Raw genomic sequence first — 121896 nt, forward strand, 5'->3', positions numbered from 1 at the left:
GCCCTCTTCACGGGCAGTTCAGTTTTCCGCCCTGCAATAAAAAGTTCCATAAATTACAACTGTTTCCCGTCCTGACAACACATGCCATTGTACGGCACGTATTTCTTAAAATTGGCTAGTACGCGTCTACCAGCCCATAGTAATTAAATGTTATACTTTATTGTTTAAACCAGAAAATGCCGATACATGTACGCCCGATTCATGTTTTGAAATTCATATTTAGCCGACAAGGTTCGGTATTTCCGGCATGTATGTTACAACTACATCTCTATTCAGGAACAGTGATCGTAGGACACAGAGAAATTTAAGGAAATACTGGAACCATAAATGCGGCTAGTCATAGCTGTGAGCCATGACTGTGACATAGTTAGTCATGGCTGTGAGTTCCGAAGCGTTAATCTACGAACCCAGGCATGCCACTGCGGATCGCATGATTTCGTCTACTGACTAAGCACTCTCGGCAGGATATTTTTCCACTGCACATATGTTTTCGCACTAAGAACATTTGGATCTGTTGCAAGCAGCCGTCAACTCAAAACCGTATATAAATGTCACTTAAGTGTCATTCTCTGACTTTCGCGGCCGTTAAGCGGAAGTTCCATTGCTGACATTCCATTCCTCAGCGCGCGGATCAATAATGCACGATCTTCTAGCTTATAGCAAAACGTAACGAGATCTTGACAACCAAGTTTTTAATTCTAAACCACTTGTTACCTCATGGGTGGCATGGACAAAGAGTGTCCGGATGAACTGTCAATCATCAGTAGCATGAGTAATTATTATAACACTTATTAAAGGCATGCGAAAATAGTAGGAGTAATGAATTAGGTCACTGAAATATACAAATGACCAGTCATTTAAACAGATTAATTGAAATAATTAGCCGAACTAGATAAGCCGTGATCACAGAGCGTCCGCAGAACTATCCACGCTTTGATAACACCACGTAATTAGACCAAATTTTCTATCCAATCTTATTCAAGTATGGTAAACTCTAGTCTCGATGACACCCAAATTTGGATGGGCCACCCCAAAATTTGGCCCCCTGGAAAACCGACATTTGACCTCGTCAAAATTGGACCAAATCTGATCTCTAACCTAAACCAATTATGGGTAATTCAGTGGCGACCTAAAGATTGGGATAAGACCCCCCGATATTTGGCCTCCTGGTCCCTCAAAATTTGACTCTATCAGAATCTGTCCAAAATTGATGTTTAGCCTAATTCTTGTACGGCCACTTAAGTGGTGACCTCCAAATTGAGATGGGTCACCCCCAAAATTTGGCCCCCTAGACCTCCTAAATTTGACTTCATCCGAATTTGATTAAAATTGATGTCTAAAAATTGAATATGGGGTCAACTCAGTGATGATTTCCAAATTTAAGTGAGCCACTACATAACCTGCCCCTTGAATCCCTGGAATTTGACTTCCTTCGAACTTCACGAAAATCAGTGTCTAACCTAATTTGAGTATGGTCACTCAATGGTGAATCAAATTTAGGTGGGCCATCCAGAAATTTGGTCTTTTGTCACCCAAAGTTCTACACTGTCCAAATTTGATGAATTCAAATGGCTAGCCCCGCCGGGGTGGTACAGTGGTAAGACGCCCGACCACTGTCCGGAATTCCCGGGTTCGAACCCGACCTCGGCGGCTGCGTTTCGATGGAGGCGAAACGAAGAGGTGTCCGTGTGCTGTACGATGTCAGCGCACGTTAAAGATCCCCAGGTGGTCGAAATTACTTCGTAGCCCTCCACTACGGCTCCTCTTTCTCTCTTTCCACCTTAACTCCCTTCCCTTACGGCGCGGTTCAGGTGTCCACAGACACAAGTGTGACAGATACTGCGCGTGAACCAATTATTATTATTATTATTATTATTATTATTATTATTATTATTATTATTATTATTATTATTATTATTATTATTATTATTATTATTATTATTAACTTCCGTTCCTAAAACTGTACCTGTCCATATGCTTGCCGCTCTTAGAGTATGCGTCGGTTGTTTGGAATGGCACTTGCAAATCGAACTTGGACAAGGTTGACAGAGTACAAAAAAGTTTTTTATGGATATTTCATTGTCACTTTCCTTGCGCAACTTCCCCCTCTCGCTCCACCAGGAGCGCCCAACTGAATCTTCCTTCTCTTCACTGCCGTCGTATCAGACTTGATATCATATTTCTGCACAAACTCCTTCATGGCCACATTATGTGCCCTCAGCTCTTAAGAGTACATCCTACTGCGCGTTCCGCGAAAGAGCATGAGGGAATTCAGACCATTTCAGGTTTCTCCTCTTCATTCCCACTCCCCTCTGGACAGGATGCAGTGGTTATTTAACTCTTTTTGTCCTCACCTTGACATCTTCCAAAACTCGCTCTGTTCATTTACATTGGATGTTCGTAGCGTTGTATTCTAAATAGTACTTTATCACTTAAAACTCCCACTTTCTAGCCTTAAATTGTATTTACTTCACTTCTTGCTTTTTCTCCTGTTCAATGCTGTCTGTATCGTGAACTACTTTTTATCCGTTTCTTACTTATATTTCAACTTTAACTTTATATTCGAATCTTACTGTCCCTTGTTCAATTCTACTTCTTTATTGTATTATTCTGTATTTCTAGCCTGTGTTTTAAGTACCATGCACTTGTTGCGCCTGGAATGGTTGTTTATTTTATGTATATTTCTATAATACTATAATCAATGTCAGTTATTCGTTGTTGTTGTTGTTTTTTTCTCTTCTATCTACCGTTCTTTTTTTTTTTTTCTTTTCCTGATGTGCTCAAAAATTCTCTCACTGTGTATATAAGTGATGCTACTCATTAATTGATAACTTTCCGTGATACTTTTCGTCTCAGTTTCATTTCATGTATTATTCATTTCTTCTTTTGTGTTCTCTCTGTGTGTGTAAACATGTCTGTGCATTTTCATTTTTGTTTCTTTTTATTTTATTTATGCTGCAGCACTAAGACCATATGGTTGTTCCTGCGCACATTAAACAGATTGATTATTATTATTATTATTATTATTATTATTATTATTATTATTATTATTATTATTATTATTATTATTATTATTATTATTATTATTATTATTATTATTATTATTAACAAATGGCTACTGCATAACAATACTGCCCAACGAAACGCAGAATACATATTGGAACTAGGCATCGTACTCGCAATGCTTTCGCATTTCTGTACGTAAGCTGACTGTGAACGCCTGTAATTTTTAAACTCAACAGCGACTTATGCTTTTATCTGACCGGCCGATCTGTAGACTTACTACTTTCTGATACAACGACTTCTTTATTCAACGATATCAATCAATAAAACCATTTCCGTGCGAAATACTGCTACAAGAGCTGCTCACCACACACACACACACACACACACACACACACACACACACACACACACACACACACACACACACACACACACACACACACACACACACACACACACACACACACACACACACACGCACGCACACACGCACACACGCACACACGCGCGCACACACACACACACACACACACACACACACACACACACACACACACACACACACACACACACACACACACACACACACACACACACACACACACATACACACGCAGAGTTTTCGAATGAGTCGAGAGGTCTATTGCCGTGCCTGGGGTCTGCTCTCTCGAAGTCGTGCCCGCATGCTATGCAGTGTAGCTTTAATAAGCAAGTGCACCGGCTACTTATAGCCGGGTTCCCCTGCGCAGTCTGTTTCTGTGGCCGAGGCCCTACTTCGGAAAACCAAGCAGGTCATGTTCGCCCAAGCGAACGTACTGGAAAGGCACTCGGTAAAACCAGTAGTGGTATCGTATATTCACAAGGTTGCCCATCACGTGAAAAAAGTGGCAAGCCGACACGGCGTTCCAGTGGTGTTCTCCGCACCGAAGAAACTCGCCCAACTTTGCTCACGCATTTCGTTCGCGGAAAAGAAGAGTGGCTGCAGGAAGAAGCACTCAAAAAAGTATATCGACTGCAGTACCGGTGTCGTTTACGAGATACCGTTGACCTGCGGGAGGGCTTACACATGCCAGACCGGGCGGTGTGTCAATGACCGGGCGGAGGAACATTTGCGGGCGTTAAGGGGTGGAGGAACACATTTGACAGAGCACTGTGCGAACTGCAGAGCGTGTGAGCCGCGGCTGAAGGAGATAAAGATACTTTGCAGAGGCGGTGATAAGACGACACGTGAACTATTAAAAGCCTTTCACATCAGGAAGAGGGGGCATGACTGTGTGAGTGACACTTCTGTTAATCTTTTGCACGCAGAGTACAGGTATCTTGAGCACACATTGTGAACTGACGATGTGTTTCTTTACTGCGCGTGTCTCCTTTTATGTATATGTTTTCCGCTCTTACCTGCGAATAAATCAGATGAAGTTAGCGCCTGTCCTGTGTGTTTCCTTTCTTGAAAGCGTGCTTTTGTGCGCTTGAATTCATTTCAAAATAAGCTATGGGCCATCTAGCCCAAACAGAAGTTTTGTTAAATTGTTCTTTACAGCTTAGTCCAATTTTTCTCATACATGTATTCACCATTTTCACCGAGCCGTCTGTAAGGCTATTTTGGTTAGTGCAGGACACTTTCGATGCATTCGACGCCGAAGAAGAACTCAAGGTTCTGGTATAGGCTGGAAGAGACGATCGTCTGCGTTCGTGTCCAATCGCACGGTCCCTACCTTCCTTCCCCTTGCGCCCTTTACCACAGGTGTTAGAAAATTAAAGCCAGTAAAGGGAGATCGGGGAAACCTCCCAACAGTGGCGGGGGTTGCACTCTCTCACAGCGCTTGGCTCACGTCTAGAAATTGCTCACATCATGCTGTAAACAGGCAGGCTTCTGGGAAAAAGTAGGCGGGCCTGGGCTTTAGGAAAGCAGTTACGCGAGAGCTGGGTAACATGGCAGCTTGTGTATAGCCGCGTAGAGTATATATTCATTTTAGTAACTTGAAGTTAAGCTTGTTGCTTCCCTGCATATACCTTTGTGTTCTTTTTTTATATATATTAGACTCAAATCCTTTATTCTCCGTGTGTCATCATGATTCGTCTCCGTGCCCATTGAAGAACCAATGAGCAAGAAAAGAAACTGAACTTTACTCCTCCTTCACTTCAGTTCATCATTAAGACATTTCCTCTTGAACCTTTTCATATTCAGGTTATCCTCTACCACATCCAACGGCGCGCCTGGGTCATCCTCTCCAGGTTCTTCAAGTTTCATCAGTATGTTCGTTGTCCTTACCGTATATGATCAAATCAAGGAGTAGATCAAACTATTGCAGAAATCACCAATTAATAAACATTGGGTTTCAATAACTTCTTCTAGTTTGTTGTTTGTTCCGTTCAAAGAAGAGTTTAGAATAGGGTGATTCTGTCGGTTAGGGTTGTAGTAGCGCTATGAGCGCAAGGGCAGAAAATCAGCGCGATTGCCCTCTTGGTGAGCGACCATTATAAATTGGGACATAGACTGGTACCCCCGCCAGATGTTAGCCTAAGTAACAGAGAAGCTGTCGCGTGGAGGTGGCTACAAATTAATACGTTCATGAACCCGGTCTGGGCGTTTCACGCGCTACCAGACCTTAAGGACAATGATCTGTGCAAACACTGTGGGGCGAGAGGGACCCTCGACCACATAATTTGGGAGTGCCCACAATCTACAGGGATGGGACAAAACATTACAAGTAGAGTAGCCTGGGATACCCTGCTGCGAAGCGCGGACCCTGCGATCCAGCACCGCACTGTCCATCTGGCGGAAGAGGCCGCAACAAGCCAAGGGCTACCTGCCAGCCTCTAATCCGCGGGTGCACGACTCCCCATCTTTCCCGGCACGCGTGCCGGGGGCGGGGAGGAGGACGCCCATTTCCGGTGGAAATAAAAGTTGTGCAACCAACCAACCAACCAACCAACTACGAGCTGAAAAAAATCACAAAGGTTCAACGCTGCTGAACCAAATATTGAGCGAAAGCATTAGCTGCGGGTGACCGAGCGTTCTTCTTCTTCTCTTTTTCTTTTTCCTTCGCCCACATTCAAAGCCCCGCTTTAAGCAACCCATATTAACGTGCCTTAGTGGCCTATAGGGGTACCGTGAATGCCAGGGTCCTGGCAGGCTGATTCTGATATAACCGTCCCACGTGAAACGAGAGACCCAAGTTGGCAGCTCCTGCCAGCCAGTGTGTCACGTGGGGTGTGACGTCACAGCGTCACGTGGGTAAGACGTAACTGCGGCCGGGTCACGCGGAGGCTTGAAAGTGCGAGTAGTATTGCTTTCGCAATAAAATCAACGCGGCGCGGTTTTACCCCGACGCCAGCGGCGCCGCACGACAGGGCAGCATGGCCTAAACAGCTGTTGCTGTGAAATTTGGAATTACGTGCTTCCTAAATACAATGGAGTGCAGTAAAATAACGCTGCTCCTAAACATGGCAGCTACCGCGAAGAAAACTGCGCCCACTTTGCGGCCGCATGCACTTGACACACTTTCTTCATGCAGCGTCACCATAGAAGCACGGCGCACCGGAGCAGTAAGGAGGGATTAGTTAGGCGGAGACCGAGAAACCGGTCAATTTGTGGCGGAAGGAAAGCGAAAAGCAGCGTATATATAGTAATAGCCTTGAGCGGGCCTATCCGCGTGCGTTTCTTTCGACAATTTCGCGACAACGGCCTTAACATGTTCTTGCAAAGGCGAGGTACGCTCACGAAGCCGTAATGCTACAGTAGCGATGCGATGACCTTGCGGTCCTCTCTCCTTTTGGCCGTCTTCCGAGGGACGCTGCTATTCTGAAGTGTTTTGCGCCTTTTCCTTCATTACTTTACGGTGGATTTGTCTCCACAAGCGCGTGTTTATACACACTGTGCAGATTGTGACGGCAAACCGCGGAAAATAAAAGCGCCTTAGAGGCGAGCGCACACCGCCAGAAGGAAAACAACGCTCACTCGATCACCATGTGGAGGTGCCTGTTGATATCAGCCTGCGCGTTCCTCGCCACTGAAGCGCAGTTCAACGTCAGAGACCCGGAGTTGGGAGAGTTTCAGGACGACGGAAAAGTAAGTTAATGTGGATGTGAATGGGTATTTCTCGGATGCAGAGGGTTTCACTTTTCTATCGATTTATTCTCTGCTCGTTCGTTCTGCAACATTTATCAAGCGAACAGCAATATATTAATGTAAAGTAAGGTTGAACAGATGGAGCTTTAGTGAAAACGTTGCGGCTCCGATTCCGCTTTACTCGGCCCATTGCGGCTAAGAGATATCTCCAGATTTAGTAATTATAAGACCCGCCAACCACGCGGGTAGGCCAGTGAGTGAATCTGGAGAAGTGGGATTTAACGCAGCCTCAATTGCGTGATCTCTAAATGGGAGCTTAGAAAAAAAAAATCGGTTTAGGGCTATTTGGCCTAAGACTTACAGAAAAATTAGAAGCGCTAAAAACAAGCAATCCAAAAAGAAATAAATGCTACAAATGTGATAACTTTGGAGATATGAGGAAAGCACAAAGGCCGAGGAAAATATAGCACAATTGGTTGCCTCAGTCTACCCTAGTTTTTTTTTTTATTTTTTTTTTTATGAGAAAAGATTCGATAGGGAACTGTGTGTAATGATGTAGCTAACTGGCCGAGTGTTCATTGTCCCAGTAATTGTCTTGCCGCTGCACTTAAGAGAGCCAAGGTAAACTGCGCTCTTCGCACCTATACCGATGGTTAAATGCACTTTCACCATCAAGTCATATTAATGCTTGCACGCTTAAAAATAATCTTTAATGACACTTATCGTGTCAGGATGTGTGTCGGAATGTGGAGTAGAAGAGTAGAAAAAATATACTCGCAATTCACTTCGTTCATTTTTTTCTTAACTGCTTGAAGCTCTTATAAAGCAGCTCCGCCGAATGAACGTAGTGACCGTATCGTGACCACTGAAGGGTGCCCACCTTACGAGGGCGGTTGTAAAACCAGGTTTAGTACAATCAATCGGCGGTGCAAAGCAGCTACGTCCGCGAAACAAAAACAAAAACCGAAAATTCTGATTCCAGCTCTTTCTTTCTAACCTCATTTTCGATTTCAAAAGGCAAAGCTGTTAATAACCTTCGCTGTTCACTGTGCTAATGAACAGTTAGATCAGATTATAAAGAACAAACGCATTCGAGCAGCCATGACAGCATCGTTATCATCAGTTATCATCATCATCCCCCGATACAAAGGCCGCATCAGCATCAGCATCATCATCACACCACTTTCTGCTCTGCGCAGTGTTTCCCGCTCAAGCATTCGTGGTACGTGGTATACCGGTCGTACGACGCAGACCCGTTCTTCGGTCTCACGGCCAAATGCGTCCGCTTCCACAGCACGGAGGTCCCGTACGTCAACAATGCCACCAGCGTCAGGGTGGAGTTCGGCGACCACGACAAACAGTGAGCATCGGCGTTTTCATAAAAGACGCTCGTATTTATTGTATACATCGTCTTTGCCAAAGCACCATTCTGTACGTGTACACCGGCCAGCCGATAAAGCGGGTTGCATGTTGCTGTTAAGGACCTCAGCAACAGTCCACATAACTAACAAATGTGTTAACGTTAAATGAGCGGCTCATTATGATATATACGAAAGAAGCCAACAATCCCCGAAACAAGAAAAGTGAAGGGAATGTTTAAAAATTTCAGTCTGTGGTGTTTAACGAAGATTATTACTGCAGTGATTTGTTTACCCTGGTGGTCTCGAGGCCATAAGGTGGCACGATAAAGTTCTCGCACACGTGCTGTCTCTCCTTCGATTGTGCTTTATGGAGCACTTGTGGTATAACCCACGCCTGTGTCTACCGCTGTGAAATGCGATGGCGCTGGCGAACACTCTGAAGGTTTGGTTGAATGCAATGTGAATACTTTCGAATGTATCAGCCAACGTCATGGGTCACGTGATAGAGCACCGTACGCGATATATCCAGAAGTCAAGGGCTTCGACCCCACTGCAGCTTGGCGTTGGTTGTCTTTCCGTCTACTTTCTAATCATGTGTGTTTGAGGCAAAAAATAAAACTAAAATCAAAAACTGTACTGATTTTTCAGTGATTAACGACCCACATTACAACAGCAGAACATACTTTTATACTTTCCTTGATTTGGATGATCACTTGCTCCCTGAACATGTGACTAAGCATTTAGCGCTGGAATTCATTTTCAGGCTCTTACGCAAGCTTCTCGCGAGATTACAGTTGTTTCTATAGGCAAGATGCATTTCTGTATCGTTTTCGCGAAGCATTTAGTACGTTGAACTGTATTTCCGGTTGTTTGTTGGCCTGATTTGGCACCATGCACAAGCTACAAAGATCTATAGCAGTTCGGCCATTTAAGAGAGAAAATGACCTTCAATAAGAGAGGTAAGTTATTTTGCCCACGAGTGTACGATTGAGGCCTCAAGGCCCTAACCTTTGTTTACGTGCGCCTCACGAAGGAACATAGGTAGTATCATCGGTGCATATCATAACAATACTTAACGAGCTAAAGGAAAGCATCGAAACGCAAGACCTCGGCACTCCTCGTTTCTTTTCCTTCTTCCGGTTTGTCTGATTGCCTCCGTCGCACTTTTCCTCTTCGTGCATGCACGCTCCTCATCACTAGCCGTGCGTTCATCACAAAGAGATTAGAGAACGGAGATGCGCGTGCATCTACAAATAGCGTGTACAGAGTGATCGCGTGTGCTGTACGAGCGACCTATTTACACCGGCATCATTCCCCTTTCCCTCCCCTTATTTCGTCCTTCTATTTTCTTTTTGCCTGCTCTATCCAGGGACATCCATGTCAGACTTGTCTCCTTTGAAGGTTACAAACACCAAAACGCCCTCCGAGTATCACCAACAGAAGGTAAGTACGGACCGTCACAAAGTGATATTCGGTCGAAACCTGGAAGCGAGGAAATTGCATGCAACGATGCATTGTTATATAGTCATCGTGAAACCAGGAATGCAATAAATAATGAGTTCGTGGTATGCGCCTTCGGATATATATAGGCGATATAGCGCAGTCCTTTTTTTTTCCTCTTGTGTTTTCCTTTGTGGCTAGACAGGCAATAAGCGATCAAACAAACAAAAAATACTAAAGTCCCGCATTAGCTTCAATATAGAATTTTTTTACGATGGTCGGATGACAGACAAACGCAAATATAAAGCTACAAGTAGACTTTAACCAGCTGCCATGAGCGCAGATTTATCTTTGCTTTCGCCAGTTGCGAAGTGAACGAAAGATGAACTATAGTCTTGGAAACTGAGGAAGCCAATCACGAGAGATATATACGTGCCACTTGTCGCGGAAGTAAAATATTACAATCGTATCGCACCTGCAACAGTTTGTAAAGGTTACATGCGGAATTTGTGAGCATATTCTAACAGCTCCGAAAAGGAAATTTGAACGCGATGAGAACAAATGTCGAAGTTCCCCTATTTGAAACCGACGAGGAGAACACTATGAGCTCTTGCTTTAGTTCCAGAACGTTGTTAAGCTGTTCTGTTGAATTGTTTCATGTTTAGCGCCAAATGAATCAGATTGGCTGCGAGACGCGTTGATCGGACCGCCAGAGTTTCTCGAATGCGCGTTAAATGCAGTCTCGTGGCTCGCCGTGCCACAAGCATTGATGCTTGATAGTACGAAGCCTCCTAGTTCTAATGCCAAGTGACAAATTCTTCCAGCTGGAGAAGTGGAGATTGACCTACCCATCGACTACGTGGACTGCAACACCTGCAAGATCCTCAGGCACCCATACGTCAGCAGTGAGTTTCGCGCAGACTGCTTCTCATTTCGAACATCGTCGCTACATTATAATTCACTTTGTTTGCTTATGTCAACGATTAGTACATGAGAGTACACAACATTTTGTAAATCAAACGAGTCGTCGTAATGTAGTACACTACAAAAAATAATAATAAGACGTGCATATCGGCCTCGTTTTCAGTTTTATAGCTTTTTATTATTATTATTGGCGGCTCTTTTCCTTGTCAGCCCTAAAAAAAATGCAGTGCAGTCGATCGCACTCGCTCATTTTGGCGTAGACGGAAGCGCAGAAAAGACAGGGACATGAGAGAGAGGTAGAGGACACTGCGCTGTGTCCTCTGTCTCTCTCACGTCGCTTACTTATTTGCTCACCAGGCTTCGCCAAAATTAGCAAACTCTATTAACTAGACCAAGAAAAAGCCTTGCTTATCGTGCTCAGTTTTACTCACATGTTCTATTAAATTTTCGTTCACGACTCAGGATATACCAGATCCAATTTGCCACTGCACACTAAAACGCACAGTAGAGATTTGGGCATATTTCTAAGTGTTGGTAAAAACGAAATGCAGCGGCATCATGTTTAAAAGTATTTCTGTGTGAATTTCGTCGAAGCTTCTGCGCTGGGGGCCTCTGTGTCTTAAACAAAGAACGAAAATTAACGCCTGTCATCTATGTATTGAAGAGCTCGTACAAGCTGCAAAATGGGTAATTAAAGGAAGATGACATTACCTAATAGTAAAAATGAAGGAAATAAACTTACTCAACAACATTGCTCAGAAAACTGTAGTTTAACCTACACAATAACCCAGGACGTCTTTTTAAAGGTGTCTAGTCTGGGAGCACGGCATAGGTAGTGCATGATTTTTGTGCAGAATTCAGGACGTATGAGGAGCGTGCACGTTTTCTGTAAAATTTCTTACGAGTGAACATTGAGCGGAGCTAGACCGCCTCTTTTTTTCATTCATGGAAGTCACATGACCAGCAGAACACAACGTAATGTGAAATTTGCCATCGTTATTGTCGTATTAAATAACATCATTTGATATATGCATTTTAATCGACACATTTAGTGCGCACATTTAGTTTGGTTTGGTTTGTGGGGTTTAGCGTCCCAAAGCGACTCAGGCTATGAGAGACGCCGTAGTGGAGGACTCCGGAAATTTCGACTACCTGGGGTTCTTTAACGTCCACTGACATCGCGCAGCACACGGGCGCCTAGCTTTTCGCCTCCATCGAAAAGCTGCTGCCGATGCCGGGATTCGATCCCGCGTGTTTGGGAACAGTAGTCGAGCGCCGTAACCCCTGCGCCACCCCGGCGGAGTAGTGCGTACATTTATTGTGAGAGCTTAAAAGACCAATTTGCGGAAATATTTGCGGGACATTAAGCTTAGTAAACCTCGTAACGCAGCCGTTGTTCTATTCATAAATATTCTTGTCCGAATTTCTGACTCAGCCGCGTAATTAGGCACGCATAGCAATATGGTTACCGCCGCAGAAGCTCCAACCTGATTTACCGCTTCTTTTGAGTGGGACGTTTCTCCGATTTCGGTTGCAGAAAAAGGCAAGGGAAACAGTAACTTCAGGTGTGTCTCTACGCTGGTGGCAAAAGAAATGCTACAAAGAAATTACGAAACCGCCCTTCTCCGATCTGACAAATACGTTCCGTTACATCGCGGAAGAGTTTTGCTATGACCGTCACCGACCTACATGCGTAACACTGGCTTAATCGACAATGTGGACGTGAATATCTGGGAAGACGGGTGAGCTAGAAGCATTCCACTATGTGGAACAGTCTAGGATAGCGTCTGCCTCTGACTCTATGACTCAAATGGGCATGCCAGTCGCACTGATTAAAACTTTTATGAAAAAAAAAACAGTTGGATAATTTGGAGATTGTTGATAACATAATTGTCATCCATTTTTGTGTGTCTGGTCGCACTGCCTGTAGAAAACTTGCAGTGCCCAGGCCCTTCGGAAATCATTCACCTGGACTCTTCAGAACTGCTGCCGTCATCCAGAGCTAAAAACGCGATAACGCATTCTGAAGCATGGTAGGCGCATGTCTTACTGGTAACATGCCTTGCTTACCTGTCCTTGACATAGCCCAGTTAGGTGACACACGCTACACGTGGCATCCGCAAAGCACATATATTAATGCCGATCAGCGTAAGGAGGCGACGTGTATAGGGGTTGCCTAATTACAGGGCATCTGCATTTGAAAGAAAAGGGGGGGGGGGGGGGGGGGCGTAAGTTAGAAGCAGTAGTCATCTTTGGTCGCACAAAAAATATTATTCGTCGCGAATTGAAGGGATGCCTTCAGAAAAACAAGTAGGTGCGACATTGAAAAGCCGTGAGCGTGCCCCAGAAACACCTTGCTCCTCTGGCTAAACAGTATGCTAATGCCGTAAGTCGACACCGTAAAAATCACAGCAAGTTGTCTAACATGCAACTCCGTCACAATGGCGGCAATTTTGGCATCATGTTGCACAGCGAAAAGCTGCAAGCATATCTACTCTCCTTATCCTCTTCTGCTCCAATTTGTTCTGATAAATTTAGCTGCGCTTTGCATCACAAAATGGCGCCAGTGACGTCATTTGAATATCCGCTATATGCAAAAATAGCTTTCGTGCGCTGGCCATTGTTCACTCGTCAATAAATTTTAAAGGGAATAGTGTGAAAAATATCTTATACCACTTGTAGTTGTCATAGTAGCGATAACATCATTCCTACCAGCGTGTTGTTTTTGACTTCGTGGCACTGATACCAACGCAGGGTCAGCGTGCAGTCTGATGGTGCCCGAGCAGCAAGTGGCGAATCCGCACAGCGCCTGTCACTTCATCTACCGGATGCTCTGCGGCTCCAAGAAAGTGCAGATATACGACGAGAGCTGCACGAAACACCACTGATCGTTAGCCCACATTTCTTGTTAACCCACATTCATAGTAGTGAAAGAAAGTAGCTACGCATTAGGATGTAGATGATGTAGGTCATGTTTTCATGCATATACTGAAGCGCAGATAAGAGAACGCTAACGCAAAAAAAAAAAAAAAACATTTTTTTTTCTTCACGCAATGTTTTCCAATCTGCTTTTTTCATATAGGCGCGGAGAAGACTTGAACAGCGATAATATATCAAACATTTGGGACTTTTGACAACAACCCAAAAAAATCGAACAATCAAGCATGGAAATTCAGGCGGCTTTCGTCATCTGCATGATGACAGAGACATGGCCACACGACGTTTCGTTTCTTATTTGGACAATATTCGATAGTATTCGAAATCATGCATTCGGCTGTAGGATTGGTATTTTTGCATTCGCGTCCAATTATACGAGTTCGTGGTTTTGTTTGTGTAGAATTCACTTAAATGCAGCATACTTTATTGCTTTTGCACTTAGCGTGATTTGCCACATTTTCAGGCCATATCTCCTTCTTTAACAAGAAATAAACCCATTTTTTCACCCAAGCTTTGATGTTTGTTCCTGCATAGAGAATATAGACGGATGCTGTCTTTGCTTCCACACGCTTTAGAGAGATACAGGGGAAAAGAGCAAAAGGAGGAAGACTGTCAAGATGGAAGATGAAAGATAGGAATGCTAGCACAAGCGAGTTAGCAGCCGGGGTAGAAACATGAAGTTTAAGGTATAGTCCAGCCGCTGCTAACAATTTGGCGACATACTGGCTGTTTGGCAAGGCGCAAGAGAAACTAAACAACTTCATTGGAGTCTTGGAGTCTTCTTGGCTGCATTTACTATAGTACTTGGTTCATTTATAAACGGAAGTTTTCCGCTGATTACAAATATGCGAAAAATTTCTTCATTACTTTCGACTATTGGGGTCAACATAAGATGACAGAACGCAGCCATTTTAATCTCGTAATATCCCGGAGAGCTGGTTCTTTTCAGAATTTCAGCTGGTGGAATTGGTGGAGTATTGGAAGAATTGTTCCTTTTTCTTGGGGCAGTGTTGTGCTCTAGCCAGCCTCCTCGTGGGTTGACTTTTACCCGCGAAAGAATTGGTTTGTTTCAGTTTCGTTTATAGGGTTCAACGTCCTTGTGTGCCTTAGTCTATGAGGGACGTCATAATGGTTGGTTGGTTTGTGGGGTTTAACGTCCCAAAGCAACTCAGGCTATGAGAGACGCCGTAGTGGAGGACTCCGGAAATTCCGACCACCTGGGGTTCTTTAACGTGCACTGACATTCGCACAGCACACGGGCGCCTTGCTTTTCGCCTCCGTCGAAAAGCGGCCGCCGATGCCGGGATTCGATCCTGCATCCTTCGGAGGAGGTCATAATGGAGGCCACAGGATAATGTGAGTAATATACAATCCTTCAATTTGCGCTCACGGGCGCCTTGCTTTCTGCCTCTGTCGAAAAGCACCGTAGTTGCTGAAATAGAGCATGGGTCCCACAAATCATTAGTCGAGCCATAACCCCTTAGTCACCTCGACGAGGAAACGTAATAATTGTATGGCAATTACAAGACTGGGTAGAATTAGAGGACGAAGATGGCTACACGGTATAAAAGAGCACTGAACAAGGGTAGAGGGGGGGAAGCCTCAGTCTGCAGGTTGAGCCAACGTTTCGATAAGTGGACTTGTCTTCGTCTGGCCAAAGCGATCATCACTGGCAGGGGTTTAAATACGCTTTTGCTTCTGAAGAAAAACTGAGAAGGGGTAGAGTGGGTGAGAAGAAAGTAGGTCTAGAGTGGGAAAAAAAAAAAAAAGTTTCTACAGTATGTGTTTTTCAGCCTGAAACGGGTGATCCTATGGCATGAAAAAGAAATAAAAGCCCTAGTGCCAGGAACAACTACAATGCGGGGCGGATGATTAGTTAGCACCTAAAGCAGGTTCGCTGCAGACTCTTGCTCCAAAGGGTCCTGATATGGAATATATCTGCAGGGAAATACTTCTCCACAGCTTTCCGTCCGCAAGGAGGGGAGGGGGGGGGGGGGCTGTCGAAGGACAAAGAAACAGAAAAATAACAGGACAGTGAGCCACACATACGTCATGGTTAAGCTGATAATTAAAGCTAGCTGTGACGGCGATAACGCTTACGAAAAGACTCTGCTCGCAGAGGATGAAGTCCGCAAGTCTTGTACCGCCCGGCTGCACGGACACGAAATGCTTTTTCCAGCATGCCTTTCCCAGGAAACTTCGCTCTCTGTGTTTTGGGAAGGTTAACGCGAGCGCAAACCAAGGGTTGTGTAAATGGGGAGTCTACGCGCACAAGGGATGCCCTAATTCTGTCCACTTAACTCTCCCCTGCTTGGCTGAACGGACGCTTTTGGCGCAAGAACCCTACTTCATGATGTGGACCAAAAAAAAAAAAAAGAATAGGATGTATGTGTGAACTTTCGACTTTCGAACTTTGAGAATGCCTCTGAAAGGTGGTAGTTGGCAAGTAACATGGCCGGGTGACGACGACTCACAGGCGCTAACTACTCGGATTATGCATATGGAGAGCCAGCCCCACCTGTCGGCCATGCCTACGGTTAAAGTAATGAGCTCATCCATCTGGGTGTTACGTACATACGTAGCATACGCCTGCAAATTTCTTCATGCGCGTTTTTCTCAACGAAGATGACAGTGTTAACTGTGGACTTTCATGAATACAATAAAAAGCACAATAACAGCAATGAGTCACCGCAATTAATTAAGGTAAAAGCCTTTAATAGTTCATACTGTCGGCGTCATCACCCGAAACCGAAACTAACGTCATTAGAAAAATGAAAATCCTGTCAACACCTCGAATCGAACCTCAACCCTCGGATTCCCAGCCGAGCACTTTAACCAACTGCGCCATGCCCGGGATCGTGAAACACACATCATAATTCTCCTTGTCTACCATGAGGATGATAAAAATAAGCAGATCCTGTCTCCTCCAGGAATCAAACTCCCATCCTCAGATCCCTATAACCGAGCGGTTTAACCAATGGGCCATGCCCGAGATAGAGAAACGCACATCACAACTCTCCTTGTCTACCGTGAGGGTGATAGCAGCGATGACAATGACGCTGCAATTAATGATAATAATAATGATTGACATTAGTAATAATAATTAGTTGCATTTAGTTGATGATGAGAGCAACGTGATGCGCCTTGTGCACCAACAAAGCTCAGGCTTTCGCATTTCTGTAGTGTAGTTTCCACAGTGCTCTCGGAATTTTTGTAGCGTCTGAATACCGTCAACGCTGACACCCTTCATATCATTAGTCGTCGCTGCGGTGATGTAAGCAATAACGCGTGGCGCAAACTTTATTTAATGCTTCACAATATTCCTTCCCCCCATATGTACTTATGTGCCTTTCATACTTAACTGAACATAAGCTTGTGTGAAGCAGGGACACTGTAAAGAGAGTGCTTTTTGCAGTGTAAAAAAGAGTTAAAAAAGTGTAAAAAGCAACTCAGTATGAATATAAAGAACATTGGGAACAGACATACCGGTTCCTGGCGTATTACACCTCACAACACCCTGCCTCGAGGTGGTCTCTCGCTGCTATCATGTGAATACGTCACCGCATTGCCGAACGCGAAGCGGAATACGTGTGTCATCTATTTCAATGTTGCGCGCAGGAAAGTAGCCTTTCTCATTCATTATTCCTTTTTTGTGCACAGATTTGACAAAGGAGAAGGACATCTCGAAAAATATAATAACACTTCATGGTTATGAACAAGCTTTCTTATTTACCTTTTTTTTCTTCTTCAAGCATCTACTTATACAGATACAAGGAGTGTCATTTGTTTAAAAAGTGCGCACAATAGCCGTCTTACTGCCCGGAATTTCAGCAAAGGAATCAAGGATGTGTTATGGGCACCTGGGCACGGAGGAGTGGTGGTTACACAAACCGAGCGAGCGACCACAAGGGAGAAACCAGCACTACTCCGAACAGCTACGGAGAGCTCAGCATGTTTTGGAAGATAGGACGCCGTAAATACCCGCTTCCCCACAAGACACGCACAAGGATAAGGCTACTACCTAGAGACGGCTACAAACAAACTCATACCCAAGTCGCTACATACAGAGTAAGATCTGGCATACGCAATACACTCCAGAATGCGTGTGGTGCGGAGAGATAGCCACCCTCTACTACTCCACATGCGGCTGTCGGGCGTGCCCGATAGATCCCAAAATAACAAACCCGTCAGTCGAGCAGTGGGAGGGGCTTCTGTCCAGCTCCTACCCGCAAGATCAGCTAGCGCTAGTCGAGCGGGCCGAAGAGGCAGCATGTACCAATGGGATCCTGTACCTAGGAACACCACCTGCAGCTCAAAACCCCAACCCCTGAACCCCTTCCCATTTTGCGGAATAAAGTTTTATACTACTACTACTACTGCACCGTCGGTGTATACAATGTCATATACTTACAAACATTTATGGAACTTTCATTTATACATAAATAACATCATCATACCCACTGCACGACGAAGGCCTCTCCCATATTCCTCTAATCAACCCGGTCCTGTGTTAGCTGCATCCACTTGAACAATGCGAACTTCTTAACTTCACCCGCACACTTTTTTTTTATCTGTATCTGCATGAGTATCTTGATCTGTATGGGTAGAATGTCTGAATCAATATCCAAAAGTCCCGGATTCGGTTCCAGTCTCACGTGCAATCCCTAAATTTTACTAACCGATAGCTAACACAGATCTTTAGACCGAAAAACCGCTGGCGTAATAGTCAGCCTCGCATGTCGGAAACAATCTGAGGCTACGTAAAAAACTAGTATCGTGGTAATTTATGTTTCTAGCGATTGATGATTGATTGGCATGTGACATGCGATTACGAGATAGTGAAATCATTGTAAATAATTGATGAACTGATGATTTAATGAAATTTAAAAGTAGAAGAAGGGGTTCCAAGGTGTCAAAATGCTCAGGATGAAAAACTATCTGACCATTGTAATTAAAAATTGTATTCATTGCTTGAAATAATCAATTATATGAAATAATTAAAAATGAAAATACGCTTAAAGTTATCAAACTGCTCAGACTGGAACGCCAGTGTTTGCTAATGCAAGGTATTGGTGTATAAAAAAAAATAAAGAGCACTGCAGAATCTGCACTGGAGTAATGCGAAAGCGCGGATGCTGCTGTTGGTTGCTTCTGGTTGCTTCTAGTTGCTTATTTCACTTCTTGTTTGTCCATTTTAGTCTATGGTACTTTCAAATTGCGCGGGCTCTACTTCCGGTTGCGTGACGTCGCATTCTTGACATCATATCCACTATAGCACCCCTTTATCTCTTTCCGCTTTCACTCTTACCTTCCTCCCTTCCCTTACACGCGGTTCAGGTGTCCACAGAACAAGTGTGGCGGATACTGCGTCTTTCCTTTCCTGTGAACCAGTTATTCTAATTAATTACCTAATTAATTTATTGGCCTAATTATTTTTCAGCAACAACATTACGTCACCCTCTATCAATTGACACCACTTATTAACCTCTACCACTTCTCAATTACTCACAACTGCTGCGGACACGATTTTGCGGACACGGCCTGCGGACACGGCCTGCGGACACGGCCTGCGGACACGGCCTGCGGACAGAAATCTGTGAACATAGCGAAGTAATGCTTTCGCATTATTAAACAACGTTATTAAAAAAAACACCTTTAAGGATCACTGCAATCTCTTCCTAGCCTTAACCAAAGAAAAACCTGCTGAATAAAGAGTTTCATCATGTGTGTAACCATGCTTCAGCTTTCGCTTCACACTAGGTTTTACCGAAGCTAAACCACAGCCATTTTTTTTTTTTTCATAGATCACGCGCAGTAGGGGCTGTTATCACCCTCAAAGGCACCGTGACCGTGTAATGTAACCGGACCATTGGGTAAAAACACATCATACGTTCCTCCTGCAATGTGCACGGGACATGCCTATAGAGCTACTGAGGACGCCACCTGAGTACCAGTATTGAGGCGGGGGCCTCTGTGCTTGGCTGAGTCACGGGGCTTGCACATTTCGGTTATCAGAAAAATGCAGCGACCGAACAGTTAGTCTGGTTTAATCGGGCCCGCTTATTATCTCGTCTTAAACACGTGTAATTCTTGCTACAAACAGAGATATCTGGCTCTGCTTTGTGTGTCACATTGCTTAATTTGCCACTGCTATTCAAAAGGGGTCCAAATTTAGTAGCACTACATGGATATTGTTACCTGGAAACGCGGGACTTCGTCCCTGCGACGTCAGGAATGATTGACCTGTGTCCCTTATGCTTGGCCCGAGAGACAGCGGAGCACATCTTTCTTGACTGCCTAATTCCCACAGCACTCCTAGAGCGTCTGAGAGATATATTCGGCCTCCCCGGGATCCCATACCCCACCGTGCGCTACTTCAACCCGCTTCCAAAGGAAGGGCGCAAGCAGTTTGTCTTGACACTGGCAGAGGTCAACTATAAGGTGTGGTTGGCCCGCTGCAAAGCAGCCTACTCGAACAAGACTCCGAGCCTCCATGAAGTGAAGGCCAAAATCAGAAAAGAACTATGGTTCCACCTAGAGAGAGAGAGACGCCACTTAGGGAGAAAGAAGTTTTTTGAAGAATGGGGACACCCCATGGTGATCTTCAAAGAAGAAAACGGAAAACTCGAAGTGAGATATTAGAAGATTTGCTCGCATCAGGCTTCGACCCACCGGGGTGGTGCGGACGTGGTGCATATGCACTGCGACCCCGCCCCGGTGGGAGCAGGCCGGATTGCATGAGCCCCTTGGCTGGGAAAAGCCCGCTCCCCGAAACAAAAAAAAGAAACCCAAACCTTATGGTGCGGGAGGCCTTGCCTGGGGTAGCCGTAGGATGATGATGGTTGCAGGTTGAGGTCTGTACCCTCACAGGAGGATCGCACCTAGTGCATCCTTCCTTCCATCTGACAAGGCAAGTGATGTGCTCACTGACGAAGACGACGACCGAGGAACACGGGCACGACAAAGCGTTGAGAAAGAGGACGACGCTGACAGAGTGGACACTGCACGGCTGCTGAAGTCTCAGCTTCGAGTTCAGCCCATCGCAGTGCTGTTGCATTAAGTACATCCCCGTAACATCTTGGTGGAGGTCGCGGGTTCGACACAATCTGACGCTGGATCTCCGCAGTGGCCGTCACCTCGGAACCGTCACGATGACAACTGACGCGGCTCCATCTACCTTCGCAACTCCAAATGTCGTCGTAGCCCACCCCCGTGACCCTGGCCCATTCTGCGGTACAGATGAGGTCGATGTCGAGGACTGGCTTTCGCTTTATGAGCGTGTTAGCCAGCACAACTGGTTGGACGCCACGCTTATGCTGGCCAATGTCATCTTCTACCGTACTGGCACGGCACGCGTTTGGTTCGAAACGCATGAAGCAGAAATACCCTCCTGGGATATTTTGCAAACAAAAACTCCGTGACCTGTTCGGAAAACCGGTTGGCCGTCAACTCGCCGCCAAGAGGGATCTCGCCAAATGTGCCCAGACATCTACCGAGCCTTATATTACGTATATACAAGACGTTCTGGCCCTCTGTCGAAAAGTTGATAAAGACATGCCAGAAACTGATAAGGTGGGGCACATCCTCAAAGGCATAGCCGACGATGCCTTCAATCTTCTACTCTGTCGGGACTGTGCTACGGTTGACTCCGTTTTGCAGGTTTGTCGACATTTCGAGCAGGCCAAACACAGACGCATTGCACATCGCTTCGATCGGCTCCCTAACACTGCCCCTACCTCCACGTGCGAGGATCTGCCGACCCTAAGGCAACCTTTCAACACTGAAAATGTGACACGCATCGTGCGTCGTGAACTGGAAGCGCTCGCTCCTGCTGCATCCAACCCGCCCTCCTCGGACAGCAACCTAGCGACGATATCCCTCATTCAAGCCGTCGTTCGTCAAGAGGTTGCCAACTTGGGCGTCCCCTATAGCCACACCGTGGAACACCACAGTTCGAGCCCCATCCCTCCTATGGTCGCCACCGCTACACCCCGCAACACCTACGCGCCACTCTACCGATACCGCAATCCTGATGAGTGGCGCACCCCTGACGACAGGCCGATCTGTTTCACGTGCTCGCGTATTGGCCACATCGCTCGCCACTGCCGCAGCCTCTGGACATCACCACCTCGACGTTTTCCTTACATTGACCGCTACTCCAATTACGGTCACCCCCGTTTCACGCCTCGCTATGAGCCGCCCCGCACCGATACTACTCCGCCTCCTCCTGTGTCCAGTCGGTCTCCTTCCCCGCCAGCCCGCCGTTCCCGTTCACCTCTTCCTAGCCGCAGTTCCTCGCCGTCCTCTGCCGGCCGCTTCACGGGAAACTAGCCAATGCAGCTCCCGGAGGTGACGCTGCATTGGTACCCCGACCTGGAAATCCTCTACTGCCCATTTCTTCGCCCTGTAACCTCCTCTCCCTGTTCGTGGATGGTGTTCCCGTCTCTGCCCTCATTGACACTGGTGCCCAAGTCTCGATCATGAGCTCATCGTTTTGCCGCCGCCTCAAGAAAGTACAGACCCCCGCCGCTTCGGCCACCGTTCGTGTTGCCGATGGCAGTACTGCTGCCGTCACTGGGCAGTGCACTGCCCGAGTCACCCTTGCCGGTCATCACATCCCTGTTTTGTTCACCGTCCTCGACCAGTGCCCTCACAATGTGATCCTCGGCCTTGACTTTTTAACGGCCCACTCTGCCCTTATCGACTGCTCCATCGGCCTTCTTCGTTTGGACCTACCTGTCTGCTCAGAATATCCTCCATCTGCACCCCGCCTTCGCTCCACTGAGTTCGCTTGCCTGCCCCCTGACTCTGCTGTTTACCTACCTCTGTCACCTTTCCCGCCTGTGCCTGACGGTGACTATCTTGCTTGCCCTATCACCGAGGTCTTTCTTGACCGCAATGTCGTTCTTCCTCATCTCATCGTACGCGTTACACAGAACAGCACCTACCTTCCTATCCTGAACTTCAGTCTGTCACCCCAAGTTCTCCCCGAAGGAATATCCCTTGCTACCTTGTCCCCTCTCACAGACTGCACCATTTGTGCACTCACTCCTGGCCCACATTCAAGCGTCCTTCCAACATCCGTACTCTCCACCACAATTACCGACCCTATTTCCGCAATGATTGCCTCTGACCTCAGCCCCGAACACACTCAGGACCTGCACAACCTTTTGTTATCCTTCTCCGACATTTTTTACTTTGCTGCCGGTTCTCTGGGCCAAACATCAGTTGTGACTCACCGCATTGACACCGGCGATGCAAAGCCTGTACATCGGAGGCCTTATCGTGTGTCCCTTTCTGAGCGCCAAGTCATCCAGCAGGAGGTCGACAAGATGTTGGGCAACGATATCATCGAACCTTCGAACAGCCCATGGGCATCTCCTGTCGTGCTCGTTAGAAAGAAAGACAACAGTTGGCGCTTTTGTGTCGACCATCGACATCTGAACAAGATTACAAGGAAAGATGTTTACCCGCGCTGCCGCGAATAGACGATGCCTTGGACTGTTTACATGAAGTGTTTACAGAGTGGACACTGCACGGCTACTGAAGTCTCAGCGTCGAGTTCAGCCCATCGCAGTGCTGTTGCATTAAGTACATCCCCGTAACAATATGATCGCCACGAAGGGAACAGGCCGGATTGCATGAGCCCCTTGGCTGGGAAAAGCCCGCTCCCCGAAACAAAAAACCCCCCAAACCTTATGGTGCGGGAGGCCTTGCCTGGGGTAGCCGTAGGATGCGGCCTTGCCTGGGGTAGCCGTAGGATGATGATGGTCGCATGTTGAGGTCTGTACCCTCGCAGGAGGATTGCATCTAGTGCATCCTTCCTTCCTTCCATCTGACAAGGCAAGCGCGCACTAGTAGTTCGCTCGTATTATTCACCAATATGCTGTTGTGTGTCGCCGTGCTTTTGTGGAGGCAGCGTGGAATGGCGTCTCTACAAGGCCGCCCGCAAAGAACGATGTTTCCGTTGTTTTTGAGCTCTTCCGCACACGCCACTTTGAGCAGGCGTGTGTGGGCGCGGTATCAATGAGCGAAGCTAAATTTTTGCGCAAGTAGTCGACCTACTTCATCGTCCTGCGCGACGGTCTAGTGTCGGCCACATTACTACCATATTGACATGCTTCGTGATGCGGCACTGCACATTGCTCGCCCGTCTCAGACCAGTGAGAAGAGTAGTGTTTTTTTTTTTTCAACTTTTTTGTACCGTTTCAAATAAACTTCACTTTACCATGTCTAATGCGAATGTCTAAATAAAACTTTTTTCTAAACGCGAAGTCTTTCGACTGCGTTGAGCATGGTTCCTTGTTTGCCGTGCTCCGCTCATTTGGTTTTCCTGACGAATTCTTTAAGCTCCTACGTGGCCTTTACACAGACTTTTGCAGCAAACTAGTACTAAATGGCCAAATTTTCGGCAGCTTTCCGATTACGCGGGGAGTGCGTCAGGGGCGCCCGCTCTCGCCGGTACTCTTCATACTTTCCAAGATACTTTGTTGGGTGTGTTGGTACTTATTCATTATTAATTTAAACAGCGTGAACACGAAGACAAAGGACAAGATAAAAGAAAGCCACAGTACAAGCGCTTACTCAACTATGCCTACGCCTTTTACTCCAAGGCCCAGATAAAAACAAACATGAAGAAAACGAAACAATCACGTGAAACAACCCCTGGGTTCCCCTGCTGCACAAAAAGTCACTCAAAAAAGACACCTCTTTGCTTGAAAGAGCAAGAGAAGTCTTGCTGACACACTGTTGAAATAAAATATGCTTCAACTAGTTCTCTCTTCAACTTTTCTTTGTGGCGATACGAAATTCTAACCTGGTCAAATAGGAGAGTACACTTCTCCTTCTTCTTTGTCCCACAGGAATGGCAAAGTGAGACCAGAAATGTTTTGTCCTTGCCACTTTCCAAGTTGTTCCGGTGTTCTAGTAGTCTCTTGCTAATACAGCGCGCCCTGTTTGTCCTATATAACAGGCTCCACAAGAGAGTGGAAACCTGTACACAACACCAGTCTTGCATCCGACAAATGGGTCTCTATGTTTCACCCCACATTCTTGCTTCTTCGATTCTCTTTCCCTTTGAATAGCCGGGCAAATCCTCTTCATCTTGAGCGGGGCTACTATTATTTAGACACAAGTGTCAGGGAGCTTGTCTCTGATATACCGCTCAACAGGAGTCCACAGGCTTTCCGGATGCCGGTTTTTATTCGTGTATGGCATTTCGGCGCATGCATGCCCGTCATATTTATCCGGATTCAGACATAGCAGCGAACAGAGTAGTAGAGTCAATGGGAACTTCCTCCGCTAGTGCCGCAGAACGCAGGCGAAGGGCGGATTCCAGTTTTTGGTTATCACACACAGCATCGTTTATGCGAGGGCATTTACGTGATTTTATGTGGCTCTTGGAGTGGGGGGTATTGTCTACATGAGACTGGCTGTAACGATGGAATATTGTACGGACAGCGCAGTGCCTCAACTGCCTGCTTCAGGAATCCAATCGTCACATGCCCAGCAATGCGTCGTTGCTTGTATCTTTTGGAGGGCAGTTCATGCCGATTTCAGAAGTCTTGCCATTATTCGATCTCAGATAAATGGTAGATGTCCTCACGGTCGCTTTGAATGATTGCTGATTGTAGCTGGCGTTTTCACTTTTTGGCGCAATCGTTGTGAAGCTCTCGCCTCAAGCCGGCGCCGACGTGCGCTTTTCCCGGCCCTGGTGCGCCTGCGAAACGAGACAGTATAAGTTTTCTGGATAAGAAGTTTTTCTACCTTTGGGAGCGAGAGTTCCTTCGCCAATGGTCTTGCCCTTTTGTTTCCGTGTCGGATGGACGTGTCCGGGTGGATTTCAGTCCACCTTGGTACTTGCAATATAATGTAAATATCTATGTCAATTCACAGCTGCGTACATCCAAAAAAACATGTGTAATACACACTGTGCATGCGATTGCTTCATGTTTATATCTATATTTATTTGCCAAATTAGTGTACACTGTGTATAATTTTATTTACATTGTCATTCAAAATTGTATATATCGTCATTACTAGCAGCCAATTTTTTTCCCGGAATGTAAGTAGTGAATTTTGATGTATTTCCTCGACATCAGGAATGTTTTGTGCAGTGTCTTTTGTTGTTAACCGTGTACGTTTACAGTTTTTGTCATTTGCCATCACACATGACAATTTAAAATGTGTAATAAAACTTTTTCTAAGCATCATAACAAGCAATGCGTTGAACTTGCGGAGTAGCTATAATTTTCCCTTAGATGTCCTCATAACTTCGACATATTTGCACATGCCACATATACAGAGAAAAGCTGCGATGCTTTCATGCTTCTGAGCACGCTGCCCGCCTGCCCACTAATAAAAGTTTTACAGATCAAGCCACCAACCCGGTGTGACTCTCTGAACAGAAATGGTTTGTACATTTTAGTGCGCTTTGAAAGCTATACTGGGCCGATACAAACCTGTTAATGCTTTTACAAGAAGGGTCAAACCAATGAGGATGATACCAGAAAGGGCCATCCAACCGGACATACCATGTCCGGTTGGAAGCTCGAACCGCGTGGACCTCTCCAGTAAGGAGCTGAAACCAGACAGGCTATTTCCCGTTTGGAGCCCAAACCGGACGGGCCGGTACTGTATAGAGCTCGAACCGGAAAGAGAATTTTTAGTTCGGAGATTAAACCGGGTATACCAATCCGAGCTCCATACTGTCTGGTCTGCCCAGTTTGAGCGCATACCATACTGGTATAACCCCTGTTAACGCGGCGGATCCCACCAATATGAGATAACGGACATGCGTGTTCCAGTGAAACCCAGCTAAGCGCAACACGGTATATTTCAATATAGTTTGTTTAATATGATTCCTGCCAGCAAACAGTAAAAATAGTGACGTAATGGATTCAGAAAGGTAACTTAGAGGCCTTACGCTTCTCGATGGATAACGAACTGCGGAGCTCCGGTGTAATACAGGTCGTTGCACTAAGGTAGGCCTGCCCGCATTAGGTGGTTGATGTATGATGACGTCACAGAAGAGTGGGTGCGCTGGATGGTGTTAAAGATGCAGGAACTCAAACAGTGTGCGTGTGTTGTACTACATAGTTAACTAGGATCGTCATGCTCCAAACGCGATGCCTTGTATGTCAGCATGATAAGGAGAAGCTGAAGGTACTTTTTTTTTAATTTCCTATAACTGCATGTTTAAAAGCTTTGGGTGCTTCAGGAACAAAATAACACGGTAGAGTTCTGCGAGTGACTTGGAGTAAGATGCATTTCAATGGATTGTTTTTGTTATATGAAATTCTAGGAGATATATGCTTTTCAAGTTTATCGAGTTTCATGGATATCAATATATGTGAGGTTTGTAGTTATCACACTTCCGCATAGTTCTTGTCCATGTTTATTTGGCTTTGCGAGAAGACAGTTGTGCGTTAAATGAGTATCTGGTGCGAAGATGGCATAATAGTACTTCGTTGAAGCGTTTTAGATGCGTTCCTGATCATCAAAACACAATAAACGACTTCTCCAGGTGCAGGTTTGTTTTTGTTTTCAATTGTCCAACGAAGCCTTTTACGTGTACATATCCCACGCAATTCTTTTGCACTGTATTTATTTGCTCCGCATTTAGATTATACAGAGCGTTGCACAATTACATGCGCACTGTAGAATGCTTCTCTCCGCTATACCGCTGAATCCCTGCAGCTGAAATTTCCCACAGAAATCGCATTTGTGCGGCAGGAATTTTTATATCAAATTTGTTTGGGGCACTTGCCTGACTCAATCAGAAGAAATCGAATTTTCTTATCGTATGCGGCGGAAGCGAAGCAAGAGATGCCGCTGAGGCAGCACTGGGACAGGTGACTCCATCTTATACTGTTTGCAACAACCTTCCGTCGCCTCTCCTTTTGCAATGACAGTTGCCGAAAGCAGCACATGATGGCGGCCCGATGCCAACGCTTGGACAGAGGCTCCTCTTGCTTCGCCGCCGCCACTACGATAAGAGCATCCGACTTCTGATTGAACCAGGCAAATATCCCAAACAAGTGTGATATAAAAAACACTGCCGTCTAATGCCATTTTTGTGCGAAGTTTCAGCGGCGACGATTCAGTGCTTTAGCTGAAAGAAACATACTGCGGCGCGCCTGTAATTATACAACGCGCTATAGGCTGCTGCGGCACATGATGGCTCTTATACTGTCACTGACTTCAGCGTCCTAGGTACCCAGCAGAATTCATTTACAAGCCTTATAATTTGGCTGTTGTCATGTTATATCACCTACTAAGGGCGCTGCTGCATTTCTGGAGCGTAGTTCTGCGATTACATTAAAGGAATCGGTGCAAGTGATATTGCTTTGTGTTTTCTTTTCGTTTGTAAAGAAGACGGGACCTGGCGCCAGCGTTCCGGCACGGAACGCGAGCACCAGCTGTTCGACCCAGGACCTGCAAACGCTTACTTTGATATAGCCCTAGCAAACGAGCTCGCCCTACAATAAAGCTCGTTATAATCTTGGTGGAGTGCGCGAGGACTGATCCTGGAGCTACGCAGTCGTATCCTCGGTACCACGATACCTTCTGACGCCATCCAACCGACCGCTTTCTTACCGCCACCAACCGGTCCCGGTGCTCTTCGTTAACGGGATCCTGCCATTTTCAGTGGCACGAACGACCATGATGTGGAGGACTGGCTGTCCTCCTACGATCGGGTGAGCGCTCACAACCGGTGGGTCGACGGCATGAAGCTGACAAATTTCGTTTTCTACTTGACGGATGTTGCAAACCTTTGGTCATCGGAATTCGCCACCTGGTACGCTTTCAAGACTGTCTTCATTGACATCTTCGCGCGTCCGGCCGTGCGTAAACTTCGCGCTGAGCAGCGTCTCTCGCTTCCAGCAGGTCGGCGAAAGCTTCACCAGTTATATCAAAGATGCCCTCGACCTATGCAAGCGCGTCGGTGCATCAATGACAGAGACTGAGCGCAATAAGCATGTGCTTAAGGGCATCGAGGAAGACGCCTTTCACTTGCTTGCAGCCAAGAGCCCCACCTCTGTCAGCGAGATCATCAACCTCTGCCAGAGTTATGACGAACTGCGCCCTCACACAGGCCGCGACTCTTAATAACATCAACGTAACGAGAGATGTTAACAGTTCTGTCATGCTCCGGCAACTATCGCTGTTCCGAACTCACCATCAAATTTGGCACCAACACTTCAACATCTGATACGGGAGAAATTGTGTCCGAGGCCATGCCGTCACTTTGTCACCCGCCTCCCGTTGCAGCGCCGCTTACGCTGAAATAGCCCGACAGCCACCGCCAGTGATTCCTCCTTGTCGATCTGCCTCTCGTGTCATCCCCGCTTCTGCTGTTCGGCCGCGCCCCCAACGTTTCCAACCATGGCCAAACACCTGACGACTTGCCGATTTGCTGCGCCTGTGGCATCGCTGGACACGTGATGCGTCACTGCCGCCGTCGCGTCATGACCTCTTTTGACGAAGCCGACCACCGAGCATACGCTTACGACCCTCCTCGGCATTTGACCAGAACCCCGACTTCTGAGCCCATCGGCCCCGAATACCATCCATCTGTTCGTCGCCGCTTTCCACCTCCGCGTCGCCGCTCGGTGTTTGCCATGCACCATCTTTCAACCCCGCCGCAGGAAAACTAGTGATCGCAGTTCCGGAGGCAAACGCTATGTCGAACGTTTACGTTGAATTTGATGTTTCCGTGGAGGGCATCGATGTTCTTACCCTTGTTGACACCGGTGCTGCTGTGTCCGTGCTAAGCAAAAAAATTGTGCCGCCAGATGCGCAAAGTGACGACGCCGCAATATGATTTTTCGCTTCGTGCTGCCAATTCTCAGCACATCTACCCTGCGGCCGCCTGTACAGCAAGAATTCGTATCCAGGGCGCTCTCTATACATCATTGAATTCATCGTCCTTTCATCATGCTCTCACGACGTCATCTTGGGCTGGAGCTTTCTATCCCAACATCAGGCCGCTATCGACTGCACTCGTGCTGAAGTAGCGCTGTTTCTCCTCTGTGATGCCACGACGATCGACACCTCTACTACGTGCGCCAAACTCACTGTGGCTGGCGATGTTTCAATCACGCCATGTTCTGCCGTTCTTCTGTCTGTTTTATCAGACTCTCTTTCCGACGGGTGTGTCATCTGAACACCTTCCGACAGCTTCACGCGTCGCCACTGTCTACCCCTGCCGTTTGCCGTGCTTACTGTTGAAGCTGGCTCCAGCTCCATGGCCGTCATAAATCCATTCAATTGCCCGTTCTTTTTTCTTCGTGGCGAGTGTCTGGGACTCGTCCAGCTTTTTGCCTCGATGCTGGAATGCGACAACTGCGATGATAACCCTTGACATATACCGGTCGCTGCGCTTACTGCTACTTCTGTTGATTCATCTCCTGTAGACTTCTTCGCTAGCTCTATTGACAATAAGCTCACGTCGACTCAACAGACCCAGCTAGCTTCTTGCCCTGCTTGACCAGTTCCGTGCCTCCTTTGATTTTTCCCGCCATAGTTCAGGCCGCACATCGGTTTTTACACATGTGATCGACACCGGTACCCATTCGCCCCTGCGCCAACGACCTTACCGCGTTTCCGCAACCGAACGTCAAATCATCGACGAACAAGTGGCTGACATTCTTACGCCTGGCGTTATTCAACCTTTGTACAGTCATTGGGCCTCTCCCGTTGTTCTTGTCACCAAAAAAAGACTGCTCCATACGCTTGGCGAAAGCCTTTATTGCCTCATACTGTCGTCCGCAAATGTTTCCGCGTTTCTGGTGCATGCCTTATATGGGCATATGCCAATCACCATTGAATCGATACTTCAATCGCAATCGGATATCGGAACATGATTTAGGGTATTTTTCAAGATAATTTCGTGATATGTTACGACTAATAATAAAATAGTTACGCAGATGCTCATAGGAACCCATGCATTTGGAGGTCATCTTACCTATCACTAACCATCACTTACTAGTTAAGGGGTGTTTGACTAACACTGATCAGACATTAACTAGTGCTCAGAAATTGCAAGTCATGGTTAACTATCACTAACCAATAGTAATGGTTAGACGTTTCGAAACGTCCATAGCCGTCACATGGTGACGTTATCCGACGCGGTCATGTCTGATACCCGGAAGTGATGATGTCACATCCGGTCATGACGTCATGACTGAGGAGGACGTCACCAGGAGATCCACGCATATACGAACCTGAACCCGCCGGGCGTTCCATCCCGGCCCCCGTGCGGAGCCTATCATTTGGCGCTTCCTCGACATAGTACAGCAGGCATCAGCGGCGTTTAAAATTGGTTGACAGCAAAGAAAAGGCGCAGTATCTGTCACAATTCTAGTCAATCACAAACGAACTCGCAGTCGGTGCCTGAACAGCGTGGCAGGGAACCTTGAAGTACTTTAGTGAGCCAAAGTGCCCCTAATTTTTTTGCATTCTATCGGCGCTTGAACAAAATCACCCGTAAGGACGTTATCCATTGCCTCGAATTGACGACGTCCTTGACTTTGTAAGGCGCAGAATTTTTCTTATCTTTGGACCTCCCTACTGGGTACTTTCCTTCCAAGGGAAGGAAAGCGTAGCAGGGGGCGGCAGAAAGTTAGGTGGGCGGATGAGGTTAAGAAGTTCGCAAGGGTGAAGTGGATGCAGCTAGCACAGAACCGGGTTAAGTGGATAAATATGGGAGAGGCCTTCACCCTGCAGTGGGTATAATCAGGCTGATGATGATGATGACGACGACCGGGCACTGGAAAGTCCCGCTGGCCGATGCAGACCATGCCAAGACAGCTTTCGTGACATCTAGACGGACTGTACGAATTTAACGTCATGCCGTTCGGACTGTGTAATGCACGTGTCACGTTCGAGCGCATGATGGACACAATATTGCGTGGCTTTAAGTAGAAGACCTGCTTGTGCTATTTGGACGACATTGTTTTCTCGCCGGATTTTCCGGCTCGATTGAAACATGTTTTGGAATGCATTACTGCAGCTGGCCTCCAACTAAAATTAAAGAAATGTCACTTTGCCACACTCCAATTGACAATTTTGGGCCATGCCGTTTCCAAGAACGGTGTGCTCCTCAACCCAGCTAAACTGCGTGCTGTCACTGCATTCCCAAAATCATCCACGATGAAGGAACTCCGAAGCTTCATAGGCCTCTGCTCCTATTTTCGACGCTATTGAGATCCACACTGATGCAAGCGGCACGGGTATCGGTGCTATTTTAGCGCAACGTAAACCCGCGTGTGCTGACTCCTACGCAAGCCGCACCTTGGCGAAGCCGGAGCTAAACCACTCAGTTACAGTGGAGTGCCTAGCCATAGTTATGGCGATAGCGAAATTCCGCCCTTATGTGTACGGCCGACCCTTCGAAGTCGTTACGGACCACCATTCTCTGTGTTAGCTGTCCTCCCTTAAAAGATCCCACAGGCCGCCTCGCTCGCTGGGCATTATACGGCTTCAAGAAAATGATATTCGTGTTGTGCATCGATCTGGAAGGAAGCATAACGACGCCGGCGGCGCACAGTTGCGCTCTCCGCCACCCCTTGAAAGCGTTTCAGATTTCCCCATCGACTGCAGTTCCCTGTCTTTGACCAACATGGCAGTCGAGCAGCCCAGATATCCCTGGATCGCCTCCCTTCTCGTTTTCCTTCTGGATCCCTCGCCCACTTCGACGCCTCGCGCAATTCGCCGCCAAGCTTCTCATTTTACAATTCACGACGGCCTCTTATACCGCCGAAATTATCTTTCTTCGGGCCGAAAATAGCTGCTTGTCAATCCTCGATACTTTCGTTCAGAAATCTGCGCTTCATTTCACACCGACCCGCAAGCCGCTCACGCTGTAGCGTTCAAGACTTACACTCGCCTTCGCTTGCGGTACTACTGATGCGGAATGTACACATACCTCTAAGTTCGTCCGTTCATGCCTCGATTGTCAACGCCGCAACGTCGGTCATTGTCATTCCACCGGCCACATGCACACTCTTCCTTGCCTATCAAGACCTTTTGACCGCGAGTAGGCATTGACCTCTGCGGCCCGCTTCCCTACACTGCAGCCGGAAATCGCTGAGTCACTGTAGCGGGAGATCATCTCACCCGCTACGCCGAAACCGCCGCTCTACCTGCTGCCACGGCACGCGATGTTGCTGCCTTCACCTTACAACACTTCATCCTTCGTCACGCAGCGCCACGGGAACTGCTGAGCGACCGTAGTCGTGTACTTTTATTTGAAGTGGTTTCATACCTCCTGCAGCGATGTAACATCACTCATCGCACTACTACGGCCTAAAACCTGCAGACTAATGTCTGACTGAAATATTCAACCGAACCCTAGGTGACATGTCAATGTACGTGGCTACCGACCATTGCAACTGGGACCCATTGCTACCCTTCTTCACGTATGCATACAACACCGCTACGCAGACCACTACGGGATTCTCGCAGTTTTTCCTATTATGACGTGAGCCGTCTTCACCACTCGACGCCATACTTCCTTACCGGTCCGATTCTTCTGAAGCCACCACCGGGTCTGAAGCCTCTATATACGCCGAGTGCAGGAAGCTCGCCCGTTCGCTCACGTCTTCCGACCAGGGCCGACAGAAAAATCATTGTGACGCCACTCATGCCGCCGACAGCTTTCTTCCGTAAGCCCGCGTTTGGCTATGTGTGCCTTGTACATCACCTGGCCTCTCATCCAAGCTACTGCCGAAATACCAAGGACCCTACCGCGTCCTTGAGCGCAGCTCACCCGTTAATTACATTGGTGAGCCCGTCACGCCTTCGCCAGACCTTCGACGATGTGGGCGTGAGACCATCCATGTTTCTCGGTTAAAACCTTAAGCGCCAGGATGGCTCCCTCTTCTCCTGTGGGGTGATTGTAAAGAAGAAGCTGACCTGGCGCCAGCGCGCCGGCACGGGACGCGAGCACCAGCTGTTCGAACCAGGACCTGAAAGTGCCTACCTTGATCTAGCCCAATAAAGCTCGTTATATGTTATTGTTCATATTGGCGAGGAATTGCTTAATATGCAGAAGCGAAAATTGATGCCTATATCTTTTTTTTTTCTCACAGTGCTAATGCAAAGTACTGTTGTAGAAGATTCTGTGTAAAAAGCTGTGCGATATGTGACAATACCCTAGCATGGTAACCTCCATCTAGAAGACGACCTAGAACGCACTGCACTAATTCAGCAATGCATTTTATTGCATTAATGCATTATTATTAGGCCCCACGCTCGACGGGTCCATAGAAATTCATAAACAGGTAAATGAACATATGAATGTATGCGCGGATAGGAGCGGTTTGTGTGTGTTTCCTCACGTTAGCCGCGTGCTTGCGTCCGCGCGCAGGAAGCTACGTATCGACCACAAGCGCGCGTGGACGAAGGAGAAACACTGGTCTGCTGCGTTTAGCTGCTCAGACAAAAACCGAGGGAGAAGGGGTGGCTATCTCGTAAACCTTTATCTTTTGTACAGCTTCGTGTGCACTCTTACTGCAGTCGCTCCCTTTCCATTCTGTCTTTTTCATTTCCGCCGGCCGCAGATCAGGTGCTTACACAGAAAGTGCCGCGGACAGCAACGTCTCTTCCTCCCTTGTCGTTTTTGTTTGAATAAGCCACAAACGAAAAGAGTGCGGTGCGTGTGCTCTCGTTGACAGAGCCGATGATCCCTGCTATGATCCCTGCGCTGATCTCCGCTGATCCCGTTAGGTCAGAGGGAGGAGGAATCCAGCTCGTCTTCGCCCGTTGGTGGGAGCACGTCGACGATGTATACCAGAGTCTTGCTGTTGAGCCAGCTGTAAGAGTTGTCGAACTCCAGGATGTCTGCAATGCGCGAGAAGTACAAGATGACATTGCGCACGAGTCGTTTCGGCTGTACACACTCAAGATAGCAGGTATACAAAAAAAAAAAAAAGAAAGGATCGCGCTCAGTGAGTCTACTTAAGAGCGTAAATGGCGAAATCAACTTTACAACACTGTTTTCACTAACTACACCATCACTTTTATCAACCTGACACCAACAAGAATTACCAGCAGTTTCTTACGAGCCTGTCTTGGAGTAGTGGTTTGTGCGCTCGGCTGGGAATCACAGGGATTATGGCTCAATTTCCGGCGGAGACAAATTTTTTATTGCGAAACCAATACTACGCCAGGTCTAACCGCTCGTCGCTGTGTGCCGTGCACGTGTACGTGTCCGTGCACGTGTACGTGTCCGTGCACGTGTACGTGTCCGTGTCCTTTTACGTATACGTATCCGTGCACGTGGTCCCTCATGACGTTTGGATTCACGTTACCCCTATGCCACGGGCAGGAGCTGCCAACTCGGGTCGCTCCTTTCATATTGGAGGGTGATATAAGAATCGGCCTGCCAGAACCGTTTGCATTCTCGTTACCCCTACGACACGCAGGCACGTAGGTGATAATGTAGCAGGAAAAAGAAGCTTCCGCCATTGTTTTCTCATTCAACTAGGGTTAACCAGAGCTAAACCACAACTAATTTTTTTTCTTTAGCGTCAGTTCGCGCGAACATTTCCTGAGAACGTTTCTGCCTATACCTCCCACGTGCCAAGAAGCGCTTTCGCCTTAAACGAATGCCAACATCAAATTCGCGCGGGATAGGACTGTTATGTCCCCGAACCTGAGTGGCGTCTTTCTGCACGCCATAGAAATATGCCCAAAACTGAAAATTACTCGTTACTGTCCATAACCAAAGCTTGGTACTTTTTATTATTAGTGTAATGCGATAAGGCAACATGGTTGTACACTAGGTTTCATCGAATGAAGTAATTGGGTTGCTGATTAGAATTCTTCAGAGCACAGATAACCATAAAAGCTCTCAGATGGCAGGGAGAGGCCCAATTTAACAATAATTAGAAGTGGGAGCGGTCTTTTCCTGGCTTATCCTGGTCCAACTCCTGACCATGACGAAATTTTCCAGAACTGCGAAGTTCATGAGAAGTGTGTGGTTTCCCCTCGGCGCCAGTTTGATTGCAGTGCACTCAAGTCCGCGATGAGTAAGAACCCCTTGAAATGATTCATAATCCTACTGGGGTGCCCACTCGAGAAAAACGTGCTAATGGCATGCACTTCTCATTCTTTAAAGATTCTGCCTTTCCAGCAAGGCTGCAATGCCGGTTATCCGGAATAATAATAATAATAATAATAATAATAATAATAATAATAATAATAATAATAATAATAATAATAATAATAATAAGCCTTTTCACCACAGCCACGGTAGTTCTGACGAATCTCTGACGAAAACGTGTGGAGCGTTTCAAGCCAGGCACATAACGCTGGCTTACAGGTTGTTTCGTGTGTTGAAGCTTATCTCGACAGGCTCTGTGCAAACTGAGCAAAGTAAGTTCTGTGTTTGAGAAGGTCAGCTGCAAACGGGTCACGAGGAAGAATGAAGAAAAACGGCACTTTTTATGCCGTTTTTTCAGCTAACGATTCCCATTGTAATGTATCAACTTACTCAGCACCAAGTTACTGAAAAGCAATTCATTTTGAACGAGTGGCAAAAACCTCTCTTCACTGCGTTTGTGACGCCTAATGCTGTTCGGCAAGTTCCTGGAAAGAAGGTTTAGGAACTGAGCTCGGCCGTGTCGTTTCAAGTTACGGAGAAATGACCGCGTCGCTGCACGCTCACATGTTCCGGGCTTGTCGCACACGAAGCTTCCGCGCTCGGGCAGAAGGCTGCACGAGGGCACCCTCTGGGTTTCGATGAGGCACTGGGCATCTCCACCAAGGGGTGGCTCGTAGCGCAGGCCGAAGGCCACGTCCCCGGAGGCCGTCTGGAAGGCCCAGTTGAGCTTCTCGCCGCGCCGCGCCACGCGCACTGGCAGGTGCCAGCGGCTGCGGGGATCCACGCGCCTCACCGCCGCGCCGGCCTCTCGGGACAGCCGCCGCTGTGCCAACGCCTCGCGAAACGAATCCGGCACCTCGCCGCCCGGGCACACCTGCACACACAGCCAAGCGCAGCCTTGGAACCAAGCCTCGTAGTGGGCAGCCACTCGGTTTCGCTGGCCTCCGACGCCTTCGCTTTGACCCAGACGCTGAAATGGGAACTATGTCGCTGTTTCAATCGAAATCGTCCAGACAGTTATTACTCCTACAAAATAGATTCACTTCGGAGCTGAGCTCTACTTTTCTTCGTCAGCTGCCTCACCACGATCACTGCATTTGGGTAAAGGCTTCATTCTCACGCCTTCGCCTTTTTCTTACCCGACCTTTACAAAGACTCGCCTTCGGAGTGAGGTTACTGGCTTTGATGACGACATCTGTTTTTGCAAGCCGTTTCATTAACGCCGACGCAAGGTGGGTTACTGACAGGGCTTCGAAATTTTCTCAGCTCTTAGCAACAACCGTGACGCTAATAATCTTGCTGAATGCTTCGAAGTCATTGCTAAACGGCAACAGACAGATTGTTAAACGGCAACAGAGAAACAAACATACATTTTGCTTCCCTCTAACTCCTACGCTTTCACCACCAATTTCTTTACTTTAAAGCTTCAGTTTGTTTTGGCAATTCAGCCCGTCTTTATTTTCACTTCTATAATTGACTATCTGCCACGTGATGCAACCCGCACCTAAAATTCCGTTCTGAAGCTCTCAATGGCTTCGCACGGGGCCCGACTAATTGGTCACAAGTTTTTCCCCACTCAGCTATTCACAGGGAAACTAGAATTGCGGAGTAGTGCCGAGAGGCAGTTGTCCAATGTATACGCTCACCAAGTGGGGGCATCGGGGGTCACCATCAGGCCCCACCAAGTTGCCTCCCCAGTGTTGCGGCACGCCGTCCGGGTCCAGCCGCTCGAAGAGGCCTTTCCGCCAGTCCTCTGTGAGTCAAATTGCAATACTCACTGCTGACGGCAGTACTCAATGTTATGGGACAATCTAGTGCAAACGTCACCTGTAGGCGTGATTTCTATTCACGAGGACACATAGAGACACGCTGAAGCATCTCGTAAAAATAAAATATGTTAGTTGCTCACATTGTCATCAGGTATCTGTAGCATCCAACCAGGAAGGGGTGTCGACACGAGTGCGGAGTTTAGAATAAGAGCCGCGTCAACACGTCACCACCCTCCGTAAACAATCTTTCTAAATGGCTCTCCCGCATGACTGGAGGTGAGGGGAATGGGCGGGGGACAAATGTCGAAGTCCGTGAGACGCGGACCCCAAAGCGCTTCGTCCCTGAGACGTCCCCCCTTTCTGCCAACGGCCGAGTGGTTAAAGAAATTTAGCACAGCAGACGCTACTTGACATACTGTACTACTTTATGTCATCGAGACACACGCAACGGCATGTGTGCGACCGGCAGGGACCACTGCGCAGAAGACATGACACCCGGGTACGCGTAAAAGTTGGTGCTTCTCAAGTACGCTATAAATCTCTGACTGTGGAGCATGGAGCGTCATCAAGCATGGAGCGTCACCAGAGCAACCACGAGAAAACGTACACCACTTTATGACTAGCACAGTTTGCGACTCTTACTCAAGCCTCTTGTGTTCCAGCAAGCGCTGGCACGTAATTTATCAGGAGATCCCAGGCCCGAAACCTGACCGGCTATCGTTTTTTTTTTTCTTCGTATATATGCACCTGCCGATCAGGTGATCGCGAACCGACTCGAACGCATGCTGTAGTAGAGAGTGCAGTAGCACTTCTCTCTCCATAATACAGCGTGCCACACGAGTGGGCCCTAAATGACCTCGCACAGGCCCGTAATCATGTGGTGCAGGAAATCGCGTGGATACAGGCGGAGCACCACTCGTTCACGAATTACTGTCGCGGTGTGATACAAATGCTGCCCTGAATCCCGTGCACGAACTTTTAAAAACGCGTAATTCAAAAATTTTCTTTAGATGGAAAATGTAGGGCATACTAACCCGTACTGTATATGGCCACCTTGTCCACTGTTCGTTGTGTCAGGAAAGGCCGGACGACCTTCCACAAGATGGGGAAGAAACGCGGGGCTGCGAGGAATGTGAGAAAACTGTTTATGAAAACATCAGTGTATGGGATGCCCAGTAGTCACAACAGTAATGATACCACAAAAAGCCACTTTCCCGCTTTCGCGTCCTCTATATAACCATGGGTATCACCATGTACAGAATAGATTACGAGACACAAGCGTTATCTGTGATTGCCTAGAAAAAGGAAGTGACGAGGCTACATTTGCAAAGCAATGCGGGAATCGATCGGTCCAGGGTTTCTAGATTTTCAGGAAACAGTGAGGAGGCATCTGCAAACAGAAATATAGGCCTGCTCACCGGACAATCTGTGAAGCCTTTGTTAATTTGCTTCTTTTTAGAAACTGGTCGGCCGTAGCATTGCCGCGTGTATTAGCACTGTTATTACCCGCGTCTGCGCTCCATTTGCCTAAAACGACAAAGGAACGCTTGGGCGTAAATCACATGCAATTACTGAGAGAACTAGCAACACAATGTCGTTTGCAATATGGATAATATAATAATGATAGCCGAGAAATCCTACACGCCTTTGTACACTAGCGAAAGTGAAAGCTATGGCACCGATGAATCTGATATCCCGCGGGTAACGAAGGCGGAAGTTAGGAAACCCTACAAGCGAGGCACAGGAGTAACTTGGCCAAAGAGGACGTAGCAACTGCAGGTCTGTTGAAAAATGCACAGAAATAGGACAACTAAACAAAGAATCAAAGCGTTGCCACAATTTGTGCGCAGTGCTTCGAGTGTATCGAAGACATGGAAGAGTGCTGACATCACATTAATTTATAGGAAATGATAGGTTAAATCACCTGAGAAATGACTGACCAGTTTACTGCTGTCTATTGCTTACAGTGTCTTTACAATGTAAAAATAGCGCGCCTCAAGTTTCTTTATATGCTCCGTGAAAATAAGTTTAACTTATTTAGACTCTATACACTCTGTATATTCGACCCCAGGAAGATTATCTTCCCGTATTAACCACCCATTCGCCATCATGCCGTACACACCTATAGAGTTGACCTGTTTAAATACTCGTTTTTTTTTCGAAAACCATTGTTAGATTTTTATGATCTGAATCTGAAAGTTTTTCATGAACTCAGGCTTTCGTGAAAAAACTAGAATTGTGTTTCTTTTAACGTGCCTGCATTTCTTGTGCGTGTTTTTTTTCTTCATTTCCCACCTTGCAACAGCCCATGAGGGCTTACAGTATTGTAAATAAGTTTGCTAAAGCGTCGGTAACGGATATAGGGCGACTTTTGAGTCCAGTCAGCCGGGTGAACAGACGACCTTCTGAAAAGGATATGCTGCAATCAATAAAAGCTCTCGGTTTTAACCGGGATAAAAACGAAAAGCCTAGGGTATGGCCATGTATAACCTTCACAGATTGGCGGATGTACTCCTTCAATCGAAAAGTCGGACGTCATTCATACATTGCGTAATTAGGGCATACGAATGATTGGTTTAGTATGTGGAGTTTAACGTCCCAAAGCGACTCAGGTTATGAGAGACGCCGTAGTGGAGGTCTCCGGAAATTTCGACCACCTGGGGTTCTTTAACGTGCACTTACATCGCACAGCACACGGGCGTTTTCTTTTCGCCTCCATCGAAAAGCGACCGTCGCGGCCGGGATTCGATCCCGCATCCTTGGGCACAGGCATAAGAAATAAGCATATTTACAAGTAGAAGTGTACGAGTGTACTTAGTCCTCCACACTAAGAAAGCGCTATAGCATCGAACTGGATAGGGAAGACAACCTCGCTAACAGAATTCAGTGCATATTTAGAAAACACACTTGGGCAGACAGATTGGCAATAGTCCAGAATAAAATATAATGAATAAAGTCTATCTTTTTTCGAATAATACTGTGTTGCTAAGCGACCCAAGTGAGTTATTGCAGCAGATGACTGCCGGACTTGGAGGCATTTTGGTCTGCACGGAACATTCCCCTAATAGTTGTTGACATCCTCAGTTAATTTGGGCAAAATGTTTTTGGCCATTTACCGACAAGAGAAGAACCCAATGCCTCCTGCTGTTCCTGCACAGTCGTTTTTGCTGCATTACAAAAATTGCCTGTGGTGCACGAGATGTCTGGCAGCTCTATACGAGTGGTTCCTCAGGACTAACTAAAATGCTTTACTTTTTAACCCTTGGCTGAAGTTAGCTTAGACACCCTGCATACGGGATCCGAACTTTGCACGACAAGCATTCATTCCGGCAATGGGCTAATCTATAGCTGCAGCAAGGATTACAATGGGGCTGAGATGCTGTGGAAATGTCGAATATCTTTGCAGAGCCCAAAAAAATTCGAGCTAATCACTTCAAATCTGCCGATTCGAGTCTGGTTCTGTCCTTTTCCGAAGGCTTTCCTTATACTGTGTTTCTCATGGCAAGGAAGAGCTTTACCGGATACCTTCGACTAGCGTCCTGTATATTTCCTTTTCTCGTGTACCGTTGCGGCGAAAATAAAACGAAGCATGCTTCATTGCCTCATCTTTGCCAGCAGGTTCCAAAGAGAAAATGGGAAGGTTTCTTCAATTTATGCGCGTGCGCTCCAGCGGATGTGCATGACATGAATGTGTATGGACTTCGATCGTTTTAACGTGCCGCCTAAGTGCGCTGCGTTTAATTTTGACCGCGACTGTACGTTTGCGCTAACACTACGAAGCCGCCACCTCACTTGTTGCCCTTAACACTCTGGCAAGCGGGCGGACATCGCTATGCTACTCCATAGACATATCTGTAAAGAGTCTGCTTATGAAAGATCACAAGAACATCATCAAATATTTTACAACAGGTCTGCACAGATAATTTCTACTAATTATCGAAGAAAAATACAAAGTGCAGTATGTTTATAGTCTGCCTGTACTTTCACGAAATGTACGTCATAGCAGTTATCAACAGTTTGTAAACTTCGTAGACAAACGTTCACGGCGAATCCTCGAACTATACAGCGAAACCAGTGAGTGACATGCAGTGAGCATCGCATCTAGGCATGGACCCACCGTTTATGACGTAGGCCTTCTCCAGGATCTCGGGATAGTTGTCCTCGTAGGCCTTGAGCATGTCTGTCAGCAGGGTGAGAACTGCAAAAGTATAGTTCGCACGTACGCACTCAGCGAGACTGATGGGCGCGGTGACAACAGGGGAACGTCTACAAAGAATGATGAGGCTTATCTTATCACCAAGACCAGGCGTAAGATCGGATATGCTACGCTGCACCGGTGTGCCGAATTCAAGGGTGAGTCACAGATACTGCCAGCCATGCTGCTTAGACTGGTATTGGATAAGCACCATGCGCACTCCCTCCTAAGGAAGGAAGCGGCAGAGGACAACGCGAGTATTTATTTCACAGCAAGCTGAATTACAGAGGCTACGCAAGTCCGAAGGTCTAAACACAATTTTCTCGGCTATAATTGCGTGTTATGCTGGCGTACAAACGTAAGCACACTCAGAAATAAGCAGGGAACGAATTTTAACTCAAGACAAATAATTGAAAAAATAAAATAATTGAAGACAAATAATGTCCTAAATTTAAGGCTTCCGATCGGTTGAGCGGTCTTCTGCCCCAGCGTCGGACCGATGTCCAGTTGTTGGAGATGCGTGCTGCAGCCCCAGAGTCAAGTCTCGTCAAGAACTATTACCGACATTTCATCTGACTACCCTGAGAGTGGCCCGATCAGGACGGACATGAAGTAAAAGCGACAACGACGATGGAAGCACGCAGGATGGAGTTCCCAGCATACCGCCACGGCAACCGAGAGAATAGTAAACTTACCTTGCCACGAGTAGACCTGGCGCAGCGAGAAGTTCTCAAAGTCGACGATGAAGAACACGGTCTCGATCACCTTGCTCTTCTGCAAATAAACGCCATGGGGTCGCCGTTCACTAATTGCGCGTCAAAGGAGTAATGCCGAAAGTTGGGCGAGTTGGTTAACATTCATGATGGAAAATAGCGCGAAAGTACACGAAGGACGGAAGGAAGAAAGACACGGACAAGCGCTTGTCCGTGTCTTTCTTCCTTCCGTCCTTCGTGTACTTTCGCGCTATTTTCCATCATGAGCGTCAAAGGAGAACTGAAGGTTTTTTTTTTTTTTTTTTAACTTTCATTGCGATTCAAGGGTGCCAATGAATGAACCTGCTAGGTAAAGCATGAAGACACGTTTTGTGCTCGCATTTGAAATATTCGCGTAATCGTCGTTTAAATCCGCGACGATGCCCAGGTGTCTCCTTAGTGCATCGGCGAAGAGCGAACAAACTTGTGGGACAGTACACAACAGCGCAAGCTAGACAAGGACTACAAACTGAAGACAAGATATGTAGCGCTACGTGTTTCGTCTTCCCTTTCTGGTCCTTGTGTAGCATGCGCTGTTCTGCCTTGTGATGAACCAACTAGCCCTATAGGTGTTAATGCTGCGGGAACGTCATTGTTGCTGAATGTTTCGATTCCTGCTCCATTCGCCCAGATGCTCTCGTGCGCCGTACAGTTCACGCAACAATTTGGTAAATGGAAGCGTTGCGTCGCCGGACAATAGTAGTAGTATTAAAAGAGTTTATTGAGGCGCCACACTTAGGCGCCTAATACACCGATGGCCTGCTGGACGAGCAGGCGCTGTTCTTCTTCACCCTCAGCACCAAGCCAGTCCACCCAGCTCCAGATAGTATGCGAGGAGGTGGGAAAGAATGCCGATTGCAATGCAACCGGACATGAAAATAGGCAGTGTGAAAGGTTGGCATAAGGGGAAGGGCAGTTGCGGCATGATGGATCACGACGGAATTTGTAGAGATATAGCCGTTTCGGGGGTTATGAGTGTGTTCAACTGTATTTGCCGAAGGATATGAGCCTCCCGAGCGGAAAGATTAGGATGAGGGTCGGGACAGAGCTTTACTTTATACCATATATCTTTCATTCACCCATGGCCCGCTAGACACACTTGCAACAGCTCCCCACGGCCTTTATAAAGCAGCTGTTTGTCTTCCCATAACAACTTCCACCGATAAGCTTTATCGACAAAAGCATTTATTGGGCGAGTTAGTGTTTTTGATGATCCATAACTACAGCGCAAACGACAGGACAGAGATGGCGTCCCTCCTTCATCTCTGTCCTGTCGTTTGCGCTGTAGTTATGGATCATAAGCTTTATGCCACCGGGCTTTTTCATCCTCTTCGCAGCCGTACAATACGTTATTGCTGCGAACGAAGAACTATCCTCATCTTCAAGCCCTCTCCTGCCATTCAACACTCACCTGTATGGAATTGCGCCTTAGACGGTCCATGAAGCATTCCAGTACGTATAGCGCATGCTTCTTGATGTCGTCGGCCGAGACAACCTCCAGGAAGCCTGTATCAACGCCCCGTAGGAGTTTGAGTAAATAAACAATTTGGATTACAAGTGAATCCCGCCTGCTGCGTGCACAGTGCACTTACTGCAGCACAGGCACTTCGAACGGCACCGTGAACGGCACGTTTGCTTCACGCGGTACAAGCCGGCAGCTCTAGACTTAACCTCTACCGACAAATGAGAGTAACATAGAACGCCTAATTGTTATGCCCCCTTCACTCATGATTTATGCTTGTTAAAAGGGCACTTGTGTCCGGCATGAGTGGATGTATAAGTATCCATTCATGCCGGTCATCCATAAGTGACACGTGTACAGAACACAGCTTCTCATGATGTGATCGCTGCATTGGTTCGGGAAATGCAGGAATGATGCAGCGTCTACCCGGAGATTCACAGACTGCATCTCGCCATTCGTCCGCACGACCTAAAATACGTAGGCACTAGCGGATGTCTTGTGGAGGCAAGGAAAGAGGGAGGGGGGGGGGGGGGGGTGTTCCCGACATATGTGCTTTCCCTTCGCAATCGAATTCAACCAAGCAGCAATCTAGACAGCAGAGACAGCAGACAGAGAAGACAATATTGGTCACGTAGCCGCATTGCTACGTTGAATACATGTCGCGCTTTGGAGGCGCGTATTGATCCGAAAAAGGGGGGAAAAAAAGAAAGAAAACTTTGCCTGCCCAATGAGCGATTCCGCACATAATTTCGAAGGTAATTCATAACATAGCTGTAAAATTACCGCCTTAAGTCAATCATTAAGTTGCCAAATAATAAGCCAGAAAAGTAATGCATTATGTTGAAGATCGTCGAAATATTTAAATTATTATTTTTTTTTTTCATTGCACAAAGTAATTATTACCAGGTCTAGAGCTGACAGGTACTTTTACTTACTACTCACGGTGAAGCAGCTCACCAGCCTTTAAATGCCTATGCAATGTGGCCTATCCGGGGAATGACAGCGAATCAGAGCTTTCGGAGGGAAGGCTGTAAGCCGTAACGTCTCGCTTACTTTTTTTTTTTTTTTTTTGCTGGCGTTGCATGTTTATGCCCTGCTGTGGCACTTGAAAGTACATGTGTCTGGCCACTCTTTTTACGCATTTTTTATTTCACGCTGTAGCGAAGAATCTGCAGGTTTAAGTTCAAAGCATGGGAATCTTGCGTATACCCTTGATGTCGACACTTCCAATTGGCAGCAGGAAGCAAGCGTGGCCCTCTGGGGAGCAATCGAGGAAACCACCCGGGAAGAGTTTGAGGAAGAGCTGGAAAATAAACGATGCCGAGTTAGTTTTCGAGGCTGGAGTAACAATACAGAAGTCACACGTTGGAAGCCGGTTCATCCCATTCCACTGGAATGAATAGAAAGCTATATAGATACGCACAAAGCCATCTATTGTTAGGTGTCATGCGCAATAGTTCTGACTAGTCATTATGCCGTGAAGAAGTGCATTCGTTTCTCCTCGTAAAAGCGATTATTGTGTCCAACATTTTGTATCGCTCGGGCACATCTATCTGATACGCGTATGCAAACATGATGGCAAAGCCACCGCGCTCTATCCCTTGTGCAAAAAGGGGTGTTCACCTCGGAAGGCTGATAATCGGAGACGATAGTGTCTGCGCCAACTTCCTTTCTCCAGGCCAGGCTCTGCGAAGAAGACCATCACTTAAGCAAACACATGCACCCATAAGACGGCACCACGGAAATTGTTTAGCCCTTCGATGGACTACGTGTTCCACAGCGGAATATGTCCAGATGTGAACTGCTTCTCCTGAAGTTGCGCATGGAATAATTTCCCGGTCTCACTACCTGAACAGTCGCGTTTGCTTCTTCCATTATTTCTTCCTGCCGATAGAATATGCCTCTATAGTCGTGGCAATGACGTTGTCGCGTAAGCACTTTTCAAGCGTCTTCAAGACGTTTGCAGATAGCTTTGAGGGCATCGATGGCTATCTAGCCATCGATCGTTAACAGTGAGTGGCGTAGTGAAACAAGCACTCAGAGAAACACTGCGCGCGGTGCCTGTTTGGCAGGAGCTACTCCATCGTTCGTTGCTCATTTCGGGCTTATACTTCTCTGCGTCTGTAGCAGCATGCAATTAAAGGATGAGGCACAAAATTTCCCTGAAAGAAACCTTTCCAACCAATGGCGTCGCTCGATTTAAATGGAGTCAGGATCATTTTCCTTCCGCCATCGAGAACTCTCAACCGCTTCAGTTATGTCCCTTGGAATAATGCCTAAAGGCTTCATAATTTAAAAGAAACAAATCCTAGTTCACTGCGTTACGTACCCCCTGTGAAAGTTTGACAACTAGAGTAGTGTGCTCGGAAAGAAAAAAAAAATTAATGGCTAACAGGCCCCTGATAATATAGAAGAGGAGCGCTAGTTGATCAATAGCATTTTTGCAACTGCGGCATATTCTACGAAAGCTACTGGGCCTAGTGGTCTACGGTTGTGTTTTGGTTTGGCAGGGCTTGAACTAATATGTTTAAACCCTCTTCTCATCAGATGACCAAAGTAATTTGGTCATCTGATGAGAAGAGAGGAGTCGCCGGAGAAATATTTGTTGTTGGGAAAGGTTGAGGGTCACCGGAGAAGGGGTAGGCATCGAACGCGATGGTTAGATGGCATCCTCGAGGCGCTGCAGATGAAGTTATGTGATGTTAGGAAGATAGTGAGAGACCGGAAAGCGTGGCGTGATATGGTCCATAGGGTCACGAAGAGTCAGACACGACTGAACGACTGAACTGAACATAACTGAAACTAATATGTTACGGTGTGAGAAATGGGCTGTTACGGATTTTAACATTTTTTGTCCCACAGCGCGCGATGGGGGATAGGAACCGCGACTTCACACAGGACGAAGACGAGATCGAAGTGGACAGGAAGAGTGACATACTGTCCACTTCTTGTCTTCGTCCTGTTCAAAGTCGCGGCTTCTATCCCCGACAACAATTTCGGACCAACCGAACCAAAACTTCCCTTTGTTGATAACTGTTCGCCGTTAGTGTTAGTGGTTTATTTTATTAAATAATCAAACAGAAGGAAAAGAGTGTTGCCGGCAGCGGCAACTGCTATCTAAAAAATCTGAAGCACTTTAGCGGCAGCCGGTGGGAAAGAAAAGAGGATAGGGAGAGGATATAGCGAGGGGAAGTATAGAGGAGAGCGATAGGAAGAAAGGACAGGGGGAGCTTTGTACATTATTTACAAAGTACAAACGGTCAACAAGTTCGCGTCGCTCGCGCGCAAGTGTCCGAGCACTGCCCACAAATGCCTGCAATTGTAACAATATATATATATATATATATATATATATATATATATATATATATATATATATATATATATATATATATATATATATATATATATATATATATATATATATATATATATATATATATATATATATATATATATATATATATATATATATATATATATATATATATATCCGCGACGCCGTAGTGGAGGACTGCGGAAATTTCGGCCACCAGAGGTTCTTTAACGTGCACTGACATCGCACAGCACACGGGCGCCTAGCTTTTCGATGGAGGCGAAAAGCTAGCTATATATATATATATATATATACGCGCATGGACGCGTGCTAGTCATGGAGTTTTGTCAGTGTTAGGCACGGCTAGACGGGCAGATATTTAGGGACGAGGGAGGTGAAATGCGGCCGTTAAATGCATAAGCTTTTGTTGGCAGCCCTTCACCAAAAACAAATCCTAGCTACCGTGTTTCTTGTGAAGCAAAGGAATTGAGCAATATATAATCCCTTACCGCAAACAGCGTTGGCAGCTAACACTCTCACCCTGCTTTCACTTTGTTTTGCTACTCTCCGGTATAAACCTTCCGAGCAACTGGTTTGCTTACGAAACCAACCAGCCCATGCCAACTGCGCTTGCTAACCTATGTAGCACGAGGTGACCAACCCGCCGATCGAGAGATCACCAAAACCTTTGTGCCAGCTGGAGGAGTGTTTGCGGTGGGCCAATGCCCGGCCGCCTGCAGGGACGCTGAACAGCCAGGGCAACGTCCTCGTAGATTAGTACAGCGCGGTAAACGCTGTCGGTAGAGGCCGCAACCGGCGAACGCCGCTACGCGCTGACCCCCTTCGATCGGCAGCCTTGAACGCCCGCGGTGGCGTTACAAGGCGGAAGATAGAAAAAATATATCCGGAAGGGGCGAGCGTATTGCGCGGCCGGCCTTCGCAAGCCAAGCGCTCATTAATGCAGCTTCCTTGCTCTCAGAGCACGCAAAAATTGGTCTCGACCCTGCCCAAGTGAGCACCCCCCCCCCCCCCCCCCTTACGGGATGTCACGTGGGACCGACTTAATCTGAAAGTGGAAGGAACTACCGACGCTTGCCAAGGGTGTGATTTCACGCAAGACTAGCGATGAGCGTGTGACTTGAATTTGGCGGTAGAACTGGATTTGAAGCTGATAATAAAATTAAAATCGGAATGAAAATCGTAAGATGTATTAGCATTAGAAAGGTCGACAGAAGTGGAGTACCTTAATCGGATGAATTTTTTTTTTTTTTAGAAGTTAATTTCTCAATGCAACTCAGGCTTTGAGGGACGCCGTAGCGGAGGGCTCCGGGTAATTTGCATCACCTAACGTTTTGCCTCCGCCGAAAAGCAGCCGTCGCGGTCGGAATAGAACCCGGGTCGCCAAACTTAATAATCGGGCGCTCTAACAATGGAACCTACTCAGATCGAGATCCGCTCTCCTTATGACATCTCGAGTGCGCAGTAGTGCCTCTTTCATCGATTACAACAAAGAAGAGCCTCACAGATTGAAAAGCTTTCTGGTGCATAGCATGCATTTATAGCTCACCTGCCGGAGCATATGCTCAGCCTTGACCTCGTCGAACTCTCGTGCTGCAAGAAAAATGAAATTTCAAATAAGAGGCAGGTATTCATCGGACGGTAGTACGCGGTGACACATCGCGCGATGGCGAATTCGTAAGGGGAGCTGAGGTTCTGGGCCTGGTCTATTTTTCGAAGTTATCGTTTTCTATCGGGATTCTAGAGACGTAGCTGCCGAAGGTCGTTTCATTAAGGCACGTCATCATCATCATCATCATCATCATCATTAGCCTTACTATACCCACTGCAGGGCGAAGGCCTCTCCTATATTTCTCCAATTAACCCGCATCCACTTGACCCCTGCGAACTTCTTAACCTCATCCGCCCACCTAACTTTCTGCCGCCCCCTGCTACGGTTTCCTTCCCTTGGAATCCAGTTTGTTACCATAACCGACCATCGGTTATCCTCTCTTCGCACTACGTGTCCCGCCCACGCCCATTTCTTCTTCTTGATTTCACTAGAATGCCAGTAACTTGAGTTATTTCTCCGACCCAATCTGCACGCTTCCTATCTCTTAATGTCACCCCTACCATTTTTTGTTCCATAGCCCTCTGGGTTGTCCTCAACTTAAGTAGAACCCTCTTGGTTAGCCTCCACGTTTCAGCCCCATAGGTGCCATCAAGGCACGTACACGGAATTAAATCCTGGAAACATAGTAGGAGTACCGGAATTTTAGAAGGTGTTGTGGGCTATATCTCGATTTCATTGCACCTTTCAGGATTTGAGAGATGTGTAGTTACAGCTGCTGCACGAAGCTCTTCAGATTTATACATTTTATTGATAAAGATGCATTTTACTGCAAAAGAAGAACTTTCAACACAGCTTTTGTTGTGATTTCTGCTTTACAAGCCTCAAAATGGCACTAGCAAAGCTCTACTCGCCTAACAGAAGAGTTGACTGTACACCGAAGCTGACACAGTGGAGAAACACTGACGAAACAAGTCGCTCTGCTAGCAAATCTTGTTTTGTGCGAATGCACCAGAAGCACCAGCGGAGCTAATATGTCGATTAAAGCGGTTAGCGAGCAAGACAAGCTCCTAGCTGCCCCTTCAGCATTCTTCCATTCATCCATGAACACTTAGCTGTTCCTACCTGCAAAGCAGCACTTAGCTGGCCTAAGTGTTTCACCCACGACTGCCGTTACAGCCTAGTCAGCTGCAGCTGCTGTGGGCACGTGAATTGTACGCAGTGGAGTGGACCACTTGGTCTTGGGCCGGATGCCCGTTTCCAGCAACGTTCCGGAAGCGATGGTACTTTCGACACTCACTGTCTAACGTGCTTAATCTTTCCCAACACGTTTGCTGGTTCTTTTTGCGGAACTCAAAAGTCACCAAAATTTTTCTTGTCTTAGGCCCGTAAGCGATCTGGTTCACCGTCAGCCAAGAAGGGCAGTGAAGCCTATCAACTGCTAGGTGCAGACCCTGAACAGTATACCTGGCACACAATGTAACACTCGATTACAGCATTATTCTGTTTTTAACCGTGAGCAAGCAGCAGTTATCACACATAACTGAACCAGCGAATCAACGCGGGTGCAGCAGCGGAAGAGTCCCCTGGTGCCACCGTGTTTATTTGCCTACAGCATTACGTACGACGCCCATCAACTAGCTTGCATGGTTACGACGGGGTTATCGACCATGCAACGTTATCGGAACAATGCACAAGCGCTAAAGAATGGAGAAAGCTTCAAAGCGGCATCACTAGAAATGAAACACGAGCAGTATACGAGACACAAATTCCGATGCCGTCAACAGATTGAATGCGATAACGCGTCAGCGGCGTGGATTTTCACTTACCTCGCAGCCATCTCAGAAGGTATTGGTCTGTGTGCTCCGGCTTCGTGACGTCAGACAGTCTCTTGCGAAACTGCGACAGAAAGGACCATGAACATTTGCAGGAACTTAGAACATCGGTTCTCAATGCACAGCTAGCGAGAATCAGCAACCAAATTGAACAACGGGAGAAAGGCAAATCGATAAGCAGTTCTTGGCCTATCTCTTCGTGCACAACCAAGTTTGTGGGCGTGATTCTTCACACTTCTTTGAAGCGCCTGCAGCCGTCTTTTTGAAGTCGGTGATGCCGACTACATTAGAAATCCTTGCTGTACGTGCAGCAATGTGTGGCTATTTCTCTCCTAGATGATAAACAAAAATCGAAAAGAAATAAAGATGGAACATCGCAGAGATCCACGGAGCGCCTAAGTGCTGTGTGAGGCTGTAACTTCTTTCTTCTCTTACGGAGCCGAATATTTTACCGACTTACTGTGACTGAATTTTATTTGTGGAAATAGCTTCGCATTATAAGTAATGTAATATTATATAGAGACATTTTTAATTAATATGGCAGTAATCTCATTAGCGTGGAAGGTGCGACATGCGTGATTTTTTTTTTTCATTAGTGTCATTTTATTGCAATATAGGAGATGCCAATGTACGAAGAGAAATGTTCATATTTTTGTCGTTAATAGAACATAATGCATTTCTCAGTGGGATGATTCTCTAAAGACTGCCTGACACTTCTTTTATACATCGGAGCATGGAGTGGACATTAGACGGCTGATTGCCAGATGTAGACATCTAACTGACGAGGTCTCAAAGGAATGTAGTAGCGTGCACAAGCTCCCGGAGGCAAGAGAAGGTTCTCAGCGTCGTACCTTGGAAGAATAAGCATCCCTTTAAATTACGTATACATCTATGGCCAATACTGACGTGCCCGTCTAGTATACGACGGTTCGCCTGATATGAAAATGTATGCTTTTTATATTTGAAAAACCTGCGCCACAGAAGAAAAAGAAACTGACTGCACCTCATCTAAGAGGGCCTCTCGCCTGAGGCTATATGTTCACTCTTTGACTACTTAGTCATTTGCTAGCTTGGCGTAGTCTGCTATCGAAGACGACGAGGAAGTCAAAAACAATAGAGGATACCACAGCCAATGCATGTGCCATTTCGACTGAGGTCAATCCCCATGAAGGTATGCATAGAGGAGAGAAGAGAGAGAGAAGGAGATTGAGGCCATCGTCATAATCATCACCACCACAGTCACATTTGGTGTCTGTGCGTTGTGCTTGTCGTTCTTGGTTATACCACATACTCTGTCCGACCGCACTGTTCATGGAAGCGGACTCAGAAGGCTACTGTTGTGGAAGGTCAGTTAAGAATACCCAGGAGTCTTCTGCCATGCTATCCTGACTGCTGCGAAACGGCCGTTAGCAAAACACAAGTACCTTCGCTCATCTCGCCTTTGTATCGTTGTATGATGCCAAAGGCATGTAAGCACGTTCTTTCGAATGGTCATGCCAGTCTGCATCTTGGTGAAGAACAAGGCTCTACAATATTTTTCTCTGCATTCGAGTAGCTTCGATCGAAATGGCGTCGTGCCTCTTCTTAATTCCCTTTGATCATTCGAGGATCACTTGTCTGGATATTCGAATTTTCTTTTCCTCCTCATGCAAATTGCGCCCATCTTCAGCTAGCTGGCTGACAGGCTGGAAGAGCATTAGCCCATGGTGGCTTAGCGCCAGCCTCGATGTCGACAGGTGCAAAAGAAAGCTGATCTTTGATAATGAAGCGTATAATTATTTTGTTTTTGTGATCACGTGTTCCTTGTCCTTGGGACACAACGTGCTCATTGGCCTTTTATGGCACAGCTTTTGCTGGCCCACTGCCAGTCTGCGGCGACAGCGTTGGTAACGTAGAGAATCATGTGACTACTGCACTCACATAACTGCGAGATGGAGCTGACTGGTTAAACCACGGGCATCCCCACTGGAGATTAAGCGTTAAGACCAGGTTAGCACGGTGAGCAGGCAAAAAAAGCGAGTCGGGTTTGAGCAGTGCCACTTTGCAGATAGGTTCGTGGTGGTGGGCTTGGAGAAGAAGAGGCGATCGCGCCGTGGCGCTGCGTATGCTTTGCATGTGCGATTCGATTTGGCATGGGCGCCGAGGTGAACTGGTGTTCTTTAGGATTATCCTGCTCTTCGCTTCCCGCGTGTCCTGTTTTGCCGATTTCCGTGCTCTCTCTTTGCTATGCGAGTGCTCTGAAAGCAACGAAATCAACAGATATACAGCGTGCGACGTCCACGATCGACACTCGTGCGTGAATGTGCCCTAAACGTTCACACCTGCATTTTCATTTTTTAAAGCGACAAGAAAATATTTAGGAACGAGGCCGTCCTTTTTTTTCTAAGGGCGCAGGGAACGTTGAGACAACGCAACAATAAGCCAGAAGTTTTGTCATAACGAAACGACAACCGGAATGCATTCGTAAGTTGCGTGCGAGGCTTAATAGGCGACGGACGTATTATACAGTGGCGTCTTCAGCAAGCTTACAGTGCAACCAAGCCTCCACGACCACTTCGGACACTCGGCTGCGGGGAAAGCTTGTGTAGACAAAGTTTCACTTGGAGTTCATGCTGATGACTCAAGCAGTCATCGTCTTAGTAAGATAGACAACCGCAACGGAACCATTTCATCAATGATTGCTTACTGACCACGCCTGGCGTGCATGCGTGGCTACAAAAAGCGGCGCTGCTCGCAAGCATTTATGCCGTGTAGTAGCCCGGTTGAATTACTGATTCGGCCGCATATTTTACGCAGCTGGTACGTCACGGCTGCGCTGCGATAACTCATTACCGAAGGTCGCAATTGTCTTTGAAATTTCTCTGAAGGCAAAGATACTCTTCGCTGCCTGCTTATTTTGGCTGGGCGGTCTCACCGACTTTAGGTCCAGTACCTGTTTGGACGAAAGCAGTAAGCTCGGAGTTTGACGTTCTGTCGCAAATGCGACCTAACCATGCTAAATACTGAGTGCGTCGAATTCCGCGTCTGGTAACCTGGAACACCACTGAATGTAATTAAATATAATCGCCCATGCCATTCACCGTCTTCACGTCACAACACTGCACTGTAAGCATTGTGGTTACAAGCATTTTTGGTGCAAACTAGCTACCTTAATTAACATTTCCTACTGCACAAAGTTTTTTTTTTTTTTTTTTTACAGTGTGTTGTTGGCCAGCTGGGAGGCCCTTTTAGAGCGCATATTGCACTGATAAACGAGAGGAAGACACGCGGCTGCACCGAAAAATCAAATTTCGCTAAGTAAAAAGAAAAATATATGATTGTTGAATGCATTTGCGTGTCCTTCTCGTGTTGTACCTCGGGTGCCAGCATGGCCCATACCAGCACGGCGCATGCCATTTTCAGCGCCTTGCCCGTCTGGCGCGTCCCTCCCTGCCTCCCTGCCCCTCCTCCTCCTCCTCCTCCTCTGTCTTAAAGGGCCACTTATGACTTTTTAAGCAAAGGAGTCCAATGCTTCCATCAGGTATCGGAGATAGTCTGTGCAAAATACTACAGCGATACGCGCGCCGCAAAGCAGCAAAAATACAAATCAAAGCTCTCACATGCTCTCCTTCGGGAAGCCAGCTTCCCCGTTCTCTACGTTCTCTACGTCGGGTCTCCAGTTTGACGCCGGACTAGCAACGACATCCATTGATCCGTCTCGCTGACCGACGGGTGAAGGATGGGCGTACACTACTAATTGTGTGCGCCGCTCGCTGCGCGCTTTTCCGTCGTTACGGCCGGACTGAATGCAATGAATGCAGCGGCGCGCGCTCCCTCGCCCGTTTCGTTTTCGCGCACGCAGAGTGCCACGCCCCACCTCCCGCCAAACGCAGAGGAAGAGGAATCTGGCTTGCGGAGGCTAGACTATCGGGCAGGAGAGTGAACAATGTTTGCGAGGGAACGGGAGGAGAGAAACATGACAGAATCGGGTGATTGCGGTGGCTGTAACTGCGTTATTAATTACTCTTTTCAAAAACAATTTTTGGACCTTGCATTCTGGGGGCAAAGCCTCGCAGTCACCGGGGAAGAAAATATTTTCGTCTGGAGGGTTGACAGTAGCCCTTTATGGAGTTGATGATTAGCTTCTTATTCAGGTAACCAGAAAAGATTTAACAGCCGATTACTTCTGTGAAGATAGAATGGTGTGTGACGGTTACTGCAGATAACTGTAGGCAATCCCACAGCATGTGTCATATCGTCGTGCTACTCATCCTTACAGGCGAAGCATCTTAATGATGGATTCTTTTAGAGAGGCATTACTGTCGTGGTATGCGTGCTGGGTATGCGTTCTCTGCCTAAAGCAGCACTAGCGGGCGATGACATCGTCCCTTAACCAAATTGTGCCAGGTTGAGGGACAGCTGTGTAGCTCGTGATAGACTCATGCCCCCTGGTTTGTCACACTTAGGTGTCTTGGGTGGAAGCTGCTTTTGTCTTTGGTGGCGGCGGCGGCGCCACTATTTACCAAGGTCTTCCTGAATGTGAACGGTGCCGTTAGTGCCCGCACTGGCAGCTAGTGAAGCCCTGCTCGTCAGCCCGTTCCATTTGTTGCTGAAGTACCCCTCACGTTCCGGGATCCAGCGTATCGTTACAGTACGTGCCTCTGAAATCTCTGTGTATATATCCGTATGTGTGATGTCGTTCGTTGGGCAGTGACTTTGCAGACCAATGAGAAACCTGAGGTATTTGGTGTAGTCTGTCAGTACGTGAATCCATTCACAATTTCGTTCAGAATGATCGATAATGACTTGTTTTTCTATAGATGCAGATCCTCTCGAATAGCCCGAAGCTCCGATTCCGCGCCATCGGGATTGGTGTCGAGTGTTGTGTTAGCTGCGTAGCACGCAGAGGCGGCCGGCAAGCTGAGACTCTGTAAACAAGCCCGGCATATTTGATCAGCGACAGATTCATCGCCATGCCTATCAACCATCTTCGCGAGTTGGTTCGCCTCGCTGGCTTCGGGTTGGTGAGCGAGTACCGGCTATACGAAGGAAAGAGTTGAGCGAATAAAACTATACCTATGACGGAAAAGAATGGACATGCGTCACGATCATGCAGTGGCGAGCCTTAGAGTTCATCGCAATTAGGACAAAAGCCGTTCGTTGTGATTCTCTTGGCGGAGCCACTGTTCGGTGATGAGATATTTGTAACGGCAAATTTGGTCAAAACCGTTTCATTTCCACCACGGAATTACAGGGCCGATATCGCGATTAATCTAAACCAGGGCAGAGCCTCATACTACTACGTAAGCGCCGTTGGGAGAAATTCGTCCCTCGTGGGCCAGGACCCCCCAAAATATATAAACAACAATCAGTAACAATAGGAAAGTAAACAATAAATAAAAATAAGTCTAAATGACTATTTCCCATTCAAGGCAAACTTTTTTCGTGAAAAAAGCGACACGAGCTCCTTTCTACCTAAGCGCCGGATGGCCGCCATTTTAGGATGGTTCGAAGAGAGCTACTGAAAGCGTAAGATAAAACCACAGTCATTTGTCATCTAATGAAAAAAAAAAAATGCTTGCTTGCAGATGAAAGGTCGGACGGTTTGTCCGGAGCCTCATGACTGAAGACAGCTAGCTGACACCTGTCTGGCTTGCCTGAAGCTCCTGCAGATTAAGGGGCAAAGCTTCTTTTCATTTCCACAGAGAGCACACCGTCAGGGCACAAAGTTGTTTATTTGACTTTAGTTCGACTACGAGTCTGGTGATAAAATTGACCTGTGCAGCTTGAACATACTTTCCATTTTTGTTTTGTTTTTTTTGGAGCCGGCGGGCTACATGACACAGCTCCTTGGGCCACATGCACTCAGCGGGCCACGTGTCTGAGACCTCTCTTTAAACCGGGTGTCTAGCAAACAACTATTTTCAATATCCCTGACCTTTCCAGTTTTTTCCTGATTATTTCAGTTCAAAATTCCTAACGAGTGAAGAGGCTCAAAAGCGTAGCTGCTGATAATAATGACCATAGACGAATAATGCACAACAAAAAGCTATTGATTAATCATATTCTGCAGTTCACAATAGTGAAAAGGCTGTCATTTGTGTTAATGGCCGTTAAGAACGTTGAAAGTTTACAGAAAAATGAAAAGCTCACTGATGCCAGCCTCAGAGCATGCCGGCCGCCCACCCCGAGAAAAGCTGAGCCCGTCCAATCCAATATGGCTTCGCGCGTGCTAGGTAGCAAAACTTGCCGATCGTTTTCGCGCTGGCCACTGCCGGCGCGGTTATTCCAGCTTTTTGTCGCGTATACTCTTACGCAGCACTTCCGCATATTTTACTGAGTACCCACGTGCATGTGGTTCTTTTTTGGTATTCAGCCTTGCGCTGGCATCAAAGTAATAAACTGCGCCTTGCCTCGCGGCGCGGCGGTCGCGAACTGGAGAGATTGTGCGCGCACGCACGCACGCACGCACACACACACACACACACACACACACACACACACACACACACACACACACACACACACACACACACACACACACACACACACACACACACACACACACACACACACACACACACACACACACACACACACACACACACACACACACACACACACACACACACACACACACACACACACACACACACACACACACACACACACACACACAAATCTGGATGAATAACATACCTACTCACTGTGCGCCAGCTTGAAATGAACATGCACTGGAGAATATATCGTCCCATTTTCCCTGACTTGGTGATGATTTCCCTGACATTTCACTAATTTTTTCCTGTGCACAAAATTTCCCTAACAATTCCCGGTTTTCCCGGTTGCTAGACACCCTGTTTAAACACTTAGCTGTATCGGCTAAAAAGTCAAATAAGTATTCTCCAAACTGCAAAAAAAAAAAAAAAAGAAAAAAATAGGCAAACTGTATTTCACAACAAAGACTTGGTATTCTCGTGCAGCCTTGATTTTCACAGGACAGCGAGGAGCTGTGCTCCCCTGATGGGCGCAAATCAGGCACGTATATATATGGAGAGGAGTATGGGTACCCACCCCATAAATTAAGCCCCACCCGTTAGCCCTGAACGTTGCACACATTTCTAAGGGGCCACTTTATCAATATTAACATTTTACAGTTATTCGCTGCTGAACACTGTATGCTGCTATAATAGCCGATGCTTACAAGCTATCGGGTAACCAGTGCCCGAGTCACACGCTCCTTCAAAACGTCAGCATTACTTAATGGCCTGGACGGAACAGAACGAATGCGATTGCTGGAGTATAAATACGTTGTGCTATAGGACGTCATGAAACAGACTTACATTCTCAAAGCTAGAGAGAAAAAAAAAAGGAAACATAAAAGTGTTTCTGTCTTTCTAGCTATATATGTCTACGTCTCTTCTTTTTGTATTTGTTACAAACTGTCCAGACGCAGCTGTTGGCAATTTCATACTCACCTCTAAAATTAGAAAGTTACTGATCTCGCATTGTTGGCAAGCATTTCTGTGAGTTTTGTATCGGCTACACCTCTCCCAATACGGATCACCGTTGAGCGGAAATTTTCATTTCCTCATGGGAGCCTAGATACATCGTCCTATACTGGCACTTCTAAAGCATATGCAATGCTAATACTTGCAGCATTGAATAAATTATAGCGGTTCGATATATTTTAGGTTCCAATCAAGGTCGTTTAAATGCTAATAAAATCCACATGACGCCACTATAGGTGGCGTTACTGTCCGTGAGCTGGTATGGAGCAGGAACAAATACAAAAAAAACACGGGGAAACCGTTCAAGGTTATAGTTGCCGCGTAGGCAGTGATTCGAAGAGACGATGCAGAATGTTGAGTTCGGTGAAAAACTGGACTCGGCTCTCCTGAGGTGTCACCACGAACGAGAGAACAATAGTGGGGAACGTGGCTCGAAATTCTCGTCCTCTGTGGCGGCGGCGGTGTTTTCTTTTTTTTTTTTTTTTGCTCTGTCCACAGGCTGGAGAGGTACATTTCCTACAATGCCGATAGACAATTTATTATGCAGTACTGGCCAAGCTGGTGGAGGACAACCAATCGAAGAGTCGATACGGTATTGCTTAACAGCCAAAAAAATGGAGCTGAGAAGGAGCAGCTAAATATCGTCAGCGTAGAATCTACGTGTAACTATAGGCTTTCTAGGCAATGCACTGTAGGTTAGAAAAAAACTAAAGGAACTATAAGACCTTGAAATTAATGGAAAATCCGGAAAAACACTTGTGTGCCCAAGGCGCAACCCAGAGGAATTGAATGTGAGGAAATGCCATACGGTTTATGGAAAGCAAGTGTTAAAATTTAGACTGCCAACGTTGTTGAATGATTTAGCTTGGACAGCAATGCAGATATCGAGACTGTTTTTTGAAGAGCCTGCGTAATAAATATGCGCAGAACTAAAATATCATCTTGTTTTTAAATTTCGGAACTGTTTTGCACATATTTTTTGTTATGTTCTTTATTTCAGATTCCTTTGAATCATGTTGCATGAATGGCTAAACTTATGTATGAACCACCATGTTAATTCAATAAATTGAAAAAAAAAATTTTTACTTGTGTGCGTTATTCCATCGCGTAATGTTTTATCTGGCACCCACCTGAATATTTTTGAAAATATTTTTTACCACTGTAGCGTATAGCTGCACATTGTGCTAAGAGTTAGAATTTTTCTCCCATGCGTTGTCGTGACGCTGGGGCTACGTCGACCCGGCCTTCACTTGGTAGCGTGCAGAGACTCGGGGTTGAAGTAGGATTGAATCTTCGAAGTTGGTGAAATATGTACAAGCAGGTTTTATGGCACTTTGAGAATACTTATTTACAATATTTACATGAACAAGAAGGGTACATCAGCAAAATGGCAAGCGTTAAGAGTTCATAGCGAGAAGCGACTGGATGAGCCGTTTACCCAGGGCCCAGAGCGACATTTCGTGCTCTGCAGCGTCCTTAAAAACCCCCTATGTCCAGCCCCTCTCTGAAGATGCTGACCAACCAAATCCAGGGCACGCCCCTCAGGTATCGGCATCCAATCGAACACATCACTGCACTGATGGTCTGAAGCACTGACTGGTCCGGCATTCATTCGTTGGGCGTGATCACTTGTTGGCGGGAAAAGCTTGGGAACGGCGAGGAGAGGAGGTACATTTCTATTCTTCAGCAAAGAAACCACAGGCTGGTTCTGACAAGGGGTTTTACTTCTCAGAAACCCGAGTGCACGTGGCGCCGCATAGGGCTCCCAACATGGTCCCTTTTCGACAATTGCAAATCTTTCCTGCATTCCCGGGAAATCACTTAATGGCCGTATGAGTCATGCTCCTTTCTTGTCCTGCACGTCAGCGGACATGTCACTCTGTCGTCTCCTTTGGATAGGAGGCATTCATCACTGGAGGATAGCACTTCTCGACTGGAAGGGTGAACAAAAGAAAGAAAGCACTTCCTGCTATTTCCCGCAGGGGGACGTTTCTTTGTGTTTTTCCAGACGTTCTCTTGGCAGGGTCAATTTGGCATTTGCAGAGTGTCCACAAAGCAAAACAGGTTTACAAAACAGGATTCCTGGAAACAGGCTCACTTAGAGCCATTGGACCATCACCACATATTCACAAAACTTATCCATGCCCACAGGCGAACAATAGAGCGCGCAATTGCGGATGCTTGGTCGTAACAGCCTCCTCCCCCGCCAGAAGAGTCTCGGAGGGCAGCAGTCCCAGCTGCTGCATGAAGAGACGACTTAATGGCCTGCACGTGAACGCTTGAAGCTCGCTGTTGCTTGTCGCGTTGTCTTGATTGTTGTAGGCCAAATTGCTCGAGCTGTCTGAAACTCAACCACATGTCGAAGCAAGCACTCGGCTCCCGTCTGAAGAGACCAGGTCAAAAGAAAACTGCCATTGTTGTTCGAGAAAAGCCCACTCTCAAGACGTTCAGGACCCACGTATTCCTAGAAAACCAAACGTGCTGCTTTACATAGTCACACATATACAAGCGCACGAAAAAAAAAAAAAACCTGATTATCAATTTGGATACATAGTGAGGAACATCTCGGACCGCTTAGAAAGAGCGGCTAAGCGCGTCCGCATTCCCATTTAACTTCCCCTTTTTGTATCTTATTTCAAAATTGTACTGCTGTAAAATCAAGCTCCACCTAAGAAGGCGACTGTTCTTCGATGTCGCAGTTTGCAGCCAAGCCAGGGGACAATGGTCCGTCTCTACGGTGAATTTGGCCCCTCCAAGATAGCACTGCAATTTTTGAATGGCCCATACAATGCAAGCGCACTCTTTCTCTGACGCGCAATAAGCCCTCTCTCTAGAACTCAGTTTTCTGCTCAGGTAGAGCACGGGGTGCTCATTACCGTCGTCATCTCTCTGGGAGAGAACAGCAGCTAGCCCTCGATCACTGGCATCACACTGGACCGTGAATTCTCGGTCATAGTCTGGAGCTCGCAATACCGGACGGCTAATCAGCACAGCCTTCAGGTTTACGAAGGAGGCTTCCTTTTGTTCGTCCCAGACTACATTTGTCGGTTCTGTCTTGCGGAGAGCGTCGGTCAGAGGGCTAGCCAAAGATGAATAGTGAGGGATGTAGTGGTTGTAGTATCCCGTCAGCCCTAAGAATGCCCGAATTTCCGTCTTCGTGCTCGGCCGCGGGTAGTCTGCTACCGCAGAAATCTTAATCTCGCTGGGTTTCCTGAAACCTTGACCTACATTGTGACCCAAGTAGTCCACGGTCGCCCTTGCCAGGCAACATTTCTCGGCCTTTACGGTTAGTCCAGCTTGACGCAAAAGGCTCAGTACAGCTCTTAGATGTACCATATGGTCCGCCCATGAGTCGGAAAAAACCGCAATGTCGTCTAAATAAGGCACCGCGAATGTTTCACACCCCTTTAAAACCCTATCCATGAGTCGGGAAAAACAAAATGGAGCATTTTTGAGCCCGAAACTCATCATTGTTGGCTGGTAGCTGCCCGTCGGAGTGACGAAAGCCGCGTATCTGCTGGCGCGTTCAGTGAGCGGTACTTGCCAGTATCCTCGAGTAAGGTCCAGCGTAGTCACATATGCCGCTCTACTGACCTGTTCTACTCTCTCCTCAATATTCGGAATAGGATACACTTGATCCCTGGTGAGAGAATTTAGCTTTCGGTAGTCTACCACAGGCCTAGGGTCTTTACCTGGAGCTTCTACTAAGATCATAGGCGAAGCATAATCGCTTTCCGAGGGTTTTATTACTCCCAATTCCAGCATGCGATTTACTTCCCTATCCAGAATTTCTCTTTGCCTTGGAGAGAATCGGTAGCACCTTGATCGCACTGGCACGTCTGAAGTCAGCTCAATATCGTGCTCAGTCAAATCAGTCCTGCCTGGCCTGTCCACGAAGCAGGCCTCAAACTTTGTTATTATCTCGCCCAGATCGGACAGCTGGGATTTCTTTAGTTCTCCTCTCTGTTCCGTCTTTTTGAGAAGCTCCTGAGCGTTGCTTCCCTTTCCGCTGAGGCAAATCAAGTTGTCCCCCATCTCCTCGGGAAGGTTTAACGTTAGATTTACCACGGCTTGCTCCATAGCTAAGTCCTCTCGGGTTCCACTTAAAAGTCTCGTGAGATTACTGGACACTGGCGGCAAGATGTTACTCTCAAGAACGCCCTCATCCCGCGTCTCATCAAGCTCACTTTCAAGTTGACCTATTTGAGATGCCTCGCTCTCAAAGTTTTCTGACCTGCTATCTTCCGCATTTACCACTGTTTTAACTGCCGTTTCCTCCGCTGTGGATTTTTCTGGAATGAGCAGTGTAGCTAGTTCTCGCGCCTTTGAACGTGTTAAGGCTTGCACAACTCTGTCTCCGAAAAGGATGCCCCTCTTTCGCAGCAGCATGTCCGATTTGTTGGAGAACAAATACGGATAGCACTTAGGAAGCTTTCCTGAAACGGCAGCCTCGGTTGTTAATTCGCCGAAAGGGCCCTCGATGACCACGTTCGCGATCGGCAAGCACACACTCTGTTCCTCAACTACCTGTCGGATCCATGCACACTGTCCTGTATAGTCGGAAGGCGATACATACGCCGGATGGACAACATCCATCGTTGCGGCCGAATCGCGCAGTACCTTGCAAGGCTTCCCGTTGACTACTAGGTCATGCAGGTAGGGTTCTAAAAGCTGCATATTTTCATCGCAGTCCCTGACATACGAGAAAGCAATCTTTTCTTTCCGGCAGTTGACGGCAATGTGACCCTGCTCATTACACCTAAAGCATGTGAGCGGCTTCCTAGCCCCAAGCTTGTTCTTTGTGTTCTGCGCGTTGGTCACTTCCCCACTTTTCTCACTGCCGTCCTTTCTAGGGCGTTTGCCTGAAGAAGCCTTCCTTTCTTCGTTTGCAAATCTAGCAAAGTGCCTTTTCTGACGGTTATTCACACTGAACTTGGGATTGCGGGGCCTATCCACTGCTGGGTTGCTGAATTGTCGGCGCGAAGCATACTCCTCAATAAGTTCGGCAGCTTCAGTTGCCGACTTAATTTCGCCTCGGTCCTGTAACCAATTTCTTTCTTTTTCTGGGAGGCAGTTATAAAACTGCTCCAAAAGAATTCGCTCGACTACAGCGTCCCTATCACTGTAGGAATCTGTGCTCTTTAGCCACTCGCCCAAATTTACTCTTAAATTGTACAGGAATTCAGGGTAACTCTCGTCCCTGGACTTAGTAGCGTTCCGAAAACGTTGTCTGAACGCCTCGGCGCTAAGCCTATACTTTCTCAGAAGGCAAGCTTTGACCTTCTCGTAGTTGTCCGCGTCCTCCTTGCTTAGCCGCGCGACAACCTCCGCTGCCTCGCAGGGCAGAACCGTCAATAATCTCTGAGACCAAGTGTCTCGCTGGAAGGACAGTTTTTCGCAGGTTCGCTCAAAGTTAGCCAGATACAGACCGATATCCCCTGATATCACATATGGCTGCATGTACTTTGACATCTTGAAATCTGCCTCCTTGTTGAGACGAGGTACCGCTAGCTGGGGACAATCGCCCGACCTCTTGCTCAACTCTAGTTCTAATTTCCGGAGCTCAATTTCTAGCTCCAGCCTTTTTGCTTCTCTCTCAAGCTTCTCCCGTTCGTGCTCCCTTTCCTCTTTTTCCCTCTCAAGTTCACGCTCCCTTTCCTCTTTTTCCCTCTGACGTTCGCGCTCCCTTTCCTCTTTTTCCCGCTCTTTCTGCTGTCTGAGCTGTTCCTTTTTTTGCCCGATGAGGTTCCATGCTTCACTGAGCTCCTCATCATCGGTTCCCAGATCAGTGATTGCCTTTATAATCAAGGGTTTTCGTGCCAAACCACTTGTATCAATTCCCAATTCCTCACACAATAGCAACAGGTCCGGTTTCTGCAGCTTTTGTAGGTCCATGATCGCTCCGAGTGTCGGCTACTTCCAAAACAACTGTGCAAACTACCAACCTAAAGGCGTTTCCACACTCTCTTTACCAGTTCTAAAATCTAACCCTGTTCTAGAACCTGGTCCACATCAGAAGAAAAGCCAAGCACTCACCCACACATGCGATCGATGTTCCGAGCTGCCCTCTTGTTGGCCGATTGTTGCGCCTGCTTGTTGCTTGAGAGGCCACCTCCGATCACCAGATGTTGTGGCTTGCAGATTCTGATCCACCTCGAATCACCAGATGTTGTGGCTTGTAGATCCAGATCCCAACTCCAGTCATCAGATGTTGTGGCTTGTAGATTCAGATCCCACCGCTGGGCATCAGTCGTTGTGCTTGTAGATTCAGGTCCCACCGCTGCCACCAGTTGTCGTGACGCTGGGGCTACGTCGACCCGGCCTTCACTTGGTAGCGTGCAGAGACTCGGGGTTGAAGTAGGATTGAATCTTCGAAGTTGGTGAAATATGTACAAGCAGGTTTTATGGCACTTTGAGAATACTTATTTACAATATTTACATGAACAAGAAGGGTACATCAGCAAAATGGCAAGCGTTAAGAGTTCATAGCGAGAAGCGACTGGATGAGCCGTTTACCCAGGGCCCAGAGCGACATTTCGTGCTCTGCAGCGTCCTTAAAAACCCCCTATGTCCAGCCCCTCTCTGAAGATGCTGACCAACCAAATCCAGGGCACGCCCCTCAGGTATCGGCATCCAATCGAACACATCACTGCACTGATGGTCTGAAGCACTGACTGGTCCGGCATTCATTCGTTGGGCGTGATCACTTGTTGGCGGGAAAAGCTTGGGAACGGCGAGGAGAGGAGGTACATTTCTATTCTTCAGCAAAGAAACCACAGGCTGGTTCTGACAAGGGGTTTTACTTCTCAGAAACCCGAGTGCACGTGGCGCCGCATAGGGCTCCCAACATGGTCCCTTTTCGACAATTGCAAATCTTTCCTGCATTCCCGGGAAATCACTTAATGGCCGTATGAGTCATGCTCCTTTCTTGTCCTGCACGTCAGCGGACATGTCACTCTGTCGTCTCCTTTGGATAGGAGGCATTCATCACTGGAGGATAGCACTTCTCGACTGGAAGGGTGAACAAAAGAAAGAAAGCACTTCCTGCTATTTCCCGCAGGGGGACGTTTCTTTGTGTTTTTCCAGACGTTCTCTTGGCAGGGTCAATTTGGCATTTGCAGAGTGTCCACAAAGCAAAACAGGTTTACAAAACAGGATTCCTGGAAACAGGCTCACTTAGAGCCATTGGACCATCACCACATATTCACAAAACTTATCCATGCCCACAGGCGAACAATAGAGCGCGCAATTGCGGATGCTTGGTCGTAACAGCGTTGCCTTTGCCTGCGTTGTATTGGGGTACGGGCCTAGTCAAGCCTTCTGGCCTTTTGTACGTTCTCCGAACATCCCTGAGATGTTGAATAAACATTGTATTACATCGTATTATTGAATGTGCCGTCGTCCTCGGCGCCTGTGCTTCTCTTTTTGACGACCAACGCCGACGAGACCGATGCCTTATACTAACTATATACTCACTAAAGCCGAGGAAGCACGCGGTGTTGCGGTGCGCGTGTTTGATTCATCACGGGACGTTTTCCTGACATTGTTTCTAAGCCTCCAACCTTCCCTCTTCCTGATGGCCTGCAGTGGCAACTGTAAGACGTCAACAAGGTTCATGACAGGGCGAGTTGGTATTGGTTCATCTTAAAACCAACCAAAAGACAGAACGTCATGTTTGGTTGTGTCTCTAGCTGGTTTTAAGATGACGACAAACTGCTCCCACAGCGCTGCTGCCTAAAAACTAAGACATTTGTGGTTATATCCGGATGACGCCTTCCAAAGCGTGGCTCGACAGCTCATGCGAAGCCCGCAGTGCGGTGTTTTCTCGTGTGGAGCAGTCTGGATGCAGTGACCGGCGCCTGCGTTGGCAATTACGTCGTCACAGCCCGAGCTCACAGTGCGCTCTCCTCTACTGAATTACTTCTCAAATTTGTTGCTTTCTTGGTGACCACCACCTCACTGCCGACGCTAAGCCTATACCGCATCCGCACGCGGAAAGACATCACTCACAGTCACCAGGCTGCTTTGAACGCCTCGCGTTCTTGCCAAGGGTCAGCGCTGACGTCACAGTTGACGCTGAATACGAATGAATAGGAACCCTGCGTAAGTCCGCGCGTCTGCTAAGAGCAGAGTTGACTGATCGGCACAAAAAAAAAAGGGGGGGGGGGGGGGGGGGGGCTAGGAAGCTGCGTCAAAAAAAAAAAAAAAGAAGAAAAGAAAATCTCCCAGCTCTGCAGAGCATGTCCTCTGCTATATTTTCTTGCGGATAGAAATTGTTGTGCGTAATAACAATTTTTTCCTGCGTTTAATAATGCACAAATTGCAAGACGCGTATCCCCCACGTGCATAGATGACTAGTCGCGGGTTTTGCAAATTTCATTCATTATTATGGCACTTTGTACGAAATATCACCTACAAAATTATGCAGCGTATGGTTTGCTTTGCAAACCTGAAGGAATAGCATTCTTGGACCCTGCTTAACTAGTGTCCGCGGGGAAAATTATTGCAGAGGAAAATGGCTAACGGCGCGTGAAAAAGAATATTCCCGCCGGGAGACATGGCGTGCGTTTGCTGCTGTTTCTAATCGGCATGTCCTCTATTCCAAGTTAGTCTTTCATCATCGCGCTAAGAACCATAAAGTTCTTAAGTGCTACTTTCAGGGGAAAGTGGTGGTGCCGTGTATGCGAGTTTTTCCAGAGCATTTTGCTGGCAACACGAGATTTCGTATTTGACTTGGCCAGTGTTAGACAGAAATTGTGGATTCTGCTTTGGAATCGCTATCTGCGCCAATTAAATTATTTACTTCGTTTCTTATTTCAATAAAAACTTTCGCCGCATTTATTTGAGGTTTGCCTGTAGAAGAGTCGCGTCGGTATGTTGAACCCACATGTCCAGCAAAAGCCAAACGAAATACTTACCTAATTTTTTCCGCCATTCCTGTACATCGATGAGGCTCAGAGCACCGCCGGATTTTTCCACTGGTAATGCTAAGATACTCTAGGCTAGAAGCAGCTCGGAATTGACGGCCCCCCTCAAAGATCCCGCCGGTGACCTTGTCTCGCCCAGCGGCACCTTCCCTCACGCATTTCAGCGCCCCTCGTGCGGTTGAGATAATGGCACAGCAGTGAAACAATGGGGGCGAATGTTTGCAAGTAAACTTTTTCCTCCTGTCCGGAATCTGTCGCGTTTTTCTTTTTTTTCAGTCTCGAGGAGAAACCCGCGGTAGCGGCAGCCAGAGAGATTATGCACGCAAGCTCTCTCTTTATCCCGTTTCCTCTTCAAGCGTGCATACGAGAATTGCACGTAATTGCGAACTGCACGCTCTCAGGTTGCGCCCTTCTTTCGCTCTGTTGGTGTATAGCCTTCAGTCAAGCCTGCCAAGCATGCGAATTATAACGGGACGCAGGATGTGCGAAATAATTGTGACCGACAGCTAATGTGGAAAACAATAACAATCTTGCTTTGGGGGCTCAAATGGGGCGCGATAAACGCTGAGTCTAAGGTGACCGACCACCTCTACGTAGTTCAGTTCAGCCGGTATGAGAGGAAGTGGCATTCCGCCCTAAAAGGAACATTGCACACTTTGCAGAGCGGACTTCAGCGTTGGAAGGCAGCCTTCAGTTAAAAGGGTTGGTTTGTGGTTTGGTTTGTGAGGTTTAACGTCCCAAAGCGGCTCAGGCTATAAGAAACGCCGCAGTGGAGGACTCCGGAAATTTCGACCACCTGGGGTTCTTTAACGTGCACTGACATCGCACAGCACACGAACGCCTATAGCTTTTCGCCTCCATCGAAAAGCTGCCGTCGCAGCCGGAATTCGATTCTACATCCTTGGGCCCAGCCGTCGAGCGCCTATAACCACGGCACCACCACGACGAGGTTGTGTTCTTTGGTGCCGGAGATTTTTGTAGGATTCGAGAGCATCTCTTAGTAGCGTGCTTCGACTAGCCAATGCCCGCGAGGGCGTCAAAGCAAGTCTTCTTCACAGCTGTGGAGTACGAGGAGATGCGTCTTTGGGGAGAATGAACTATACCATTGTCATTACTAAGTCCAAATAAAATGGGAGTAGGAGTCAGCAACGGAGGGGATGCGATGAAAGTAGCACAGCGCAGTGGACACAGTTTCCAGTGGGTCGTGTTGGTGAGCTTGCAGCCGGTATGTGTCTGAGAAAAGCAGATTATCCAGCATATCTTATTTGTCTCTAATTGCAATCTGAACAGGACCAAGGGAGGAACGAAAACTAACGTCTCTGCCTTCTCGTTGCCGATAGGGGATGTGAGTATGAAGTGAATTCTAGGAAAGTTATAACATATCCTATGATGCTTTGTGACGGTATGTAGTACATGACAGCCGCACTCGACTACCGCCCAGGTTTATTGGCTCCATACATTCCACCTCTTATCGAACTTCTGTGGACCGTGAAACGTGCTCGGCCTTTCTTGAAATTAAAAAAACCATTATTAGCCACCACCAGGCAGCCTTGACAAAAAGTATAGCGCCTATAAGAGACTTCTTATAGACGACATGTCTTCGAAGATATATTTTCTTGTTTCTGTTCAGTCTGTATCTATTCTTATTCCGTAACCTGTTTATGAAAAAAATGCAAATGGGAATTTTCCGACTGTTGCCGCGTGATATTCAGTAGATTTCCTCTCGACATAACGTGCGCCCAATATTTCCTCCCAAGAGCATTTCGAAGCCACAGCTACTATACTAAACGCAGACGATGTCTCACGAGGTGCACCGTGTCCAGAGCGCACGCACGTTGTCTGCCGTGTGAGCATCGGATTCGGCGGTTGTTCATCTTTGACAGTCCTACGTAAGATTTTGCTGCATCCTTCCCATCTGGGTAGCGCATCTTGGCGAAAGCTTTTCTGGGTCCGAGCCTTGTTTACAACCACTTCTGAGGCTCTGACGAACTTTGCAGGGGTTGAGGCGAGTCTATCTTTGCTACTTAACAGGGAGCTTGCACCGTCGAGAGAGACCCCATGCAAGCTGGTGCAGGACAGTGCCAATGGCGCCAGTTTCGACCGGGTCGGTGGACAGTGTTTTGGCAGCTAAACTGTGTGCAAGAGAATTACGTTTGACCCAAAGATGTCCATGACATCATTTGATGCAGGCACCTGTGTTTTGTAGCGAAAGGTACACTAAGCTACCCTTGAGCATTTCGCCGGGGCCTGAAAAAGCGCCCTCCCTTCATACGGGAGGGTGACATTAGAACAAGCCTGCCATGATATTTGATTTCACGTTACCCCTGTGCCACGCAGCCACGTTAATACGGCTTACTTAAAGCGGGGCTTTATATATGAGCCGGTAGCCTACGGCATCGTGCCATACCCTTAAAGGCGGAGCTTAAGGGGTGTGTGTTGTGTGTTGTGCGATGGCAGTGCACTTAAAGAACCCCAGGTGGTCGACGTTTCCGGAGTCCTCCATTACGGCGTCTCTCATAGCCTGAGTCGCTTTGGGACGTTAAACCCTACAAACCAAACCAAACCTTTGCTTTGATTGTGTTTGGTGGCTAATTTTAGTAGGCGAGGAGGCGTTTGGTATTGAAGTGGGCCCAGAGGGAGTACAGACCGCTTGTGGTAGGCTCTTGCATCTCGTGATTTTCCTTGAGGAGTTACACCTCGATTGCTTTAGCTGACTAACTTCCACCAACCAGAAACGGTGTGTTTTCCGCGGATATCTACTACCCGTATCTTTCAGTTCCGACTCATTGTGAGGAAGGTTGCTTGCTTGACCATGGCGGCTTCTTCACAGGTCGCGTGATAACTTCATTTAATGCATAACGTAATAGTACATGCATTCACCTCCTGATTGCACCCCGCGTCTACATGCAGCTTATAGGCGATGCGTATAACCACGAGGTTGAAGATAGTCGGAGATAAATTCAACTCAGCGGTACCCTTTTGTTGTTGACGAACGCTCAAGGGTTCCCCAAGCTTCTGTAGACTTCGAAGGTTTAGTTTTCTAGGAAACTACAGTTTAATTTTTATAGTCTAACTCTAGGGTAGCCCCTTTGAATCAGTCATATTCGATTGATTTCGTTATGTCACATGCTATGAGTATAAGTGTGGAGTAGCGTTGCGATTTCTTGCTTAGCTGTCATCCATGAGTCGTCTAATCAGCCAGAGGCCGTCGTTCGTACTCATGCTCAACCTGGCTGGGATGCATGTGCGGTGCCTTCTCTTGCACGCGTTTGTTGCACTAGCTGAGAGAGCCATTCGCTTGATTAGCTTGCGAAAGTAAGACGGGTCGCACCGATGGAAACGAGGGCTGGGGCCTTCCCGGTTTTCGAAATTGGTTTCACAACTGATTGCTATCATGCGGCGGACCGGTTTTAATGCTGCTTTGCAGTTCGCTGATGAACAAACCTATGAATTGCCACAGACGTTACATAGTGTAATTCTCTTTCCGTGTCCCTCGAACGAATAAATTAGCTTGATCTCTTCTTGCTTTAGAGACGTGAATTGTGAGCGTATTCGTGACGAGCTTCGCGGCGTCCGAGATGGCCTACTGTTCTTGTGCTCTGGTTTTCTTCTTGGTTTCCTCTTTGGTTGGTATCACGGAGTTTGATACCAACCAGTTGATACCAACAAGTTTTCTCATGTATTCACCGGGTGGCCATGATCATCGCTTTCTTTTTTTTCGAAGATGTAATCCTAGGAGCCGGTTTTCATTCACGACTATTTATTATTCGCTCGCTCAAACGGTTAAGTCGACGCTTGCAGTCTTGAACCTCACGGAGTTGGTCTAGTTTTCTTTCTTATTGGTATTCCTCTTTTTCCCTGCCGCTCTTTGTCGGAGCTTTTAACGGTGTCCGCTCCCGTCGCCTTCTTGCTCCTGTTGGCAACGGAATTGGCGGACGAAAGAGTGCGCGTTGCCTGGAGTACCGCTTGAACTATTTTCGCTTTGCGTGGCCTCTGTGGCGTTTTTATTCGTAGTCTTCTGAGGCTCGATTGTGATTATGGGAGTTCTTTTCGTTTCATCAGGCGTGCAGTGACGCGGCAGCGTATGCATTATCGATCTATGTCCCATCATCTGCGTCGTCCTGGGGTATTACCCTACGCCTGCCACACCCTTTTTTTCTTCGGGAAGTGATGCCGCATGTCTTGCTCGTTGTGGCACTTGACCTTTTAAGCCGATAGGGGTTCAATTTAAAAAGCTGCACTGGTAGTACCTGACCTCCCCAGGTGGCACCGGAAAGTAAGAAGTGATGACGTATTTTTTTATTTTTTGGGGGGTGCCCAACCCCTTCGAAACAAGTATGTTTGCCTTCTTCTATCTCTCATACATTACGGTTTCTCCGTTCCTTCACTCAAGGACAATTTGGACCGAGCGCTTCCTGTTGTGAGCGATACAACCTCCACGGAGATAGTCCTGTGAGTCTATCCTCATCTTTCTGAAATTTTTATTTTATGAGGCCGAACTTCAAATGATGTTTTTATTTATTTTTCAGTAGAGAATATGATGGCAAATGAACTGGCTTTCTCGCTCGGCTGGACCATTACGCAGCAAGAATTTTTCTTGTAGCAGAGAAGTGACCGTTTTAAGTGCAGCAGGCGAAATTTGACTAGCCGGAGATTTGTCAGTTGCCGAAGTAGCAGCAGGAGCTTTTGAAGCAACAGTCTTCAAGCAATATGGCTTCATATGGCGCTAGCCGACCACTCTGTTGCTAGTGGTTGAAATAGTCTTCAGTACTACAAGATCAAACCACAGAACATCTTTATATGTTCGCATGCTTCACTCAGCCCATTCAAGAAGTATACCATAAGTTTGTATAAACACAGAGTATATACCCACACCCAAACGAGCACCATCGACCCTGAAGGGGGACTCTCGAGAAAATTTACCCTCTTGCACGTACAGAAAACACCCAATAATGTATATTGTTTGCATAGATAAACGGCAACACGAAGCTTGTCTTTATGTCAGGAACACAGTTGGCAGGTGTTTGCTCTGCCTAACGATTCACGAATCCATTTATAGACAAACGGCGCTTCGGATATAGAATACATTGTCGCGAAGTGCTCGATCGCTCTCAGATTCCATGCTGATCAAAAGACTCGGAACAATTCTTACCCTGGTGGCTGTGTCATCGCAGAATGCTCGCGGTACTTCCCTGGGTTTCCTGCTCATTATTGCGAGCTAGTGTCCGGTCTGCAGGGAAAGCACAGACGTGCTAAGCATATATACAAAGTCTATTGAAGCCACTCTATATTTATATGCCGGATCGACTTCTTTTCGGGGAACTTTCATCCCTGACGGATTTTCTGCTGCCACAGACCAGCGTTAGCGGTTCTGAAACGTCTCTACATCTCCCAGCGAGTGAGTCTTCGTGCACCACGACAACCTGCAGCCCACAGTCCCTCTCTGCAAACGTCTGCGAACGGCCTGAATGAGTGCCATCAACTTCGCACGCTCGGAAGCTCGTAAGCGTTGCAAGACGTTGCTCGCAATGTCGGTAGATTTTTTTTTTTTTTCGCGAACGTGGCATAAGGTATCTTACATGAAAACGTTTAAAGTACTTCATTGCAGGAACCGGAGAAGGCTCCTGCTTTTATTGTTATCGGTCAGCTATTTGGAGAAGTATCTCCTTTGTTCCCCGTTGGGGAATCCCACTTTCTGTAGAATCTATGACGTCCTTGTCCCTGCATAAGTCGATACAGCTGGTGAAAAACATTCACCTGTGCAGCCGGTGTTGAACACTTCGGACAGATTGTTGTTATGAGCCACATAGGTAGGGTAGGCTAACAACTCTTTCGCTTCCGCGAGACGCCAGGAAACTGCGAGGGGACGTATAACCAATTCTCAAAAACATACTTGGAGTGGCAGTCACTAGAGGGGTGCGCTACTGGGCTAGGGGCCATTTAAGCCGCGATGTTCCCTAAATTGAGCAAAGCATCCAGCGAGGAGTGTCCTCGTGGTATCGCAGACATCGCCCTCGTGTTCGATTCGATGCCCTCAATACCCGGTGCACACCAATGCTCGCGGAGGACCTGATTAATCTGTTTAATATTGTCGAACCGCTGGATCTGCCTGACAACTCGATCCAGTCTTCAGGCATGTTATACAGTACCTGCAGTGTAACTTAATCTCCTACCGCTAGGATCGATAATGAGACGTTTGTGTCCCTTCAAGTGAAGCTGCGCACGGCCAGCACGTTGTCCTTTTCCTCCGATTGGTGCATAGCGCTAAAAAGACAAGGACACAGCGAGACACACAGGACGGGCGCTAACTTACAACTGAATTTTTATTGCAAGACCAGGCAATATAAGCACTTTCTTGACAACCTCCATTTCGCCGCAGGTCAAGATCCAACGGAAGGGTCTTGGTTCGGCAAAGTTCACCTGCCGGGCCAGTGCAGCAGTAATATCATTGATGCCGTTTGATGGGCTGCTGAAGCATCGTATTTTTCCTCCAGTCCGCAGCATAGACAGTAAAATGCGAAACTTCCGCCTCCGGCTGCTTTGGGCGTGGGTTTTTGAGAAAACCGGATCTCTCTTCATGTCCGTCTCAGATGAGCCCCAGTAAGAAACTGTGCGACCACTGCTGTAGGCAGTTCAGCAATCAGAATACATTGACACACGGAAGGCTTAAGTGTACCAGTCATGCATTATCACAAGTATTGTCGCGTGGTCGTGATAATGCCACGGGCGCAAAAGAACAGGCTGGTGTAGAACACTAAATCAACTCTATTGGGCTGGCTTGCGCTTGCCAAACTAAGAACTAAGCAACTCGGCGGTGGTGATAGAGCGAATGTTCTCGTTGGTCAACAAACTACGTATACCCGCTACATTAGACGTTAATCAGTGTAAAGTCGACGAAGAAACGTCTAAATAAACCCGCCAAAGGAAACGGGAAACGCATGGAAAGCGCGGAAACAGTTGTGCTCGGTTTAAACCATTCGAGACAAATCTCAGTGCATCTTGTGCTACAGAAAAAGTGATAAAGCCGCTAACGCGAGAGGTTTGGCACATTTTTAAGTATTTATGGTAAACGAGGGCGAAAAGATGAACACAGCAGAGAAGACAACACGACAAGCGACAGGAGTTCAATTGCGAGTGAGCGCTCGTGTCGTGTTGTCTTCTCTCCCGTGTTCGTCTTTTAGCGCTCGTTTACCATGAATAATATAGCCGCATCACACGACTTTCAGAGTGAACGGAGAGCACTAGATCGTTCCATGAGTTACAACCACAGTGCACGCCGGCGACTGTTGAAAAGAACGAATAAAGATTACAATGGCGCGCGGCAGTATTAACACGATAGCGTTCTAGCAGACTTTCAGAGCAAGGCCCATCGTCCTGCGACGAAAACCCTGATTGGTCGAGAAGGTATTGCTGTCACAACTGCATGATCTCGCGCGGGAACCTGAAACACCCACCACAATCACACAGTGCAGCAGGAGTGAGGTCATTGCAAAGTAAACTGGGTTTTAATATCACACCGAACTTAACTAATTGATCAGAACATCAGATAAATTTTGATTATAAGGTCGCAATATGACAAACATCAATCTCACATGTAAGCATGTAAAGCATATTAAATGCTCTGAAAAAAAAAATCGAGTAACGTGAGAGTCGAGCCTATGCTCTTCGATGGCGCAGCAGACACGTTACACTTAGGCCGAAGAGGCACGTCCGTCGGATCTTAATTCTATACCACATTATTAAAATTATTAAATTAATAAAAATACGTCTTGTGTATCTTGCGGTAAATAAAAATAAACATATAATAATACAATAGTTCGTGCCTGAGAAGTGGAATGCAAAAAGGGCCCTATGATGCTGAAGGGCACGGCTATGATGCTATAGTGCACGGGCTATGATGCTATGATGCTAAGGGCTATGATGCTATAGTGCACGGCTGGTTCAGGCTTAACATGTAAGCAGCCAGCTTATAAAGGCTTTTGCGCAAAGAAACGGAAAGAAAAAGATGAGTGCCTCGTGTAATGCGAGATTCGGTGGAAGCTTTTGGGATACTTTCATTTCACAATATATTCAGGTACACAATTTGAGACCGCCATGCATGTATTCAGTTACCCAACTCTCCTCTTTATTTTCCAGGCATGCTCGCCTTTCGACTGGCGTAATTCCAGTTTGCCGTTCTATATATATGTGTGCCTCTCCTGGGCCGGCGCTTTTCGCAACAGCAACCGCAGAGGAACCTTCCACCGATCTTGCCAAATGTTGTATGATCTTTATTGCCTCAAAGCATAAAGAAGCTCATAAAAAGGAAAACAAAAGCGAAAAATGATTGGCTAATCTAATAAAGTCCAAGAGAACACTATGATGTGTCCACTGCGTCCAAGCATAGCCTCCTTTATAAAGGAGGCTATGGTCCAAGCAATGACGGGTTGTGCGGCGAGATACCCACTGCCGCCAGGTGGCAAATTCTCGTTGGCTTCAGCGCCGGGCAAACCTACAAGCGGTGAATATCGGCCTTATTCTGGCAGTTGCATACAGGACACAGGAAACCCTGGGAGTGGATATATTATGATTATCAGAACTTGATGAGGCCACATTCGATTGACAGCCAGGATTTCGGGCAACCCCGATCCATGTCCCCCGAAGCGTGACCTACTCTGTGCAGGCAAAAATGCAGGGGAGTGTTATCGCCCGCGGAAGGACGAGAAAACATGTGCGATGCCGCAAGTGCCCCTTTCTTGTGAGAAGGAGGATGGAGTAATCCATACTGAGGAACCGTGGAATTGATGAGGGTGCGTTCGCCAGGCGGTTTGCAGAAGCTACAGAGCTTCGTGAACTGAGTAAGTCCCGTGAGACCCACTCAATTCCAATGGTTTACGAAAAGCGAGCCGACAGACGATTATATCCTGGTCTTCTGACCTATTTGTAGGATGAGAACAACACGCTGGAGTAGACATGTTGCTTGAAGGGCATCGGTGCCATGACAATTTTAGCTGCACCCTCTACTGGCAGCAAGGTAATGGCGGCTACAGAGCGAAGCACGTCTTGGACGGCAACCAGCTAAGACCACAAGGAAGGAGGTTCTTCGAAGCGTTGACTATTGGGCTAGTTGGTGATCAGTCTTAAAATTCATCTTGTTTAGCGGAAAAGGATAGGACACACAGTAAGAAAACACGTACAACACAAGCGCTTGCGTTGTACGTGTTTTCTTACCGTGTGTCCTGTCCTTTTGGGCTAAGCAAGATGAATTTTAAGAGGTTCTTCGAGTTGAAATGTAAACGTCTTAGGAACTCCAAAGTTGCAGTCACCAAACACTTCGTCCTGTTGCCATGGCACGAACCCTTCCATTGGTTCTCATGGCAGCGATGCACCTTGCTGTGGTGGCCTTCTTGCTCTTGCCACACCAACCTTCTTTCATGGTTGCCACCTGGAGGACGGTTCCTGTAGCGGCCACCTTAGGCAGCGCATTTGCTGCCATTCGCCATACATTTATTCCAAAGTATAACGAGAGAAAGAAGATGAGATGGCTGCACAGTATCAAAGGGCACTGAACAAGGGTAGATGGAGGAAAGCCTCAATTCACAAGCCTAAGCCATAGGCCGAGCCAACTTTTCGACAAGTGGGCTTGTCTTCGTCTGGGCCCAGACGAATAAAAGTCGTCTTGTCAAAATGTTGGCTGAGCTTGCGAACTAAGGCTCCCCCTAAACCCCTTATTCAGTGCTCTTTCTTCCAAAGTAAACATCCTCCGGTTAGCTATCATGGCCACCGCCTTCCATTCGTAAATTCTTAGTCTCTCGCCATCCCCTCTTTCCCTCTGGGTGGTCCTCGTGGTCTTCTGATTATGGACCGCATTTTTAAGCTTTTTGCCATCCCCGTTATCTCTTCAATGCTGCTCACGTTCTTTAATTCCACCTCATGGACAAGACTTTCTTGGCGGTCTAACTGGCAGCGAGCACATGGCACAGCAGGGAATTCAAGTAGGCACAGTGCTGACTCCTGGTGCAGCCAGGATTCCCTGGACGTCGAGGTGGCACACAACTCCACTGGCATGCTGCTTCTGTGCCGCTTTCATCAAGGAGGCGACGCTGGATCACCTTTTCAGGAACTTGCCCCAGACTTCGGGCTGCGTGCGAATGACATCTAAACAGCCCTGCACCATACCCTGATGAAAATGTGAAGCAGATGAGTTATTTGCAACGCCGAGAGAAAATTTTGGCATGCGGTGTCGCTATGCAATGAAGTACAGAAAGGTTACTTTTTTGCGACCCACAATCGTTTCTTTTTGTTGTTGCCCATGCACCCTCCTGTATAAATGAAGGGAGAGGTAGACAGGGAGTCAACAACTTTATACATTTTCACTGTTGCACAGAATGTCGAATTTGGAATGGACGCAGTGACAATCGGATTTTCGAATCCGTCCACGGTGGGTAATAAGAAAGCTGTTCGAATTAAATTTAGGCCGCGCCTACGTAAACGTCTAGAGTACGGAGGCGAATATATAGTTCTTATGTGGGGGCTTGGCTTATTTCCGTCTTTCTCGATCTTACTCCAGGTGGATGTTCTTGTGAAGTGGCGGGATGAAGAGATTTTTACTGATTGCAGCATGAAGTGTTCGCCTGACCTTTGTATGGCCGGAGAGGCCCGAGTCGGAAAAGAAGTATTTGGCCCGTTTGCATATACGAAAGCCTATGATATTCACCTATGAGGTGCGCTTCTACCAGCGCTTCTGGGGTATTTGCACTCCTTGCTGATTGAATTTCTCCATGTTCGTTGATTTGAGGAGGAGAGCAGTTGTATGGGCTGTACGGATTGAGTTTTTGATTGAATTTTTCGGTCACCGTGGATGTGAATTAGAGGTAAGGGATAATTTACAGGCCAGTTTAGTTAATGACTGCTAGCAGGGCTTGATACTAAATTTCTAAATCCTCTGTGCCAAAATGCGTGTCCGGGGAGCAGGCTGTACCCCCATCGAAACGCCGAAGCCGGCGCTCCCAGATAGTATATATACATATATATAGTGGTTTGGCGGCTTAACCACTACGCCACCGCGGTTTCCTTAAGTTGGTTTTCGGAGAAAAGAATGTGCATTCTCTCACTACTGAGGGGACGTCTACACTTGTCCGAGGTGCATATTTCGTCGGTTGGAAAACCAATCGCAAACTACAGCCTGCAACTTGACTAAAAGATGGGAAGCGAAATGGTATGACGTCAACTGAGCGCTGCACAAAACATGATTACGTCACAATTTTGATATGAAGATATGAAGTCCCCTGCGTGTTTTCTTCGTTTTCGTTTTATGCACACGGTCAGTGCAGCCCTGCGTCAGTGGCTGAGAAGCGGCTTGCGCACATTCCATTTTGGGCGCCCATGCATTTCAACGTTTCTAGATAAATACGGACGCACCTCCGCCCAACTCCTCCCCCCCCCCCCTTTTTTTTTTTCTCTCCCTCCCAGCCTGGCGCTGGAAGATAAAACCAAGCTTATTGGGCTGTCGTGGTTTGTGGCTCTTCGGGGCTGTGATTTAGAAGCTTTCTCCGATTGTAGCGGGGGCTCCTTGCCGGTTATCTGTTGCTAAAGCTGTCCACGTCCTCGCCGCTTCGGCCAACGCGGCTGTTGCGAAGCGAGTCTCTTCTTTCAATGTTTCCTCGCGTTTCTCTGTCAACTCTCCTCTATCCGCCCGTGGCAATGGTGGCGACTCAGTCGGAGGCAGTCGCCATTCCTCTATTTTCAGTCGCAACAACAACAACAGCGTTGCGCCATGAATGAGATGTGGTTTCCGTCCAGGGCGCGCGCATGTGCAGTTCGGACACCGATGAAGTTCAGGATAAATACGGAAGCTCCCTCTTATCCTCAACTCCTCTCTGGGGCCGGAAGATAAAACCGAGCTTACGCTTCGCATGGCCGTGGGCAAGATATACTAGGATGAGCAAAGGGAGCGAGCAGTCAGTGTCCGGCACATTCTGTAACATTTTACATAACCTGATGCGTAGCGGTTTTAATTCTATTTTCATTCATTCACGAATTGTAGTGGCTAAATGCGCTGTTTGTTGCCAAGAACGAAATGAAGGGAACTGTTCCGCGCTCTTGGCTACTCCATCCACAAAGTTTGCATGGGTAGGGGAGAAGACCACCTATCGCCTGCCGAAACAATACAAGCGTAAACAGACTTACAAATTATATTCATCAATAGCGATTAAGATTACGTAAACAACGACTGCTACTTAATTTCATTTATTAGTGCGCTCAATATCGTCACGTGGTGGTGACCAGGGTCGATGGCACAAATGAAGAGTCGGTGAGTGCACTGAAGAAACTCTTTATTGAGCTGACTTGCGCCCGCAAAAGAACTAGGCAACTCGGCGGCGGCGATAGCAACAAACGCGCTCGTCGATCGTCGAACAAAGAATGCCCGTCGCACTCGTCAACGCTCAATTTAAAGGCTGCTCACAACACTCCAGATAACGTCGCAATTGCTACCAGCACAAGCTGGAACATTGTAGAAAGACACACGAGTGGCCGGAATCTTCGGGACAGATCTCGGTGCATCTTACGCTACAACGAAACTGATAAAGGTGTGACTCGCGACATCGAGCATTAACAAACAAAGAATACGGAACTGATACGCGATCCAGAACCAGATTGATAAGCCTGTATGCCGGCGGCTGTTAAAAAAACAACAAATACAGGCTTGAAGGTTTCGCGGCAATATCACTGGCATTAGAGAGGAGTATGAAGAGTTAATACCAAACAAAGAATAAACGCAGCAAGGAATAACATACAAAATGTTTGGCTCCTAATATACAATGTAAGATGAAGCATTTTTGCAACATTGGTGACTTTCAATGGCAACTACGAGACCGTTACAGAAGTATATTTTGTGAAATAGGCAGGAACGAGACAAACGACGACAAGAATGTAGACTTACGCTTTATTTCATGGTAGAAATGCTGGTAATTCCATTGTCGTTGTGCAAAACGAATCGAGTGTGATTATTTCGAACAAGTTCGAGTGAGAGTGTTACCTTGTCAGAGCCCGCGTCCCGAATGGAGGAGGCGTATTCAAATGTAGTGCGCGCGCTAACGTTCTGCAAAGAAGAAATTTTACTGATACTGGGGTGGAAGAAGTGTCTCAAGTATCCGAGCATACGACTAGCCGCGTTAATTAGGAGGTTAATATGAACGGACCAAATAAGAACTGACGTTAAATGCACTCCAAAATAACAGCAAGATGCTACTAGCTCAAGCATAGTGCCAATAAGATAGCGGATTGCTGGGCGTTGCTCAGTGAGTAATAGGCGTGAAACTTTTCACTTATTAATGTTAACTGTCATAAGTCAATGGTTGAGACAGTCAGGTATAACGTCAAGTTAACTAATGTATTACGTCTTGGTCTAATCTCTCGTAGGATAAATACGGACGCCCCCTCCTATTCTTCTCTTCACAGACTTCGCAGTCATCAGCGAACAGATAAATTTTGCATATGGCACGTTGGGTAGGTCATTAATGTATATCAGGAAAAGGAGAGGACACATGGTAAATAGAGCCTTGAGGCACTTCAGTGTGCACTGAACTACTAGATGAAGCATGACTGGCAATTTTTACAAACTGAGAACGGTGAAAAATGAAGTGTTTCAGCCACGATAGAATTTTAGTATCAAGGTTTCTGCCTGATATATATAGGCAGAAGCTTATGACAAGCTTTGTCGAACGCCATCTAAAGAAATACAATCGGCAAGAGAACAATAGTCAAATATTGGATGAACCTTATTAGTTAATACAATTAGCTGTGTTTCAAAAAAAAGTGTATTTCTCGTGTATATACTTTAAACTCTCTAGTTCGCATAACAAAAGAAACAACAGTGACAAGCTTTAGGAGCTTTAGGAACTAACCTTGACGAGAACACTAGCTTGGCTTCTGGCATATCAAGAACCTTTGATATTCAGGGAAGGTGTAGAGGCTACACTATAACAATGATAATTAACCATAGAAGTAATTTTGCTCAAAGTGTTCGCATGTAATGTTAATGTCACGAAGAAACTCAGGTTATGAGCGACTTCTGAGTGGAGCGCTTGGGATTAATTTCGATCACCGATGAATTTTAAGCGTGCATTGACACCACACTGAACGCGGTTGCAGCGGAAAGGTTCGATGCTGGGTACCCCGGGTCAGTAGCCGAGTGCTTAACCACTGAGCCACTGCGACGGGTAGCAAACCATTTCATTGTATGAGAGCAGAAAGAAGTGAAATCTTCAGAAATGCCTTGCTTAGGCGCGCGGTTCTACTCGGCAACGGCCCATCCTTATTTCTTGTCATATAAAGCCAACTTTATTTCTAGACAAGAAGTGTACCTGCCATTCTGTCCAGGGGAGATTTAAAGTGTAGCCGATTTACCAAAAAAAAAAAACAAAAAAAAAAAAACAACTCCAGGCGTTTCGAAAAAAGTTGACGCTACTTTACGTTAACTTTCTGCTCGCCAATTGTTAAAATGTTTTGGACTGGCCTTTAAGTTCCTGTTACATTGAAAGGAAAGCAGAGCATTGCCCATTGCGTACTTCGAAACACTGCTGCCGAACAGGTGCTGCATTCTACCTGCAACCGAAGAAGCCGGGTGAGTGAGCTTTAAGCTAGGCCGATGTAAGCAAGTCAAAGGCGAGAACGTGTGAATTTATGTTCTAAGTGCATAAGGAAACAAAAACCAACAAATTTAAAAGTATGTTTAGCTAGCACGCCACGAAGGGCACAGCGACCCTGTCTGACCGAGCGATAAGTTTCAGAAAACGACGGTTGCGGTAACATTTTCAAACCATTTGAAGTTTCCTAACAAACACGTCAAGTTCGCGGAAAGTTCCTTCACCGTTTCGCTTAAAAAAGAGAAAAAGAAAGGGAAAGTTAAGCGAGAGTGAACGTTGAAGCAAATAATTACGAGTTTCGAAATTCTTTCTTCAAATCGAGTATCAAACGAGTTCGTGGACAACATCCTTCAACACAGTCCAAGTCTAGCGCTAAGTTTGAAAAAAATCTATCAGCAGCCAAATTTTCAAACCATTTGGAACCATTTCCTAGTAGACAAACCAATTTCACGGAACGTTCCCTAACCAGTATTGCGCAAAAAAGGAAAGTTAGCCGAAAGTGAGTGCTGAAACAAAATAGTTTAGTTTTGAAACTGATTTTTCAACACGAATATCAAATTTCGCACACAATATCGTTGAAAGCAGTGCAAATCCAGCGCTAAGTTTGAGAAAACGTCTACAATAATACTAATAATTGGTTAATAGGAAAGGGAAGGCGCAATGTCACACTTTTTCCGCGGGCACCTGAATCGCGTCGGAAGGAAAGAATATCAGCAGCCGAAATTTCAAAGAATTTGCAACCGTTTCCTAGAAAACACGTCAACTTCGTGCAACGTTCTCTTACCATTCTGAGCAAAAGGGTAAATTTAACCAGTAATGAACGTTGAAACAAAAGAATAATGAGTTTCAAAATTGCTCCTTCGATCCGAAAATCAAATTAATTCGTGCACAACGTCGTTCAATGAAGTGTGTGACGTTGGTGGGTAGATTAAAACTGCGATCACAGCCACTCACTCACTCGATCGAGTGCCGCTTGCTGCGCGGCCGAGAGATCCCCGATGTAGCCGCTCATGACTGTTGCTCCACGCACCGCTGGCCGGAAAGTGACACCGTCGCCACGCTGTTGGCCTTCGGAGAGGCGGCTCGCCGAGAGCGCGAATCGGGGGCCCCGCGGCGCTGACGGTGCGAGCCAAGGTCGTCCGCGCGCATATCTTTCCTCTTTGTAGCCTCTTGCTCGTGCCCTTTCCACCGCTGCCTAGCGCCGAGATCCGAGGTTCGAATCGCCGATCACGATGCACTCGATGATGATGCGAGCACGGGCAAAGCAGAGCACCGGGCTTTTCAAGCGATTCGGTGGGTGGGCCTGTTACGGCGATGGCTACACGGGACAATGCAACCGGTGTTTATGGTGTCACCATAGTGCGTCACAGCAGAAAAAATCCACTTTACGGGCCAAAGGTGCGGGAGCTATTATCAGCCTCGCACGAAATGATTTTCTATCGCTCCTTCGATAAAAATTTCACTGGGCGATACTTCGCGTGACTGGAAGCGATAGGATCCAGGGTAGAACGAGAGAAAGAAAGAAAATGGCTACACGTTAACAAAACATATAGCGCTGAACAATGGTAGAGGGAGGCAGCTTAAGTTGGCAAGTAGAGCCAACGTTTCTTCTAGTGAACTTGTCTTCATCCGGAAGCGATAGGGTTATTTATGCCGCAGATTTGTCGCTTGGCCAAGTTATACGTGGATCTAGCGCCGCGTTTCCGCATCTGGGCTTGCGGAAGGCAGTCACCGCCACATTATGTCAGAGGTTGTAATGCATAGAAAACGAAAATACAGCACGATGACAAAACGACTCAGTATAATGCGGTACAGCGCTACTGGCGAGGGGAACTGTCATTGAGGTACTCTGGCTCAACTCGTGCAGTTGTTTGGCCCAGTACACGGGACACATATTTCGTGTCTGTCATGCAAACGCTTTTCCTCAATGACCTCTATTTTTTTTTAATTGCTTTATGAAAGCTTTTGTCTAAAGTACGACAGCGTTACCCACATTTAGATACAGCCTACTGGCTAATTGCATACGGTTAGTGAGCCCCCTTGGGATTTCACTGCGATTCCGGGCACTCGGTAATAAAGGAGCAACTGCGTTGCCGTCTCAAGGGGAGATTAGTTCCCCAGAATTTACCGGCGAGAAGGGTTAAGATAGAAGAAAAGCCAAAAACAAAAATATAAATAAAAACAGGCAGACATCGAGTAGAAAAGGTAGACGCTTGAGCATGTTGGTTAGACATTATCGATGTCTGTGTCTCCTCTCGTCCTCGCCGTATATGCGCTGCACCGATTATTTTGGGTAGAAATTCTGCTTACATGATGCATAAAAAAATAGATGATTAAAAGAGAAGCAAGCGAGAACTGTTTAACCGTTATAGTTTTTCCATGCGCAATTTTCAAGTACGCTGCGCTGTTTTGCCATAGTTCTGTTTACTTTTTTTCTCGTACTCTTCGTTGTGAATTGTTTCGTGTCCTGTGTTGTTGTTGTGCTGGTTTTTTTCCTCAGGCAGTTTTCGACCCCGCCGGGGTGGCGCAGTGGTTACGGCGCTCGACTACAGCTCCCCAGGACGCGGGATCGAATCCCGGCCTCGGCGGCCGCTTTTCGGTGGAGGCGAAAAGCAAGGTGCCCGTGTGCTGTGCGATGTCAGTGCACGTTAAAGAACCCCAGGTGGTCGTAATTTCTGGAGTCCTCCACTACGGCGTCTCTCATAGCCTGAGTCGCTTTGGGGACGTTAAACCCCACAAACCAACCAACAATCAGGCAGTTTTCTTGCAGTGCTGTTTTGGCGTAAGCTGGTTTGTCGTGCGCTTTTCTTTTTTCTTGGCGCCCACCGGCGTTGTCACTCCACAGGGAGCCGGAGCAGTGCATAAACTACACCCTTGTAAATATCGGCTCCACATAACTTTTTTCCGGTTCCGCATAAGTTCCACTCAAAACCTCTGTTCCTATCATTCTTAAATAAAACGAGGTTCGATAAGATTCTTCTTTTTATGGTGGGTCTGCTACCTTCACTCAATTTTTCAAGTGCAACTTCTGTGGCACGTTTAGGCATTCTTCAAGTCGCAAGACCATCACATTTCATCGGTATGGCTGTGTAAAACACAGTACCAGTTACTTGATGACGTGTTGCAGACTGAGCTATAGGTCACTGCTCGCAAAATGAAAAAGGAGGCACGCGCACTTATGATAGACTACGTTTCCTCCATTGTGCATGGGACCGTTCGGACGTGACAGCTGAGAGTCAGTGGCCTGAAGGTCGGTTGACTTTCCTCGAAAAGGCCATTGCAGGAAGGTGCGTTTGCGTGGTGTTGTTGTCTCTGACGTGCGTTCCATATAATAAATGTTTTTGTCTGTCGATAGTCGTGTTGCGGGAAAGCGATGATCGTAAAAAAAAAAAAAAAAAAAAGGAAGGTGCGTGCACTACGATGCGTACACCACGTGTCGTATCATCTAAAAAGGCTGGTCGCGAATCATTGGTCAATTTAATGGTTACAGCGACTAAATTGAAAAGTTTGACTTCACCTAAAAAACGGATCACTCGAAAATTTACTCGGGTCACAGACACACACGGGTGCGCGATACACCACCACAACAGTTGTGTGGAATGCGCGGCAGCCTTTGCATAGTCTGTATCATTGACATGCTAAAATGCTGGCATGAAAAGATTCAGAGCACACGAAATTAACGTTCATCGAGATTGCATAAAATTGAAAATTCACTGCAGAAATGTTCTCCTCCTAATCTCCGTCGGCGCTAGGCTGCAACCAAGAATCCCCATGTGCGAAGACCACAGGCGGAGAGCGAGGTAAACATTTCTTTTGCGATTTATCTATGATGCGCAAACTTTGTCAAATATTTATTCTTTTACAGTAGAAACTATCGCAGAATGCAGTCTTGCCGGTGCGTTATATGTTTTTAGGGCGAACGCCTTTCTTGGCCCATGGTGAAAATCTTGCGTGCGCGAGACCCTACCGCGAAATTTCGAGCTATCGCCGACCTCACCTCATTCCGTGAGGTTGCGGTCATTTTGAGGTTGAGGTCAACCTCATGAGGTCGAAACCTCATAAGGTTGCCCACCTTTGGTGCTGGTACGTCTTTTGGTCGTGGATTTTCGTTACAGTTCCACGGGAAATGTTCTTCTGCCACTATGCGACCGCAGTGTAAGAAATTGGGATCGATGGGTTGTTTAGTAACTTTTGACCGCCGATTAGCGCGGGGTCATGACTGTCCCAGTTTGGGCTCCACGTATACGTTTCAGGCCTGTTTTCTGGTAACTTCTGTGTGAGTTCCAGGGCAACTTTTCCGTTATTTTCTCTGTACGTTTAAATTTTGTTGATGATGAACTCCGAAACACTGCCCATCACAGCCCCATACGCTTTTCTCCCACATGGCCCGCTTGGTTTGTGGTCACCAACGAGAGATTACATCGCGCCGAGGTCCACCAGGCCATCGATGTATTGGGCGTTTAAAAAGGGCATTATTTGTTTCATTTATCCAACACCACAAATTGACTGACCTGCCCTAGACTTATTGCACAAATTATGGTTAAAATGCAAAGCAGTTTAAACTTCTTATTTTTTGGTGCCATCTGAACTCCCTCAATCCTGATCCCCCATGCACCGCTATGGCGAAAACGATGTGAGCTCAGAGGCAGGCAGCTTCACCAAGACCCGATCACCGGAAGGCGTTGGACTAATCGGCGCTCCAAGGGAATAAAATTCAATATAGTTTTTTCGTTTGTGGAAGATTGAAAGTTCTTCACAATGAAGCCGGGTTCAACTTGATGATTTTATTTTTTGTATGACCAACAGCGTCGAGTTTTTTTTTTTTTTTCTGTGTATACTGCGCAACCAATTAGATCATTTTAAGCTGCCGAGATGCTTCACTAAAAGCTTAGTCAACTATAGGATAGGCGGATATGCTCTGCCAATTGCGTCTCTCCCTATTAGCCTGTGGCAATCCGAGTCATTCGCCAAGCCAGGAGAGCAGCCGGACGAGCAGAGGCCTCCCGCGACGAAGGCAGCCGCATTAGCTTGCAGGTGGCGGAGGTGGCACAACCTGGATTTCGTACGCCACGTCCTTTCCACTCACCCAGCTGAAGGAGTTGTCGAACTGCAACACGTCTGCAAAAGGTAAACAACAATGTGAGCGTTCATTCAAAACCAAGGCGACCGAGTTTTTATTGTTAAATACCTCATTCCATGTCACGTGACCCCAGCCGCCCGGTGTCCATGACACGACATTCAAATGATGTCACTACGCCGATGTACGATGTCAGAGCGCAGGTAAGATGGCATGTACAGATCATGAATGATGCAACGTACTATACCTTCGTTAGTGACTAATATTTCACACGCAACGCAGCATGACTTGGAATTTACAAAGAAATGTAATGTAAGATGCATAGAGTTTGTACAAACATTACGCGTAGTAATGACTCCCCAGGCAACGCACCACTCCCAGGGACGTCAAGTCTAAGTCGCCACCTCCCACATCCTTACTGGGTAACCCGCGAGATGTCCCCGGGAGCTCTCTTCTGGCATAAGTTCGAACCTCCAAATGGGGATCTCTTTCGGATGTCTCATTTACTTCCCATTCAGTACCATCCTAAATATAAATAAATTCCAAAAGAGTTGCCTGTGGTCATGCACCATGTCGCACGAAAGTGAATGAACGAGCGCCAGTATAATTGCGATATTAATGCCAAAAACGAAAGGTCTACTGTTCGTCTAATTGTAGCTAGAAATAATTAGCGCTGTCCCTGCTACTATTGTAAACAATTGCTAACTAGAATTTCTCTTGCGCTTCCTCACCATAGTTTGGGGTATTGCAATTGATTGTTCGTTGTGAATTTTCAGAGCATCTAAAAAGCAAATGTATAGCTCATAATTGTGTTAGCTGAACAATCAAAATTGCTCCTTTAGAAAAATATAAAAGGCTACACAATATGCTGCATAACATGCAGCCTGCCATGATATGATAGTTAAGCGTGCCACCCAACTATCACGGTAGTCAAATGTGTAGTGCCCAATAAGCGCAGCATCTACCTCAGAACACCAACACGAGCTCAGAATTATTTTTGTAAGGGACTACAATCAGCGCATTTTGGAGGACATGATAATTGCATGCTTCTGCAAAAGGCGGGGCGTAGAATAACAATATACCGAGGAAAGCCTCCTAAACAATGTCCCAATAAGCTCCAAACACATCCCAAACGTGTCCCACTGCGGTATTGATTTGCACGTCCCGGAGAAGTTCCTTCAGGCTTCATTTGGTACAAAATCTTGCGATTTCTTTCGGACTTCCCTAGCACATCCCAACCTCCCATAATCTGAATCCCTGGGATGTCCCTGGGATGCCTGTGTGTTGTAAGAGCCGTAGTCATAGGCTCATGAATAGCGGTCATAACGCATAGCATCGCTTTTCCATTCTCACAATTTGACAGTCTTGAGCGCCTCTGCTGAATTTCTGCCCTATTTAGTAGCTGCGGCGGCATTGAGGGCTCTTTTGAAACATCAATAAGTGGAACATTTAATTCCGCCTTACTCCGATATGCCCGGTAGTTTTCGTCCTCCCTGGACGACTTGCTCAGGCGGCTTTTTTTTTTTTTTTTTTTTTTTTTTGCCGTTAGCCATGTAATAAGCTATTTGCCGTATTTGCTGTTCCTTTCTTTCAGCCTGTGCACTCACATCCTTTCTCGTCCTTCCTGTTTCCAACCCTTGCTCGAAGAAATAAATCTGCTCAAAGTAAATGCTCGCCTGTGTTTCCCTTTGGGTCCATGCATCATCTCTGCTCTTTGCACCACGTTCTTAACTGCTTGAATGTCCCGTTTGATCATGTAATTCACTAGTAAGGTAAACGAACATGATTAATTAGCTTCTAGGCATACAGGTTCACTGGTTATAATATGGGCAGAAAGCGCAGTATGGTGGCTAGGCCTCCGAAAGCATTCTAGACGAGTCACAGCACTAGCCGTTACGATAGCCCAAACAAAAAACAAAAAGAACTTTTGCAGCAAAATGTCTTGGACGTTGTGATCACTTTTGCTTCATTAATGATGGTCACATGCGGTGTTAACAACCGGAGCCTCCCTGAGTTTATTAATAATTTCCAAGAATGGGAGGAGTCCCAGTATACTGTTCTTATTGCTAATGTGATCGTATCGAGAAGAACGCAACAAAGTTTTCATCCACAGATAGATTTTTCACAGCCACGAAAGTCAATACATCGCTTGGGAAAATCGATTTAACGCGAAGTGCAGCGTTTAATTAGCAACACGTCGACTTATCGCAGCCACAGACCGCATTATGCATAAGTAGCCTTCGTTGGAGCTAATGCCTGCAGTCGTCTTTTCTTTTTTGCAAGCGTTCGGCGGCGTTTCAAGATTGCCAATTTGACCTGATGACAACGAGGTTTACTCGCGCTTCTTGCCATGCGCCAACACGTGATCGCGGGTAGAGTTACTTCCGGCGAACGGCAGCCGCATGCGGCACAAACTCTCCTGTAGCATTCCAAACTATTTATCTTTGCTAAGCTTTACGCTCAATAGAATGGCACGTTGGCTAGGTGAGCATAGGCAAATTTCCTGCCACCCGAAGCGATATTACGACAGCATGAAATTGCGTATGGGAAGCAAAAGGGTGTGGCTCACATTACTCAGGTTGGCCCAACGTGCACGGCAATCCGGCAACACACCGTCAACGAAACAATGGGCGAGCAGAAGATTCGGACACGATCAATAAAAAATGAGAGAAGTGGAGGCCCAGAATGCGTTAAAAAGTTTTCTCCCCAATACGTGACACTTCAAGGATCGTGGTTTAAGCGCTTTTTGGTAAATGTTTATTCGCATGCGTTCGTATCTAGCCGGTCGTTGTCTTTGTTCCTCGAGTGCTAGTGTTTTTATTGTTTGCTTTTTTTTTTTTTTTTGCGGGTTCCACACTGGCCTAGATGAACTAACGCTGCGCAGCAACAGCGCTTTATAACACTGTGATTCAAGTATATATCAAGGGTGGTGACCTGCACACGCATGCTCGGTCTGCCCATCAGCCACTACGCAATTGACTCCAAAAACCGCGCACTCAAGTTTCGGAATTCGGGCAGTTTTTCGGAAACCTAGACTAAGGAGGATAACAGCGATTTTTGTCCAGTGTGGGCTGAAGTTCGCGAACGATTTCGCCTGAGGAGTGCGTATAAGCCATACCGGTACATGTCCTCCGCAGTCAGACGTTTAGTCTACATCTCGCTCTTATAGTTACGTTAGGATGAAAATGGATATACGAAAAGAGCCACGTGGTGACTGCCCTCGAAGGAATTATGTGAATAATTTGGGCTACGTGAAGTAGTAGGCGAATATGTCTACTTAGGACAGGTAGTAACCGCAGATCCGGACCATGAAAAGGAAATAACAAGAAGAATAAGATTGGGATGGAGCGCATTTGGCAAGCACTCGCAGATTATGACTATCGGCTTACCGGTACCGCTCAAGAGGAAAGTATACAACAGTTGCATCTTACCTGTGCTCACCTATGGGGCTGAAACGTGGAGGCTAGCCAAGAGCGTTCTACTTAAGTTGAGTACAACCCAGAGGGCAATGGAACGAAAAATTGTAGGCGTAACATTAAGAGATAGGAAGCGTGCAGAGTGGGTCAGAGAAATAACTCAAGTTACTGACATTCTAGTGGAAATCAAGAAAAAGAAATGGGCATGGGCAGGACAGGACATGTAGTGCGAAGAGAGGATAACCGATGGCCGCTTAGGGTAACAAACTGGATTCCAAGGGAAGGAAAGCGTAGCAGGGGGCGGCAAAAAGTTAGGTGGGCGGATGAGGTTAAGAATAGTTCGCAGGGGTCAAGTGGATGCAGCACTACCCCACACGTTTATTACTCCTCTTTCAAAGCTACGGTGTGCAGATTTAAGTAAGAACCGAACGCAAAGGTTCACAAGGGAATCAATGTTGAGCTGTTCGTCGCTCGCACTCACAGGTTCCGGGGCGAGAGCAGACGTGCGAGCCATGCTCGGGCACCAGGCTGCAAGAAGGCACGCGGTGAACCTCGAGCACCTGTTCTTCCCCGAAGCGCAGCCCGAAGGCCAGCTCGCCCTTTGCCGTCTGGAAGGTCCAGCGGATCCGCGAGCCCGGCTGGTCTACGACCACGGGCATCTCGAACCGGCCCCGACGCTCGACGCTGAATTGCTGCACGCCGTCGCGACCCCAGAGCCTCTTGGAGGCCAAGTTGTCCCGGTACTCGTCCGGTACCTCTCCACCGGGGCACACCAGGTGCGGGCAGCGCGGGTCCCCGTCTGGCCCCATCAGTGTACCGCCCCAGTGGGCCGGCAGCTTTGACAGGTCCATATGTTCTGCCAGAGGAGCCTTCCAGCCGTCTAAGTGCAGACGCAAGAGACATTTTACATATACCGCATCCTGTCGTATGCAACAGGTAACTCTGCCAAGACAGCACTTGAACCCTCTTCAATTCCTTAAAAAAATCCAAATTTTGCCGCTTGAATTGTATTAAGATTATCTTTGAGGCGAGTGATGCAAGTAGTGGTGGACATCAGCGAACAGGTAAATTGTGGACCATGAAAAGTTGTTTACCGAGCCTAAGATAAGTAGGCAGGCGCACGTATATCATCCCTCGCAACTCCACAGCAAATGTGTTTGAGCCAGCCTCATATCGTTGTCAAGAAACGAACATCTTCCTCACTACCCTCAACTCCAGCTAACTACAAACATAAAGAAAACAGGCTCTGAATATGCGGCCTGCCCGTGAATACGGCATGCTTTCAGTCAGGGACTCGAGGCTCAACTCGTGCAAATGACCATCCTGCGAGTCTACCCCGCTTGGAAAACCTTTTGTGAACTCCGGCGACGGGAAGAGCGACTCGTCGGCGGGCTCACGCAGCTCGCCGCTCGAATGGTTGGACGCGAGATAGATCAAGTGCATGGCATTACCTTTGCCGAAGATGGCCACCTTGTCCACCGTCCTCTGAGTGAGCAGCGGCCGCATAATCTTCCACAGAAGGGGAAAGAAACTTGGCACTGCAGGAAAGTTGTGCGTCACACACTGTCAGAGCACACTAAAAAAGCAGTATCCAATCAATCATAGCAGAGTAAGTAAACACCTGATAATTTGGCCGAAAGATAATAAAGTCCAGCATACGGTGTGAGCCCAGATATTCGCAAGCTTCATCCGTAAAACCATTGCATGCCTCTGGAAGTTGCCCTGCTGTTGCTCGCGCCAGTAACTTCCAGGTCACTTCCAGAAGCATATATACACCGGGGCTACGGCTTAAGTCCGGCATGCCGAAGAATGCCGCATTTTCTAGCCGTTAACTGATCTGACTATAGTATACGCCACTCCACTGACAAAGGACTCGACAGGTAACAACTCTTACGCTGGTCACATTCTCTCGTTCATTGGAGTTGTAGCTTAATGAAAACGTATCAGCGTAGACAAGTACCAGATTGCTGCATGACTAATGCGTAAGTCATTTGGGCAGAGTCCAACCAGCCAGTTTCCTGTGCAAGCTCCATGTACGTCCTCTCTAAGCTAAAGCTCTCAATATATCCTTCAAGCGACATGAGGCATCGAGGACGCATTGAGGGGTGAATTGGCGTATGCGGGTGATACTCGATTAGGTTTACCTTTTCTTTCTTTTTTTTTTTTTTTGGTGCGCACTCTCTCAATTTCTTATTTCTAGAGGCAAGCGTTTCGAAACTGCCGCGCCTAGCAAAACAGCGATAAGACACTGATAAGTTCAGTTAGCAGTTTAGCAACACACCAAGCATTCAAATTTCGATGCCTCGTATTATAGTCAAGTTGTGGCTTTTTTTTTTTTCAACTATGCTTCTAAATAGTTTCTTGCTCCTTAACCATCGGCTATCTCTTTTGTTCTCCGTTTTCGGCAGGTATTCAAGCCTGCAATATTCCCTCGGCCTCGGGTGGAAAGAATTTTAAAGCATGCTTTTTTCCAGGAGACGCTCGTTAACAAGACAGCGCTATAGTCATGACTATGACACGGCCGACTTGCTTGTCGAAGCCACGGTGGGCATGAATGAGGTAGTGCCGGCCAGCAGTGAGCCGTATTCCTCTTCAGCTCTCTCTGTCTCTTTCGACAGGTTTTCAACCGTGTGCATGCCGAGTGTGATGCATGTTGTGAGGCCAGCGACATTTTTTCCTGAATATGTTCCGCTATCTTTGTATGTATGTATGTATGTATGTATGTATGTATGTATGTATGTATGTATGTATGTATGTATGTATGTATGTATGTATGTATGTATGTATGTATGTATGTATGTATGTATGTATGTATGTATGTATGTATGTATGTATGTATGTATGTATGTATGTATGTATGTATGTATGTATGTATGTATGTATGTATGTATGTATGTATGTATGTATGTATGTATGCATGCATGCATGCATGCATGCATGCATGTATGTATGTATGTATGTATGTATGTATGTATGTATGTATGTATGTATGTATGTATGTATGTGTGTATGTATGTATGTATGTATGTATGTATGTATGTGTGTATGTATGTATGTATGTATGTATGTATGTATGTATGTATGTATGTATGTATGTATGTATGTATGTATGTATGTATGTATGTATGTATGTATGTATGTATGTATGTATGTATGTATGTATGTTTCGCTCGGTTATGCCAGCAACGCGGCACCAACAGCGACACACGGCACAACCGCCGAACGGACGCACAACTGCACTCTGAAATAAGGACCTGCCTTTTACCAGTCAATCCCCACCCGGAAAGAAGTTCGCTCACCGTTGATGACGAACGCCTTTTCAAGGGACTCCGGGAAATTAGTCTCGTACATCTTCAGAAGCTCCGTCAAAAGGTTGAGCACTGGAAACAGATTGAAACAAAGCACTCCATCGAAAAGCAACGAAGCAGGTCTGTTTTCTCAAAACTTCTCGTCAAAGAAAAATGCAGTTTAATTCCTTGCGCAGTATTTATTTCCAGCAGGCGCAGTCGTCTCGCCCAATGTAGTGAGCACATAATCGCGCGGCAGCATCCACACCTAGGTATCCTTGCATTGCAGTTGTTTGTACATTACAAGAGAGCTCGGAGGATGGGACAGAATGTATTAAACAATGCTTGTTCTCTACTCGGCGCATACAAACAACTTACAACAGTGATTTATATATAAGAATATGTAACGTCCACAAGACGCAAAAAGTACGACAGTGACATAACTAAATGGTATATGCTTCAAAACATTCTTCCACGAACATTTTTATGCCGCATTCCACCTCCATCTTGGGATGAGTAGAATGGTGAAAGGGAAGAACAAGCGCCGGTAAAACTCGTTAAAAACAAAAAAAAAAGAAATTTAATATACGTTATATGCTGCCTCTCGTCATAGTCCGCCCTTCAATACCCATGGAGTCGCTTACACGGATGCCTCTTATGTGGCTCCTCCCGGGTCCGGAAGCCAGGTCCTCTTTTATCCTTGTCTATCTATCCCTGTCACACACACTAGCGGCCCATTTCTCCACCCTCCGGTTATTATCTCGCTTGAGGTCCTCTCCATCATTCATGCCATTCAAAGTTTCCATTCTCCCCACCTGTGCCTCAGTATATTATATACACTGACTCCCAGGCTGCAATCCGTGCCATTCAATCTATAACTCTAACACGTCATCTGTCCATGGAGCTCGAGGTTGCACTTGTTGCGCTGCAGCCCTGCCCCGTCTTCCTCCGATGGATCCCTGGACACTCGGGGATTGACGGCAATGAGCTGGCGAACCAGCTCGCCCGTGAAACTCGTAACCGCGAGCACCGTTCATCCCCTGGCCAAGATCCTTGGAGTGCGGGTCGAGAGTGTCTCTTCGCGCCACCATCAGAGAATACTACAATACTGCTGGCTTAGACCGCAAGCTCTACCCCGACCCTCATCCTAATCTTTCCGTTCGGGAGGCTCATATCCTTCGGCAAATACAGTTGAACACACTCATAACCCCTGCCCGGCTATATCTCTACACTTTTCGTCGCGATCCATCATGCCCCAACTGCCCTACCCCTTATGCCAACCTTTCACACTGCCTATTTTCATGTCCGGTTGCATTGCAATCGGCATTCTTTCCAACCCCCTCCCATACTATCTGAACCTGGGTGGACTGGCTTGGTGCTGAGGGTGAAGAAGAACAGCGCCTGCTCGTCCAGCAGCCATCGATGTATTAGGCGCCTAAGTGTTGCGCCTCAATGAAGTCTTGTACTACTACTACTACTAACCCAAACTGTACAGGTAATAGGGCCATTTGTTTGGCCTACACCAGCTACACCAGTGTAGAAAATCTCCTATACGTACAAGGGATTTTTGCTACACTGTTGTAGCTGGGGTAGGTTAAACAAATGGCCCTGATGTGAAGTACGACTCCTGAATTTTTCTTAATCCTAATGCATTTTTTTTATTGCGTCAACCAGAGAACGACGTTTTCATGCTTTGCAGGTGCCTTCCAAATTTCAGGAAACTAATTTTAAGCTTTTCGAATTAAATTTGAATTCAGTAGTACTCATCCGTCTTTATTATTGTGAACCACCCTATTGCCTGAACCAAACTATCGGTCGGTTGTTGTAAAACATTCAGGCTACTGGTTGTCAAGCTCAGTTCTCTGTAGCGCGAACAAAACTAATGCGACACGCCTACTGTGCGATGAAATAGTAATACCGAGGGGCAAGCTAAAAAAAAAATGTGCTTAATGTAAAATAAAATAAAGGACAAAAATATATCTCAGCGGCTGGAATGGAATCCACAATGTCGAGTAGGAAAGTTCTGATGGCTCCATATTTGCCGTCTTTCTCTCAACTACCTTTTTTTTTTTTTTTTCATGAAGAACTGCAACATGAAAACTCCCGTACGAACAGTACAGCCTTATTGAAAGCAAAAGCATGACTAACAAAGAAGGCAGAGAGTCAATGTCTCCTTTTTACACAGTTTTACCTCCCATATTAGCGTCGTACACGAATCAGTGGAGTTTCCCGCCAATACGCTTGGTGTTATGAAGGTTCAGCGGTGTAAAGACTACCGCTAAACCCACTGCACTTGTCAAGGCATTGTTTACCTGTGTCAACTTGCTTTGTTTGAGAATCATGTAAAGTGAATTATTAATATTATCGTATAAACGCCCAGGTCCCAAATTTCTCTCCAGGAAGAAAAAATATGCATCCCAAACGTATCTGCCATTTTAAAGAGTATGGCTATCGTCAGCTTACTCAGACCACTCTTAGACATATTAATTGGGCAGTCCCGCTCCACTCACCTTCTGGTACCCCCCGGCTTTACCATAGCAGGCGCTATAGCTTAAGCCATAAGCAACCATGTAGACTGCTTCACTGCTCGCCGTTCGTGCCGCCTAAGGAGACTATACGCACCTTGCCAGGAGTACAGCTGGCGTATAGAGAAGCCCTCGTAGTCCATAATCACGTATTGCGTCTCGATCGGTCGCCCCAGCTGGAGAATGGGCAACAAGAAGGCGTGTCAATTTCATGGTCAGTATATTTAATCGATCTCGTCAAGCTGCTCGGTAGGAACATAACAAAGTGCAATCTTGGTATGCCAGTTTCATGAAAGTGGCGAACAAATATCATGCCTACAAAAACAGCTCCGCCGCTGGGCTTCATTGGCGTGAAAGAAAGAGCAAGCCATTTCACGTATTGTTTATCTAAAATATGCGCGCGAAATATGCAATATTGTTCTAGTTTTACAGTACACGGTCTGAAAATATAGCAGCCACAAGGCGATATCTTTTTCATTTACTTTGCGGGATAAAGGAATTCCTCGGACCACAATGGGTTTACCGCTCAAGGCATATTTTAGCCTCTCGTGGGCAGCTTTTGCTTCGAAGGAAGGGTGCAATAAGTGTGTTTCTTGCTTCAATCTGTACTTTTTTTTTTTTTTGCCTTTCAAAATGCTTAAGCTTCTCCAAATCAATTTCTCTGCTCCGCATAAAGTTCCGCATAGTCTGTATTCCTTGTGTAGCCTCTCATATTGTTTCCCTCCAGATGTGATCTCCTCATTTTATTCAAATATAAGAAAGCTCAGCAGTTGGACTCAAATCCTTCTACGCCAAACGCATCAGGATTACCACTCGGCATTTCTAGATTCCGTCCCCAAATTTATGCATATTTATCGCACTACCAAAAGTATTCTCCCTCAAGATTGATTGCGAAAAATTCTAGTCATGTGACGTCCACTAAATTTTCGACACGAGTAAAAAAAAATAGGTCTCATTCAAAAATTACATACTTATTTCTACTTTTCCTAGATTCAAAACTGGTCCCAAGTAATGTGCATACAACAATTGCACCGTAGTGTCAACGAAGAAAAAGCCTTCGGCAGAAAATGTTTTACGTTATTTAAGTCTTTATTTCAGCCCCAAATATACCAATTGAAACCTTGTTCAAAAAATCTCGGGCGGCATTTATTGGTGACCTAAAACGTTTCTTCGTTTGTCTGAGATATCAATAGTTCACAAAAGTATTTCAACTCGAATAGCACTCAGTTAATGTAACTTAAAAAAAGAAGCAATTAGTTTGGTTTGTGGGGTTTAACGTCCCAAAGCGACTCAGGCTATTAGAGACGCCGTAGTGGAGGGCTCTGCAAATTTTGACCACCTGGGGTTCTTAACGTGCACTGACATCGCAAAGCACACGGGCGCCTTGCTTTTCGCCTCCATCGAAAAGCGGCCGCCGATGCCGAGATACGATCCCGCGTCCTTGGGAACAGTAGTCGAGCACCGTAACTACTGCGCCACCCCGGATTAGGCGCATGTGCAATATTAAAGGTTGGAGATCTAAGCAGAAATTCAAAAAAAAAAAATGCGTCTCATTGGGAAATTATTACCACTGTAATTAAACTCAGCAATCCTTTTAAAAAGAAATTTTTGTTTTAGATAAAGAAAACGCTTCGGAGGCAGAACGCCATCATCACTAAGGATTCCTGTCTCGTAATGTCACTGTTCTGCTAGGCACGCCTCGTTGTGTACTATGATTAAATGAAGTTGCTGTGTTCGCGCGTTTGTAAGCCAAACCTGACCTTACTTTTTGGATGTCACCTGGTGACTTTTTTAATCTTTACATATTTGTATTTTGATATTATAGTGTATAATTCGTGCTATGCTTAGATAGCACTACTTCAAAATGCACGCGTGTTGCTCCATGTTTTGCTCTCGTCTTAAAGAACTACACGAGGAAGATCGTCCCTCAAGAAACATTTATGCTATCTTTTCATTACGTAGTTTGTAAGCCATCACGTGACAGAAGCGATGATAGAGCGTCTACTTAAAATCATCGGACGTTCTTGGTCTCTTGGCGCAAGCATTCGTTTTGGACAGTGTTTACTTTCTATAGTGTCACGCGTTCCAGGGTGGTCGGTGAAGCAGAAACAAGGAAAGTGAACGCTAGCGTTCGTGTAATTGTGCGAAGGCATGGCTGGTTGATAAGGAAGGTGGTCCGTGCAGGCCACCTCTTTTTATTGACGGGGATATATGGTAGCCGGGGCTGGTCATCTGACGGAGCGAACCGACGTTGCTGGGCTTTTCTAATTTGCGCGAACATTCTCGTCCGCAGGGACCACATCATCGCTCACTCCTGGACTTCATAAAATCAGCCAACCTTTTTCCATTCACTTAATCATTAGCTCATTCTTTATCTCATACCCTACTGATGCCCTATAAGACAAAAAATATGATAAAAAAAAATCGCGTCCGCTCAAGGCTTTGTCCTTGTCATCGGCAGCACCAGCGATGACAGTAGCACCGCCACGTAGCCACTGACGAGTGCGGGCAAAAGGAATTCGAAACAGATGCGAAAAAAAAAATAACAAAAAATTAGGAGACGCTCAAACTTCGCTTTTAAGAGTTGAACGCTAGTAGGTTTGCACTTTCGTTTATTTCAACATGTTTGCTACAAGGCATAGCGAAAAATTGAAAGGAGATGTGGAAGAAAATCAGAATGAGTGTAGACTCGGTTTGCTTAGATATTTGCAAAAGTTCCCGATAAAGCAACTATCTAATATCCACTTGCGATAGTCGTATTCAATGTCCCACCGCAGGCCTACCTTCCTGAGGAAGCGTTGTCTCACAGAAACTGTTCCTGGGAATGTCCACAACAAATGTTTCGCATCACATACGTCTGGTGAAGCACCACAATGGGGGCATTTGTCAGTCGTTTGTAACCGTTTGTCAGGCTACCGATGACGCACAGAAGGTCTCAGAGACGCTTCTTCCTGAATTCGGCGCCCGGTTGCCTTCTTCTACCAAGTGAGAGGATACATGAAAACATGAAACAGAAACGGTTCTAGAGGTCGATGTCGCTGATCGATTAGTTCAGTAAACGTATTAAGTTGAGCGTGCTCTTGCAGAATAGGTTTGGTTGTGTGTTCTATCGGTGTGAAAACGTATCGCCGTCGTTCGTACCTGGTGGTCTCCAGCAGGCTCGCCTTTATTCAGCTTAAGCCAAAGATATTTCGTGGTGGTGCGACCTTAAAGCATTCCGAAGATACTAGATTTGAAACCCACTACGTACAAACTAATTCCATTTCCTTTCCAGCTCAATTACTTTCATTTGGTTAAAGAACTCTCGTGAGAAATGTGCGTCATTACGAATGCTTTTCAATTCTTCCTAAATTTATATGGCACTGCTGAGAGAGTCGTTCCCCCGTGGTGTGGATGGACGGTCAGGCAAAGAAAGCTGAAAATGCAACAATTAAATGCGTTCCTGCATTAAAGTTATGAAAGATACTTTTGGCGTGAAAAATGTATGCATGTTCTACAGCAAGATTTACATGATATATGTCGTAAGGCTTAATAATTAGACGATTACGCAACTAAAATTAACTCATCAGCTTTTTCTTTTTTTATTTTAAAGGGAAATTTAAATAGCGATGTTAAAGATCGTCGACATAAAATGTGAGCCCCGTTTTTAAATTCTCTTAATTTCGGCAACATGGCTCAAAGTATCGAACGTCGTCTTCTTACGCTCTCGCATCAAAGCAAGATTAGGGGTCCTGGCGCTATACTCACAAATCACCCCGTCTTCTCTTTTCTTGTCTTGTCTTGTCTTGTCTTGTACAAAGTGCTGCCTGGTTCTGCGCTTTCCTCTACGCGCAATGTCGCGCAAACTACTTCGTCTCTGCTCCCCTAGCGCGCGTATTTCGGGTTTGTATCGTTTTCAGAAGTGCCGTTTTCGCCTTCGTCCGATTAGTGGAAACGCCGGAACCGGAAGTTATGGCAGCAGAACTGAAATCCTGTTCCGGCGTTTCCACCAACCAGATGATTTGAGGTCAGGGCGAAAACGACACTCCTAAAACGATGAAAACGAATACGGGCTCGGTGGTTCACACAGCAACAGCTTGACCAGCTGCTGTTTCGTGTTCACACGCGAAACCTCAGGACTGTCATTTCGGTGTGAAAACGTATCGCCGTTGTTCGCGGGACCTGTTGGTCTCCAGACACCAGCAAGAAGGAGCAAAGTATGGTTCACACCTTTCGTGACGTGTCCCTTTTAATCTTCTCCTGTAGCTCCAGCAGATACATGCAGTGCCGGTAGATGTCAGCCTGTGGCAGCACCTGCAGGAAGCCTGCGCAATAAGATCGCCTTTACCATCTTGGCCCGGAGATCGTCACGATGGTGAAGAAAAAGGGCTGCTCACTAACATGGACATTCTTGACGCTTAGTAATGCGTTAAATAAAGTTGTTTCCGCTCCTCCTCCTCCTCCTACTGGCATATACGGCATAACCACAAAGATCGGTAATAAAATGGAATAGAATAGAAATGGAAAAATACAGCGCACAGCAGTTAACACTTGATTGTGATAGATTTAAAAACATATAAGAGAATAAAGATAATTAAACCCCGCATGCGTACGAGACACCAATGAAAGAAGCACTTCGAAAAACCTATAAAATAATGGGACAAAAATTTAAATAATTATGTTTATATGCTACAACTTCCAACAGAGAAATGCATTTTGTATTCGATTTTAAAGGTGCTGAACATCGTGGGTCCACTACGCCTGTAGACGTCCGTGCAATGTGCAATGCAAGTGCACATTAAAGAACCACATGTCACGGCCGCTCGATGGAAGCAGTGCGCTTCCATCGAGCGGCCGTGCACATGTGGTCAAAGTGTACGGAGCGCACCACTACGGCGCCCTTAATAGTTTGAGTCGCTTTAGGAAGTTAAACTAAAAGAGGTTATAATAGAATTGCTAGAGTAGATAAGGCGCCCGTGAGCTGAAGCCGCATGCCGCCATCTTGACATGGAGAGAAAATGCACCGGTTTCGCTTGGCGCGGTCGGTTCGCTTTCTTGATTTTATGGAGCTCATTGATGCTTATCTGCGAGAATGGTGGCACTGTGCATTGTAAATGAATGCGCACATAGAAGAAGGGGTAGGGATTAAACTCCATCTGTAAGTACACCAAAAACTTATAAAAACAAAACAATTCGTGGTACTGTTGTAACGTTGGCTGTTGCTGTCATCTTGTACTCGGACAGCACCCATGCGCAGTTTCATTTAAAAAAAAAAAAAAATTGAAGTGAAAGCGTATGGAAGCGAACCGTTCGAAGAGAACACTGGGAACAAAAAGACGGAAACAAACTGCGTCCTATGCTGCAAAAGCAGCCCAGGAAGCAGGAAGCCGAAAGTGGTACAATCGGACAGAGACAAAAACAATTCTTTTTTTTCGTTTCTGCAGTCGCTCACCTTTAGCATTTATTGCGCGAAGGTTGATCTTATGTGAAAAATTAACCACATGCAGAAATGTTTTAAGTGTTTTGCGTTAAAATCCAGCCGACATGCAAAGAGCCGTCATTCGCTATTGTTTATGCTCAAATCAAGATGAATAATGCTATTTGCAGCTCAGGTGTAAACATTGCCCCATGTAAACTAATGGGTTAAAAAAACGAATCATTTATGAATTGTTTTGTAGCACTACCATAGTTTAGCTCAGCTATCAGCACACTCTCGAGCGCACACTAAACGGCCGTATGCATTTTGGTTATGCTTCATGCGTTCGTATCTGCATAAGCGATTACATTGAAGCTCTAACTTGCAATATTTTATTGCATTTGAAAAGAAAGCGACCACCCTGCTGGGCAACCACATCTTCAACGTGTGCACGAAGATACAGTAAAACTGGACAAGGAAATCGGGATGCACCAGATGATAAAAGAAAAATTGGCAGCGGTTTAAGAATGGTTGAACCTAGTTAGACGATCGATAGCGATCGGTTTTGCATGGTTTTGCGTGGTCTAGAATTTGTTTTGGAATATTTAGCGTACAATAAAGTTCTAGTTTTAATCATAATTATTATTTAGCTTAATTAATTAGTTAAATTTTGCATTTATTCCAGTGCAATTATACTCGACATAAGCTCTCCAATGATATACATATGACGATATGTTGAAGCGTGGAGTTTATTTTTAACCACAATTAACAAGTTAGCTGTGAGTGATTGCGTCGCTTAGTTATTAAAGGTCTCTTTTTGACATAAGCTACCCAATTATATCTCACTCGTAGTGCAATTATACTCGACGTGAGCTACACAACGATATAAGACTTGTTTTGCTAAAGCTTGACTCGATTATTCATTGTTGCCACAACTGAAGGTGACTTGCACTAACAGAGCTGAAATTCGTGAAAACCTGGAATAAACTACATTTTAGCGAAAGTCTTAAAGAAGGCTTGTTACTTTAGGTTAACTCAATGGGCAAAAATACTCAGAAATAAATACAGTGCTAAGTGCAGGTTTATCTATTTTCCATCCTCGCCTGGTTCGCGCTGTACTTGTTATATTAATTTATTATTCAAGACTTTTCTGATTGAGCTTTAAAGCTGCTCCATCTTGTTTAAAACCCCGCGCTGTAAATGCACGACAGTGACTTATTTAGAAATAGAGCAACCGCCCCTCTCAGCAAAACATTCAGTTGAAAAGCCACGAAAAACACCCCACATATTTTCATAAAAAAGTATTAAATCTATTCCTTGAACTAAACAAGCCACCCCTGTATCCACCCTCTCCAAAAGTCACTGATATATACGCTCCTCATCTGCAAATGTGAGCGCGGAAAGAACCTATACGGTTGCGCTAGGACCTGTAGTCTTTCTTGCCTATGGCAAGGTGGGCATCGCGCGCTCGACCAGACTTCACCTCCGCGCGTACGCTGTTATAGGCGGCCTCCACTCCAGCAGTTTTAGAATAACTTCCTTGGTTAAAACACACACACATAAATAAACCGATTATCGCTCTCTCCAACAAAGGGACGACTCGGCCACGCACACACGACTGTGTGTAAGTACAGCCTCCATGAGAGTAAACACTCGTAGGCAGCTCAGATGGTAACGGTGCAAACGCCTGTACAACTGCCGCACATTTCAGCGAGGCATATTTTTGTTTTGCATATATCTGTTACATCAGCTTAGCCATTATAAGTTTTCGTGCATGCCTTGATATGAATCTGGAAATCGCTTGCCCTCAACTGCCGTTTAGAGATTTCGAAGGCGACCCCATTACATCAGTGACCTCTACCTAACTACCGATACGAGGCCTCTATGCGAAGGTCTAGGCGTCGTGTCCAGGGTCGCCCTTGTGGGTCGGCCGCTGGGGCGCCTGTGACTAACCTCGCTGCGTCCTCGGCCAACGGGGGAATCTACCTGACGCAAGGCAGAAACTGTCCTTCGTCTACCTGGACGACCCTGCTGTCTATGCTCGTGCCTTATCGTGAAGGTCTCGACTACGGACAGAGATCCCCCCCCCCCCCCCCTCCACCTTGTTGGATCTATATGTCAGTGGCATTATAGTTAGCATTTGAGATGAGTTCTGCGTTTCCCCGTGATAACGAATTTCGAAACGCGAATGTACGTCGTCCGCACTAAAACGCCTCTGTCGCGGTATAATCGGCCGATTTCAGCAGGTATACGCCCCTGCGGTGGCCTCTGGGCGCATATTCCCATGATCAAGTATAGACTGCCATGCGAATCTAGAGTTAAGTATTTCTGTTTGCCTGACAATGTTTGTGCATATATCAATTGAAATGTGCCGTGCTGGGATTTTCGAGCTGTGATTTTTCTTTAGCACCGGATGAAAACGGTGTTTCGCGCGGTTTTCTTCCGTAATCAGCAGGCGCGACAAAAATAAACACGAAAGTCGTTTCACGGTACCTGCAATTGATTTCTTCGAGCCAATAGCGTTCACATTGTTGTCATCATAATGACCCATCCACATTTTTGAGCCGCAGAGGTTGTGCGACCGCTTTGGTCCGAAAGCGGCAGTCACGAATGGTCGCACGCTGTTTAATTTTATCTACAGCTTTGCGACTGTGAGCCGCAGCCCGAAATTCAATACACGGAGCAGCTGAAATGAACAAAACCTCTGGCGTGAACGAATTCACATACGGCTGCTCGTCGCTGGCTGCAGCCATGATCGACAGCTCTTTCTCCGACAAGAACAGTTCGGACAAGGCACGCACATGTCATCCTTTCAAGTGTGAACATCGGTACAGCCAATCAGCTTCCTGGCCGCAAGCGACTCGCATGCAGGAATACAGCCTTAACTCTGATTATTAGCGGAGACGTAATTGGAAAACTGCCATCTGTAGCTTTCGCTAGTCATTTCGCTGACAAGGAACCGGAAAACCGTACTACTGTGGCCTGAGATATGTTTACAGAGTCTAATTATGATTTCCGAATCGGCGTCAGATGCTCTTGCAGCTCTGTTTCAAGGCTTCTCTCCATCCACGTCTCGCTCATCATATATCCTAGCATTGCGATTCAATTGAGATTTGCCTTGAGATCAATAAATACGCAGTTTGCCGATATTCCAAGACTATTTCCGTACCCTGGAGAGGCCTGGACCAGACATGACATTGATTAAATTACTCTAACAAATAGGTTTTTGAAGTAATTTGTAGTGTAATGAATTATTTTTCCGTTGTAGCGTTCAGCAAAGTGAGATCTCACTTCGGATCAGAAATTTTTTAGCGAAAATAATTATGTACGCTCCTAAGTAATTTTAGTGGAAATGCATTATGCGCCTTCTCGTGTGAGAATTTTTGGCCTCTTGTTTACTGGTCCGAACCGCTTAAAAGAGAGGGCAAAGTATGGCAAGGGCTGTGGGTCGAGCGAAGCTGTATTTTCGAGCGAGGGGCAACGTGTACGCAGGCGAGAGCCGTTTCTTTGGCGCACTAGAGTTCAACAAAGATAAAGGTACGCAACTTTCGGGGCTGAATATGCACGCACGCGCATCGACACTCTTGCAGGTCTGCGGTGATCTGCGTTCTACGCAAGCACCAAAGCGCTGCAAGAGCGCGAGAGAGGAGTAATGTACGTGATTGGCAGCCCCACCCTACGGAAAAAGCAAAAGTTCTACGGGACAATAACCTCACACAATTTCATCCTACTTGTACGCGATTTCGTATGTGAACTGAGTGAGATTGTGTGAGAAAATGTGACGTTATAGCCTCATACATTTTTTTCTCTGAGGTGCACTCATACTGCGTAGTACAGTTTGCCCGACCGCTGGAGTCACGTTGTCGCCTTGTTATGCACATGGGGAAGGAGGACAGCACGAGGCTCGAACACCCCGTGGCAGCAGCCTGTTACACCAGTGCCTTAGTTACCTAGGAATGTCAGTCATCGGTAATACATTTACTGCTCGTTTATGTTAATGGAACACTGGGCCGGAACGCGGATGCCACAAAAATGATCAGTTGGTCAAATATTTAGGGGAATCCCCCAAGGTGGAGTAGATTTGTAATAAGGGAGTAATTACTCATTGCATCCACCCAAGCGCAGCCAAACGGCTACAAAGAAAAGCTATACAGCTTTCTCAGAAACTTCGTAGTTAAAGAAAAATTCGTCCTGATCCGGGAATCGAACCCGGCACCACCGCCTTTCCGGGGCAGTCGCTCTACCGACTGAGCTAACCAGGACGGTCAGCAGAGCAGACGGTAGGGCGAGACTCCCTTATTACAAATCTACTCCCCCTTGGGGGATTCCCCTAAATATTTGACCAACACCATTCCCACTTCGAGTTATAGATCAATTCGCTCTCGCCCTACCGTCTGCTCTGCTGACCGTCCTGGTTAGCTCAGTCGGTAGAGCGACTGCCCCGGAAAGGCGGTGGTGCCGGGTTCGATTCCCGGATCAGGACGAATTTTTCTTTAACTACGAAGTTTCTGAGAAAGCTGTATAGCTTTCCTTTGTAGCCGTATGGCTGCGCTTGGGTGGATGCAATGAGTAATTACTCCCTTATTAAAAATCATCAGTGGGTATACGGCATTGAGCTCAGGTGGCTGCGTGTTAGGTCAACGTTGAAGTCAACTGGTGACCCGTTTAGAAAGAAAGCGAGATGGAACGCCAGCCCACTCTTCGGCATAGTATGCGCCTGCTGAGTTGATTTTTTTTTTTTCTTTCACAGAGCTGTTCTGCCGCTGTTGCGTGAGGCCACTATGGGAGCGTGGGGCTTTGTCAAGGTGTCCTTGAGACACCTTTTTCCTCGCGTTTCCAGTGTCATATACACATTGTATGGGATGTGATGCAAATAAACTTCAATTCAATTCAATTCAACTTATTGCGTTGGCGCAACCATCGCTAGACGTCAGGTTGATGGGTTTGGCATGCCCAACCCAGCCTGGAGAACAGCAGAGCGCGCGCGTAGAGATGTCCCCAACGGTTACGTCCGCGCAGGCCCTCACTTGAGCTCCGCAGTTATATCGCCACGAGGTGTATGGGGGAGATCAGGAGTGCTCTTAGAACAAACATTAGAGAAGATGGTTTTAAGGGTCGACAGCGAGTGTTTTCGAGGCAACATGTAACAATTTTTGGAACCTTTAAGGAGAGCGGAAAGTGTCAGACTACGAAGCATTCGGCTTTCTACTGTGACAAGAGCTCAGTAATAATGACGAATGTTGAAAGGTGGTTCTGTGGTACCGATGTTTTTGGGTACGTCACATGAAGAGAGCTAATTTGTTCTTTCATTTATGGCGTTAGGTTTAGGTCAGCGTTATTAACAATGCCGAAATTAAAAATGCTATACCGGGTTCAGTGTATAAAATATTTTGATAATTACTGTGATGTGATGACGACAGAAAGAATAAGTCGGACATTTGGAACTCAAAAGTCTTGTACGGTAGCCTGGTCTCGGATAGGAAACTCCATTTAGTTTAGTTTTCAACAACTTCAGCGCATCTCTTTACTGAAGGAGAATACATGTTTAAAAATTATTTAGCTATCTAAATGCACGCAGAATGAGTATTGCGGGTAAAAAGATATAAAATTTCAGGAAATTTGGAATAACTTTAAGAAAACGAGTTTTTATGAAAAATTGTAAACATTAAAAAAAGAAACGAACCACATGAAAAGAACAGCCTGAATTTATTCGCTAGAAAAGCACAAATATCAATAAAGAATTTACAAATCATTCACAAGCAAGCTTAGGCCATGAGTTGCATATCCAATACATTATAAAAGAGCACGGCACAAAGGTTGAGGGGAAGCCTCAGTTCGCAAGCTGAGCCAACGTTTCGACAAGTGGACTTGACTTCGTCTGGACTTCCTGGACATCTCATCTCTTCGTCTGGCATCCAATGCGTGCTATACGCGCAAATTACTTGCAATAGTACCACCGGCTGCTTCTATGCTGCTAGTGCCGCCTGTGTCTAGCGTCACTACCATATCCATTCCGAGCATTTCAATCACTTTGCGCGTGTTGCCAGGTACATAAATCGCAATGTGTCAACTCTTGCCTGTCTCGAGTGACAATTAGAGGAATGATTTTGGCGTGCCATGACCAATTCATAAGTGCCTGGCAGCGAATATTACTCCCGCCGTCTGTCAACGTTTTCAGAAACGAAGTATTCGCTAGGCACCTTCATGATTCTTCGCTCACGTGTACTTCAAGTCGTGCATAGCTTCGCTCAGAAGTTATCGAGACGCTTCTAAAGCGGCGTACGGCTCGGAAGTGATATGGTCAAGGGACGCCTACCCTCGATTTTGTCAGTGATGGGTGCTGTTCTTCGTCTCTGCAGACTACCGGTTCTTTTCTTTGACTGATGGCTGCGCTGATAAGCAATAGTGATGATTTGCATTTGTTTCATTCAAATACATTTCCTTGATGTTCACCCGAAATATGTTACACGACAACAGATGCATTGTCAAACGCATCGCATTAGGGAATTCGTGTTCAACGTTACAATGCTTGCACGCGTACTGCTCGCTTTTTCCCAGGCGCTGTTTCACACGCCGAAAGTGCTGCTATAGACGTTGAATCACGGGCAAACAGTTCTCAATATTTGCAGCAATATACCACGCTAACCAACTATCATATGTGCTTCCAGTAGTCTTTCTTTTCTTTGCTCTGTGAAAGTACACGTGGCAAGACTGATCAGCCGTACAAGTTGAAGCTTTTTTCTGGTTCATTAGATTTATTAGATTTCATTAGACGTCATTACACGTCCGCGCCAATATATTGAACGTAAAGTTATAGTACAGTCTTAAGAAAAGATGGTGATGTATGGATGCGAGAGTTGGACTGTGAAGAAGGCTGACCGCCGAAGAATTGACGCGTATGAATTGTGGTGCTGGCGGAGACTCTTGAAAGTTCCTTGGACTGCCAGAAGATCAAATCAGTCGATATTGTCGACCATAAACCCTGACTGCTCATTGCAGGGTCAAATTCTAAAGTTAAAGCTCAGCTACTTTGGTCACCTGATGAGAAGAGAGGAGTCGCTGGAGAAAGATTTGATGTTGGGAAAGGTTGAGGGTCGCCGGAGAAGGGGTAGGCAGCGAACGCGATGGTTAGATGGCATCCTCGAGGCGCTGCAGATGAAGTTATGTGATGTTAGGAAGATAGTGAGAGACCGGAAAGCGTGTGACGTGGTCCATAGGGTCACGAAGAGTCGGACACGACTGAATGACTGAACTGAACTGACTTACGAAAAGAACAAATCCAGCAACAATGCCAACTGCAAGAAAATTTGGTTTCGGATAAAGCAGCTTGCGTGGGCAAAAGTCTTTGTGGTTTCGTGTGGGTGCATCGGGTGACAGCATGTTCAACCATTTTTCTCAACTCAAGCAGTGAGGTAAGCGTTAAATTCGGCTTGCTGCGTTCGGCCTGGAGCTTTCGTGGGATCTGCCTTCAATGAACTTGTAGCCCTAACGTCTGAAAAACGCTATCTTAACAGGCGATGACAAATTCGCTAGGCTACTGAGCCGGAGCATCTAGGTTCGAGCCCGACCGTGGCAGCCACGTTTCGCCGGAGGCGAAGTGCAAGGTACCCGTGTTTTGTCGGAGATAAGTGATCAGTAATGAATCCCATGTAAAAGAAAGTACTCGGACTCCACCACTACGATGTCCCTCTTAACTTGTGCCATTTTGAGATGTCCAACATCGTAATCTAAAAACACGCTACAACAGTTACTCTCTAGTATTTCACCAACGTACGCTGTATGTGGTTGTTTACAAAGCAGAAAAGTCCACCTTAACTGAAAGTAAGCTCTAGCAAAAATTTCAAATCGCGTTAAAAATATTCCAATGTTTGTTTCAATTTTTGCCCTGATAAAAAAAAAAAAGGAAAACAAGAAACGAACAACGAAAAACAGCCCATTGCCCCCCCCCCCCCCCCCCCACACACACACAAAAAAAAAAAAGAAAACAGGATGTTTTTACCATCCTTCACATCTCTATGTGGGGATGGCCGAATTGTGTGACGCCCCAGGAAACGAAGTTGTGCTGTTTTCGCCGGCGGCGCTTTGAATCCTGCATGCTTGGGAATTAGGGTTTCTTTTTTCTTTTTTCTGCTGGTTCCAGTTTCCATGGCAACAAACGACGTTTCAGTTCGCTTTCTTTCGTCTGCTGCAGGGCAGGTTGGCGCTGACGTTTCGATTCGCTAATATTATGAGGCAGTTTCCTACCACTAACCTGGTCCCGTAAGAGACTTTACGACGTTTTAGTCGCTCCCCCGGGTGAGGAACCCTATTGTGATATATAACACATTTTTCCTCATCTGTGTTTACGGAGCGGCTTTTCAGCAAGGATTAAGCTGGAGAATGTGTTGCTACTGCGTTGTTAGAGTGTGTCCACGTTGGTATAATACGGATTTGTGGAAAGTATACATGAGCCCGAGGTATCAGGCTACTCACCCTTGATGTCAACGCTTCCGATGTTTATCAGCCAGACGGGATGACCTTTGGGGTTGCAATCTAGGATTCCACCTGGGAAGTGATCTTGCATCACCTAAATAAAAGGCCAGTTTATCGTGTGAACAGTAGGCAAGGGGCAGTCGTCGTTTCTGGCTAATGAAAACGGCACCGGTAACTGGATACGTTATTCGCAAGGCCACCAGACGGCCGCTTCGGTCGGGACGGAAACGTGGCGACAGTCTTTGCGACGACAGACGCAGACAGCGTGAGTTACGTGTGTGGCTTTGGTAAGCCTCGATATACAAAACAAAACAAAAAGTGGTAGGGTGTCAGCCCTGTTTGATACCCAACTCGCCTACCACGATCACCACTTTTATATACTAAATGTCGAGGTATTCAACAGTAGTTTGCGCACGTTTATTTGCGATATGCTATACATGGTTGTGGGTGGTGATGCGAAGTCTTTATGTCACTCTTGACAAGGCGTTTGCAGCTCATAGCGACTGTCCCGTCAATTTGGAGTGGTAGCTATTGTAGGCGGAACCACGTTAACCTTCTCTTGTAGGCTAGTTTACAAAAGCGCCAGAGTTCTTGTAAACTACGAAATGACAGCTGAGACTAGCGCCTTTCGCGTTTTTTTTTTTTTCTAAATATAACACTGTGAGATTCAACGTTCTCTCTCTGAGATGTAAAAATAAAGATAAAGAGGCGACATCGTCCGGGTAAGCCAGGTAGGAACATTTAGGCATACGATACAATGAGTAATTACTCCCTTATTAAGAATCTACTCCACCTTGGGGGTTTCCCCTAAAAAATATTTGACAACACTTTTCCCACTTCGAGTTCTAGATCAATTCGCTCTCGCCCTACCATCTAATATGCTGGCCGTCTTGGTTAGCTCAGTCGGTAGAGCGACTGCCCCGGAAAGGCGGTGGTGCCGGGCTCGATCCCCGGATCAAAACGAATTTTTCTTTAACTACGAAGTTTCTGAGAAAGCTGTATAGCTTTCCTTTGTAGCCGTATGGCTGCGCTTGGGTGGATGACAATGAGTAATTACTCCCTTATTAGGATAGACAATAAGGATCCAGAAAAGTTCAGTTCAATATCCAAAGTTGCATTTTCCCGCATCGCTCGACACGCAGTGGGTAAACGGAAAGTTTGCAGCCACACACCTTGGGAATCTGGTAGTCGTCGAGCAGGGTGTCCACTCCGTTCTGCTGGCGCCAACGCAGATGCTGTTCGGGAATGAAGTGCTCAGCCATGCGACGATGGGTGCGCTCACCTGGTGCTCACCTGCCGAAACATGTGCTCCGCCCGGCCCAAGTCGAACTCGCGCGCTGCGAACACAGTTTTGCGCTCTTCAGTGCCGCTTAGCGAATGCTGCAAGCACATCGCGCCCGTTGTCGAAGGCTATAGCTCTCACTGCTTTGTTTGCTGCGAGGTCGCCATTTACTCCCTGGAGGTCCAAGCAAAAGAAAGCCGGGTGCCGAATGGTTTCCTGCCGTGACTATTTTATTTAATGTTAATATGTGTATTCATGAATTCTGCAGGTGCGTTTTAAGGCTTCGGCACAAGCGCTGTTGAACAAACCATGTAACAACAAGAAATAAAACAGCAATGCATCGTTCGTGACACAATAAAACCAATCGGGAGAAAGTTTTATGAGGAGCACTTAAGACTTAGATGCTTTGAATACGAGCGCATTAATGTCTCATCGCAAGTTGTGTTGTGTGTCGTGTGAGGGTCGTGAGCGTATCGCGGTTAGAATTTCTACACGAGATAGGGTTTCTATGTCGGAAGTTGTCTGAGGAAACTGGAGCACAGTGAGTGTTGGATGCTCTTTTTTGGCTCGTTTTCTTTTTCTTTTTTTTTTTTTGCAATTCCTTGAGAACGGGGGCGTGACATTTCCAGATATTCCCTATTTTCTTCGTGACCGATACTTGCTCAGGTGGCATATACTTCAAAGCCCGTCTCGAAATGGCGTACCGCAACCTGCTTACTCGCACAAGTATAAGCAGTGCAACTACGGAGCTCTTTCACCATAGTCTGGACTCTCACAGAAATAGAACAGCTCTTCAACACAATGCATGGAACATCGGTGGCTCCACTTCCCGAATATCCACCTATACAGACTGAACTGAAGCACTTTGCCAACTGATCAATACCAAAATGACCCACGGCCTCGAATGCACTGGTGTCACGCTCTGCTGAGATCCGCTCTCGCTACCACCTCCAAGTGTATATCCCTTTTTTTCCCCCAAGACGTTAGCTCCAGCGTACCCTTGAATAAGCAAGCTCACAGACTGGCAGCAGAGTGTTTCAATACCGAGTACTGAAGGAATTTGCTAGCAGTCATCTCCTCACCTCCGACGTTCGTCAATACACTCATCTCATTCTCCAACCCACACCTGATAGACGCGAGCATTATATGCCAACAGCTCAAGGCGTACTGGAAGAAGGCCTTGATACGTCACTTACGCAAACTTCAGCTTCCCACCCACACTTTCTTGGGCTCACGGCCGAGGCCTTCGTGAACAATGTGTCAGCGCACAAATCGATCACCAGGGATTCGATCAGTTGTAAAACAGATATGAACGTTATCTCATTCAGCCCTGGAAGCAGTAAGCATCTGTACGCTCTTATCACGTGTACCCGCTGCATATTTCTATTCGAGAACATAAAAACATTGTCCTCTGGTCGCCGACTCAGCGTAGCCTCTCAGACGGAATTAGAGAAGAAACATCAAGCCTCTTGGACGCTGGAAAACATGGGTATTTTTTTTATTTTTCTTGATCTTTTATTTAAATTTTTTCATAATGCTGTAATCACGTGGTACGCGTGAGGTAACGTGGTAGGAACACTGTCTCAACGCCTAGGCAAACACCTGTTGCAACGGCAAGGCCAAGGGTTTGATTGCTGCATCACCCCAAACTCGCTGAATGTGCGCAGCAGAGATAAAGCTCTATAACCGCGCCTTCAAAGTTGCTCACCTCGCAGCCATCGCAGCAGGTTGGCGTCCGTGTCCTCCGGTCTCCGGACGTCCGCCACTGCCGCGCGGAACTGCATCAACACATTGAAATATAAGCTCTTTATAGGTTTTCATATGGAAATCGGCTCCTCCTTTATGCAGGCAACTAAGTTTGTAAGTAACAAAAAGGCGTTTGTAAGTAACAGAACTTATTCAATGTTTGAAAGAAGTCCCCAGTGTGGAGCAGAGTTGTATTTAGGGAGTAATTATTTATTTCGCATCCACTCAAGTGCAGCCATGCGGCTACTAAGGAAAACTATATGCAGCTTTCTCCGAAACTTTGTAGTTAAAGAAAATTTCTTCCTGATCAGAGGTTCTGGACCGCGGACCCAAGGACGGCAATTTAGATCGCATGAAAGTTTCTCTATTCATAACCTTCCTTCTGTTGTTCCTTGTGCATACATCAAAACATTGAACAGTATGTGAATGATTCCTCCAGTGGGCGACGTGGCTGAACGCCGTTCTTGTTTTTTTTTTTTGTTTTTTTTTTGTTTTTTTTTTTACTGAGCGAGCAAATGAAAGACCTGAGATTAGTCCCACTCCGGCGAGCGTGCCGTTGATTATGCAAAAACAGCATGGGTTTGAACATGAGCAGCATGCAGACGAGTAGGATAAGATAGGCAAGATAATCAAGGTACTTCTATTCGGCTCTTTTTAAAATAACGCCGCTTTGCTCATGTTACACTCCACTTCCATGTTCGGTTCCTGAAATATCAATAATTAATCAATCAATCAATCAATCTTTATTTTTATTGTGCGCGGAAACAACCATGGTCTTGGTGTTGCAGCACAAATAAGAATAAAACTGAACACGCAAGATTTACACATACAGATAGAAGGCGAAAGAAGGAACATGCAAATAAAGCATTAAATGAAATTTGCATATAATAAGCCATGTAGAGAATGAACGCAAGCAGGAAGATGTCTTGAAAAAGGTAACACAATAAAGCGTCCATAAGAGGAAAACAAAACTATGCTCAAATGCAATGCATAAATCAAAGAAGCGCACGTTAAAAACCCCAGGTGGTCGAAATTTCCGGAGTCCTCGACTACGGCGTCTCTCATAGCCTAAGTCGCTTTGGGACGTTAAACCCCACAAACCAACCAACCAAAGAAGCGATGAAAAGGATCAGATGCGAATACACACTGCTAAAGTAAGAATATCGATAAAAAAAAAAGATTAAAACAATTTCGAGGACAGACAAATATAAGCAGGAGGAAAAACACAATTGAAGTAAATAGGTACGACTTGAAAGAGGAAGTAATGTGTGATAAACAGACCGTTCAGATTCTGAGGCTACTGACTTCCAATAAAAAGAAAGCGAGTTGCCGAAGACATCAACGTGAGGACAAAGGGGAATAAACAGCCTCTGTATTCTCTTCAGAGGGGAGTGAGAATGCAGACGCAGAGAAACTTGAAATGGTCTGAATTCATAACACAATAAAGCGCCCAAAAGAGGAAAACAAAACAAAATATACTCAAATACAATACATAAACCATAGGAAGCGATAAAAAGAATCAGATACGAATGCACATTGCTAAAGTGAGAATATCAATAAAAAAAGATTAAAACAATTTTGAGAACATAGACAAATATAAGCAGGAAGAAAAGCACAATTGAAGTAAATGGAAATGACTTAAAACAGGAAGTAATATGTTATAAAAGGACCGTTCAGAATATGAGGCTACTAACTTCCAATAAAAAAGAAGAAAGCTAGTTTCCGAAGACATCAACTTGAAGACAAAAGGAATTAAACAGCCTCTGTATTCTCTTCAGAAGGGAGTGAAAATGCAGAAGCAGAGAAACTTGAATTGGTCTGAATTCACATGTTTTTCCGCGAACTTCGCAGAAGGGTGCACTCCAGGATATCAGAACACATAATGTGGCCTTGGAGGAGTTTGTACAAAAAATTGATATCTGCACTAACCCGACGGGAATTAAGAGAAGGAAGATGTGGAGAGTTACTCCGTGGGGAGCGAAGGGTAGTATTTGTGCGGGAAAAACGATCTTGAAATATGCGCGAAAATTTGTGCTGTACTCTGCCAATTTTGTCAGAGTCTAATTTGCAAGTGCCATTCCAAACAACAAATGCATATTCCGAGAGCGGCAAGCATACGGGTAAAAGTACAGCATTAAGAAAGGAAGTGGAGTACGGAACTCTCCCGAAAGCCTGCAGATGAATCCGAGTGTGCGCATACTCGCAGAGCAATGCACTTAGTATGAGATGAGAAGCTGAGGGCACAGCCGAAAAGTACACTGAGGTCATTCATTTCTTCGAACCTGTACAACACCATAGAATCCACAGAATAAGGGTAAAGAAGGTTATGTGTTTTACGAGTAAGTGAGACAACCTTAGTTTTGGAAGAATTGAGAGTAAGCCCATTTTTCGTGCAGGAATTAGAGAAAGCAGATATGTCCTATTGCAAAGACAAGCAATATTGAAAAAAAAAAAAAAAGTATTATCTTGAACATTTTTATGTCATCAGCATAAAGGAGAAAAGAGGAATTCCTGACCACGGAGGAAACGTCATTAATAAAAAAGAAAAAGCAGGCCTAATACTGAACCTTGAGGAACTCCACTGTCTGCAGGGTAAACGAAGGAGGTCTGTTCATTGATGCTGACAAAGCAGGAGCGATCAAGGAGAGGTATAGCTACGCAGGAGGGTTACGAATGAAATTTTGATTCCAGAGAGCTTTTCGAGAAGTAGCGAGGGGTGAGTGACAACGTCAAAAGATTTGCTCAAATCACAGTACGTAGCGTCAACCTGTCGTCTCTGAGGGACTGCAGCAGAGGTATAAGTCATAAACTTGGCTAGGTTACTTGCAGTATAGAACGACCATGCTGAAGCCATGCTGTTTGGGTATCATGACGTTTGAGATGGAAGGAGAGTACTTTGTGCAAGGCTAATTCAAAAAGCTCAGATGTTGCACACAGAAGAGAAATGGAGCGATAATTGGAAACATTATTTTTGTTTCCTGATTTGAAGACAGGAAAAGTACATGCCATTTTCCATGGGCGACGAAAGGCCGAATTTTCAAACAGTAATTAAATATTGTGGTTAAAACGGGTATGAAGATACTACTGAATGTTTTTATTATGGCGGCTAGAACGCGCCTTCGAATCCAGAGGACGAAGATGGTTTCAGGCGTTTAAGTCTCACAGTAATCGAATTTTCATCAAAGAGAATGGAATTTGTCACACCAGATGGAAGGAAAGCAGAATCACCATGTGGAGGTTTGTACACAAAGGAAAAGTGCTGGGCAAAACTGTCGGCAACACCTCGAATTTCAAACCCAAACCCGTGAGAGCCAACCAAGTTAATAAGGGAATCGGATTTATTAGAACGCTGGCGAATGTATAGCCACAACTCAACAGGACGATTCGAGGCATCCTTCTTCAAAGACTCAAGATGCAGTCATGATCCCGCTTATGCAGGCGCTTGAAAAGGGAGCGCAAGCGGCGAAATTCGTCTGCCCACATATATCAAGCCGAGTGCGTTCCACTTTATGGTACGCCCCCTCAAGTTGTAGGTAGCGCTGTTCTTAGTTCTCCGGAAAACCTGCGTTTCGCTTTATGGTGCAATGGAACAGCCTCACCCGGGGACCGGCCTACTTGATCATCGAAATCCCAGCACCAAGTTGATGTGCTTATCATTATTATTTATTATTTATGGTGCGCCCCCTCCTTACGTTGTAGCGCTGTTCTTAGTTCCCCGGGTGGTGCGGTGGTAAAACGCCCGACTACTGTGCCAGAATACCCGGGTTCGAACCCGACATCGGCGGCTGTGTTTCGATGGAGGCGAAACGAAGAGGCGTCCGTGTGCTGTGCGATGTCAGCGCCCGTTAAAGATCCCCAGGTGGCCGAAATTACTCCGTAGCCCTCTACTACGGCTCCTCTTTCTCTTTTTCCACTTTCACTCCCACCTTCCTCCCTTCCCTTATGGCGCGGTCGAGGTGTCCGCAGAAAACAAGTGAGACAGTTACCGTGCCTTTCGCTTCCTATAAATCAATCAGTTTTTTTTTTTTTTTCCGGAAAACCAGAAAGGAAACTTGGTACGAGTAGGAGTATGCAGCGGTATGTACTGACGCATGCCATTAAGAACAATTTCAGTGAACCGACTGACTTGTTCGTCAGCATCACTAATTTCCTTCAAAAGCGACCAATCGACAGAAGAAAAGAAACCGTGCATACGCGAAACGTGGCGGATTCCGCGCAGGATCTGGATTAGTAAAAAGCGATGCAGAGACTGAGGTCGTAATTAAAAGTTGAGGATGAAATTTGTCACAGCGAGTCAATGATATGTCAGAGCTCGAGACTTGAACACTTTCGACGTCAGCTAAACAAATATCACGAACATTACCGCAACAGTTTTGAGTTAGATTGTGTTGCTGCAAAGAATTTAATAATAATAATAATAATAATAATAATAATAATAATAATAATAATAATAATAATAATAATAATAATAATAATAATAATAATAATAATAATAATAATAATAATAATAATAATAATAATAATAATAATATTATTATTATTATTATTATTATTATTATTATTATTATTATTATTATTATTATTAATATTATTATTATATTAATATTAATAGGCTGCAAGAAAGGAAAGGCACAACATCCATCACACACCAATTGTTCTGTGCACTCCTGAACCACGCGCGCCGTATGGGAAGGTATAAAAGCGGGAGTCAAGTGGAAAACAGATAAAGAGCTGAAGAAGTGGAGGGCTGCGGAGTAATTTCGACCACCTGGGGGATCTTTAAAGTTCACTGACACAAAGCACACGAGAGCCTCTCCGTTTCGACTCTATCGAATAGCAGCCGCTGGCGGTCGGGTTCGAGCCCGGGTACTCGTTGTTGTTGTGGCTGTAGGAAGAAGGAACGAAATGCACGGGCCTGCTACAAGCTCTGTAGCTGAGCCACCTGCACTGCCTCGTGCGGACAGGAGAGAAAATCGAGAAGAAAGAAAAAGAAGAGGGAGAGAAAGACGCACGCTGCAACAGCCGTCGTCCACCACCGAAGCGGTGGAGGGTGCAATGACGGCCTGCAACAGATAAAAATTCGGTGGCAGGTTAGCCCCCACCGCAAGCGGCGGTGACCTACCTGTCCCAGCTCCATCAGGGCCAGGAGCAGCCACCCTCCGGGTACTCCGGAACAGTAGTCTGGCGTCTTAACTACGGCTCCACTACGGCGAAGTTCCTTAAAGTAAACCGTTCTGGCTATCCCGATCTCTTTCGGCGCAGCAGTGAAGCTCATGCAGCAATACAGATAACTGATATAAGTATTACGTATATATTTTCAGTGTGTGCAAATAACAAAGGCCTATACATGTATTACGGATTAGGGATGGAATGAACATGTCTGCTCTAGGCTGCAGAGCTCAAAAGGAACCGACATATGCAGTGATGGCGAGACGCTTTTCAACCCTCATTTGAGTGCGCTCATTGTGTCCGTGCATCTACATAGCATTACCTTTTTTGTGTGTGCACTTGTTATATACGTGTCCAGGTTTTGCAACGCGGCGTAAAAGCTGACTTCCCAGAACAACCGCAAGCAGGCGTATATTATATTTCACAGGGTGAGGTGAAAAAGTGGAAATAATAGTAACAAAAGCGACAGCGCATAACTGCGCATAATTAGGAGTCCCCCTTGGGAAACTAATTCCTAAACCAAGATCGTGCATAAAGCTATCGGCGGAAAATTTGTAGTCAGAAATATTGGCTCTAACCAGAGCGGCACAATATTGAGAAGCGCCGAGACGGGCAAGAACATGATTTTCCCACAAACGCTTTCCGTACTACCTGTTTGCCGCCCGTATACGACTCCGTGCACGTGCAGCCGTCGCTTTATGAGAACAAAGCTCAGTTTTCCGTTCTTTGTGACGGAGATAGACCAAGCGTACGCTGGTAACCAAGGCTATAGTATAGTGGCATACGTTAGAGAGCTAGGAACTATATATATATCTCTCGAAGTAACAAGCATTACCGGCTATTCTGAACGAATAACTCTCGTCCCATCTTGCATACTAACCAGGCGTCCTTGAAAGCGGGATCTGCAGCGACGATCCATTATTTTAGTGCAAGCGAAAATGAATGAGCAATAAATATCTCATTGGATTTGTTGATATCAAGGCGATCATCCGAAGCTTCATCCGGCGTGGAAAACAAAAAGACAAAAAGAGCGGGGAAAGTCCATCAAGCATTAGAATGCGTGCATTATGAATCGTTTCCCACCGAACCCGTCGCAGTGTATATTAAAAATCTTGAAGAGTGAACCGAACACTGCTTAAGCACAAACCAGTGGAAGGAAGGCTTCTAATGCACTGAATTCTCCGACATCTCTCATCAGCGTGCTTGGATATTAAAACGAATTCTCAGAGACGTTTCTGAGGGATGGCTGACTGAATGGAAAGCTTTGTGCAACTGATACTTCATTGGTTTTCTTCAAACTTCGGGTCAAATATGTGTGCATATAGCTCCCTGCTTTTCAAAGCATGGTTGGTATGTTGTTTTTTTCCTCCTGATGAATCACTGTTAGCATAAAGCCCCTACACTTAAAATGCCGGGAAAACTGCATACGCCTTGATGTGCATATATTGCTGATTTTCGTAGGGGGGTAACATCGTTCTTTTCTTAGCAAATTCATAACAGATAGGGCAATAAAAAAAGGCTTAACACGCGTGTATAACAGGCAAATGATTGAAATTGAAGAAAAAATTTATTCCGGGACGAAGAGCTAAGCTTCCCGCCTCAGTGAAATTCGTCTTGCTTTAATGGAGACCCTTCAGTGCGCTGAAAGCAGATTGCTATACATGACACTATCCTGCCTCATTTCATCAAACATGACGCTCAAGAATCTTGAACGGAGTAAGTCAGTGCGTGTGATTTTAAATAACGGACTGAGGTAAGCTATTGTCGCTGACGCCGCATTTCCATTGCATAATCTCTGTGAAGGAAACCAGGGAGCGTATTGCAGCCACGCGCATCATCCATAACCTTTTCCATCATCCATCATCCATAACTTTTACTCGCCTTCACAATGCCAGTTCCTCGAGAAGGGTTTTCGTTGGTTACCATGCTGTAATGATTATTAGCCAAAAAATCCAAAAGGTCGAAAATATGCATGAATTACAGTTACTAGTACCTCGCAGGCGCACGCGGTGTACTTTTAGTTGCATTTTATCTCGAACAATAATATAAAAATCATCAATACTTCATTATGCTGTGCGAATAGTAGCTCTGACGCAGCACAACACAACAACTGAGTACGAATAAAACGTATTCCCGCCGAACTCGAATGTTTGCATGTTTTCGGGTCTGTAATTACGTTCGCGAATTGCATAATTATAGTGGAAGGAAAAATAAATGAGCGATGCATGAGTCGGTAAGAGTCTCGTCGGCTGCGTTCGTATACCGGGAAGATCAGACGGGTGAAAATTTCTCTTTTCTCTGTCCGTCATTTTGCCCATGGCTTACCTGCTCCAGAGCAGTCCGCTGCTGCTCGTCTAGATCCTCCAGGTAGCCGCTCATGTTGGCGAATGCCCACCATTGGCTCCGTAGTCGCGTATAGCCAGGCAGCGCAAGGCCGCAACCTTGGTCGAAACGCGTGTCCCAGCGATGGAGAGACAACGCTGCCTAATGGCGCGGGAGAGGGGGCGCCGAAGCGATTCGGAATGGGAGAACTTCTCGGGCGCAACTGAGCATGCATTTCATCCCTCTCTCCCAATCAGCGTTGTTGATTTTCCTGTGAATTGAGGGAGAGAACGTGATAGGAAGGAGAATCCTCGACCACGGCGACCGAGAGAGGTGGTTACATAATGCGCGGTAGTGTTACACAGGCGCGCTGCGAAGTTTACCGGCACATATAACCGCCTCACGCATCAGTTAACACTGAAATTTGTTGCAGAAGGATACTCAACTGGCCGAGCCGGATTAGGCGCTGAGCAGAAAGCAAATTGGAGGACATTTAAGCTCCAAATTGAAGGGTATAACGCGACGGCGTTAATGTATCTCGTCCCAGGCAGCAGATGTCATCGGGCCAATATTGGAGTGTGCTATTGTTGTTGTTGTTGTTGTGGCTGTAGAAAGAAAGAAAAGAAAATGCACGGGCCTGCTACTGGCTCTGTAGCTGAGCCACCTCCGCTGCCTCGTGCAGATAGAAGAGAATATAGATAAGAAACAAAAGGAAGAGGGAAAGAAAGACGCGCGCCGCAACAACAGCCGTTGTCCACCACGAGCGGTGGCGTGTGCAATGACGGCCTAGAACAGATAAAAATTCGGTGCCAGGCTAGCCCCCGCCGCAAGCGGCGGTGACCCACCTGTACCAGCCCCATCAGGGGAGATCTCCACCGGAGTGTGCTCGCAATGTACCGGTCCTATGTATTGCAGGACATTACCAACATAGTACCAATATTGGGCCAGTTATTTGCGCCGTCTGAAAGCTCCCCTTGCGTGTCAGATATTCATTCGCGCATGTGCACTTTGCTGCTCAATCAATCACTAATTCCTTAATTATCTCGTACATACCGATTAGCATACAGTCGTCATCTGCCCCATTACGTGACGTAATTGTAAAGCGTTATGAATACGCCTGCCTGTCGTAGGAGTACGTACCGTGTCTGACTCGGCATACAAGGGTGCCAGACTCGATTTCCAACTGCATGCTCTCGTACCAACTTTGTGACGTCACGTTGTCTCGTTACATCACACAACCCGCCGACCAATCAGCGCCTTGTCCTGTCACCTGCGAGCTACCACCTGCCAGAGGCAGTAGTAATAATAATAAGCTTTGATCGGCTGCGTAACTAAATGCCAGTCGCCTGCGATTTGAGGCTTGTCGGTCTAAGGTCAGCTGATGCTCCGGTGAGAAGGACTTAAGTCAGGCACCCCG

The 121896-nt window shown here is 46.4% G+C and overlaps 3 protein-coding genes and 1 non-coding gene across 4 annotated transcripts; 1 reads left to right on the forward strand and 3 right to left on the reverse strand.

The window, feature by feature from the left end:
- The first annotated feature begins 6976 nt into the window (after positions 1-6976).
- Positions 6977-13806, forward strand: LOC146208100 (uncharacterized). Its single transcript, XM_084578114.1, has 5 exons — positions 6977-7078; positions 8278-8438; positions 9809-9882; positions 10704-10784; positions 13558-13806. The coding sequence occupies exons 1-5, from the start codon at positions 6977-6979 to the stop codon at positions 13689-13691; spliced, it is 552 nt and encodes a 183-aa protein (XP_084434240.1). The 3' UTR covers positions 13692-13806.
- Positions 13807-31385: 17579 nt separating this feature from the next.
- On the reverse strand, positions 31386-83107 carry LOC146208101 (SEC14-like protein 2). The gene is made up of 12 exons (XM_084591764.1): positions 82747-83107; positions 50742-50811; positions 48913-48956; positions 45653-45715; positions 45239-45332; positions 43979-44073; positions 42511-42589; positions 41738-41818; positions 38655-38741; positions 37498-37604; positions 36416-36725; positions 31386-34587 (listed from the first exon to the last, which is right to left on the reverse strand). The coding sequence occupies exons 1-12, from the start codon at positions 82798-82800 to the stop codon at positions 34475-34477; spliced, it is 1197 nt and encodes a 398-aa protein (XP_084447890.1). The 5' UTR covers positions 82801-83107; the 3' UTR covers positions 31386-34474.
- A 3704-nt stretch (positions 83108-86811) lies between these two features.
- LOC146208102 (SEC14-like protein 2) lies at positions 86812-120536 on the reverse strand. Its single transcript, XM_084591765.1, has 11 exons — positions 120483-120536; positions 112951-113020; positions 111254-111297; positions 111133-111195; positions 109961-110054; positions 100303-100397; positions 96191-96269; positions 93581-93661; positions 91733-91819; positions 90763-91161; positions 86812-86906 (listed from the first exon to the last, which is right to left on the reverse strand). Exons 1-11 carry the CDS (start codon positions 120534-120536, stop codon positions 86812-86814), a joined length of 1161 nt encoding a protein of 386 aa, XP_084447891.1.
- On the reverse strand, positions 105677-105750 carry TRNAS-GGA (transfer RNA serine (anticodon GGA)). The gene has a single exon. It is a non-coding gene; the product is annotated as a tRNA-Ser (tRNA).
- Positions 120537-121896: the final 1360 nt, after the last annotated feature.

Source organism: Amblyomma maculatum, chromosome 1, assembly GCF_055883805.1.
Source record: "Amblyomma maculatum isolate TAMU_Amacu chromosome 1, ASM5588380v1, whole genome shotgun sequence".
Taxonomy (NCBI): Eukaryota; Metazoa; Arthropoda; class Arachnida; order Ixodida; family Ixodidae; genus Amblyomma; species Amblyomma maculatum.

What these genes read in the sequence shown, in the direction of transcription:
- LOC146208100 (XM_084578114.1), top strand. Translation starts at nt 6,977, where the DNA reads ATGTGGAGGTGCCTGTTGATATCAGCCTGCGCGTTCCTCGCCACTGAA. An exon ending in TTCGGCGACCACGACAAACA is followed by an intron (nt 8,439 to 9,808) that starts GTGAGCATCGGC and finishes TGCTCTATCCAG; the next exon opens with GGACATCCATGTCAGACTTG. An exon ending in CCGAGTATCACCAACAGAAG is followed by an intron (nt 9,883 to 10,703) that starts GTAAGTACGGAC and finishes AAATTCTTCCAG; the next exon opens with CTGGAGAAGTGGAGATTGAC.
- LOC146208102 (XM_084591765.1), bottom strand. Translation starts at nt 120,536, where the DNA reads ATGAGCGGCTACCTGGAGGATCTAGACGAGCAGCAGCGGACTGCTCTG. An exon ending in CGGAGCACATGTTTCGGCAG is followed by an intron (nt 111,196 to 111,253) that starts GTGAGCACCAGG and finishes ATTCCCGAACAG; the next exon opens with CATCTGCGTTGGCGCCAGCA. An exon ending in CGGAAGCGTTGACATCAAGG is followed by an intron (nt 100,398 to 109,960) that starts GTGAGTAGCCTG and finishes CTTATTGCGCAG; the next exon opens with GCTTCCTGCAGGTGCTGCCA.
- LOC146208101 (XM_084591764.1), bottom strand. Translation starts at nt 82,800, where the DNA reads ATGAGCGGCTACATCGGGGATCTCTCGGCCGCGCAGCAAGCGGCACTC. An exon ending in CCGATTATCAGCCTTCCGAG is followed by an intron (nt 45,333 to 45,652) that starts GTGAACACCCCT and finishes TTTATTTTCCAG; the next exon opens with CTCTTCCTCAAACTCTTCCC. An exon ending in TAAGGCGCAATTCCATACAG is followed by an intron (nt 42,590 to 43,978) that starts GTGAGTGTTGAA and finishes GTTTATTTGCAG; the next exon opens with AAGAGCAAGGTGATCGAGAC.